At 38.8% G+C, this 144179-nt stretch overlaps 6 protein-coding genes and 1 non-coding gene across 11 annotated transcripts; 3 read left to right on the forward strand and 4 right to left on the reverse strand.

The window, feature by feature from the left end:
* The first annotated feature begins 415 nt into the window (after window positions 1–415).
* On the forward strand, window positions 416–4931 carry ttll2 (tubulin tyrosine ligase-like family, member 2). Of its 2 annotated transcripts, XM_037751089.1 has the most exons (4): window positions 416–709; window positions 1384–1618; window positions 2675–4011; window positions 4580–4931. In XM_037751089.1, the coding sequence occupies exons 2-4, from the start codon at window positions 1397–1399 to the stop codon at window positions 4893–4895; spliced, it is 1875 nt and encodes a 624-aa protein (XP_037607017.1). In that variant the 5' UTR covers window positions 416–709; window positions 1384–1396; the 3' UTR covers window positions 4896–4931. The 2 variants fall into 2 exon arrangements, with proteins under 2 accessions (XP_037607017.1, XP_037607018.1); XM_037751090.1 differs by lacking the exon at window positions 416–709 and having other exon boundaries at window positions 1282–1618.
* A 99-nt stretch (window positions 4932–5030) lies between these two features.
* Window positions 5031–53214, reverse strand: si:ch211-140l13.3. 3 transcript variants are annotated; one of them, XM_037751086.1, is made up of 15 exons: window positions 52712–53214; window positions 51344–51699; window positions 50724–50820; window positions 34525–34601; window positions 31234–31315; window positions 17811–17937; window positions 17609–17666; window positions 15316–16720; window positions 14026–14110; window positions 12412–12541; window positions 8897–9100; window positions 7295–7420; window positions 7016–7100; window positions 6532–6652; window positions 5031–5397 (listed from the first exon to the last, which is right to left on the reverse strand). In XM_037751086.1, the coding sequence occupies exons 2-15, from the start codon at window positions 51629–51631 to the stop codon at window positions 5211–5213; spliced, it is 3072 nt and encodes a 1023-aa protein (XP_037607014.1). In that variant the 5' UTR covers window positions 51632–51699; window positions 52712–53214; the 3' UTR covers window positions 5031–5210. The 3 variants fall into 3 exon arrangements, with proteins under 3 accessions (XP_037607014.1, XP_037607013.1, XP_037607015.1); XM_037751085.1 differs by having other exon boundaries at window positions 15310–16720; window positions 52712–53213; XM_037751087.1 differs by having other exon boundaries at window positions 15310–16672; window positions 52712–53211.
* Window positions 20911–25989, forward strand: gpr31 (G protein-coupled receptor 31). The gene is made up of 2 exons (XM_037751096.1): window positions 20911–21990; window positions 24059–25989. Exons 1-2 carry the CDS (start codon window positions 21430–21432, stop codon window positions 24578–24580), a joined length of 1083 nt encoding a protein of 360 aa, XP_037607024.1. The 5' UTR covers window positions 20911–21429; the 3' UTR covers window positions 24581–25989.
* Window positions 40512–47412, forward strand: LOC119477172 (12-(S)-hydroxy-5,8,10,14-eicosatetraenoic acid receptor-like). Its single transcript, XM_037751097.1, has 3 exons — window positions 40512–41880; window positions 43025–43430; window positions 44690–47412. Exons 1-3 carry the CDS (start codon window positions 41717–41719, stop codon window positions 45155–45157), a joined length of 1038 nt encoding a protein of 345 aa, XP_037607025.1. The 5' UTR covers window positions 40512–41716; the 3' UTR covers window positions 45158–47412.
* A 3355-nt stretch (window positions 53215–56569) lies between the features above and the next one.
* msra (methionine sulfoxide reductase A) lies at window positions 56570–88443 on the reverse strand. Of its 2 annotated transcripts, none has more exons than XM_037750996.1 (6): window positions 88179–88443; window positions 72452–72520; window positions 71956–72075; window positions 69760–69864; window positions 68243–68349; window positions 56570–57522 (listed from the first exon to the last, which is right to left on the reverse strand). In XM_037750996.1, the coding sequence occupies exons 1-6, from the start codon at window positions 88312–88314 to the stop codon at window positions 57352–57354; spliced, it is 708 nt and encodes a 235-aa protein (XP_037606924.1). In that variant the 5' UTR covers window positions 88315–88443; the 3' UTR covers window positions 56570–57351. The 2 variants fall into 2 exon arrangements, with proteins under 2 accessions (XP_037606924.1, XP_037606925.1); XM_037750997.1 differs by lacking the exon at window positions 88179–88443 and adding an exon at window positions 85493–85812.
* Window positions 88444–99734: 11291 nt separating this feature from the next.
* Window positions 99735–139488, reverse strand: ift172 (intraflagellar transport 172). Its single transcript, XM_037750644.1, has 48 exons — window positions 139291–139488; window positions 138714–138857; window positions 138009–138121; window positions 137864–137903; window positions 137383–137448; window positions 136842–136921; window positions 136579–136666; window positions 136084–136298; window positions 135866–135989; window positions 135021–135116; window positions 134487–134648; window positions 134225–134278; window positions 133874–133977; window positions 132445–132530; window positions 130211–130323; window positions 126506–126673; window positions 126017–126153; window positions 124505–124612; window positions 123571–123655; window positions 123105–123197; window positions 122060–122137; window positions 121003–121251; window positions 119987–120065; window positions 119334–119454; window positions 118631–118775; window positions 116596–116685; window positions 115561–115658; window positions 115146–115281; window positions 112840–112956; window positions 112318–112460; window positions 112118–112211; window positions 111474–111538; window positions 111005–111185; window positions 110249–110358; window positions 108092–108221; window positions 106365–106463; window positions 106108–106217; window positions 105516–105579; window positions 105218–105304; window positions 104903–105019; window positions 104043–104153; window positions 103786–103905; window positions 103375–103470; window positions 103214–103273; window positions 102993–103091; window positions 102328–102481; window positions 101557–101648; window positions 99735–101197 (listed from the first exon to the last, which is right to left on the reverse strand). Exons 1-48 carry the CDS (start codon window positions 139327–139329, stop codon window positions 101108–101110), a joined length of 5250 nt encoding a protein of 1749 aa, XP_037606572.1. The 5' UTR covers window positions 139330–139488; the 3' UTR covers window positions 99735–101107.
* A 1627-nt stretch (window positions 139489–141115) lies between these two features.
* Window positions 141116–141187, reverse strand: trnaa-ugc. The gene has a single exon. It is a non-coding gene; the product is annotated as a tRNA-Ala (tRNA).
* Between the last annotated feature and the right edge of the window lie 2992 nt (window positions 141188–144179).

The following is a 144179-nucleotide window of genomic DNA, read 5'->3' on the forward strand; positions in this document are numbered from 1 at the left end:
TTTAACCCAAACCGGTAATGTCCAAAGCTAAAATATGTTTACCACTGGCAGAGCATTTTGGCAAATTTTTCTTGGACGCTCCCCACATAATCAGCTGTGCTGCTCATCCCACAAATGCATGATCCTTACAAATTGGACATCATTGCGAAGGTAAATAAACAGGCTTTCCAACGATGTAAAATACAATGACCATTAGCATTGTAACAACAGAGAAATAATCCACCAAACACAAGTTTCCGAACTTTGTTTTTCCAGTATATATACTCCATTTCATCTTATTTTATCAAGTGTTAAATCTTATTTTCCCTGTTTTAAATGTTCATTCTCCTTCATTGTAAAACACTTTGTGCTGTAATTCTTGTATAAAAGGTGCTATACAAATAATGTTTTTTCTTGTTTTCATTCCTCAGTATTAAATGACTACAACAGTTTATTATCTCTACGATAACAGTAGGCACACAACAACAATACAGAGCAAACAGTAGACACTCATTCCTCTAACAACCATTGTTCTGTCTCCTGTACATAAACCTGTCTGACAGACGACCTTCAGTTTGTGTGTCAGTTTGTGTTTAGTCTGTAGGAGGAGCTAAGAGCGCAGACCGGCTACTGAACACTATGCAACAGTCTCTTACTGTCTACCCTCCACTCACCCTGCAGAAAGGATATACAGTAAGACTACTAGTTAATGTGCAGTCAGCATTCAAAGGTAAGACAAATCACTTTTTTTAATATTGAAAAATTCCTAATTTGTGTTGATTTATTTGAGAAATGGGAAGTTCCTGGATTACATATTCTAGTATTGTGCATGCTTTAGTGTTTCCCCCATAAATGAATCCTTTTGAGTGTAGAAAAACCTCTGAAATAAAATGTAAATCAGCTTTAACTGGACATTTCTGTGTTTGTATCATTATTTTCTGCATCAGTGTTTGTTTGGCTTGTTAAGTGACCTTTGTATTATTATATACTGTATGTGTTCAGCACTTGGTAATGGTTTTCAGATGATGAAGAGACAAAGTTGAGCACATTTAATGTGTCCGTTAGTGAGCTGGCACACTGAAGCTGGAGTCTAATCCTTCTGTCTGTGCAGGTGACGAGACAAAGTGTCAGGTTTATTTGGGCTTCTCAGATTTACCGTGTAAATGCTTTAGCTCACACACAAATAACCAGCCAGGGGATAAACTGTTAAACTGTATATATTTAATCATCCCCATTTGGACGGCTTTTATTTCTCTCTAGGGGAGGTGGTCTATGATTTCAAAGCGGATTTATGAAAGTTTATTCATGATGGACATCAGAGATAATATCCTCTGGAAGTAACTTTGAAAGCTCTTATATCAATGATCCACATTTCTCTTCTATATATCTGCTGTATATCTACAGTTGGCGATGCTGCATGGCTGCATCCCTGGTGTTCAGACTACATGACAGAGGACCAGAGGTGGTGAGGGAGGTGCTTCTGGAGCGAGGATGGGAGGAATATGACGGAGACGAACGGGAGGAGGAAGACTGGAACCTGTACTGGCGGGGCTCTACGTTTCGCAACTCAGAATATCACAACCTGTTGCCATGGCAGCGCCTCAACCACCATCCCAAAACTGTTGGCATCACACGCAAGGTGAAGACGGTCTGACATGTTGTGTTTACTTTGTGTGTTAAGAGAAATGCAGAGAGGTTTTTGTGTTGTCCGATATAGACTACAGAATCATTCATGTGTTTCAACACATTCTCATCCCAACTCGTCACATACTGGCGCTTTGTCCGACCCCTCAGCGCCACTTTTTGGTCGCAGAAAACACGTGTTTAACGTTGTGAATTAAATAAAAACACTTGCTTAGGATTAGGCAACAAAAGCACTTATTTAGGTTTAGAAAAAAACAACATAGTTTGGCTTGTGAAAATGTGACTGGACGTTTTGAACACGGGACACAAACGATCAGCTGATTGTAAAGTGAAAGCGTAACGTAACGCAGGGGACACAAACAGCGGTCTCCTGGATGAAAGCCTAGTGTTTGTTGAGGTGTGCCAAGACTTTCAAAAAGGATATATCATAGAGGAAGTATTGCCAAAGGAAGAATCTGTTTTACAAATATACTATAGAAATAATGCAATTTGTTTTTGCATTAATCTAAATTGAAACTTAATCTGAGGGCTGTAAATGTCTTGTCATCGGTCCAATGAAACTGTGCATTTGCAACATCTTTCCTTGGAAGGGAAGTGGCCCTATGCATCAAAGTATGGCGCTCTACGTGGCCTCAAATAGTTAAGGTTAGGATAGGTCATCGGGCAGCGAGTCTTGGGAGAGTTTTTGCAGATCTCAGATCACATTTCGCAATTTGCGAATTCCTTTCTAGACACAACCTGGTTGCCTAAATCTAACTTCCTGTGAAAATGTAAGTTTATTTTGAAAGGACACTATGCATGTAATGAGCGTATATTGACACGCTGTCCTAGACATGTCCAAAAGTAAAGCAAGAGGGGTGCCTAGTGCGTCGGTCTCCGATGCCGAGGGGCACTGACTAATATACTGTATATAACCAATATATTTGACGAGTTGGGAGTGAGAATGTGTTGCAGCACCAGTTTGAAATAGGGCCTTTGCCAAGAATACCAAACCAAAAAAGTTTCCAAACAGAAATCATAATCAAAGAATGATTTGTGATTGTTTTGGAAGGACTACTTGGCACGCAACCTGAGGAGAATGAGAGCCACGTTCGGTTCATCTCTCTACGACTTCAGTCCTACCGCCTTTATCCTCCCAAACGACTACACCCGCTTCCTGTCTGAATACAACAAACTGCGTCTGATCAGAGGGCCGTCGGTCTACTGGATATGTAAGCCTGTGGATCTCTCCAGAGGCAGAGGGATCTTCATCTTTGAGGATATCAAGGACATGGTCTACGACTGCTCTGTGATCGTACAGAGGTACATCAGCAACCCTCTGCTGATCTCCGGCTACAAGTTTGACCTGAGGATCTACGCGTGTGTGAAGAGCTTTCACCCACTGACTGTTTACATCCATCAAGAAGGACTGGTGCGTTTCGCCACCGAGAAGTACAATCTGTCGTCTCTGCATAACCTGTACGCTCACCTCACCAACACCAGCATCAATAAGTTCGGTCCCTTCTACAAGACCGAAAAAGAGAGAGTGGGCCAAGGATGCAAGTGGACCATGAGCAAGTTCAGGCATTTTCTCCACAGCCAAGACATCAACGAGCTTCTCTTGTGGCAGAGGATCAACAACATCGTCACGCTGACCCTCCTCACCATCGCTCCCTCCGTCCCCTCCTGTCCCAACTGTGTGGAGCTGTTTGGCTTTGACATCCTGATTGACGTCATGTTTAGACCTTGGCTGCTGGAGGTCAACTACAGCCCTGCGTTGACTCTGGACTGCCAGGCAGATATCACAGTGAAGAAAGGACTCATTAGCGATCTGATTGATTTGATGAACTATACAATGATTGACAGTTTGAGAGAGAGGGCTTATCAGAGACAAGGGTACAAGCAGCCTTGTTTCCATTCAATACCGCCTGTGCTCACCAAGTTTAAAGAAACCAAGTTTAAGAAGCGAAGGAGCGGTAGCCAGTCCACACAGATGCTCCCTCTGATAACAAGTCATCGCCCACCTGAAAAGATGAACCAAAGACAGTCCAGACATGCTTTTGTAGCGGACTACCAAAGGCACCTTCCCCCTGTTGACCTAAATAAGATATATGCATACAAGAGCAGAATAGTTAACACCAAAACCCACAACGACAAGACCCTGAACCTGATCCTCGGCCCACATTCAAAGACAAACGTGTCAGTGGTAAACAGACAGACGTGTCCAGCTCTCGCACCGTGGCTGATGGACAACAGGGGTCTTCACGTGTCTGAGGTTACAAACCGTGACGACGCTGAAACAGAAGCTGGGCTGGAGCTCTCTGGAGAGACAGACGTTTCCTCTTCGATACCTGATATCCCACACAGGGGGCTGGGATTCAGACATTCAAAGCTCCCGAACATTTGCAGGTTAATACAGTACTGCTGTGCTTTCTATATGCATGTAAAAAAACAAACACAATGCATTGTCTTTGTAGAAAATGTAGGTGTAATGCTGTTTGAATGCAGAATTTATCAACACTGGTCTACAGGGAAGATCTTTCCATAAATTCTAAAAGATAGTTCAGGTGGTTTGAAGTCTGGTTGTATGAGATACTTATCCATAGTCAGTGTATTACCTACAGTAGATGATGGTCTGCACGCTTCCAGTTGGGAGAGACAGACAGGAGCACCAGCACGGTAGCAAAGCAATACAATGCTGTGGACGGGGGCAGCAGCAAAACATATTTTAGACACTGACAAGAATCTATCAGTGTAAGTGTACTCTGGTGGTTTATCTTGAGACAGCTATACAGCCGTGTGCATGCTGACAGCCATTTATTATAGGTAATACACTGACTATGGTTAAGTGTCTCATACAACCCCACTTCAAAACACCCAAACTATCCCTTTAAGAGACATTTCAATCAAGTATGCATCTCCAACTCCAACCCTTCATATAGCATAACAAACAAATGTTGTGATTGTTGATTCACAGTGGGAGTCACAGACCAGTAAGGATGGAGAGGACCACAGCACTGAACGGACAACACGTCCCTCCGCTCAGAGTTGGAGACTTCATACGGACATTCCCCTTTAACACAGCCACTCTGAGGGCCTCGCAGCATCAACTGGATGTTAAAATGGTCATACAGGAGCTTCACAAGCTCACTGCTCAGCTGGCTTCATCAGGCAAGAAGTTGAAGAGAGAGGAGGAGGAGGAGGTGAAGAAGGAGATAGATGGTGACTTTGATTCACTGTTGTGGGGGCCAAAGGATCCTCCATTGCTCAGTCAGTGCTTTAAACCCACTTAAAGTGGCGTTCCTTTTTTTTTTTTTTTTACTTTCTGGATTTATTGCTAAGCCCTGACGTCACAGCAAAGCCGACGTGGCGTGGCACAAGCCATTGGAAATACAGCAGCATGTGGAAAAGTGTCAGAGTTATATTGAATCATTGAAGTGTGATATCGCTTGTCAGACAGTTTTTTAATTAAATAGTAAATAAATTGTCAGTAATGAATTATTTGCTACATGAGGGTAAAATATAAAGTTAAATCAACAATGTGAGAACATCTCTAATCTAATAAAAGTATTTCCTCCCAACACTACATCACTCTCTGTCTCACACATTCATCTAAGATGTGAGATGGTAACTTCCTTCTCCTTGATGCGTGCTCTGCCTGATGCGTACTTGGTTTCCTGTCGTCTGTTGGGGTAGATGGTTTTGACCGTCCCATCAGGATACTCCCTCCTCTTGTACTGGGAAGTGTGGAGTTCTCTCTGACCGTTGGGGAAATCGATCACCTTCTCACCGGACCTGGAAGAGACGATGATCCAGAAAGCAAAATGAACTTTGATTACAGTACAATGTTTTCATAAATATCACAACATTTTAGCATGTGCTTTTTAATACTTCAGTAAATAAATAACGTTAAAACATTGATATTGATTGATGATAATGTTCATTTACTGAAAGGGACACACGGAGAGGGAGAGACATGAGACAAACTACTGCATAGATACTGCCTGAGGTGAAAGGGAGAGGTTCTTATTGGTGCTCTAAAACAACAGGAAGTTAGTTATTGTAGTTTGACCTGTTGATTTGGTTTGCTCACCAACAACGTTCTCAGACATGATACACGTTTTTAGATTCAGTGTGACTTACATTTTCCGAGGATATATTATCTCTGATGTTCATTGTGAATAAGCGTACATAAATCCAAAAGAAACTCAAGAACTTGCCAGATAATCCTCATGTTTTCTTGATTTTTTTAACGTACAAAACACACAATTAATATGCTCTCTTCAAAGCCACAAGACTCCATTGACAGCAACAGTAATTTTACCTCGCTGATCATTGTAAAACGCAGACAGAAACAAAATAAAACTCATCAAAACCGTCTTGATCAGTCTTTCCACTGTTGCAACAATAACCAACTCTGTTTGCTTTCTGCTGAAACTTGGCATTAGTAGTTTGAAGTATGTATTATTTCAACCTGCTTAGAACTATTGTTAGGAAGTTAAGAGGCTATGTCAATCCTGTATGCACAAAAATAACACTGCTTTGCAAGCGCACAAAATAAATTGTTGCACGCGCTTCCACATGCGCCAAAAGAGGTGGAATGGCACTAGCTAAAATCTTGCCTAGGGCACCAAATTGGTTGGAGCCATATCTGGTGTAAAATGATGCACAAGACAGAGACTTGGGTCTGAATATTTCACACTCAGACAACAGAACATGACACTGTAAGATAGTGTAGATAAGATGATTTTTCCATCCCCTCAATCAAATGTTAAGGGTTTGATATCAGTGTCTGTCCTGGTTACCTCATGGTGTCATTTATTTATGAGGGTCCCTGTTAGCTGCCACTTTAATGAAAGCCGCAAGTCTGTCTGACCCTGAAGACAACCTGAAGCTGATCCTGAAATAGAGCAGAGACTCCAGTCTTACGGTGAGAGGAGAACGATGGTGCCGTCAGGGAAGATCGTCCTCTCGCTGCCGTCAGACTCCAAATACTTGATGGTCTGGTCTGGAAATAAGATCTCTCTGTTTCCCCCGGGGTGTCGCGTCTCTGTTACAGAAGGACACATGTTATAAATGAAAGACTATGAGCTGTAGTCATACACAGGACTGGCAGGTCTGGCAAATTTTGCCATTTTCTGTTAGATATGTTAATTAACAGTAATAAAATAGGTTTAAAATGATACTTTCTGTTGTCAGTTTGTCAATAAATCATAAAAAAATGTAAATGTAAATCAACTTTTATTGTAAAACGTTGTACTTAGCACAGCACACAGTGAAATTAAGCCTCTACATTTAACCCATCCTAGTATTAGGAGCAGTAGGCAGCTACTATACAGCTACCCAAGGAGCAGTTTGGGGGTCAGGTGCCAGTATCTCATTGTTTTTGTTTACTTTTGTTTTAATCTCTTACCAATCTGCTTGTTGGGGAAGTGAAGGACCTCCAGACCACTCGGGTGAATGGTATGAGTTGTCTGTGAACCAGCATAGTAATACACCTGTAAAACACATTAGCATGATCTTAGTGGTCCAAATGAAAAAAAAAACGTCATTGACAAGTTTGATCGGGTCGATGCAGCACAAAAATACAGCTATGAAAACAAAAAAAGGATCTCACTGATTATTACAGCATCTGAAGCTTAATAAGTTTTTAAACATACATAAAGGTAACAAAGGCGGCCACAGAGCTCACCACTTTCCCATCTTCTAAAATGTGTTTGACATCTCCGTTGAAGAATGTGACTGTTTTCGTTTTCTGGTCTGCAGAAATGACTTTGCTCGTCACCAGGCTGCACCCGTTAGAGAGAAGCTGCTCCATCTGGGGAGATAAAGAAATCTTCATCAGTATAAAATTGTCAACATGGTGGTTAAGTGTCATTCAGTTTTCGATTTAAAGATTTTGGTGATTTAGACTCATTTCTACAAGATGCTTTAGCAGGTAACTGTGTGGGTGATTGTTCATTTTGGAATTACTATGAAGACAATGTACATCTTTAATAGGGCAATTAGGTTTATTATGATTATTTATATGAAATATAATCCTTATTAGCCCTGAAAGAGCTTGAATCCTTGATTTATTTAAATTTCATTACAGTTTTTTCATAGTTTACAGTTCTTTTAGTAACCCTTTAAGTTGTGAAGATAAAATCAAGTCTGAGCAGTGACAGAACTGGCACATGTATCGACTTGCACTTCATAAACATGTAATGAGGTCAGTCAGTGCTCTGACACCATCTTTTGTCCATCCTCATAAATTATTGCCAGGGTGCTTAAAGACCACTTAACAGTGTACTATATAGTAGAATCATTTGATACCAACAGGATTTACACAGCAGTCAAATTAAATGGAACAATGGGCCGGCAGCTTTTAGTGTTTGAGGACAACATTTACCTGAATGTAGATATTTGTTATTAACAGAAAATGTTACCAAACAAGTCTGTGTGAGGAGCGTTATTTTATTAAATTTTTTTTAAATTTTTGTTGTCAGTTTGACAAACAGGTGACACATTAGAAAGACAAAGGTGTAATGAAATATACAGACATTATAAAATAGCCGTTTCATAATTTTTGTTAGTGGGAGTATTCTAACAGTTTGTGTGCATGTATGAAAGTGTGTAAAAAATATTCATCATATATTAATAACTGTGACCAGAGAAATAAATGAATAAATGAATATATAAAAAATTCAATAAAAAAATAAAAAATAGGTAAATAAATGGTAATAATAATAATGTTGATAAGTTCAATAACTACCTAAATAATAATTATAAAATAATTAAATAATAATAGTAATATTAATACAAAATTATACTGCTACTACTACTAATAATAAAAGTAATAATAGTAAAGTAAAAAATAAATAGGTAAATTAATCAATTAATAGTAAGGGGTTCGGTGAGGGCTAACAGAGTCATCTTTTCTTTCTTTCTTCCTTTTGTCTTCTTGTATTTAGTTTTCTTATCTTTTTCTCACGGGTGTCATTGCCTTGGGCCACACGTTTAGGAGGGAGTAGGTCCATTATGAGTGAGTTTGTTATTTTTTTTTTCTTTCTAGTTTTTCTGTTGTTTGAGGGGACCCAGCCCTCACCGATGACAACCCCATGGCAACTGTGCGAGGAAGGTTATTGCAGATATTTCTGTGTCTGCTTTCGTGAAACTATAGCATACCTAAAGGCACCACAATTCAGGGTAAAATAAGACTGACAAACTACTAATAAGGATAAAATAGGGGAGATTACATATTGTTATGATATGATTTGTGACCTGAAGAGAAGAAGACCATACAGTATATTACCTCTGTCTGTCCCTCCTGGTGTTCAGTGTGTGTTTGTGCAGTATATCGGCCGGCCACTAGGCAGCACTGCGGCGTAACTGTTAGTGTCTTCCTCAGCTCAGAGTTTTCTCTGATCAGCTCCTCCAGCTGGCGTCGAACTACAGACCAATCATTCTCTCTCTGCTTCAACTGCTGCTCAAGGGCCTCCATCTGCAGCCTGAGGGCCTGCACACACACACACACACACACACACACACACACACACACACACACATACAAATTGGCTCTGTATGTGAGTCATGTGTTGACTTGACGAAGTGGGAGTATGTAATGAGTTTGTAAATGTTTGCACAGGTTTACGCCATGCTGTGTTTAACAACTCTGCATCACACCTGATGACGAGAGTGTCCTACAGGAATAAGGAAACAACTTCCAGGGAATTTCAGTCAAAATGAAAGTGATACCTACAGCATGACGCGTTATCTCAAAACCGTCCAGGTGATGACAAACTGAAGTTCCCCGAATTACTTAGTTTTTAATTTTTTAGCACGTCATAGTGCAACACTTGTCTGCCACTAAGTTTGGGGTCAAAATGCAAAATTACAGAATTATATTATATCATACATTTTTTAACACGGCAAATAATTAAATTTTCAACATTTACAGCTGGAACATATTGGAGGAAATATGTTATATACATACTGTATATAATGTCCAAGCCCTGCTGTTTATTGACCTCATATGAAAATACTTTGATTACATTTTGTTGAATCACGTTATTGTCTAATGAAAAATTAAACACACAATTCATAGTACCGATATCCCGTAACGCTGCTGTTTTAGAAAAGATCCTCAAAATGTTATAGCGACAATTTCATCAGTTTTACTAACTCACTTCATGTCATGAGAGTGAAAATATATGTTGAATTGATTCAGTCACAATTATTGAGACATTGTTCTTTTTGTTGAAACTGCTTTATAGGCCTTTCATACAGTACGCGGTTTGCACTGTGGTCGCCGCTGGGTTCAGCGAAACCGTAAGGTCAGTGGTTCAATCCCCGGCTCCTCCAGTCACATTTTCGAAGTATCCTTGAGCAAGATACTTAACCCCCTAAATTGCTCCTGAAGGCTGTGCCATCAGTGTGTGAATGAGTATTGAGATTAGTTCCTCATGGGCAGGTTGACATGTAGTGTAAAGCGCTTTGAGTTGTCGGACGACTAGAAAGGCGCTATATAAATGCAGCCCATTTACCATTTATGGCGGTATTTGACGAGTTGGGATTGAGAACGGGTTGGGATGAGCGTTTCTTGAGAAAGCTGCAAGCAGCAATACCGGAGGCCAAGCATTCAGCCCGTTCCGATCGGGCTCGCTTTCTAGAGCACTGCATTAGTTGATTTAAATTGGGTTGACAAAATAATAGACACACCTGTCAGTAACACACAGTACAGTTCAACAGCACCACAAACTGCAGCCTCCAAAATATCAAATCAACAAAAGCTGAACACTATAACCTTTGTGGAGGGAGGATATATTGCAGGATCGTTGAATTAGTTTTAGCTAGGTGTACCTAATAAACTGGCAACAGAGTGTTTATATAGGGGTCTAGTATGGCTATGCTGAGATATGACCTTCTTTTTTGGGGTAAATTGGAATGATTTTTAGGAAACAGAAACGTGGACGTGCTGATTATCTGAGAGGACGAGTTCTACATCTTCCTGGTCTGCCAGGAATAAAAGCTGACTCCGTCTTTTCCCAAGAACTCATGATATCAAATTATATGAACAATCTATTACCAGCAGTTGTTGAAATGTAATCCTAAAATATAGAACATTATATAATGTAGAAGAGGAGATAACACTTGGCAACCCTCTACACAAAAACAATGTTTGCACAGCACTCTGCTGGTATGTTTCTTTGGCAGTCAAATAAGAGCTGCTGTTACCACACCTCCTGACATTAACTTTCAAACGAGGCAATGATAATCATTTCCAGTCTGACGAGCGTGTGAAGGAAATCAGATGAAAGACATGCAGCAACTTGCCTAGGTCTGTCTCAAAAACACAAAGTTAATGAATAGGAAAATACGTGCTTGCAGGCATTCGCCAGAGTGTGAATCATCAAAATTCAATTTACATGAAAACACCATTTTAGTTTTCCGGGTAGCTTCAGAATTAGCCAGACAAATTACAGGTACAGTAATTTCCCAGCAGCACCCTGCTTCACATTCATGACACCATCTACAACAACAACACAATCTATTGTCGTCCAGTAGAGGGTTTCACATTCACTTCAGATTCTTTGTCCTTGCATTGAAAGGTTGAAGTGGTGCATGAAAGCATTGTTGAAGTTCTGGTATTAAAGAGCTTGTTATCTACTTAATGCAATCGCACAATGCAACACTGGTGGTACCAGTTCTGCAACACACTGCAGCAACAATAGGTGTGGGTGGCATTCATGGCTTAAGGGAATACTGGAACAAGCTTTTCAGAAATGCAGGATAGTAAATTATTATCGAGGCATGGCTCTGACACAGGTTAGTGTGATTTCACGAGGAAGCAGCTCACGTCCTTCGTGTCTATGAGGAGCAATCAAATGTGTCAACGCAGCTTGGTGGGAGAGGTGGTGTTGTGAAACAGGCCAATGATGTCATGAGAAAAGCTAGTTTGTTAAGCAACACTGCAGCATAATAGCTGCCAAATCAAGTATAATATATCTGTGTTGCTACAGCCTGATAGAACTACAGAGTTGGAGGTGGATAGCACTGAGTGGAACTGATCCTATTGTTTAATCAAATCCAATTATTGCTCCGATCAGATATTTTGTTTGGCTGTTCACATTATTTTTTAAATGTGGCCAATATCAGATTCCAGTGTGAACTGGTCCCGATTATGAACACACGTCTCCCGCAGCGCGCTGTTGTACGGATTTGTTGTTCACACTGTATCATAATCAACCCCGGGACAGTGGGGCACCATCAGTCTCAAGCCCTGACAGTATCTGCGGTAATATAGAAAAACGAGTGCCAAAACCAGTTTCCAGAATTCTGGCGTCGGTTTGATACCGAATTATCGTTTCTCCTGAGATCTCTAGTGGTGGGATCGTGACGTGAATGGCTTCACTAAAACAGATTTCATCCACAATTCCAGGATGTCAACTACATCTGTCAGCGCCTCGCCGCAAGACTCTCACGGCAAGACTCTCAGCTCAGGCAACACATCTCTCTGAGAAAGCGCTTAGGAGCTGGGTTGTATTAGCTGGCAACAGGGACGGGTTACTGAGTGACTCCCACCAGCGCAGAATTGTGAAGAATGTCAATTTATTGTGACGTGAATGCCGATATGACTGCTCAGACTGAGGTCGCATTGCAAAAAATCTGACCTGTACCTGATTTAGGACCACATGAGTCAGGATTGAAAATATCAGATTCCATGTGATTTGAGCCGTTCACACTGTTATGAAAAAAATCTGATTTGGGTCACTTTTGCCTGCAGTGTGAACGTAGCCCAAGCCACATTTCCTCCCACCAAAAACTGACCTTGACTTCGTTGGTTTCCAGTTTGTGCAGACTGTGTTGATTTCTCGTGTCCTGGCTCTCTTCTCTGTCAGAGAGGATGTTATCTCCTTTGCAGCTCGTCTTCAGCTCCTCGTTCCGATCCACTCTCTCTCTGCATATAAACAGAGCAACTTAAGAAATGATGCAAAATATTATAAATAATAATAAAACAAGACAAACAGTTTATCATGTTCACCATCTTAGTTTAGCGTGTCAGCATGATACCATTTGCTTATTTGCACTGAACACAAAGTAGGGCTGCCCCTTCTTAGTCAATTAGTCGGTTGTTTTGGTTTTAGTCGACTGAGATTTCTTTAGTTGATTAGTCGTTTTTTATGCTTTTTTCATGCCGAATGGCTTATTTCCAATAAACTTATGAGCACAGCTGGTAAACACAAGATTGAAAGTGGTGCTTTTGTGTGATTGTTTGTGGAGAAACTAGTGTTAGTCGACTAAGAATGTCTTTGGTCGAGGACAGTCCTAACACAGCAAGCATTGCTGAGACTGATGGGAATATTAGTTTTGCAGGTATTTTAAGTATTGGACAAATTAAACATTTGACCTGATGATGGCGCTGGGTAAAAAGTTAGGGGATCAACAAAGTTATTGCAACTCATTCTGAGGCAACATGAATGCCTTCAAGGATATCAATCTAATAGTTAAACAAGGTCTTTAAAGGAAACGTTCTTCCTCCATTACTGCTCTCATTATGATCTTGTAAAACTGTTTTGTGTTGTTGATACTATAACAATGAATTAAGCTGATTGGAAAAGGCCAACATGTAGAGCAGTGGCATTTTGTTGTTTGATTTGTACATCATTTTGTGTGCGTGCATGCGTTCTGTAGAGGGAGAGAAAAGATATGATGATAAACCAGAAAGGAAGTGTAAGCCAAATTAAGATTATTGGAAATAGGCCAACATGTATAGCAGTGGCATTTTGTTGTTTAGATTTGCACATCATTTCGTGTGCGTGCGATCTGTAGAGGGAGAGAAAAGATATGATGATAAACCAGAAAGGAAGTGTACACCAAATTAAGATTATTGGAAATAGGCCAACATGTATAGCAGTGGCATTTTGTTGTTTAGATTTGCACATCATTTCGTGTGCGTGCGATCTGTAGAGGGAGAGAAAAGATATGATGATAAACCAGAAAGGAAGTGTACACCAAATTAAGATTATTGGAAATAGGCCAACATGTATAGCAGTGGCATTTTGTTGTTTAGATTTGCACATCATTTCGTGTGCGTGCGATCTGTAGAGGGAGAGAAAAGATATGATGATAAACCAGAAAGGAAGTGTAAGCCAAATTAAGATTATTGGAAATAGGCCAACATGTATAGCAGTGGCATTTTGTTGTTTAGATTTGCACATCATTTCGTGTGCATGCGATCTGTAGAGGGAGAGAAAAGATATGATGATAAACCAGAAAGGAAGTGTAAGCCAGCATTATGCTCAACTGATAAAACATGACACCAGCCTACAGCACTTCCTGGGCCAATACAGCGATGCTACGGGATGTGGCAGATTGTTGATCATGTGATAGTAGTAGAGTAGTATAGTAGAGTGCTATCAGAATACCACAAGCTGGTTTTACCTGAGAAGTGCCCTTTTTGTTACATCTGGACCATCATCTTTCTTTTCTGGTTTCAGTGAGCGTATCGTCAACACGTTCTGCTGCCCTGAACATGAAGAAATACACAAAAGAGACTTTGAAGAGGCAGAATTATGGAAATTACCTGTATAATTTGAGGCTTTGCATGCTTGAAACAAACATATAAGTGAAGTAATAATAAACAAAACACATGGAGGATGGTGGATTTTGCCTCCTATCACAATTGTAAGATGCAGATTCAATCAAAAATCTCAAAACCAGACCAGAATATATGTTACATTTTTAAATTCTCATTTAAATAAATGTCTGTTAAATCACTATCTATCGCTGAATGAGGTAACACAATGGTGATTGAGCTATTGGCCTACTGATGAAAGCTGTTGTATTTGCAGTATTAGGAACTAGGTGTCTGCCGTGACATTCCCAGGAAAAATCCAACACGTTCTCATTCCAACTCAAACTCAAACAAACTCACGCTTTGTCAGACCCCTCGGCGTCACTTTTGGGTCGCGGTAAACACATGCTTAACGTTGTTAATTAAACAAAAACACTTGCTTAAGTTTAGGCAACAAAATCACTTAGTTAGGTTTAGGAAAAAAACATCATAGTTGGGCTTAAAATGACTAGATTTGTAACGTTAAAGTGACACTTAACGCACGAGACATGAACAGCGTTCTCCTGGATGAAAGCCTTGTGTTTGTTGCACCCATCCACCTCCCCTACCGCCCATCTGCCTGCCCTTAGTGTGTCTCTTTGCTCTTTAAACTACGTCACCACACTCCTGGAGCACTTTCTCTGAGCGTTTACTGTTGCTGCGGATGGGTTTACATTTTAGTTACTTGAAAGCGTTTCCTACAAACACTAAGGGGTGCCTTGAGCTTTGGTATTACACGCCGATGGGCGTGACAGAGCGTTGGTAAGTTGCGCTCTGGGAGTGAGAACGGGCTGGAAAAATCGTCGCTCTCTGGGAAGTAACTATAATAATGAATTAAGCTGATTGAAAAAGGCCAACATGTAGAGCAGTGGCATATTGTTGTTGAGATTTGCACATCATTTCGTGTGCGTGCGATCTGTAGAGGGAGAGAAAAGATATGATGATAAACCAGAAAGGAAGTGTAAGCTGGCATTATGCTCAACTGATAAAACATGACACCAGCCTAAGATCCAGAAACACACCTGCTATTACAGCTAATCGCCATGAGTTCTGCCAAAGAGAACGAAAGGCAGATATTTGAGATTGTAACTTTAAACATATGTCAAAATTACCATTACAATTTAGGGTTTTATCTTCTCTTTTGGAGCTGGAGGAAGAGGACTGCTGCTGAGGCCCTAATCCAGATCCAAGACTCTGGTCCTGTTTCTGGATCCCAGAGATCATCCATCTTTCTTCAACCTCGCTGGCATAATCATCCTCTGAAAGGTTTAAATGGGAATCCTGGAGGCCGAGGCAGGGAGGAGGAGATGGGAGCTTGGGAAACTGGTGACACTGGGAGGGTGGGTTATCTTCATCCTCACTGCCACCACCACCACCAGTAGAGCCTCTCGTAGTGGAATGCGTGGGAAATGTACTGCGTTTCAGAGGTGTTGGGACTTGACTTGCTGCTGCTGTTGTCGTAGCTTGTTTCTGCCCTTTGACCCAGTTTGAGCCTGTGCTGCTTCCTGGTCTTGACTTGTTGCATAGGCAGAGATGAGAATGTGTTTTTGTTTCATCGCAGCATGTGGATAGAGTTTCCATGTTAAAGCTTGAGACTCTCTCCATGTGGTCGTTCTTAAAACTAACAATAACTTCCTGGTTTCTCGTGGCCCGAGGGGACACTCTGTTGTCCGTCAAAGGGGGGGAATTGTTGAAATGTTGCAATAAGTCTGATTCATATGCAGCGCTGGGACGTTTGGGGGTCCAGATATGTGTGTTGTTCTGCTGCAGAGATTGTTCCCATAGACCCTCTGAGGTGACAGCAGACATTTGTCTGTGAGGTGCTATGAATTCAAACTGACCCTTCACCTCGTCTTCATTAACAAGCCTTCCTGCAGTTTCACCCATGTTTTCCATTTCTTGGTGCCTCGCCCTTTTCTCTGTGAAGGTCTTGCTCTCACAGGGTGTCGGCTCAGAGAGTGATTGATTAATTATGCACTCTGTCTCATTCTGTTCTTCCAAATGGGATTTCTCTCTGGACTTTTTCTGTTGTAATTGGCTAACTTTCTCATCTCTGCCTGTTCCTGCAGGAATATCAGTGATGTGTTTTACTTGGAAAAGCAGAGTTTCAGGTTGGGACACGAGAGGAGTGTTGAAGTGAGTTTGTTCTTGGCTGCAGACCTGAGCCTGACCCTGGATCCTTTGGGTCTCCCTCTGGCTGCACTCGGGTGTCTGAGGATTATATGAAGCAGAGCAAAAGTCTCGTAAAGTCCCAAACTCTCGGCTACGCTCGGGCTGAAAGGTCAGAGACTGGAAGGTTTCAAGCTGCGATCCTTCGTCGTTAAAGACCGTAGATGGGGCGGAGGAGCGCCTCTGGATGCCGGAGGTTGACTTCCTGCTGGGAAGCTGCTGGCGGAGGGAAGCCCTCCTCTGAACCTCCTGCTGATCAGTGACCTTTAGATTATTTCTGTCCATCCTGGAAAAGCCCTCACCCTCCTGCAAGAAGTAACGTCTCTCTGTTAACCTCATCATCCCTCTGAGGTTCTGAAAAATAAAGAGTGAATGAGTCACATGCACATGTTCATATTGACATTTAATAGAATGCATTACAGCTGTTTTCTGCATACCCGGGTGACTTTTTATTTGATTGGACGGGTAAAAATGGTTCTCATTAAGAGGGAGTGAAGATAAATTCCACCAGATCTGGCAACCCTTTATCAACCACTTCAATAACACTTTATAAATGGTAAATTGATCTTCTATCATTAGCTTGTATAATATTAAATAATTAGTTTATAAATTATATATTGTATCAAAGCTGATAAGAGACAATAACAATTACATTTTCTGATTAGTGAACTATTTATTGACAGTTTATTGTTATACACTAATATTTTATATTAATTAATCTATATTAAGTATTTGTTAGCGATTACCAAATGATTTGCACACCTTTAAGAAATCATTTGTAAAACATCTACAAACATTACATAGATAGATGGAGCAGAAATCAATTATTAACCTTTGACAAATTATTATTTACCTATCTAAATAATGTTTGTAGATGATTTACAAATGTATTAATCATTTAACAAAGTATTATAATCATCAGTTGCAACTTTTTAATAGCCATCCAAATAATGTTTGTAAAAAACAGTTATTAACTATTAAAAAGGGGTTAGAAATATAAATATCTATCTATGTAATGTTTACAATTTCTTAAAGGTTTACAAATAATTTCATAATCATTAAATTATACACATTCCTTTTTACATTTTTTAATGCATTTCTGCCTTGTTGTGCAAATGAGGGGGCTGTCACTCAGCGTGTGTCATGGGGTCATTCATTTATTTATGATTTCGGCAGGGTCAGTCCTCCATAGTTATGCCACAGTAAACTATAGGCTATATATTATACTATTATGTAATATACCTGCAGCTGCTTTGGCTCAGAGATTTCATGCACTTTCAGCTGCTCCTCTACACACTCCCTGAAGATCAGCGTTGGCGCCCCAACGGAAAAAATAAAAAACACTTAAATTATATTTGGAAATGAAAAACAAATGAAGGGTTAGGGTTAAGATAACAAAGAAGTACCACACATGTTCTGAGTTGTAGGCCAGGCGTCTGAGTACCTGTCTTCAGTGTTAGCAGAGGGCTTGGCTGGGTCCTGGTCTCCATCTCGGTGTACAGTCTGGTCAGTCCCTGTGGTGGTCGGGAAGTGTCTCTGCTCTGCTGTCTCGTCTTTGGATGTATCTGCATCTGAGTGGGAGACAAAGTTGAATATACAGTACATTATGCTGATGGATCAGAAAGGATTGAGTCAGCAGGATAGGACGTGAAGGAAAGCTTTACTGTGTGAACCGCTGGAGGCCAAAAGTATGTGACTGGATGAGTGCCAAACATCTCAGCCCCCTGTGAGATAGTATGGATGACAGTGAGAAAACTCGACACCGCTGTGAGTTGTAGCAGCAGGTACAACTTTACAGTAAGTGTTACTGGGGTCACAGGTTGGCTTGACAATCTGAGAACAGTCGTCTGATTGTTAATCTGTCTGACAGGCCTCTGATGCTGCAAAGCTACACTTCTCAGAGTCCTGCTGGAACTCACAATAAACAAGCCATGATCACGTCCTATTAGTTTAATAATCACTGTTCATTTCAATAACAAAAAAATAAACCTATGAGATATTACATTTTAATTAAAGCTACTGCGAGGAACTTTAATCTTGTGTTGAATTTGGGGGTCCCTGTGGACAAAAGCGGTAGTGTTTCCAAGCACCAGAGTCCCTTTAGAAAACCTCTCATTTTACTACAGCAGAGTCTGACAGTCTGCCCCGCTCAGTCCTGGTTCTGGTATCCCCGTGCCTCCTTTCCCTCCAGCGGGCCCAGCAATACGGCCTGGGCCTCCAGCAGCGTGGTGTCGGTGTTGGCTCCCAGCAGGGACCGGGGCAGGTCATAGTCAAGTCATCACACTGAAACACTGACAGCTGTTGTTGCCTGTTGGGCTGCAGTTTGCCATGTTATGATTTGAGCATATTTTTTATGCTAAATGCAGTACCTGTGACAATATTTGTCATTGTTTTGTGTTGCTAATTGATTTACAAGAATGAAAATATACATATACTTGAATGCAAGGATATTAGCCCACTCCCATGTTGATAAGAGTATTAAATATCTCTCTTTAAGGAACATTTTGAACAGATAAAAAATGTGCGATTAATTTGCGATTACTCGCGATTACCTATGGACAATCATGTGTTTAATCGCGAATAAATATTTTAATTGATTGACAGCCCTAGTAATTTGTGTAAATTGTCGCTATACATCGCTCTTCCAAGTTTCATTTTTCATTGGCAATCAGTCCCAAAAATCTGGCATAGTGCATGAGATGAGTGAAATGACAAAGCGGAAAATGATTCAGCCCAAACTGTCGGGCTTAAATGGAAAATTATATTATTGCTGCCAGTTGTGCCCATGTGGCAACGCAGCGCTGAGTGAGCACGTTTTGATTTCATCACATCAAAAGCTGCGTCCTTCCCATTTATGCAATACACAGTTCACACAAAGAAAAAAACAGTCACTCTGCCTGAAGTAATAGGGAGCAGTGGTGTAAGAAATACACTGTAAAGTCCTGCATTCAAAATCTTACGTAAAAGTACAAAAGTACTCACATCAAAATGTACTTAATGTAGGCATACCAAAAGTCAATCAATTAAAATATTTAATCGCGATTAATTGCGTGATTGTCCACCTCTCCACCTCCTGCCGGAGCTCCGACTGCAGGTCGAAGGCGGCAGCGAAGCCGGATCTGGGTCTGTCTGCGGCGGGCTGTTTGCTGCCTGTAGTCTGAGCTGAAGGAGTTTCTAGTGAACCTATGTCCCGTAAATCACTTTGACTTATTTTGCCAATTGCCGATTTAAATCTGAAAGCACAAAACTAGAGGGGCAATACGACATGGACAGAAACCGCAAGTTTTATTGAATTTAAATGAGACTGAGCTGTGGTTTGCTCAACTCGGAACAACCTACACTCTTTTTAATTATTTCTGTCAAGATCTACATTGAAAAACATGTTACAGTACATAAATTCATCATAATATCCATAGCAAAAATCTCCCATAATAAGAGAGGTAACTGTAAATACATGGCTACTATGTGTGTGTTATATGATATGAAATTGGCCTACTATCAATCCTAGTCATAAAACTAATCCTCCAGGTAGCTAGGAAGTATCACTGTGCTACCGAGGGTATCAGACCAGACTGCTGGGCTTAAATTTTACCGTGATCCACTGCATAGTTGACTGAGTAACCCAAAATACAATTAAATCATTGTCTGAGGAAGAAGCACAGGAGAGGGAGAGGAGGTCAAGGATCAGAAGAGCTACTCATCTAACAAGGTCTAAATTAAATCCAGCATTGTAGTCACTCAGTATAACTCTAAACTACCACATCAAAGCAATAAAGCAGTAAAACCATTCATGACATGAGAGAAATGTGAAAAACAAACAGAATAGACACAGATTTATTATATAGGTACTATAACTGTTGATTGCTTGGACGTTTCATGTATCTAGTCTTGCATAAAGGCGGCTTTTAAATCATGACTCTGGAATGAGGTCACGTCCTCTCCAGGTCTCTAAAACCGGTTTGACTCCTAACGTGCTGTCTGGACTTGCAGCTGAAGTAGAGAAGGAGTTTGAAGCATGCAAAGTCCGAGGCATGCAGAGCTGAGGCCTAGGGTTAACCCCCTTCTCCTTCTCCTCCCTTAGGACTCTACATTCCACGCAAACCTCATTTACTTTCCCTTACATAGTAGAAATCACTAACAGCAGCACTATGTCAATCTCCTCATGCCTACACTATCCATCATCAATTCCCAGGGATCCACATCTGCGTACTCTGAGGAGAATTTATCTTAGTTTTTTTTAGCATCCCGCGGTGGAGACGTACAGCTTTAGGGAACTGAGACGCTCAAAAGCTGTCATTCATGATAAACTGTAAGTCATTCAGTAGCTTCTGGGATTTACTGAACCCTCAGAGTAGCAGAAATGGTTAATTCTCACAGTTTGTGCCAGGAAACGGCAGCACTGTATGCTTTGAATATGAAAATTTTCCATAACATTTTTCTCCCATGATTGGCGGTCTGTCAAAAGTCATATCAGCTGGAGCTATCAGTATCTGACAGAGCTTGTCAGGGCTCAACCTGGCATGCAGATTTTAGAGTTACATCACCAAAGATATTTCACCAAGTTTGAGGTTAGTTTATTGTTAAACCATGTCATGTTTCCTGTTAAGAAACAGAGTTTGTGTTATTTGTATTTTAAAAGTTACAGGCTGGTCTTGGCCCTTATAAGCCACACTGGTCCAACAGTGGAAAGCAGCTGGTGACTCACCTCCTCGGGCTATAAAAGGCGGAGCTACGAGCACGGAGCTGAACTGCAAGGCAAACTCAAAGAAGGCGTCAACCATTTGCTCTGCCCTCTGAGAGAATCACTTCCAGACCTGATACTGACTCTCACAAAACAGGACATTCAAACCTGAATGGAAACACACACGAGGACTGAAAGAAGAATTCAAAACCTAAGAGAGGATTAAAAACTGAAGACATTGAAGAAACTTGTTAGGCATTTTTTTTTTGTGTGTGTGTTTGCTGGGTGAGACTGCAGAGACTTTAAGTGTGAAGGGATTTCCTTGTCAGTTCAGATAAGAACACTTTTGCTCTTTCTAGTTTGTAATTATTTGACTGTTCAAATGGAATTAAACACAACCGATGCACCTGATTTCCACCATAGCGAGGAATGCGACGCCTCAAACGCGGCGCTGTATAAGTTCTATGCAGCTGTCATGATTATAATTTTTATCCTGGCGTTGCCTCTGAATGCATCTGTCCTCCACCTCTTCATATTCAAGCTGAAATTCTGGAAATCCAACAGCAATAACATCTTCCTTTTCAACCTGGTGTTGGCTGACATTCTGCTGCTCATCTGTTTGCCCATAAAGGCATACAACTTCATCCACGGAGAGAGGAGGAATAAAGACGACATAATCTGCAAAGCTATGCTCTTCATGTTGTTTTTAAACCGAGGGGCCAGCATTGCCTTCCTGACGGTGACCTCCATTGATCGATATTTTAATGTGGTGCACCCCGGTCGAAAGAATCTCCTGAGAGCGCTCAAGAAATCTCCTCAGATCTCGATCATCATCTGGGTGCTTCTTCTGCCTCTCACCATTCCCACCATGCTCAAGAACTTTGACTGCTGCAACAGCCTCAGCCAAGAACCTGGTGCCACAAAAGAGGATCTCTTGGTTACGGTAATGTTTCCATGCTGAATGTGTAATTTGTAGGGCTCTAAAAGTTTATGTGATAATAATGCATTAACGCAAATTTGTTTTAACGCTACCAATTTCTTTAACGCATTAACGCACCTTATTTAAGTTGTAGCAGGCTCAGTTTTAAAGCTAGAGTGAAGATACTGACATCACATGAAACTAGAAAAATTAAGGAATCCATTGGCATCAACCACGTCATACTAGCCTCCTTGCGAAGGAGGTTAAATAACACTCCTAAACTTATGCTAAATTTTGTCGAGGAAAAACTGTCATGGCCATTTTCAAAGGGGTCCCTTGACCTCTGACCTCAATGTGTGATATGTGAATGAAAATGGGTTCTATGGGTACCCATGAGTCTCCCCTTTACAGACATGCCCACTTTATGATAATCACATGCAGTTTGGGGCAAGTCATAGTCAAGTCAGCACACTGACACACTGACAGCTGTTGTTGCAATCAATTAATTTGCAATCACTCGCGATTAACCATGGACAATCATGCGATTAATCGCGAATAAATATTTGAATTGATTGACAGCCCTAGTAATTTGTGTAAATTGTCGCTATACATCGCTCTTCCAAGTTTTGTTTTTCATTGGCAGGTTTTCACTGTCAGTCCCAAAAATCTGGTATAGTGCATGAGATGAGTGGAATGACAAAGCGGAAAATGATTCAGCCCAAACTGTTGGGCTTCACTGGAAAATTATATTATTGCTGCCAGTTGTGCCCATGTGGCAACGCAGTGCTGAGTGAGCATGTTTGATGTTATCACATCATCCTTCTCATTTATGCAATACACAGTTCACACAAAGTACAGAATTATTTTGTGAAAACAGTCACTCTGCCTGAAGTAATAGGGAGCAGTGGTGGAAGAAACACACTGTAAAGTCCTGCATTCAAAATCTTACTTCAGTAAAAGTACAAAAGTACTCACATCAAAATGTACTTAATGTAGGCCTACCAAAAGTAAAAGTAGTAATTATGCAGAATAGCCCGTTTCAGAATACTATATATTATATTACTGGATTATAATTATTGATGCATTACGTGTTTGTTTTTTTTTGCTTTGTCATTTCACTCATCTCATGCACTATAGCAGATTTTCAGGACTGTCGCTGAAAACCTGGCAGTAACAAACGAAACTTGGAAGAGCGCTGTATAGCAACAATTTACACAAAATACTAGGGCTGTCAATCAATTAAATGATTTAATCGCGATTAATTGCATGATTGTCCATAGTTGATCGCGATTAATCTCAAATTAATCGCACAATTTTTATCTGTTCAAAATGTACCTAAAAGGGAGATCTGTCAAGTATTTAATACTCTTATCAACATGGGGGTGGGCTAATATCCTTGTATTCAAATATATGTATATTTTTATTCTTGGAAATCAATTAACAACACAAAACAATGACAAATGATGTCCAGAAAACCTCACAGGTACTGCAAAAAATATGCTCAAATCATAACATGGCAAACTGAAACCCAACAGGCAACATCAGCTGTCAGTGTGTCAGTGTGCTGACTTGACTATGACTTTCCCCAAAGTGCATGTGATTATCATAAAGTGGGCATGTCTGTAAAGGGGAGACTCGTGGGTACCCATAGAACCCATTTTCATTCACATATCTTGAGGTCAGTGGTCAAGGGACCCCTTTGAAAATGGCCATGACAGTTTTTCCTCGACAAAATTTAGCATAAGTTTAGGAGTGTTATTTAAACTTCTTCCCGACAAGCAGTTTGTACCAATGGATTCATTGGGTTTTCTAGTTTCATATGATGCCAGTATCTTCACTCTAGCTTCAAAACTGAGCCCGCTACAACCTAAAAAGCGCAAACTGTGTTAATGCGTTACAGACATTAGTAGCGAAATTAAAATGTATTTACATTAACGCGTTATCGTGTTAACTTTGACAGCCGAATATATATACAGTGGTTAAACTGATAACCGGTGCAGTCCCAATATACAATTTTTAGGGACACAATGCACAATCAAGAATGCAAATTTGTTGTTGATGTATATGACAAATAATTTTTTTCTGATTTAAGACTGTGCCGGACAATTTGCGAGAAGCGGTCTTCTTCACCCAGATCCTCATCCCTTTCGTCATCCTGGTCTACTGCACGGTACGCATCGTCAACCGGCTCAGGAGAAAAACAGTCGGGGACAGGACCAAGCTGAGGAGAGCAATGTTTTTGGTGACCGCCGTCATGGTGGTTTTCTCCGTCTGCTTCCTCCCCTGCACCATAGCCAGGGCGGTTCTGCTGATCGCCCGGGTCCGAAAATTGCCTAACGCCAGAGAGGATAGAGCTGCCGCGTTCTTTGATGGCCTCATGGTCCTCTCCTACATGGACTGTCTGCTGGATCCGCTGGTCTACTGCTTCTGTAGCACCAAGTTTAAAAGCATTTATCTCTCCAATTATTTCCCTTTCTTACTGAAAGGCGATCAAGTGCCGGTAGAGAGCTCAACGGGAAACACATCGCAACCTCGACGCAATAATGTCATTCCAAAATCACCAAAACCAGAGGCTGTTTCTATGTGTGATCAAACCTGTACAACCGCTATCTGAGACTGACAATGTGCCCCAAACATGTACTTGCTTTATGAAAGGGGACTCTGAAGGTAAAGTGCGCTATGAGGACAAGACGAGTAGTTATTTAAGTTTATATTGATTCTTAAAGTAATAATCTCAAAGATTTTCATTTAAATAAATGTCTGTTAAGTCAATGGCTATCACCACATGAGGTAACACCATGGTGAATGAGCCTATGGCCCACTGATGAAAACGCTTGCATTTGCAGTAGTATCAACTGAGAGTCTATGGCGACATTCCCGCTAATTCTTGACACTGTTTGGATCTCTGGGAAGTGAGATCCAAAAACACACCTGCAATTATCGCAATAGGTGCCGCCAAAGAGAACAAAATGGATATCTTTGAGATTGTAACTTTAAATAGAAATATATAGACGTACATATGTAAATAGGAAGATCTGGTTCTTCCAAAGTAAGTTATGTGTTCTTCAGCATTGTAGATATACTGTAGTAGTGACTCATCAGGTGAAATAGTCTCCTAATAGTTTAGAATATACTGTATTAATGTTGGTGGATTTCATTTAGTGAAACATGAGGGGTTATTTTTAAGGGGATTGCCCCTGAGCCAAACTATGCACATCTGTTTCTCGGTTTTTCTTGGACAGTGAGTCGTTATGACCTCAAAAAATTCCTTTCAACTCTTAGAGGCGAAAAAAGAAAACAAGCAGGAATCGTATCCGTCAACTCATACCAATCTCACACAACCTTTATCTACAGTTTACACAGTCAAACAAGCATTAGTGTTTACTGCCATCAATTATGGCTCAGAAAATATAAACATGTCACCCGAAAGTGTTTAAATCTTGTCAAATACATTTTCGTGAAGCTGTAAATGGTGAGGAATTCCAAACTAAGGGAACTAAAGAAAGAAGGGGTTTCAAATGTGTGCATGTAACTGACCCCAAAATAGATGCATATTGTGCCACGGTCAGTCCTCTATTACATAAGAGTCAGGGCCTTTCTCAAACCAGCCCCTACACCCTCTCCGCCATATTAAGTGCCATCCCAAACTAATTAGCGGGGAGTCTGCATTGAGTCTGCATCAACTGGGCGCGTGTAACAGCGTTTTGTGTTCGTCATGGAACACGTTACTTACAAAATGCAAGTTCCGTCCGTACGTAAACGGACATTAACAACTGTTACGTTGTATTTAGGAACAAATGCGTAGTCTAGAAAACGGCAGATGTTTTCATTTGATTGTTAAGTGTAGTATATTTAAAGGGACGGTCCCAAAAACCAAGCGGCTCATAAACAGAGTTAAAAATGAGAAGATGTTTGCACAAAAAGAAAAAAAAAAGCATGGGAGTAAGTTTTATTTCTGTATAATGCATATTCTTGTTAATACTGTGAACCTTTGCATAGGGGTGGGAATCACCAGAGGCCCCACGATACGATATTATCAAGATACTTAAGTCACGAGACCATCTTATGGTGATTTTAAACATTTTGCGATAAGATATGTTGCAATTTATTACCTTTTATCCAAATCATGCAGTTTGTCAACATCTGTTTTATCTAATAAGATACAGTTTTCACTAAGTTTTCATTCACATACCTTGAGGTCAGACGTTAAGGGACCGCTATGAAAATGGCCATGCCAGTTTTTCCTCGCCGAAATTTAGCGTAAATTTGTAGCGTTATTTAGCGTTCTTGTCGACAAGCTAACATGACATAGTCGGAAACAATCAATTCCTCCAATTGAGGTTTTCTCTCTTCTGAAAGATAGAATAGCGGCCGTCGGATTGTTAAGAGGTTAATAGTTTATATAATAAAAGATCGGTACTTGACATCCGTGTATCGATACAATATTGACACGCAAAATATTGCGATACTATGCTGTATCGGTTTGTTCCCCCACCCCTACCTTTGCATATGCCCTAGAATACATCTTTGCACATTCCTGCCAAGCTCTTTCATTTGAAACAGATACAGTGTACATATTTTTTAAAATATTTTTATTGTAATTTTTTCTATTCTATATTTATGTTTCTTGTTTATGCACCAAAAAAACACCAAAACAAATTCCTTGAACATGAAAACCTACTTGGCAATAAATCGGACTCAGATTTTTTTCCATAAGCTTAAGGCCTATTTTCTGTAGAGCGAATGAGTCTGCCACCTCACTGAAGCTTATCTGTAGTGCTGTGTATAGCAGTTGCCGCTTGATACGAAACCATGGTTACGAAACGTTATGACAGGTCCTGTTTCCGTCGAAGACAGGGAAGTTCGTCACCTACACCTTAAAGAAGGGTGCTTTGTTCAGCTGTGAGTTCACTCCGTCACATAGTGTGAGTGGGGAAGGTCCGGTTTGTGAAAGGCCCCTAATCCTAAAAACCCATACAGGAAGTTGATCATTTATATAACTGTTTATATTGTATGTAAGAGATGGGTTTACTGTACATATTTTCTGTCTGTCTGTTAATCCAGCACACAAAACAAGATGCCTCAAAAATGTAAAAATTTCCCTCACAATATGAACCATGAATCATGCCTTTAACCAGACTAAACAACACTTTACTCAGACTTATTCAGAGAAATTCCATTGTAGATGTACAGTATACGTCACCTGGGTGATCTCACTCACCTTGATGATATCATCACCAGTAACAATGCAGTTAGTGAAAGTATGTCTGCTGGTCACTGTCTGGCTACATATAAATAGCTTACTCATTAAAGTAGTCAAACAGCTGGGGGTCTGGTCATTCAGGGTTTAATTTCATGTAATTCACTCGTCTGTGTGTTTAAGATGCATCACCGCGCATCATAAAATAAGTCATTGTTTTGTGGGAAATGGTGAATCACTGCAACAATACAATGAGATATTTGTGCTGTGGAATATTATGCAACGTCCTTGTCATGTTGAATTTATCATAAAATGGAATTAAAGTGGGAACACAACTGAGGAAAAACACGAAAAAAAAGTGGCTGCTTCTGATGGAAAAAGAGGAGGGGAAGAAGATCCCACTACAGCTTTGTATTAGATTTAAACACCTTTATTAACGTGGCTACATGATTAAAAATAAGACCGATAACATACTGAACTCAGGGGTAACAAACAAGCGAAGAACTGTTTATATACACAAAGTATTTGGCTCTGCAAATGTCACATCTGCACAACTGACAATACTCTACGTGTATGAAAACACAGCAAATATTTACCGAGTAAAGAGAGGAACATGTGCCTTAAGGTCATATATAATGTCGCCTTAAATAACACAAACGTTTGCGGCCCTGCAGGGGTGTTTTGTGTTTACTTTGTCATTCAGTTGTGTAGATTTGACCTGGTCAGAGCTGTATGTTCACAGTATATATTCTTTGTTTGTCTGTGACAGTCAATATGCTTCATTCTTGTTTTTAATTTTGTAACCACATTACTATAAATGTACCAATCTGCCCAATTACAAATAGGACATAACTCCAATATCTCTAATTTACTGTCACTAATTGTAAAACAAAAAAAAAAATTAATCACCAACTTCTACAAAGTGAGATATGCATGCTAAAGTTAATTTATAGCTCTAAATGTATTAATTAAAATAATTTGGGATTTTAATGGCTCACACACTTGTGAGTAATGACAATGAATTCAGCATTACAGCAGCTGTACTGTACTAGCATTATTAAATGCTAAACGGTGTTTTGTTACAAATAGAAATAGGTGCTGATAATACTACTGATGTTAACGTTAAGGATTTATAATAATTTCTGGTTTATATGACCTAAATATAAAACAGATTCAGTTCAATAGAAGGGATTTTGGAATCAAACATCTTCTGAATTCTTCGGATTATTATATATAAGGAATTTACATACCTATAACTATGGTCCTCGCATATTATACGTTTTTTTTTTTATTATTCTAAATGTCCCAATACATGATTTAAATACCATACCCCCCCCAACCATCACTCAATTAAGTGACGCTGTCATGTTTAACAGAGAAGGGATCACATTTCATAAGTTTTACAGGTGGCATTGTGGGAATACTTGTCTTTTATGTCTTTTTACTACTGCTGTAATGTGTAATGTGAATGTATAAATATATTTTTTATCTTTGAGTACATTTCTGCGGACTGATCCTTCATTTTCTTTCTGGTCCGAAAATGATTGCAATATCTTGAATTCATTTATTTAACGGTTGTTCTCTGATGAATGATTACCCAACAGCTGCTTAGTGTGCCAACGTTGTCACACAGAAACATTCCCATGGAGTTCAGATATGAGTCACAGTGCATTTAAGCAATCTTTGAAACATCTAGTAAAAAAGCCTGGGTGTGGTTTTGATTAGTGGATCTATTGTGTCAGAAATGCCAAGCTATTGATAAAAAAAAGGGAAAGCAGCCTCACAAACAAGTAGCTGACTTCACAAACATCTCTGGACTGTACATTTATGGCTCCAAATGATACCAAAGAGGTGAATGTTTGACACATTTACACTTCAATGACCATAAAAGCTGTAAGGTGAGCTACTGCAAACAGCATGTTTTATGACAATCACAAAGGATAACAAAGGATCAAAAGAAAAAGGAAGATCTAACATTAGTAAATTTTAAGCTCATACATGTAGCAAGTTAACGCAAATTAGTTTTAACGGCGCTAATTTCTTTTACGCATTAATGCAACTTTCGATTTTTTGGTTGGAGCGGGCTCAGTTTTAAAGCTCCAAGGTTACACTAAATTTTGGAAAAACTGGCATGGCTATTTTCAAAGGGGTCCCTTGACCTCTGACCTCAAGATATGTGAATGAAAATGGGTTCTATGGGTACCCATGAGTCTCCCCTTTACAGACATGCCCACTTTATAATAATCACATGCAGTTTTGGGCAAGTCATAGTCAAGTCAGCACACTGACACACTGACAGCTGTTGTTGCCTGTTGGGCTGCAGTTTGCCATGTTATGATTTGAGCATATTTTTTAGGCTAAATGCAGTACCTGTGAGGGTTTCTGGACAATATTTGTCTTTGTTTTGTGTTGTTAATCAATTTCCAATAATAAATATATACATACATTTGTATAAAGCAGTATATTTGCCCACTCCCATGTTAATAAGAGTATTAAATACTTGACAATTCTCCCTTTAAGGTACATTTTGAACAGATATAAATTGTGCGATTAATTTGTGATTAATTGTGATTACCTATGGACAATCATGCAATTAATCACGATTAAATATTGTAATTGATTGACAGCCCTAGTAATTTGTGTAAATTGACGCTATACATCGCTCTTACAAGTTTCGTTTGTTACTACCAGGTTTTCAGCGACAGTCCCGAAAATCTGGTATAGTGCATGAGATGAGTGAAATGACAAAGCAAAAAAAAACAAACACATAATGCATCAATAATTATAATCCAGTAATATAATATATAGTATTCTGAAATGGGTTATTCTGCATAATTAGTACTTTTACTTTTGGTAGGCCTACATTAAGTACATTTTGATGTGAGTACTTTTGTACTTTTACGTAAGATTTTGAATTCAGGACTTTACAGTGAATTTCTTACACCACTGCTCCCTATTACTTCAGGCAGAGTGACTGTTTTTTTCTTTGTGTGAACTGTGTATTGCATAAATAGGAAGGACGCAGCTTTTGTTGTGATGACATCAAAACATGCTCATTCAGCACTGCGTTGCCACATGGGCACAACTGGCATCAATAATATAATTTTCCATTAAAGCCCAACAGTTTGGGCTGAATCATTTTCCGCTTTGTCATTCCACTCATCTCGTGCACTATTCAAAATTTTCCATATTGTCAATAGTTAATCGCGGGTAATCGCATATTAATCGCACATTTTGTATCTTTTCAAAATGTACCTTAAAGAGAGATATTTAATACTCTTATCAACATGGGAGTGGGTTAATATCCTTGCATTCAAATATATGTATATTTTTATTCTTGGAAATCAATTAACAACACAAAACAATGACAAATATTGTCCAGAAACCCTCACAGGTACTGCATTTAACATACGAAATATGCTCAAATCGTAACATGGCAAACTCAAGCCCAACAGGCAACAACAGCTGTCAGTGTGTCATTAACTATGGAAAATCATGCGATTAATCACGATTAAATACTTTAATCAGCCAGCCAGACAGCCCTAGTATTCTGAACGGTAGCATTTGATAAACATGTCAGAATGGATGTGGATGAACTACCAAAATGAACGAGTAGCAGTGATTGTCTCCAGCCAGCTACTTTCTTACTGCACAGATTTTGAATCTGAGGGCACGGTTTACAAATCTGTTTAATCAGACTGGATCTTTATCACAAAATACAAAAACCTTTTGAAGTGACACAAAATAATAACTCTACTGGTCATGATGCATATCAGAATTTCCATTCATTATGAAACTGTCTGTTAAAGCACCAACGTGTAGGAATGTATATGACTTTTAAAGGTTAACTATTTTCTATCTAATCTATTGTGCAGTCTATTTGCATTCAGCTCCTTCGTCTCAGTTTCAGTCTTTTTCAAGTCGCCAAAGTGTCTACTTTTCAAATCCTACATGACAGGACTCTACATGTTGATATAAAATCTGGGTCAGATAAGATTGGTTGTTTTGTCTATGTCAACAGAGACGTGGTGTTGGTATGGTTTCAGGAGGCAGTAGCTGGTTCTTACCCTGTCTGGGACATGTGGAGACACGACGATCCTCTGGCCTCCTGTTATCTGATGGAGGAGATGACACTGGGGAAACTGGGAGCTGTGGGGCAAACATGGAAAGACAGGACTGGGATGAGAATGAGAGGAAGCATGTGAGAGGAAAAAGAAGACATAAGATGTTTCTGATCAGAGTGATAGAACTATGAGAGCGGATTAGAAGTGGCAGGTTTTTCAACATGAATCCCATCACGTTAGTGTGAGGAGCTCTCTGAATCACCTAAAAGGTATTCTACATATAAATGGATACAGTATGACCTTATACTGCAGTATGATGCATTTTCAAAGCTAGACCAGATGACAAATACACAAAAAAATGCATGTTCTCTCCTCCACATTTGTTTTCCATCATCCATGTTTTATTAAGTGTTTTCCCTGAATATTTCTAGGCCTGGTGGTGAGGCAGAAAAACCCCATCGAAGTTTGTTTTCTTCTGGAGTAACAAACACAACAAAGAAAACACACATTTGATTAAAGAAGTCTCAGATGAGCTTCTGGTTGAAGTTTCATTATTTGGTTTTCATTACATTTTTGGTTTGATTGATTTTTAGGCCACTTGGGGGCAGAAGAACCGCCCTGGCATACTGGGCCTTTCTCAAACCACCCCCTGCACCTCATTTTATGTGGCCCGCGAGAGCTTGCAAAGAATATCATTTGCTTATCATACAATTCTATGCCGCTTTACAAAAGTATGGTGTCCATAAACTACATGTCTCAAAATGCACCTCGATTTTGTTACCTGTGCACTGAAGCGTCTCAATATCAGTCGTCTCCAGCAGCGGCACTCTAGCAGAGTGATGTGGTCGCCAAAAATGTCCAAAAAAATAATGTTTGTGTGAATATATGCGTACAGGAAACAGTACAAGTGTGCACCCTTGGTTGCACTACTGAAAAACAGTTTAGGGGAGAGGGATATGTCGGGAGGTGTTTTAACTCCTTAGTGAATCAGGAAGGGAGCGGAGGAATGTTTGGCGTGTGTGGTGTGCTTTGTCTGCAACCAGCGACGCAGAAGAGAAATGTAGGTGTGTGTGTGTGGCCTGGGGGTATGTGTGTGTGTGCGCTGCGCACCGTCAGTGACGACTACTCCGTCACGTTGTTGTACCATAGTTCTGCCCCTCTCAACTGTGACCAAAAAGATAAACAAAGTCAATGTGCTTGATAATATCTGTGTGATTGTAAAAAAAAAAGAACTTTATTATTCACTTGAAGCTTTTGATCTTTGATGGATGAGTAATGATGAGGGTTTCTTAATCTCATAAATCCATGGGATCTATGTTATAATAACATAGAAATGTGAGTGTGTGTGTGCCCACATTCAGTATTTTTGTGTCTACGTACAGTACATGAATATATATCGATGCACAAGCATGTGTGTCTGTTACTGAACTCATTTTTTAAATAAATTGTACAATAGTTGTACACTTGAATGTCTTGAGTTTTGACACCCCTGCCCTACACCCTCTTCCTGACTACTACCGGTTAAAGAAAGACCCTTATTATCACCTTCTGGTTTGGTCTTCACTAACTCTCATAAACGTGTCTGGTTTAAAGGGATAGTTTGGATGTTTTGAAGTGGGGTTGTATGAGGTACTTCTCCATAGTCAGTGTATTACGTACAGTAGATGATGTTCAACACGCCCCCAGTTTGGAGAAACAGACAGGAGTACCAGCACGGGAGAAAAGCAATGTACTGCTGTGGACGGGGGCATCAGCAAAACAGATTTTAGACACCTAAAAAAATCCATATCAGTTTAAGTGTACTCTGTTTTTAGGATATTTTCACTGCTTCACCTCGCCAGCCCTTTCTGGGGAACTGAAGCTGTTATCTATGCTATCTTCAAAGCCACCACTGTTATTGTGTTATGTGGTGAATCCAAAATAAAGGCCAACGTACACCAGCGTCGCTGTGGAAACAGGCTTGATAAGAGGTAACGATAGAGGAAATGTGCAGTAAAACAGAAAGTAACAGAGATGGGGAGATATTTTTCTGTGGGTTCATCACTCAGAATGATTCATTTCACACTACACATCTGATTATTTGACATTCAAATATTGATTAATGGTGCTCTAATGCAAGAATGCTGTAAATAATAGAATTAACCTCTTTTACCCGATGAACCCGGTACCTGGTACCGCTGAGCTGTGTGTTAAAACACTGCCTTTAAAAACTTCATAAAATGCTGTGGTGGTCTTTTTTCCGAATTGTTTCTAAAACACGAGGCCTTAACGCTACTAAAACAACACTCCAAGTGTGTTTTATCTAAACAATGTTTGTTTGGCAATGATTTCAATATTTAAGTTACAAAGTTAATGCACGAGAAATTGTATTTTTACTTTTATTTACTTACTTTACTTATTTTCGACCGTCTTTATATTGAATTTACTTACTTGACTTTGGATTATTTTTTATCTTATTTACTTTTGTTATTGATCTTATTTGTTATTATCAAAGTTTTTCTTTATCATATTTCATTATTATAATATAACTACTCCATTTGGAGTCAAAATTATACAATTTAGTTGTTTTTTATTGATTTTATACTGTGCACGATGGTAGAATCTGATGATGCACAGGGTAAATGTCATGGCCATAGGCTCAATTGTGTGCACATAGCCTCCTGTAGTGGATATCAGTAGTATTTTATAGCCAGATTCCCTTTCAAGAGGTAGAAAACCCATTTGGTACACTTTGGGTATCCAAGTGGCCAAATGGAGAGTCCACCTAGTCCTATCCTTACTAAAACCTTTGTAGAATTTATGTGCTTTGTGTTATTTATATCTGCTTTGGCCCAGTTGTAGTCAAGGAGTTGCTGAATGAATTCAGTGGCATCTCATTGCTCTAATGGTGTTATCCACTGTCTAATCTAGAAAACATGTACATTTTTCCTTTGGTTCATCACAATTTACTACTCAATGTTACTTACACTGGGGATGAATTCTCTGAGGTCTTACCTATCCAGAGAGACCAAGGTCGTGCATATAGACCTGCTAGTTGTGGAGCTATTCTTGGTTTACTTTGGGTATGTTTGCGTAGGCGAACCACACCTTCCAGCACCCTCGGGCCATGTTGTAACACTGCTCCCTTCACACTCACATCAAAACACAAATTTGACTCAAAGGCCATTAGCGTTTGGCATTAAAACTTGTTGTTTATCTATCAAAATGGAATATCTTTCCAACCCATCTTGAGTAAAATGTAGAAAGCTGGGTGACCTAGACGTCACTTAACAAGGCGTAAAGTACCTACGGTACCTTCTCAGAACTCATGGCAGTCAGCACAGGCGGCAAGCCGATCCACCACAAAGGCACACAGGCAGGAAACACCAGCCCTTCAAGACAGAGATAAAGAGAGAGTAAGAGTGAGAAGCAGATTAGAGTGTGAAATAAGACTTTCAATATCTAAGAGATAGTGTGTGTAGGAAGAAACATGTTTACACTCAAACCGATTCTAATAGATTTAAGAGACGTGTCTTCCAGAGCACCATGCTCTAAGTGCGGACAAAGTAAACAAGTGAGTGTCTGTGTACTGTCACCATCATTGCTGGTGCTTTAAAAAAAAAAAAGTACTTAAGAATTATTAAGATGTTCGTGGATTACTAGGCATAAAATAAAAAAGAAGCTTGTGCAGGAAATCACAGAGGCAGAAATGAAGAAAAGATAAATTCTTAGGCGTCTTATCTGAATAGAGATAGACAACAAACAGCTCTGTGTGCACAGTATGCGGGCATAGTAAGAAACAACAGTCTGCATGGTTCTCCTTTCAACATGGAATAATCCGTCTTTCACACCAGTTGCGCAAGCACACAGTTTGCTCAAGGTGAAGTGTAATATTGTGAATATTATGTAAAGCAAAACAACACATTTTCTGACTCTGCTCTGGTGTTTTTTTTTTGCCATGCTTGAGACTTTTTACGTAGCAAGATGGAAAAGTACAGACGCAAAACTCAATGCACAGGATGTACTTTTTCATTTCTATTTGTTCCTCTCATGGTAGTGCACAAGAAAAGAGTGATTCACAAATCAAAACACAACTGTATTTACACATTCACATGACCGAAAAGGTGCAGGGATAAGAGAAAACCTTATTTTACCAGCCCCTTACTCAAAACATAAATAAACAATAGAAATAGATGGTCTGTCCGTTACAGTTACTTAATAACGAATACTTACAGTAACATGAGAAAAGGAAGAATCAAGCCAAACACAATTATTAAAACCAAGACTAAAAACTAAGGAAACAGATTACCTGCCGCTTCATATAGTCAAATTATTCTTTCTTTATACAGAGCTGAAATATATTAATAAAATCCTTTAAATCATTCTGTAGAGAATTCCACAGCACTGAATCACACATCTGCTTTAAAGTAATCTGTGCATACTGATGCTTTAAATGAAATGTCCTTCTATGGTCCTCGTCCTCTGAAAAAAAAAAAAAAAACGTTTGTATATTTTCTGGTAATACTCTGCTTTTTGCCCTGTACATAACTAATGTCTGTTTCAATAGTCCTGACTTAATAACACTGTTGTTGTGTTCTCTTGAATCCACTTTATGAATAGTTCTTATTGCTCTTTTCTTTAATATAAACAATGGTTTTACATTAATTCTGCTTTGAAATGATACTGGTGCCATTTAACCACAAAGCCTTCTCAAGAGAGCGCAGCCACATTTTCCGTTGAAAATGATGGTCTTGATGTGAGAATGTCAGACTTTGGTGTGAAAGCAGAGTAAATAGACTTAGCTACATGGTACGAATTAGAAGTGACAACCATGCAGACAAGCCTGCTTTTATGTGCTCCATGGACTGGTGTACAGTACAGTTCTCCAGGTGATAATCTGGTGTAACCGACTGTTACAGGCTGTCCATTTAAATTGTATAATGCTGTTGCAATGCAAAAAAACAAATAACCCCCTCCAGATTTACCGTCCCTCCTGCTCCCACTGCCTCTCTCTGTATACATCCATGGCCTTTCTCCTGTCCTGTGCATGAGAACTAATGCCCCCCGTTGCTGATTGGCTGGAATAGTGTCGTGTGGCTCGGTCTAAGCCACTTTGTTTGTTTCCCGTTTACAGAGCCAGCAGGGCTGTTTATGAACACCACATTTTTTTCAGCGCCCACACAGATTAGAAACTGCATCTTTAAGGTGTGAGAAAATGATTTGAACCCACGGTAACTGGAGTTCTTCATCAGTAAGGCTGGTCAGTAAGGCTGGGCGACGAGGGTATTTCACAACATTGATATACTGTATGTATCACATATAATATGGCAAATGTATCTAAAAAAATCATATATAAAATAACTAAAGGAACAGTTTGTAACATTTTGGGGGATCTATTAGCAGAAATGGAATATAATATTCATAACTATGTTTTCATTAGTGTATAATCACCTGAAGCTAGGAATTGTTGTGTTTTCGTTATCTTAGAATGAGCCCTTTATATCTACATAGGGAGTGGGTCCGCCATGTTTCTACAGTAGAAACAGAATGGACAAACCAAACACTGATTGTAGAGAGAGTCTTTCGTATTTTTACGTTAACCGAAGACCACCGTAATTCTCCGACACGCTTGTGAAACTGTGGTAACGTGAGCCGCAGAGTACAGAGTGCCTCTGAGCGAGGCGAACGGCGTTACGACGGTTTTGCACTCACATTACTGCACTCTTGGAAAGAGAGGAGTGAGTGGAGGGGTGCTCAGTTGGTTGCAATCTGCAACCACACTACTAGATGTTGCCAAATACTACACACGGTCCCTTTTAAATCAATAATTAATAAGTTAATTAGTAATAATTAGTAAGTTAATTCCACCAATAAGCAACAGAAAACTCAATATATTTGAGAATACAAAGCTAAATCGACATGTTTTTCTTTTCATAGTAGAGTATATACAAAGGATGGACACAAAAATAGTTGTAATATGTTATCTTGCACTATGCTCACAAAACAACACAACTTAACAGACGTGTTTTTATATATTTTTTCACAAGGCTACAAGAACAAGCAACATTCAGAGCTATTCATGTGTTTTTGTAAAGCAGATGGATCCACAAAAGGTCACACGCCTTCAATTATCAGATGATTCTCTGCATGACAAGTGGCCCTCCACCACATTGCGTTTTTCGTTTAGGTTACTTATCTATATCATGCATCTGTTTTTGTACTTCCTTGTGCTGCTGTGACACTTTCATTGCCATGCATAGAATACACATAGAAGTCTAATATTGTGTTATATTAATGCTTTGGCAAATTTGAGAGAATTGTTTTCCATCTTTCTACCTTCACAGGGATTTCAGGATCATTCTGTAGGTGTATAATTGGAATCATCATCTTTAAAGAGGAACTGTACACAACATGTCGGTGGCTGAGAGGCAATGTTGCAATGACTATTAAAAGATGCACTGTTGTGGTCAGAGGTGCAACAGAACAGATGTCTACATGCACCATGTTAAGACATGAGTGCTATTGCAGAAGGTATGTGGCATTGCTCTTTTGTGCCGTATTACATAATCTCTGGGACAGAGCATGACCAAGTGGTAAAACGTTGTCATGCAAGCAAGCAGACTTCACTTTCAGCAGACTTCTCTTGTAGGAAAGTGAAGTCTGGCACGGCTTTACAGCAATTCACGTCAACGTTTTAAATCATTAGAGTATAGCTTGTTGGGTCTTAGTGTTGTTGTCAGTGAAAACAGCAGCAAAGACTAGGAGGCAGAGGAGTTCAAATGTGCTTTTATTTGAGTTTACGTGTATATGGATGTGTGCTTATGTGCTCTTGTATTTTTTTCTTTAATGGCATCAACCTGCCAAGGACTACACATGATAATTAGCCTGTATGGCTAAATCTTGCATATTTACATGATGGCTCATGTTCATCTTAAATAACATAAACAAAAAACTAAGGCTGTCAAAGTTAACACGATAACGCGTTAATGCAATCTCATTTTAACGCCACTAATTTCTTTAACACAACTTGCAATTTGTAGGTTGTGGCGGGCTCAGTTTTAAAGCTAGAGTGAAGATACTGGTATCATATGAAACTATAAAACCCAAGGAATCCATTGGTACCAACCAGGTCATGATTAGCTTTAGCATGTTGTGAAGGAGGCTAAATAACGCTCCAAACTTACGCTCAATTTTGGAGAGGAAAAACTGGCATGTCCATTTTCAAAGAGGTCCGTCGACCTCTGACCTCAAGATATGTGAATGAAAATGGGTTCTATGGGTACCCACGAGTCTCCCCTTTACAGACATGCCCACTTTATGATAATCACATGCAGTTTGGGGCAAGTCATAGTCAAGTCAGCACACTGACACACTGACAGCTATTGTTGCCTGTTGGGCTGCAGTTTGCCATGTTACGATTTGAGCATATTTTGTATGCTAAATACAGTACCTGTGAGGGTTTCTGGACAATATTTGTCATTGTTTTGTGTTGTTAATTGATTTTCAATAATAAATATATACATACATTTTCATAAAGCAGCATATTTGCCCACTCCTATGTTAAGAGAATTAAATACTTGACAAATCTCCCTTTAATGTTCATTTAAAACAGATACAAAATGTGCGATTAATTTGAGATTAATCACAATTAACTATGGACAATCATGCGATTAATCGCTACTATATATTTTAATCGATTGTCAGCCCTACAAAAAACATATTTGACTCCAATGGAACAAGAAGTTTAAAAGCTGATGTAACCATGTCACAAGCTTCTTTTGCACGCATCTAATATGAGCACAAAATATTTCTCAACCAAAAGGTTGAAATACGGCAGCCAAATGTGTGAAAGGCTGTTTACGTCAAACTTGAGAAACATACAAATACTAAGAATGTTGAGACATCACTTCACCGTTGTTTGCAAATTTGCTCTAAGTACTTGTAGTTCTTCCCTAAAACCCACATCTGCCATGTTGAAAGAGGATGTGATTGAGAAAAAACGACTTCAATCATGACGTCATTACACCAATATTTATGCCCGTATGGTGATTAATACTTGGGGTGTAAGAAAATTAGGACTGTCCTGGACCAAAGACATTCTAATCGATTAGTTGATTTAATCGTCAGATCTGTAAAACTGAGTTTCTCCACAAAGGAACCACTTTAAATCTTGTGTTTACCAGAGATGTGCTCATAAGTTTCTTAGAAATAAGTCATTCAGCATGAAAAAAGCATTAAAATATGACTAATCGTCTAAAGAAATTTGAGTTGACTGTGATCAAAACAACAGACTAAGAGGGGGAGGCCCTAAAGAAAATATAAAACATTTAGAGTATTCCAATATTATGTTTTGTGATACTGCATTGATTCTCAAAAACACTATTGATTTTTAATTAATAGTTTACATGCAAATATTAACTCAATCAATACATGATTTCATTTGCAAATATATGCACCGTCTCAGTGTATGTGTTATCTGAAAGAAGTGCTATGATGTTGAATAAAACAGGAAATGTGATACTTGCAAATGCAGATCCCACTGTTCTGATAAACAAAGTCATTTTTTTTTACTCAGAGTTCATGCACATGGTGGTGTGTTCTTTGTGCTATGACAGTCAAAAAATTGCCGACTGACAAACTGCATAATTTGCAGATGAAAATAAATAGCAATTTATCTTATCGCAATATTGTAAAATGTTTAAAATCGCAATAATATTGTATGGTGTCTTAAGTATCGTAACAATATCGTATTGTGGGGCCTCTGGTGATTCCCAGCCCTAATACACAGCCCTGATTAATACTCCCACTGAACTGGTGGGAGTGATAAAACACTGATATTTAAAACAGTTACAACTACAGAAATCTTTCAGACGATTGAAAACATGTTCGATCAGTCATATGAATTCAGTGTAATGTAATTCCTTCAGTAGCAAGCCAGCAATGAACACAAGCACTGCACTGTTTTCCTTAACCTCATCCCTATGAATCGTAATTATAATTTCAATGCATGTAATGTAGTTTTTGTAATCATAATAAATGTAAGTGCAGTACCAGCGTACAATATAGAGGTGAAGTCCCGCCCCTTCCGATGGACCACTATGGGACATTATTTCGGAAAAAATATGAACGGTAGTCAACGGAGAGAGACAAATCATTTTTTGATCCCATTTGAATTTGCGCCATGAATCACACATATGATGTTTGTCAATTTAAAATATAATTTTGCAAGTCAAGAAAGTTGCAGTTTGTTGTAAAACTGTTGAAATATCAGACTGAAAATACGTAATTAGAAAAACTACACACCCAAAAGTCGCATAGTGACGTCTCTCTAACTGAAGCTACGATGTCTGTGTGTTTTGTACTGGGATGGTCTCACACCAGCAACCGGTTTCGCTCGTTCTCTCTCTTCCCGGCTGATAAAAAGAGCAGGAGCCGCTGGATAAAACACATCAGGTAAGACAACGTTACATTTGTGAGTGGAACATAGCTGGCTAGTGTTGGTGACGTATGTTGTCCAAGACTTGTCCAAAACTAAATGATACAACGACAAAGTGAGACTTTTTTTTACTTGCAAAATGATGTTTTAAATTGGCAAACATCATATGTGTGATTCATGGCACAGCTCAAACAGGATCTAAACTTATTTGTCTCTCGCCGTTGACGACCATTCATATTTTTTCCGAAATAAGGTCCCATGGTGGTCCACCGGAAGGGGAAGGACTTCGCCTCTCTATATTCAACACAATCTTTTTCCTCTTGAGTCTCTCTGTCCTCCCATCTGTACGACATCATTGATCTTGTCCCTAGATGACTTCATATGTGATTTTCCCACTGCTATCGATACCACATCCAAGAATAGAACTTGACATGTGCAGGCTTGATGGTATCGTTCTGAACAGCCACCTGAGGAATTTCACAGGAAAAACACCTTGAACGTGCCAGCTTCCAGTTACCACTTGCAATAAACAAACTGTTGATGATTTATCACCTTCTCTTATAATACTACGAGGTGTTTAAGGTGGAAACCAACATCTTTCATGCTGTGCTTCTGAGTCAGTTAAGCCCCTGTCTTTAAACCACACCTCCAGCTGACAACAAATTCTTCCTCTCTGAAGGATCGGTGGCAGCCTCACATAAAAAGGGCTGACAGACTCACTGAGACGGGGTGTTCTCTCTTCTCTATAATCACTACTTCTTTTTCAGCTCATGCTGTGTTTACAGTGCATGTTTCCCCAGCATGTTTTGGCCAGCCGAGTTGTGACAGAGCTCCAGAATCAGTGCAAGGCTCTCAGAAGGGGACTGTTGAATTTAACGGATCACAGTGAGAAGGGGAATCGGTGCCTGAAGAGAGACGATTCTGGGTCAGAGGCAGCTACAACCACCTCCAAAACGAAGGATTTAACCTGCCTGGAAACAACTTTAACCCTTCCTATTGCTTCTGTTTTACATAAAATAGGACTTCTTTGACTGCAATTCATTCCACTGCTGTGGAAATAGTGCTACTTCAATGAATTTGACATTCGGACAACAAAACATGTCTACAAATGGAACCATTGACCACTGCAAAGTACCCAATAATTTCACATACAAAACCCTCTCCGGGCTGGTGATTGCAGAGTTCGTGCTGGGTCTGCCTCTCAACCTATCGGTCCTCTACGTCTTCATCTTCAGGTATGAACACAATCTCATAATCTATCACTGCCTTTTCCCTATTTTCTGAAAGTACTCAAAAATGTAGATTAGGGAGTGAGAAGTCAGGGAAAGCAATCAGAGAGGGGAAAACTTTCAATTTAGCCAAAAAACCTGTTCATTTGTGTTTGCACAATTCATCAGCTGGTGGGAATTTCCTGGCATTTAGCCTCTCTGGGTGATTCAAACCACAAGAAAGTTGATGAAGTCACTTGAGGATAGCATAGATAAGTCCAGCTGTCTTTGACTTCCTATTACGAGCACTTTCTACAACCTGGATGACTGAAGCAAAAGCTGAAATTATGCCAATGTTGAAATGGTCACATAGTGGTGGCGCCCACTGTGATCAATTCAATTTGAGTGTTGATTCAATGATTGATCTGATACATTTTCAATACAAGTAGTTTCGTGACGTTTGCAGGAAGAAATCCTAATAGATGCATGCAGTGAATAGAAGAAGAGAGGGACAGTAGTACCATCCTGTTTGGATTCTTATTTGATGGCAAAATCTGTTTAACTAACGGTGAATTTCTGCAATGAAAAACGCTGAACTTATCATTAAAAACTTCGTTCCTCAAGTGGGTCGTTTAAGTTGTGTAAGATTCATGCAACTAATTTCAAATTGCTATAATAAGATTAAAAAAAATTATCTTTGAAATGCGTTGGGGATTCAAAACCACATTGCAAATTCAGGATGCTGCTTTAAAATGGAAAACATGTGGAGCAATTTTACTTCTTTAAAAAGTTACAACCCTTGGTTGTATTCACTTCCCACAGACGACGAGCTGTGTGTGCTAATCTTGTCAATGATACTCTCCATCCACAGCACAGTATGTGCTGTGGATGGAGAGTATCATTGACAGTACTGAAACACACCAGTGTGCAGAGTCACTGTTATCTTTGGCACCATTGGATATTTCCACCAGTGCAAAAAGAAAAGCAATGGAAATTACAAAATACTAAGAAATGAAATATAAACATCGTATTACTACATGAACACATGCATCAATTGTCGATAGTAGATCCTATTTGAGTCGTCCTATCTTTGACGGCATACAGAGACTTTCTTGTTGCAGATTAAACTTTGTGAAGCAAATAACTGTATTGTCAATGACTTCCTCTTTAGGTTCAAGTTCTGGAAGAACAAAAGTATCTTCCTGTTCAATATTGTGGTTGCTGACTTCTTGCTGGTGGCCTGCCTTCCTGCCAAGGCCCACCATTATTGGAATGGCCAGAGACGCAGCCCGCAAAAAGTGGCGTGCAAGACGATGCTCTTCATGCTGTTCCTCAACCGCGGAGCCAGCATCGCCTTCCTCATCACCCTCTCCATCGACCGCTACTTCAACGTGGTGCATCTCGGGAGGAGGAATTTCGTCAAAGTGCTGAAGAAATCTCCTCAGATCTCCATCGTCATCTGGCTTCTCTTGCTGCCTCTCACCATCCCCACCATGGTGGGATCCTTTGAGTGCTGCAACAGCCACGGCCGCGAAGTTGAGACTATTTATCACGATGTGACAGACACCTTCAGAGAGGTATTATTTTGATGTCTTTTTGTTTTGATTTCCTTTAGTTTGCATTAGCGAAGCTGTAAAATATTTGAGTACCTTACGTGGAAACCAGTTGGAGCATAATAGCCCAATAAATACTCCAATGTCAGGGCTAACCACTGTCAACACTCAATAAGAACTACAGTTATTTACACTGACTCATACCTTCACACACACTTCCTATAAAGCTGTCATTACAGTTGATTAGCTTTAATGGTTAATCTGGTTCCCCTAGTTCCCTGGCTAACAGCTTGCCACAGGCAGCATCAACAAACCTGTTTCCAAGTATGAAAAGTGAAGCCAATGTCGAAGTGCCTTAAACTTGCATTCTTTCTAATAGCCAGCAGGGGGCGACTCCTCTGGTTGCAAAAAGAAGTCTTATAGTATAGAAGTCTATGAGAAAATGACCTTACTTCTCACTTGATTCCTCAGTAAACATTGTAAACATGAGTTTATGGACTCACTCGCTAGTTTCAAGTCTTTTCAATACAGCATGATGTTCATTTAGTAAATTATGGTCCCATTTAGAGTCATATAGACCATAAAGCAGGGGATGCTTTAGGGCGTGGCTACCTTGTGATTGACTGGTTGCTACCACGGCGTTGTCCGGTCTGGGAGTAGAACGTGTTTTCGTCTAGCATCTTTACCCCTTTCACAGTGCGTTTTCAGTTCATCAACGTTAAGTACAACCTTTTGGTCGCCTAAAAACGTCTTATTCAGCATTCGGTTGTACTTAGCTCCACCCTCTTGTGTCACTTCTGGTTGCAAAAAACCAAGATGACAACGGACAAAATTTGAATTTGAATTTAAGGCTTCAAAACTGTAGTTCACAAACCAATGGGTGACGTCACAGTGACTACGTCCACTTCTTATATACAGTCTATGGTCCAGGAATCACAGCATCTTAAACTCTGGACAAGTTATATTTTATGTTGATTAACTGATGAGTTGATGAACAGAAATATGCAACTATTTTTTAAGCAAAAATCCACTCTCAAATGTGAAGATTTGAGGGTTTTCTCAGCTTTCTTAACTGAATATCTTCGTGTTTTGGACTGTTGCTCAGACAACAAGACAAGTGAAGACAAGAGCTTGAGATGACTGGTAATGCTATAATTTAGAAATGATTCAGAAACCTCAGCAACTGCTTTGAGTGGGGGGTATCGATGATTAACTCTGTTGACTGTCTGTAGATACTGTACATGAATGTATCATACTCATAGTCACTTTTAATTTCTTCTAAGGTCGTCTACTTCACCCAGATCATCATCCCCTTCATCATCCTCGTCTACTGCACGGTGCGCATCGTCAACCGGCTCAGGAAGAAGACAGTGGGGGAGAAGACCAAACTGAGGAGAGCCGTGTGCGTGGTCATGTCTGTTGTCGTCGTCTTCTCTATCTGCTTCCTGCCCAGCACTGTAGCCCGAGCGGTGCTGCTGGGCGTCAGGCTGAAGAAATGGCAGGCTGCAGAGGACGTAGTGGTTCAGGTCTACGACAGCCTCATGGTTTTGTCTTACATTGACTGCCTGCTGGACCCGCTGGTGTACTGCTTCTGTAACTCAGGGTTTAAAGATGCTTACATAAACACCTTCTGTCCCGCGTTTCTCCGGGAGAAACTGCAGAATACTGACTTTGGCTTGGGAACAACAACGAATACAACAATTACAACTTCTGGAGTTAAAACTAATTCTTTGCCGCTATTAGAGAAATGATTTTTTTTTTTTTTCTTAAAAGGTGCAGTGTGTAGGATTTAGCGGCATCTAGTGGTGAGGTTGCAGATTGCAACCAACTGAAACTTCTCCCATGTGCTAAGCGTGTAGGAGAACTACGGTGGCCGAAGCAAAAACATGAATGTCCCTATCTAGAGCTAGTGTTTGGTTTGTCCGTTCTGGGCTACTGTAGAAACATAGCGGCCGGCTCCGTGGGAGCGGGTCTCCCTATGTAAATTATTTATAAACGGCTCATTCTAAGGTAACGGTATTTTCAGGTGATTATAGTCTAAAGAAAACATATTTATTAATATTATATTGCATTTCTGCCAATAGATCCCCCTAAATGTTACACACTCTTCCTTTAAATTGAATGCCTAAATGATGAAAGCTATCTCCAAGGTGTTTATTTACCATTACCTCTCAGCCAAACAGATAAACCTGCATAACCGCTGGTCCGACCACACTGGAGTTTTCAGCTACGCTGGCAGATAAAACTTTTTCTTTGGAAATGTGGGGCATTTATCGAGCAATACTGATAAATTACTCAACCTGACCTCATTCCTCCTCCTTAGAATTTGTTATCTGTGGGCATCATCTGATAAAACCATCATCAATCTAAATGGTGTACGTGGAGCCCTGTTTGTGTCCAGATGTTCCACTCTGTATCATGCACTTATTTGTGTGTAATCTGCTGATATATTTTCTCACTGTAACCGTCCAGAGTTTTTAATAACCTTCTATTGTAGCTACCCTTTGAACATTTTAAGAACTTATCATATGCTCAATAATGGGCCTCATGCAGGAAGCATTATACAAACAAATGTTCTCTTATTTTTGTTCGTATCGACGATTTGTTCTTATTTTGTTAGGACCAATTGATTTCTGGGATTCACCAGTTTCATTTTTTTCAAAATTTTGCGATTGGTCGACAGAACTCTTACTAAGATAAGAGAAAACATCTCGCTTTCATAGCCCACAAATTGTGCTCATCTGCTCTGTAGTGTGTAGGGGACATTACCTATGCCAATACATGTCCTCATATAGTGTTTAGGGGGCGTTAACAATGCTAATGATTGCCCTTATTTAGTGTGTAGGGGGCGTTACCTATGCTAATAATAAACAATCAGCCACAGGCCTCAAGTTTATGATAAGGTGGGATTCATCATTCAGCACATTTGGGTAAAAGCCGATTAGAATGATTGAGAACGTTTGGTGCATCTGAAGTTGACTTCTCTTATATTTTCTATTAACAGAAAATTAAAAGAAAATATAATAAAAAATTAAGAGGATGTTGCTGCATGAGGCCTATTGTGTTATATAAATCTGTAAATTTATGCTCTCAATTGTTCGCTGTAAATAAATCACCAATAGTAGTCAGGGAGGTTTCAGTCAAACAGACATGTCCATACATGCACATACAATCCTGTGATAAGGGTTGTTCAGCCACAATAACTGTAAACACCTTGGTAGGAGTGCAGGGCTTTAAGTGGATTAACAGGTTCGTGTATAAAGTTGAGCTACTGTCTGAATGGTGTTCCGCTCGTCTGGCTTCATATTATGTGGCTGCCGCCTGATCTAATGTAAAATTCAATATGCTAAATCTTTTATAAGGATATGAGTTAGATGTACATTTATTTTTTCAGCTGCATGTTTTAAATAGCACAATTTATGTATATTTTTATATTATTATTTACTTGAATATATTAAGGCATTTTAATTTATTAGGATTTATTTCAAAGCAGGTGTTAAGATGAATATAGCATTTCCCTTGTGATTGTATTTCACAGCATATGATGGTACCTGTAATAACTACAAAGTACTCAGCAGTAGCAGTACAGTATAGACCACACATACTGTACTGCTGTACTGTACGTATTCTCTTACAGTGTTTGCAGAGCTCTCATTCACCACTCAGGAAATATATCTGTGTTCGTTATCAGAAACCAGTTGTACCTGTCCGCATTGGGGTTTTCCCTCTGTGCAACACATTGTGAACTCCACCACCTTTTCTAACATTGTTAAACATTTCAATATCGCACAAATGCTCATTGAAGCTTGTGGAATTCATTTCTTTCTGTGGTTGCGTTTACACGTCCCATCTACAACTGATGTGTAACTAATTATTCATGTTGTTGTAGGGCTGCATGATTATGGCCAAAATGATAACCGTGATTATTTTGATCAATATTGAGTTCATTATTATTTATCACAGTTATTTATTGATTTTAGGGACACAATATTTCTATTGCACTTTCATATTTAAATAAACAGAGCACTGCTTTCATTTCCATGTTGTGCTACATTTCTACTTATGTACAAATCTTTGCATCAAATTAAAACTGGTCCTTTTGCTGCACAATTAATTGAATGTTAATCGCGATCACAATTTTTGTTCAGTTTCCCACAATAAAATGAACATGATTGACTGCTATATTGACGTTTAAAATGCTCCGCTCATAGAAAACTCTGTTGCATATCAAATCAAGCGCTTCCTAAACTAACAGCTAGCCACCAGGGGGCGGTCCAGATGTCTTGGCTTCACTGTCATGCTGCTGCATGTGCACCATATGTGCAGCCTGTGAAAAACCGAATGTTGCAGCTGCAGTCCAGTAGAAGAGTAATATACGGTATATTACTGATTTGATAACAGAGAGCAGACGGGAAAAACGAAAATGCACTGAATTCAGGTAGAGAAAAACCTGATCTTATGTCTGATTTTGATGCAAAGATTTGTTAATTAGCAGGAATGTAGCTCAACATGGAAGTGAAAGCCGTGCTCTGTTGATTTAAATGTGAAAGTGAAAAAAAAAAAAAAATTGTCCCTAAAATCAATGAATAATCGTGATGAATAATGGTGATCGCAATATTGATAAAATAATCGTGATTATCATTTTGGCCATAGGGCTCTGGGGGTCTTCCTCCAGAAAAATTTGAGTTTCAGAGACTTTGTTTCCTGCATTCTGGTGACTTTAAAAGAATGAAAATAAAAAAATAATAATAAGTACATTGCAACAGCATTTTCTTGTTAAACTTTTAATTTTACCTTTAATTCTCAGGAAAGAAAACTGAATATTTCGGCCGTCTGGTGTAAACTTGTGTGAATTTCTAGCATAAACTAATATTCATCAGTTTTTAATCATGCTTTGCACCTGCTTGAGTATTTTTTTTCCCTTTGTACTCATTTCTCACTCCGCGCTGTGTCGCTGGCATAAACTGCTCTCTTCCGTTGGGAAACGGCATTTGGTATCGTTCTATTGTCGTCCGGGTGGAAACAGTAGACGCTGTACAGCGCCAGAAACAGGTAAAGATAACGAAAAGATAAAAATGTGTGAAACTTTGCCATAAATCGGGAGAAATACGAGAGAATTGTGACCGAGAGAGGGCAATGAAAAATGGGAGTCTCCCAGAAAATTCGGGAGGGTTGGCAAGTAAGCTGTAGGGTCCGTGCGTAGCGGCATGACACCTCAACAAAAATGAAGCCAAAACATCTGGATCGCCCCCTGGTGGCTGGCTGTTAGTTTAGGAAGCGCTTGATTTGATAAGCAGCGGCGTTTTCTATGAGCAAAGCATTTTAAGCATCAATACCACAGTCGATCATGTTCATTTAACTGTGGGAAGCCCAAATCATGATCGAGATTAATATTTGATTAATTGTGCAGCCCTGTGTCGTTTCTTCTTTTATAATTAGATTAAACCAGCCCGTCTACATTCTGGTGTTTAAAGGAGGTTATAAATTATGTTCAACAACAACGACTACAAAAATGTGAAACCTGAGTGGACCGCAGAAACCTGGCAGGCTGTTTTAAACTTCCCTCATTCACACTGTATATCATTTTGTAGTAAATGATTTGTATAAGATTGAGATACGGACTGACGATCTTTGTATACTGCTGCTGTAAATAAACACAATACAGGTCTCAGCAAAAACCCCTGATACATAAATACACGCTAAGCAACGCACCAACATGCTTTTACTGTGAAACCACCTTCATCTTTTTCTAATGATGTAACCTTATCCCATAAGTACAACGAGTACAAATTGCAACACATGTCCCTGTTGTACCCTCCTACATTATTGCCATTGTCTAAATGTTTACGTTGCTGATTGGCAGGAAGGTGCTACTGTTTGTTTGTTTGTTGTGTATGTGCATGATTTTGTCATCAACAACAGGTCAAATATAGCACATTTCCATGTATTGTTGTCTATAATTTCCTAACTTACTTGTGCCTTTTTACAACACTGTGTTTAGATGCATTAGCACCTCATATTCACCACCTTTCCCCAATAATATTTGAAACACTTTGAGGTATGTACCCTTTGTACTGGGAAGGTTGTGTGGATGTTGTAACAGGAGAGCTGGTGGTGGTTGTCAAGTTGAGGCTAGCAGCCTCAGATCAGCAATATCACAGCAACAACAACAGAGTAGAAGCATGAAAACAGAGACAAGCAAACCCTAAACAGGAAAACACACATCAGTGTTATCGTTGCCACCTTCTTTGCAGATTGGCTCCACGCCCTGTCTGCTTTTTTAAAGCCTATAAAGCCTTAATGTCTCAGACTGAATGTTGTTTTAATGAATTTAACTCATTATGACATAATGTGTTGAGTTGGAAACTCTGACGAATTCAGGGCAGGAGAGAAAGATTAACTGCACACTTCATGTTGTAATTCTAATCGAGCTTTTCCAAGTTCATGATAGGGTACTTCCTAAACTGAATCTGCAGCCCCGTCGTACGATGACACGATAAAACGCAAGGTCAAAGCATGCAATAAGAACGCCGTTCTTGCTTTAGGCGTGTCATTTTCACGTCATGTAGTCTGAATTGACTGCGGTGTAAATGCATCCTTGTGAATATGCTACGCTCAGAGTTAATGACGTAGAATAAAAACAGAGAGAGAGAGAGCGCTTACGGCGGGCGGGAGGGGAGGTGAATTGGTCCAACAAACACAGGACTTTAAACCAGGAGACGGGCGTTTTGTTTTGCAAGTTACGTTTGTCAAGTGTTTTGTAGTGATGTGTGTGATGAGGTTTCTGTACTGATGTTACGTTGTTTCCGTACATATTCTACTTAGTTTACATACTTATTTTAAGCCCAACCATGACTTTTTTCCTAAACCTAACTAGGTGGTTTTGTTGCCTAAATCTAAGCAAGTGTTTTTGTTGCCCCCTGCTGGTACTGCACCTTCACCTTCATTCACATGTGTAATATTCACGCCTTGGCGAGGCAAAATGTGACACTGACACGCTATCCTCTGGTGTACAGGTGGGTCTATTGCACGGTATGGCGGAATCTGAGAATCTGCTCTGTGCCGTTATGGTTTGAGTTTGTTGCATATGAGTTGTTGAACATGCTTAATTACAATACTGATTTTTGGCTCTGGATGAAGTACAGCCTACACGTGACATTTAGCATTTTAGACGTGCACATGTTTACTCAGAAAAGGCCCAAAAGTTGATTTTAGGATTTTAAGAATCAACATTAGATCATTCAAACAAATATCACAATTAATCAGAAAGTTTTTATCAGCCTTAAACAGGAGTGTGTGCTGTTGTTCAACACTGACCTGTTCCTAGTAGAGTCAGCAGTCTACTCTGCTCCTGTAGGACCTTGTGGATCTGCTCAATTTGCCGCTGAACCACCTCATATGGATGATCTGGAGCCTATCCAACAGACAAACCAATAGAAGAGAACAGAAGTTGTTGCAATGGCTCTGTTGAGCAGTTTCAGATGCTTCACAGGAGAAACAATCATCTGATGTTCTACTGCTATCTAGTGGCAAGAAGAACAACTGAACTAAAAGTGAAAAAAAAAATGTTTTTTTTGCATCTCTCACAATGTACGTACACAGAAAAACAAATATCAGCAAGGGACACGGTCAACAAAGATGGACAAATAAAGGTAAAGAATAGACAGGACTGTTATGTACACAAGTATGTATGTATATATATTACTATATAAATATATATATAAAAAGCACCAATGACCAACAATAAGATAAGATATAAAATGTCTATATACAAGTGTTCTGTATGTTGTAAACAATACAAATAGTGCAAAGAAATAAACACTGAATGGATATATATAGACTGTATGATTATGTACATGTCTGTATATTGTATATACAGTGTGTAAGATTTAAGTTTAGGAATTTTGTTTAGGGTAATACAGCAAAGTAATACTTACTTGTTGCATAGTCTGATTTACAGTCTGAAAGGCATCCAGGTTGGTAGCAGTTGCTTGGTATTGTCCACTGGAGACAGCATCATCAGGGCTCAGGAGAGAGGAGAGATCAGGGGGAGTCTTGCCTACCATTGGTTCGCCCTGAAAGACCATCGGGCCCTGGCTGTCACCTTGGTGCTCCACGCCACTCATTCCAGATGTTGTTGAGATAGGTGCAGGAGTCTGAACTGACTGATTTGAGTTGGTGCATGTCCTCTGATACGTTCTCTCCATGGGTATTTCAGCAGACATCGTTGCACGATACTCACTCGGCTTTCATACCGGGCTTCTCTTCATCTGAACGTGGACAACTGCAAAATCTATCACAAGTGGATTATAAAAACATAAAAATTCCACAATGAGAATGAAGTAAAAAACTTACTGAGAATTAAATAATATATATTTGCATTTGATACTCATTCTAAAAGTGGGACAAATTGGAACTGGAAATATATAGGCTGAAAGTCAATGCAGACACTTTCTGTAGCCTAATTGATGACTTAATGTGTCTGACATTTATAAGCCAATCTGCCTGTGTGTATAATTAAAATGAAGCTATAGGTTAGAGAACTTTTGTTTAATTTGCTGATTTGTTCTCATGTAGTTCTCATATTTTAATCTTTCTGAAAAAATTAAACTCAAAGTTTTCTGTCAATATTCAATATACAAGTGAAGCTGCTATCAAATTGACATTTAAATGAGTATCTTAACAGCAATACATTCATTAGTGTTCAGAAACTACAACTCCTTTGAGGGGTTATCAAAGTGCCAATGGCTTAGACTGAGAACTATGTTGCTGAATGCTGATAAAACAATCATCATTTTATCTTTGTTAAAATGACAATATGCTGGTTAATGAGCCAAATTAACCGTATAGCTTTAACAGAAGATGTTAGTAGCATTATTATTATTTAATGCAGGAGTCTTTGAGGGACCTGAAAATGTCTTTAAAGTAATTAGCTAGCTAGTGTTAAGTGATTTTGCAAAGATTGGCTTTTAGGTTAAAGAAAATCTGAAACAAATGCAAATATATTGGTGTTATTCATCAATTCAAAAGTCTGAATGTAAAAATGATGACTAACTACAGTAGCATTACAAACAGGGGCTTTCAAAACTATGCCCTGCCACTGAAAGTTCAACTGTGCACCAAACTACATTCAGAAATCTATAAATTTACTGTAAACTAGCTTAAAATGAATAATGAACCCTATAATTTTCGACTGACAGTTTCAAATAAATGAACAAACTTGTAATTCCTCCCCTCCGGCTGAGTTAAAATGTCATTTTGTTGTAAAACCAGCATACATTTAACGTTACTTAGTGTTAATTTACCTTCAGTCTTGGGGTCAGGCTGAGTTGAGTTGCCGTTGAGTGAAGTTTGCAGTTGCTATAGTTACCGTGCAGCATCATCACTTGCGTCACAACTCGTGTTGTGCGTCACAATTAAACAATTAATTCTAAATGCAGACAACTCTCTCTAAAACCAGAGACTTAATTGATACATGATTACAATCTTAATTGATTGATGACAGCACAAACATTTACTTTTCCCTCAGAGCAGGTGTACAGGTAGCAATACAACTAACTTCCGGTAAGACCCTTCAAAATAAACCATCATAGACAGTCTGGTTTACATACAAATCATATGTTTGTTATGTCTGTCTGGTGTTACTGTCTGTATATTTTGTTACACATATTTTATGTCTAATTTTTCACCTTTATGTGCTATGCTACTATGTGTCCCATTGCAATATTAAAGGTCCCATATTATGCTCATTTTCAGGTTCATACTTGTATTTTATGTTTCTACAAGAACATGTTTACATGCTGTAATGTTCAGAAAACACATTATTTTCCTCGTACTGTCTGCCTGAATATGCCTGTATTCACCCTCTGTCTGAAACGCTCCGTTTTAGTGCATTTCAATGGAATTGCAACAAAATTGCGTTGCTAGGCAACAGCTTGGGTCCATGTTTTCACTTCCTGTCAGCTGATGTTATTTACATAAACTGCTAAAGGGAAATAAACTGGGACACATTTAGAAAGTTTACATTTAAAACCGTGTAATGGTCTAAATATTGTATATTTGTGACATCACAAATGGACAGAAATCCAAACGGCTTGTTTCAAACACACAATTTCTGAATACGGGCTGTGTGTGTTTCTCCATATATTGAGTGTTTTGATAGTTTAACAGTATTTATATAGCAGTTAAACCTGCTTTATAATGTAAAAGACCTGAAAATCTCACTTTTTACAATATGGGACCTTTAAGATAATGAACATTCACTGATGTATTTCCCCTCCCAAAAACGTAGACATCTCTGAGACTTTATACATTTTTTTTGGCTAGAAAATAATCTTTCTGTGTTTTAAAATTTAAATATATGAGCAATGGGGTACCTGGCAAAATATGGACAGGCCTGATGTCACCAGGGAATCCCTCCTATTATCTTTGGGGTCAATTTGACCCCATTCAATGTTTAACGTCTCTAAATAAATGATTGACATAATTTTTTTTGCTTCATATTTAATGACTTTTCCTAATTTAATGGGGACAACTGGGTAAACATAAAATTAAAATGATGATATGTTTTCAATGTCCTGTACACATGCTGTACGCATCGGTGTTCTTTGGGGTCAAATTGACCCCAGGCTGTTTTAGCTGTATAAAACATATAAGAAATATCAACATTTTACACACATTGGTTTCGGATGATACTGAGGTCACTATAACATGCAACTTTATAATCTTCAAAAAGCTTTAGGGCCCTAACCTAACATAACCATAACTGTAGTAGTGCGAGAACCACTGATAGTTCACACGACATGGGGGAGGGGAAACATCATTCTCGCGAGAACTTTGATATTTTCCCACGCTTTGGGGGCGGCAAAATAGAAGCTATTGATTTTATTTAAAGGGCTATTTAGGTAGTCAACAAACAAACATAAAGTACCTGACACTCAAACTTGGGTAACAATTTTAATTATAATCATTTTCTGGAGGTTTAAATTGCTGGGGTCAAATTGACCCCAAGGATAAAAGATGTTAGTAAATTTGAAGGTAACAGGAGGGTTAAGCCAGAAACAGTGGGAATAGGATGGATAGAGATTCAGAAAATATAGTTTGATTGCATTTTGAATGTTATTAATTTAGGTCTATATGGACCTAAAGATGACTAGTATCTGTTAATAGTTTTTTTGGTATGAATTCTTACCTTTCTGGCTCAAAGGTCAGCATCAAAACCTGTGTTGGTTTATGTTACCTCAGTGGGGGTTTGAGCCATGTACTTATACCTTGAACACACCACATGATGGCAGCATGATCGCATCATGTTCTAACTGGACAGATTCAGGGACAGGCCTGGTGTTAAATGGGGGAAAAAACTGGATGAAGTGATGGAGTTTGTATAAATGAAAGACAGACAGTAATGATGCAGTATGAGATTTAGAACATGTCTTTGCATTTTCTGTACAATTCTGCTCACCAGTCACAAAATAATGTTTACATTTTGTCCCATTGGATTGACGATCACAGTCACAATCACTATAGCTGGCCAGAGATGTACCAAAATTTGCCGGATTCTTCTGGTCTTTTAAGGACATGCAGCAGATTTCTTTTCGCTTGCCTACAGTAGTTGAATTCTGGTAGCATTTCTGGCAAACACTAAGCCTTCTTCAATACCTGAGTGTTGGCACAGATACCAAAAACAATCCTTTGATACCTCACTTTGAGGAATACAAACATATTTTTCTTAAACATTCTTAACGAAAGAAGCTAAACCTCTCCCATGATGAATGTTAACTAGACACGTACTGCTTAAATAAGATAGACTATATATACAATTGAAGCTATTGGATCAAAGTCTGTAAGTAAAGAGATTATGAATGAATGAACCAGATAATAACGCCTATATGTTTCAGTGGACATATCTTGGTTGGTGACAAAAAAGTACTGATGCTCGGTACTGATTGTACTACAGGTGCCTAAAAACAGTCTACAGACATTACTCGAGGATCTCAGCCTTCATCAGATTCATTCCAAAAAGTAGTGGTCAGATTTGGCTTTTAAAAGCCGGTCAGGTCTTGGTACTGGTCCTGGTCCTGATCCTGGTCCTGCAGTCTGCATCATAGAGGCGATCCAACGCAGCAGAGATCCATGGTGGCGCTCTGCCATTTCCAAAGTGGCCGATCTTATCCTTCTCTTGCCTTTTTTTTGACTCTGTGATGGCGATGCCAAGCTTTGGAGGGCCTGGCTCCAAACACACTTTCTCCTCCTGCTGCTGCTGTGTGTGTGTGTGCTGTACCATCAAAACACACACATATACTGTACAAATCACACATGCATGCAGATTAACAGCGCTGACAGATGAGTCATTACTTCAGGCAAAGATCAGAGGAAGGACTGGAGGTCATCCAAAAATCAAAACCACAAAAGAGCAAATATATGAATACATTTTTAATTAAAAACAAATCTGCTAGTCTGCTGCAAATTCAGTAAGAAACAAATTATCAAATAATACAAAGTTTAAATATTCAATAACCTTTTTAGAAGGGCCAGATTTGAAAAACAGTGAGGTGCCAAGGGGGCGGATATTTACATTTCATATATCTGATCTGCAAAGCTAGGAATTTAAATGTGAAAATAATACACATTTATAATATCAGTAGGTTGTTTTAATAAACACAATGTTGCATTTAACATATTTTTTGAATTCCCTCAACTTTAACAGCCTGGGTTAAAACGTTTTAACAAAATAAGTATTTCTGTGACATAACAATTGAATGGGCTAATTAGCCTACTGATAAAATGATGATCTTCTAATAATCAAATATTGTAAACACCCATAAACTTGGTGTTATGTTAGCAGGATATTTACATGAAAACACAACAATATTGCTCTTAACAGTCTGTAACAGCGCCAATAGAATGAGTGGTAACGTTGATGAACGGGAATAAACTCTCTTATTAAAAGGACGGATTCGGATGCCCTATTGAATATAGGCCTGGTCTATAGCATACAGGTAGATCTCCACCTCCCGTAGGATGAGAGGTTAAGTGATCTGTGAGTCGATAAGATATTCCCGAGGATCATTTACTCTGATATTTTTAATTAATTGTATTAAAACTGATATGCATATTGCAGTGTATATAGATTCATACAGCACTCAGGAAAGAGAAGAGACACATCTGGTTTCAGAAGCTTTTAATAATATGTTTTATTCCTCTACAGACTTCTAAAAAAAGCAAACTGTAGTAGTTTCAAAGTTGAACTTAAATAATAATCATATATAAAGCAACCTGAGCATAAACAACATGACTTTTATCTGCAGTTTAATTGAAAACAGTCATGTATTAAAAACAGTGAAATGTGAACTCAAACGCACTAAATGAGATGCCTTCATGATCACATTTTGTGTAGGAGTTCACCACTCTTTTCACCAGATTTCATTAGATTATATACACGTACATATATCTAACAAATTGTACTGCATGTATACAGGAGTATATTTTGTGTAAGGCATTCAGAAAAGTGCTACAATACACGTAATATGCATAGATATTGAGGCCTTGGTATGTTTACTAATAGCAAAGAGCTGAGAAGACTGGCAGCCTTTATCAGCGTCCACACTGCAGTTTCTGTCACGTGTCGTTGGATTACATCAGGCTGAAATCTGCAGTGTTATTCTTTCAGCACAAACTGAGCTACAGCTTCTGACAATCACAGTTTCTTTCCAGCGAGATGGAGCATGTTGGGCTCATGAGAAATGTCTCTTAACTCTGAGAAATAGTGACTTTGACAAGTGTAAGATTTCAGCCTGATGTTCCTTAATGCAGAAAAGATACAAAAACTTGATGTTTAGACTGTATAAATAAAAACGCAAAGCTTCTGGATTCTGGAAGCATTTTAAAACTCACTCCATCATTGCAACCTTACTGAAGTCGATGGTTCTTGGCCGTCATTGGCTATTTAGACCTTGGCCTTGATTCCTATTGGACAGGAGACTCCTGTCCCTCCCAGACCACAGTACCCATCAGGGTTTTTATTCAGGTACTGCTGGTGGTAGTCCTCGGCGTAGTAGAAAGGCTTGGCGTCGGCTATTTCTGTTGTAATCGCACCAAAACCTTCCTCTGTAAGTACCTGAAAGAAGCGGCAACAAAGACACAACATGTATGGATTAACATGGATAAAAAAAAACTGGATCAACACATGGAGTTATTAGTAGAAACGATGGAAGAATAGAGAGATGAAAACTCCAGTGATCTCTGTGGGAATCAGTTTTTGCAGCAACAACAAAGAACATAGCAGGAATGTGCCAAGGACAATAGAACAAGAATAGAGTGCATGATGGGATATTTAAAGGGATGGTTCAGGTGTTTTGAAGTGGGGTTGTATGAGGTACTTCTCCATAGTCAGTGAATCACCTACAGTAGTTGGAGTTTGGAGAAACAGACAGGAGTACCAGCACGGGAGCAAAGCAATGTACTGCTGTGGACGGGGGCAGCAGCAAAATGTATTTTAGACACCTAAAAAAAATCAATATCAGTTTAAGTGTTCACTATAATTAGGATATTTTTGCGGGTTTACCTCGCTGTCAGACAGGCCTTTCCGACGGGGAACTGAGGCTGTTATCTATGCTCTCGCCAAAGCCACCAGACTCCACTGAAAAAAACCTGTAATTTGACCTTGCAGAACATGGGAGTTGTCACTTACTATTTTATATTTACTTATGTTTATATTTATTTTAACTTTACCATTTTATGCCTTATAGATTATAATTTTGCTTTTATATTTACTTGTGTGATTTCCCCTTTTATATATAAGCTACATATTTTATGAGCATTGTTGGAGGAACCTGACACCAAAGATTTTCATTTCCAATGACTGCTTTGCTGGAATTGACAAATGACAAATAAAGAACCTTGAACCTTGAGTTGTTGGTCTACCGCTGCATCAATCGGTTAGTTTGTTTGTATTATTGTGTGACTTTTGTGAATCCGAACTAACCCTTTAAAACACCAAAGTCACACAATAACACAAACAAATTAACTGACCAGCAATCCCCGTGTTCTGAGAGGTAAAATTCCAGTTTTTTTTCAATGGAGTCTGGTTGCTTTGGTGAGAACATAGATAACGGCTTAAGCTCACCATCGGAAGCATAGACTGTATAGCTGTCTGACAGCAAGGTAAACCGTTGAAAATACTATAGCGTACACTTAAACTTATACACCTGAACTATCCCTTTAAGTTCTATTTGATCTCTACAAATTTTGGATTGTAAGTGAAAAACAAATGCAGATATCCTGTTTGTTTTTTTCTTTATGTTTGTATCCTATTTTTCTGTTGATTGTCTGCACTGAACCAATTTCTCACTCTACTTTCAGCTGAACAAATCTTATCAAGGCCTCATACTCCGAAGTGCTTACTGTCATCTTTGAACAAAAGGAAGAAATGTGTCTAATGTGTTTATGAAAAACACATGTGCAGCTCCAAGCGGGGCAGTATTGTACCTACAAATACAGACAACACACACACACACACACACATATTCACAGTAGAATCAGTTGATGATGACACCTTCTCCTCCTTGTGATAAAAACAACTGAGCCAGATGGCATGTGGGTAAATTAATAGACAAAGAGAAGCATGAAAACACACTCACACACACACTCATGAAACTTTAATTCCTCATGGAGGGTGTTGCCGTGTTTTTAGAAAGTGTGCAGGCATGTTTACAACACAGCATGGGTGGTGGAGGAGCTTAATTTGGTTCGACATTTACATGTTTAGCCTTTTATCTGCAAAGCTGCTGTTCTTACGCCCGACGAGACAGCTACCCAAACCCAAATCCTCTGAAGCGACTACACCAGGTTTATGGTAATCATCCTGTTGGCCACACTAAATAATAATAAAACAGAACCATCCTTCAGGCGTTCAAACATCACGATGAATGCATTTACTTTTAGAGAACTTTTATTTAGGAACTCAAATTAGGATCCATGATGATGGATGGAGGCTAAGTAAAAAGAATTGTTCCGTGTTTACTGCATTAAAATTTGATGTGAATGCTTTATTTACCGGCTGAATATTCAGGTTAAATATTTAATAACTGGGCGCTTCATTTCATTTTGTGTATTCAGCTACATTACAATCACATAATCACTATCACAATGTTCCATTTCGTGTGATTATGGAGCAGTTTCGACTCGCTTATTAACAGAAATGGTTTATATATATTGCAAAAAATCTTAAAATTGAACTGAACAATTGAAGCAACATTATCTTGATACTAATGGAGGGATCCATGTGGCTTAAAGGTTATTGCCACTTGTTGAAAATGAAATGTGAGCTACTCTTGGGTGAAATTATCTCACCTTAAATCAGTGAAAAAATATATTCTTTACATTATAATAAACGGCAACATACAATAATGTGAATAAGGTGCTAAATAATGAAATATATATAATGCTAGCATGTGATGAAAAAAGAAACATGTAACTGCTATATCTTTTCAAATCTGGTAAAAGCTTTCTTTCTTTCTTTAAAAAGAAAAATCCAACATGTTGAGCTAATTTCAAGAGTAAAGGTTTTGCTCTACTGTTATTGTTCTGCCACCAGCAGTCGGTTTCATTTGAACATTGTGTTGCTGTAGCAACCGCTATTGTTACCCAGCTCTAAAGCAGTGACAGTTTAACTGACAATGTTAGTCAGACGTAACCAAGGCAATATTAACAGACGTCTTTTATCTTCTCCTTACGACAGAGTATTAAAATCTTGACTTTTTTTTTCCTCATACAATTATGATTTTTTTTTGCTGAAATTTTAAGAATTTATTCTCATTTTATTAAGACTTTATTCTTATAATATAATGACTTTTTCTCATTAAATTATGACTTTATTCTTGTAATATTATGATTTTTTTCTCATTAAATAATGACTGTATTGCTGTAATATTATGATTTTTTTCTCATTAAATAATGACTTTATTCTTGTAATATTATGATTTTATTCTCATTAAATTATGACTGTATTGCTGTAATATTATTACACACCAGGAGCATTTTTTTCATGCGATTAATTCACACGTCAATATACATGAGTACATTCACACAACGCAAATATTACGTAGCGAAAAACAAACGTAATTGGTTTTGGAACTAGGTTGATTTTCGCACCGACGAATAAAGGCGATCAAGTTGTGCGGAACGGGTTGAGTTTTATTGTCTAGATTTATGAAACAACAATACTGGAGGCTTCGTAGTCCGAATCAAGATGACAAACTATATTACTTCTTTCAACCTTGACAAAAGCAGCGCAGACCAGATCCACTCTTTCCTTTCTTACCCCTCACAATAACAGCCCATAACATATAATATTTGTGTATTTGTCACGCCCTCGGTGTATAAAGGCCTTAACGCTGTGCTTAAGTAGACCTACAGCCTCAAAGACTTTTAGTCTTGTTACTTTTGGTCTCTTGTTTGTGGTATCTTTTTCTCGAAGTGTGTTCATTGCTACACGTTTATCTTTTATCATATCTAAGAGAAGAGAACAGGACTAAAACTGTATGAATGTCAACAATTACACAAATCTATACATTCAGTTCAAAACAAAGAGACCCAGCAAAGAACAGCAGTATAAAAGCAGAAGTGTGATGGCATCATTTTGCAGACAGGCTTAATGTTAAATGGTACAAATCCTTGTTTTGAATGCACTTTCACTTTAGAGGATTAAACTCCTGGGGGAAATACTAAAAAGTTCTCTGTTTATTTTTAGTCCAAAGAAACAATCAGACTTGAAGTGGTGCTGGGTAATTTCACACATTACTGCCCCTAATAGTTAGTGAGAGGTAATTGTTTGAAAACCATTTCAACTTCATTGACGTCAGCGCTCGGAAGTTGTTAAAGAAGATGTCAGCAAACAAACCCAGAGGGTCTGTGATGTTGCTATAACAAAATACCAAAGAGACAAAAGATCCAACGTTGGCGAGTTTAGCTTTTAATGGACAGAGTGTTTGCTCCCTGCTGTTTGATTCATCACTTCCTGTACTGACACCACAATTTAATTTGAGTGAGTAGGGTGGAGGTACAACACAGCAGTTAGTCAGAGTGGGACTCTCCTCTCTGTTGCAGCTGCACTTCATTATTAAGACTTTTACATACAGCAGGCACATTTATTTATACAGAACCTTTCAAACACAAAGGGCGAACAATAGTAATAAATTACCCCCTAAAACAAAGGGTTTTAGCTTTCATTTAAAACAATTGTATTGAGTTTGAGCAGACCTCAGCTGTTCTGTATGGTTTTTCCAGATATGTCAATCATAGAAACTAAAATTGCTTCACTATTTTTATATTAAAGGGATAGTTTGGGTGTTTTGAAGTGGGGTTGTATGAGGTACTTCTCCATAGTCAGTATATTACCTACATAAGATGGCATTCACCACGCCCCCAGTTTGGAGAAACAGACAGGAGTACAGGCACGGGAGCAAAGCAATGTACCGCTGACTTTAGACACCTAGAAAAATCTGTACGCCATATTTAGAATATTTTACCGCTTAATCGCGCCAGAAGACAGCTATACAGTCTATGTTTCCGACAGGGAACTGAAGCCGTTAGCTATGCTTTCGCCAAAGCAACCAGACTCCATTGAAAAAACAGTGATCTTAGCTTGCAGAACACAGGATTTGCTGGTCTGCCGCTGCCTCGATCGGTTAGTTTGTTCGTGTTATTGTGTGACTTTGGTTAATTTGTTTTCACCAAAGTCACACAATAGCACAAACAAACTGATCGGATCGATACTATAAAACTTGACCATATAGGATAAGCAATAGCATTACATCAATTACTTCTGCTGCACACACGATACGATACGATACGATACGATACGATACGATACGATACGATACGATACGATACGATACGATACGATACGATACACTTTATTGTCCCCTTGGGGAAATTTGTTTTGGACTCAGTGCTGCTCACCATCAGCTGCCTCCACAGCAGCATCAATACATAGAAACAAACAACAATCCATTTGTAAGCAGCGAAACACAAACAATGTAAACTTCAAACAACATATATTGCACATTACTCATATTGCACAAGAACTATCTAAAGACTGAATAAATAAAAGATAAAGAAATAAGAATAAGAAGAGCACCATATTGCACAACCCTCAGCCTCAAGAAACATCATTTAAAATTTAAAATTTTGATGGAGGTGGGCACAAACGAGTTCTTAAAATGGTTCAGTTTGCATCGAGGGACTCAGTATCGTCTGCCAGATGGTAAGAGCTCATACTCAGAGTGGAGGATGTGAGATGGGTCCAATCCAATAGTTATGTGACAGTGGAATTTCAGAGTTTCAGTGGAATGCACATAACGCAAATATTTGTGTCGGTCTTGGTGTGAAATATTCCATATTTTCGTTTAATCGCTGATGTGTGAAGGCCGTAAAGGTTCTCTGATGATACACTTAAGTTTAAGGTCTCTGCAGGTCTTCACAGAAGAATGTGTTCTTTTGTAACTGTAAGTCTCAGAGGATCACAGAGTAGCAACACTCAATGAAAAACACTAACTGAAAATCTGTACAATTTAAAAAGAGACAGCCACGTGAACGTCTCCAAATGACCCTGGTCATGTTCAGTTACGTGCAGTCAGGGGAAGCTTGTTCCAACCCTGAGACTTCAGACAGATTTTTTTTTTCTTGTCTACACTGCTGTACAACTTTTGAAGGAATATTCCAATTAAAAAAAACATGAAGAAACAATAGAATAGAAACGCTTCAGCTGCTGATATGAATGGTCATGTTTCAAACACTCAGTTTCTATCACCTCCCAAACTAAGAACTTCCATTGGAAGTAGCGTAAACTGTATAGTAATTTATTAGCAAAAAAGACAATAGTTTGGGACATACATAACTTAAAGATGAATGTCAGAGAAGTAAATTATGCGTCAAGAGTGATTTGACAAATTTCTATCAACGTTTTGATGTGTTTTTGACACAATGGGTCGCCACTGGAATCCACTGTAACTGCTGTATATCCAATTTGACTGCAGCTGCTCTCCTACTTTCAAGCCTACAGAGGGGAGTAAAACGATTCCAGTGAACTATTCCTTTAAGATATTGAATATCAGCAAAAAATATTGGCTATATTGGGCTTTAAGCTAAAAAAATATGTGCATTGACATCAGTCCAACACTACCTGTCATACCCAAAATGGCTGCATTTTCCATGAAACTGGTCTAGTAGCATCCTTAACCACCCTCCCTGCCTTTGCAGTGCGTTTGTTTGGGCAGGTCCTGCCGCTGTGTTAGCAGCCTGCTATAGATGCATAATTCACATCCATTAATTTGCATGTCAGAGAAGTAGATTCCTCATTTGAAATGCAAATACCTTGACTGCTCTGGTAAAGCAGGGAAAACGTGAGCAATACTGATAAGCACCCACGAGGCAGAGAGAGAGAGAGAGAGAGAGAGAGAGAGAGAGAGAGAGGAATGGAAAAAAAAAAAAGGTGAAACTGGCATGTTAAAAGCGCTAGAGAGGGATTTCATAGACAAAGAGGAACTGAAAAGAAAGAAAAGCAGCTGTTTTGTGTTCAGAAGAAGATATACAAGTGTTCATGAAAAGAGAATGTAGCCGGAGAGAGGTGCATCAAGAGGGAAAGAGATGCCAGAACAATGAGTACACAATGCTTTAGCACCCACAGAGCGAGCACACGTTATTACATAAAGCAAGCACACACACACACACACACACACACACGCGCACACACAGTTACCACTTCCACCTGCCATTTTAGACGCAGTGCACACCCTAATGATGGGTAGGAGGCAAGAGAAGAAAAGGGAGGCTCCTTTCATGCTGCAGACAACCGCCAGCCGCCTGCAAGGTAATTTTCTGCAGTGCTGTTGTACTTCACACACACACACACACACATATACACACCAAATTCCCCAATCACTGTGTGTGAACAATACAATCAAGCCAGGCGGCATAGAGAACATAGTCAATATACCCTGACACCAAATTAAGCAGACTATTCTCTCCCTCTTTATCACCACTCCTGGCCTCTCTTCTTCCATCCGTACGTCACTTTTTCACTTTGGTGTTTGAAATGTGGAAGAAGAAGAAGAAGACATTATTTGACTCCGGGGGATCAGAGTAATAAAAATTCAGCAAGTGTCTGGGAGGCGTGTCCTGGGAAAATCTCTCTCAGTGCCGTGATGCATTTTACATGTTCAGTTTGTTTGGAGCGGGGAGAGAAGAAGAAGAAGAAGAAGAAGTGGCAGCGTCGGGCGGCCACCGTGGCTGCAGGGACAAAGGGAAAGAAAGCCACCTACAAAGACTTCATCAACAGGAAGGAGGACGACTCCACCCGAGATTTTTTTTTTGGGAGTCATTAATATTTTAAAGATGGCGCTGTACGAATGCATGCAAAGTCAACGTACGGAGGTGGATGCTGCTTCTACTCTCAACAGAGAGAGAGAGAGAGAGAAAAAACACTAAATTATTGAAATCTTTTTTGGCACAAAGCTTTGTATAAAACATCAGATACAGAAGACTTCAGATCAAATATATAGTTATAGACATAAAAAACATAATCTGAACGAACCGTAACAGTCAGTATATGCATATGTGTGTGTGTGTGTGTGTGTGTGTGTGTGTGCACGTTAGTTTTGCAACTAAAGCGTTTTTTTTTTGTGGAGGACAGATTTAAGGCCCAGATGGTTTGGCATGGAGTGTGTTTGCTGTAGGCCAACTGCTCACACACACACACATACACAGTCACACACACACACACACTCACACACAGATGGGAGAGGGTGGGGGAGGCAATCTGGTGAGAGAAAAATGAGAGAGGAAACAAAACCTAGAAAGATTGATAGAGAGATGTAGTGGTTAGATGAAGGGAATCTATCTAAGACCATTATAGATAAAAGCTTCATTCATTACACCTCGCAAAAATTCAATACACGCCAAAAATAAATATTCTCAGAGCCTTTCTGCCAGCTAAAAATGGAAATATTGACTACAGGATGACTCTGTATAACTCACTGTGTCTACACATTTAAAAGGGTTAATCCTCTGAGGAGCAGGAATGTGCTCAACAAATGTCTGTTACATTATTATATGTCTTGTGTGCAAGTAGAAATGTTGGTGTAAAGGTCTGAAAAGTGAAGCCAATGCTGAAGTGCCTTAAACTTGCATTCTTTCTAATAGCCAGCAGGGGGCGACTCCTCTGGTTGCAAAAAGAAGTCTGATTGTATAGAAGTCTATGAGAAAATGAGCCTACTTCTCACTTGATTTATTACCTCAGTAAACATTATAAACATGAATTTATGCTCTCAATCGCTAGTTTCAAGTCTTCTTCAATACAGCATGATGTTCATTTAGTAAATTATGGTCACATTTAGAGTCAAATAGACCATAAAGCAGGGTTTGCTTTAAGGATGTTATTTTATTAATCATTTATTTTATTGTATTTAAGTTGTATAATTTTATTTTATTCAAGATAAGTATAATTTTTTTAATTTAAGTATGATTTTAAGTATAATTTTACTCTTGTTTATTATTATTTAATTTATCACTTATTTTATTCTATCTAAATTGTATCATTTTATTCTATTTTATTACTATTGTACTAATCCCTTATTTATTATATTTAAGTTGTATAATTTTATTCTATTTAATATAATTTTATTAATCACTTATTTTATATTATTTTATTTAAGTTGTATAACTTTATTCTATTTTATTATTATTTTATTAATCGCTTATTTTATTTTATTTAAGTTGTATAATCTTATTCTATTTTATTGTTATTTTATTAATGTAGTTTTTATTTCACACTGTTTTACTACTATTACTGTTATTATAGCTTTTAATTTAATTTTATTACATTTTCATCATTTTATTTTCTCTTGTACATTGGTCTCAGATTATAAAATTGTTAAACTGCTGAACTTTTTTGTCTTTTCTGTTAATGTTTTCTGTTTTCACAGTCCATACTTGTCTTATTTTCGGCTTGTCACTCATCTGTGAAGCACTTTGATCTGCACTAACCTGCATGGAAGATGCTATACGAATAAAGTTTGATTGATTGATTGATTGTGGAACAAAGAAATCCATAACTCAAGGAAAATCCCAACATAAATTTGTGATATCTTGTTTGTGCTAGTATAGGTCTATCCTCTCGGAAGCATGAATGTGCTCAGTGAATTTTTTGGCAAACTGCTCTCTGGATTCTGACTTTTTTTATCTTAATGCTCACACTTATTTGGATTCTTTTCCTTCAGCCTCGTGTTTGTTGTATTGCATTTTTGTTTCTCAATTCCATCCTCTTTAGACATCTAATGTGACACAACACATTTCACCACAGTTCAACTCAACGCAAGAGGGACCAAAAGCACACTTGCACACGTCAGCTCCTTCTCCAGTTAATGTCCACTAAATGGGCTTTCTGGGCCCTGAAACTTCCTGCACATATAACAAGCTGCATGATATTAATTTTTACAATTATCTTAACATTAAGATACTTTTGGGGAAACGAGCTGCTGGTCTTTCGAGCCTTGGGAAATAAGTGCAAAGATACTTTGATATAAAGAGGTTTTTAAGCGAATTTTAAGCACCTTTCAGACATTCACACCTTTAAATTAATCTGAGGGGAAGTTTAACATGTCGGTCTCATGTCTGATTAAGCACCTCGGTCACTTTAACGATAATCAAACTCTTTAATATCACTTTCAACACGGACCAAGTCTGAATTGAATGCCGTCAGATTAACTTAAAGACAGCAGCAGCAGCATGAGGTCAAAAACTCGAATTACAACACACACAGAGGGAGAGTGATTTCATTCTCTGCTCAGGTAGACATTACTCCTCTATATCTTTACATAGACAATAGTTGTTTGCTGCTATATTAATGTTCTGGATATCGAATTTAGCACCTTTAATGTTTCCATTTTTGACATGTAGGTGTTTCTTTACTTTTCCAGTTTTGCAATATGAGCTTCTTATAAACTAATGACGAAAAAAGAATTTGCCATTGCAACGATGGAATAAACGATTGTAAGTTTATTCCATCGTTCCTGTTTAACAAATGGATATTTTTTTTACTTATTGGCGACTCTAAATTAAAAGTGAGGGCGTCACTGAAGCGATTAAAATGTCCAAAATCACCCCACTTGTCTACAGAAAACTGCAATAATGCTTTCTACTGCAGTTGCAAATCCAGGTTTTTGCTCAACACATCAGCTTGTGTTTCCGTTATAATATCACAAATACAGCGTTTGATGTGTTCAGAACTTCAGTAGTGATGGAGGCAGAAAGAGTAAAACAAAAAGACTTTAAAAGACAAATCTAAAAGCTAAAAGAGGAAAAGGAGGCACGAACAAGAGGAGGAATAAGAGAGAGAAAAAAAGAGCCTCTAATGAAGACCAGACTACACTAGAAGAGAATAGAAAAGAATAGAATAGAGTAACCTCCTCTTCGTCAGTTTCCATGGCAACAAGCCCTGTTGGTGGGATAGTGGTGCAGAAGTCTCAGCAGGAGAGAGTTCAACAGAGGGAGTGTGTGAACATCTTTTGTGTGTGTGTGTGTGTGTGTGTTTGCTTTAAAAGCATTCAGATATACTGTATTATTGCAAATGTTACACGCACAGACAGATCCATTATATTTCAGTATTCATCTGCTGACGCCAAAAGCATCTGTGTGAGTGTTTCTGAGACGGAGTGAAAGAAAGAGGGGATGGGCAGCAGAGGGGGATGCTGGGAATTGGAGTCAGAGAAGAAAAAAAGAAGATGAGGACAGAAGAAAGGAGGAGCATTAAAGGCTGATTGGTGAATAGATGTTTGTACCTTCTGGTATTGATCTTTGGAGGCCAACGCTTCCTCCAGCTGCTGCTTTGTGTCGACGTAGATGGCTGAGCGGTATTCTGTCCCAGTATCATTCCCCTGTCGCATCCCTGAACACACACAAATGAATATGAAGATTTGAAGATTTCAGCTGACGTGAGGAGCCTTCGTCCTCCTCAGTTCTTGGCTGAGGCAACTTCACATCGTCTGAAAACAACAGCTGACAGCATTTTCCAAAAATATAACTTGTCTGTCTTGGCAGAACTGAAAGAAAGCCTTTTTTTGACTGTGAACTGATCATTTCATCACGTATTCCTTTCATCATTTCAACGTCAGCTTGTCAGCCTGTCAACCACGACGTCTGGTTAGCTCAAAGGTTTCAGCCACTCGAGTGTTTCAGCTCTAGAGATGGCAACGTGTGTCAGTCAGTCTGTCAATCACACACTTTGGTCAAACGTGAAGTATTTCTGTTGCAGAGTATAAATCCTAATGACTTTGATGGCCTCCTGACTTTTGATCTTGTGCAATCGACAGGTCAAAATTTCACATTTGAGTTCATGACAGGATAGTACTGACACTAATTCTCATCAGCCTTGCTGACATGTAGCATGCTAACATGTTGTAACGTACTAAATTAACATGTTAAAGCTCGGGTAGGCAATTTATTCTAGAAGCATTTTTGTTATATTTGTTGAAATCCTCTTTACATTCAGACAGCAATCAATAAATCAAATGCACTGACAACAAAAAAAGAAAAATAATCTGGTATTTGTGGCTTTCGCAGGACTGTAATAAACCCGTCCAATCATTTCATTTGACCTGAATAAAATTATTGGACGGGCTACCCGAGTTTCAGAGACTTTGTTTCCTGCATTCTGGTGATTTTTAAAGAATGAAAATAACAAAATAGTACGCTGCAACAGCATGTTTTGTTTAAGAGGCCAACTTTTAAATTTTACTTTTAATTTTCAGGAAAGAAAAATGAATAATTCATCCCTCTGGCGTGAACTTCTGGTATAAACTAGGCTAATATTCATAGTATTTCATTCATTCATTGCTCTTGTTTGAGTATCTCTTTCTCTTAGTACTCTCCATTTCGCTCTCCGTTTCTCACTCACTGAAGGCCCTTTCAGACACAACGCAACAACGTCACCACCGCGCTCTGAAACCTGTTATTTCCAATAACGGCGGCTTTGCTGTGATGCTGTGATGCTGTGATGCTGTGATGTGCGGTGAGCGTAGCTCAAACCACCGCGTGGTGTCGCGTACAGCTCTCCTCCGCTGGGAAAAGACATTTGGTGTCGCTCTATTGCCGTCCGGGTGGAAACAGTAGAGCTTATGGCTTATACACGATGTACAGTGGCATGTTGAGATAACGAAAAGGAAAATAAATGGGAGAAATGCGGGAGAATTGTTTGCAATCTAACATGCTAACTCAAACATGTTAAAAAGCTATTATTAGCTTATTAACATGTTAAACATTTGAAAAGTTTATCTATAAGTGCTGAGTCAAGTCGTACCTTGAGTCGGGTTGTGGCTTTCCCAGAAAACTTTGAGCAGGCTGGCGAAGCTGATCTTCTCTGGATGGAAGACGACTCTCACCACCTCGGCGTGACCTGTCCTAGCTGCAAAATACAACATCGGTGAGTTCATGAGAGACTGTTCTGTTCAACTACTGTTTCCAAGTTCAAGAGCACACTATCAAGCATTTCAAGAAGTTCTAAAAGTGCTTAGAGATAAGACAGACAGACTTACAGACAGACAGCTGGTGTTGGTAATGAGCGTGACCCATTACGCTGCACCTCATCTTCCTCCTGTCTCTCATTCTACCTCCACTCCCATCTCTCCCTCTCCCTCTCTGTGTCTTATTACTTTTTTAATATCAGGAGTTATGGATTCCTACGGTAGATATTGGCGAACAGAGACAAAGCAGCGGTCGATATTAAATTAATGCCTCGCCAGGACAATCTCGCAGGAATAAATCCATCTCGGACAAGACGGGAAATAAAGAAGTGGCTGGAACCGGAACAGAGAGTTGTTGTCCACATAATGTACATTTAACTGTAAAATGACTTTACATTCTCATTATGTCACTATTTCAACATGAACAACTGTGTTTGATAGTTAAGCACAGAGGTATTATCTTAAGCGTTGTATTCCTTTGACTGCAGAGGAAGATGACTTTCAGATAAGAACTGCAAATGAGAAACATAATTTAGAGTGGGAGTGTTTTTTTGTTTTTTAAATCTAGTAAATACAGGTGGATTTCTTTTTATTAAAAAGAAAACACATGCAAATTTAATCAGCACATTACCATCACCTACACTGATCTGAGTGTAAATATTGAACCAACTGAAGATGATAAAGGTGTGAGGAGCACTTCATTTAGCCAAGTGTCGTCTTACAGTGCTTTGCCAAGATACTGTGTTGATTAGAGAAACACATCCAGCAGTTCAAACCGGGTTCAAATCCAGCTGTTGTTGTTTAGAAATAGTGAGAAGTTGTCTTCAGCAGCAGGCTAGTTTAGGATAAACTCTAACCGTTATATAAAGAGATGTAGGAATATGATGAAAGACAAATGTCTATTTCAACAATGCCCATTCAAAGGATATTCATGCGTTAGAAAGTATACATATTATAAAATGTATGCAGTTTACAGATATATTTCTATATCCAAAGACCTACAGACTGACATGACTGTCTTGTGAGCAAGCATTTTATTCATCATGTGTTATTTTAACCAGATTTAACAAAAGACAAGTGGTCCGCTGGATGCTTCCTGGAGGTAATGGATACGTTATTTAGGCCTGCAACTAACAAGTATTTTTATTATCTATATCTTCAAAATATTTGTCAATCAATCGGTTAATCATTTAGTCTATAAATGCCAATCACAATTGTTATGAGAGACTCTTTAAAATCCCAAATTACTGATGTTAGACGTCCACTCGTTCACTACTGCCTATATAAAAAAACATTAAATAGTTTACTCAATAGTAAATTGAGATTTCTAACTATTGATTTCTTACTAATCATCCTCACTTTGCATCGTCACCGACAGCTGCTGAGTCACGCAACTCATTTTTGCATCTATAAAATTCTTTTTTTTTATAGAAGAAAGTACTTTTTTCGTTCTGTTATGGCGTTTTTGAGGTCACTATGTAGTTAATACATTCACACACTCAAATAAAATGTCAGACAGTAACTGCAGTACACTATATCGTAAATAGGGAGTGGTATTTCCTGCAGTTGATTCCAATTAAACATTTTGATTATTGAAAATGAGTTATCTTGCTGTATATATGTGCACCAACATGCATAATGAAGACATGAACTCATCTTCTCAGCTCTATACAGATGTGACTGTTTGACAGTTATTTGTTTATGTTAAAGTTTCTAGAAGAATAAAGTTAGGAAGAAAGAGAGACAAGTGGTGATGCAGGTCTAATGGGGGATTCAGACTGTACTGGTTGGCTGGAGGAATCACTGGGAGGTCTGGACACGCATCACACAGAAACACACTCAGTCTGCTCAGAGTGGTCAGGCTTCAATAGCAGCCTTATCCATGCCCCGGTATAATAGGGCCGGGGGGAAATGATTCACTCTTCTGTTTATGTGCGTCTTGTTTTCCACAGTCTATTGACTCTCAGTAGACAACGCGCTACCCAGTACGCTATGTGTGTGAGTGTGTGTGTGTATCGGTGTGCAGGAGCTACCTGTGCAGACTTCATTGTAGGTGGGGTTAGGTGTGTATCCTCCCGCGTAGCCCACTTGGGTGGAATAAACCCCTTTTTGTTTCCAAAACTTCCTCTCCGCTCCCCAGAAACAGCCCATACCTTTGAGGAAAAAAAGACAAAACTTTGATAAACAACAGTCTTCAACATCCAATTCAACAGACAACAAGACAGAGAAAAGGCCTCTGTGTGAGAATTTACTTAAAGTGGCAGTAGGCAGAATGTTTTTGGCATCATTGGGCAAGAGACTTTGACCAATCACAGGTGATATCAGAGAGAGAGCGTTCCTATTGGCTGTGCTGTCTGTACCAGAATGCATTTAAATCACCTGCTTTTGAGTTTATGGTAGAAAAATATATACTGTATATTGATACTGTCTAATATGCAAAATAAACCATGTGGTAGCCATTTAGGTCATACCAGGACTAATCAAACTGTCTTCATTTCCTGGTATATTTATTGACCGGACGACACTCACCGAATACGGCCATCTCTGTCCCCTCTGGAAAAGGTGGAACAGTCTTGTTGCCGCTCACATCGTGTTTGGCTGCAAGAGAAAGAGAGACAGAATGAGAGGTTATGAACAATAAAATAACAGGAAGGATGTACATGACAAATATGAACACCTGAACTTCACTAATGAGTCCAAACTGACTGACGGTAGGAGAATGTGAGAGAAATGTCTTTTTGATTACGGTGTACTCAAACTGCCAGGGATTGCTTATCAATTTTCATAACATGACTACTTTAAGCCACATGTTATTCCTCAGTCCTGACGCTTACTGGGTCAGAAGTAGACTGTGGTGTAGTCAGATCCTTTACAAAAATACCACGGTCTAACAATACTCCATCACAAGTAAGATTCCTGAATTCAAAATGTTACTTAACTAAAAGTAGAGAAGCATTATCAGTATTTAAAGTATCAAAAGTACTCATTATACAGAATGACTCCTTTCACAGAGTTATTTCATTAAAGAATATTATTCTGTTTTTATCACTAACGCCCGGGTCACACTGGATGCATGAGTAGTGCGTGGCGGTTGCGTATCTCACGTCTGTGGCGTCCACACCAACAGCATTTCTGCTGCTGCTGCCAGCTCTTTCTTTCTACATAGAGTTTTCCTTTCATAATGGCCAATTCATTAGAAATGTTGTTTACATTTATTTTAGACAGAAAAAGGTCAAGAAGCGTGTGCTCATTTGTAATAATCCACAATTAAAAGCCTGTACTTTATTCATTTATGTAGCCGTGCAAGTCACTGCATTTTCCCCAACACTGTCCTGCAAAGATTTCAGAATAAAAGCCTCGTGTTAATGAAGGAATTCCGTCCACAGAAAGAAACGCTACCGGCTTTCTAATTTGAAACGGAAACAGGAAGTGTTGAGTTTAAAATAAATATCAACTTTTTGTCATGGTCTGTGACATATTCTACAGATATGGACATTGAAACTGTAGTAATGTTGCTGGTATGTCAATATACGGTCAAAAGATAATTTTCACTGTCTGTTTTTGCTGTGAACCTCAAGTCATGTTGAAAAATATAGGCGAGACCTCGAATCTCTAGAAGAGATTCAGCTGCTCACGCGGACTGAGCGGCTGTTCTAACATGTTAACGTGGGCGACAAAACTAAAAAACAACAGGTTTTGCAACGCATATGCGCTGCTGACGCGTACTGTGTGGCCGGAGCAATATTTGCCTCAGAATTGCAGTGGAGTAGACGTATAAACTAGTAGAAAATGGAAATATACAAGTAAACTCCAAGTATGTCAAATTTGTACTTTAGTACAGTACTTGAGTAAATGTACCTAGTTACTTTCCACCACTGGAAGTAGACAGCAAGCTAAAAACAGCATGACAGCTGCTCAAGATCTAATTTGTGAAGTGCTCCCACACCACTACAACATGATTTCCAAACAGCTCGCCATGTGTACAATACATATTTTAAATGGAAAAAATACATATTTTATAAGACTCCACCACCAAAAAACAAAAAAATACAGTGCTGAATTCACCTAAGAGACACACACACACACACACACACACACACACACACACACACACACACACACACACACACACAGTGACCCACTTAAACAGCAGCAAGCAGCTCTGCATAACTCCATAACAGCTGCATTCACTCTAATCAACACAGAGCCAGAGGTGCACCAGGACCCATTTGAGGCCACCCAGCCACCTGGCTGAGCTAACACGCATTAGCTTTAGCATGCCGGAGGCTGTGTGTGTGTGTGTGTGTGTGTGTGTGTGTGTGTACAGATGGCTTGCTGTACGATGCTGTGGGGGAGGGAGATGGATTAAAATAAATGGGATGGGGTAGAATGAGAATGAACCCAACATCTGGATCCCCCCTCCTTACACCCTCCCCCTTCTCTACACACACACACACACACACACACACACACACGTTCTTCATGCATGGAAGCATAATTGTTGTGTGGAGCAGCATGCCTATAGACAAAAGCAACCAGATGGATACTGCCAACCAATCAGCCTCCAAACACACACACACACACACACACACCATCAGAGCCTGATTGGTGAGGCTTCGTCTTGTCAATCAGTATAGATTCTGCATCCTCTGTTCACTGATCATTTAAACTTGGTACACACACACACACACACACACATCCTCTGAAGTCATCCTTGTTTGTCTGATTACAGCAGAAAGCTTTCATCCAGTCAGTCCGACTGTCTGACAGACTGACAGACATCTTCAGAGAGAGACACATTCTCATCTTCCTCTATATTCTGAAGGAGGAAGGTTTTGGAGCGCTGCAGCCATTTTCCATCTTGACGGGTTGAGTGTCCTCACCTCCAGTCCCTTTTACAGTCCCTATACTGTTAATTTAGCTTCCCATCATTCCTATTGTTAGTACCGTCAGGTTGGACACAACATTTAATGTGGATCCACATCAAAAATGCTACTGAGTCATCCCATCAATTTGCATTAATTGTGATTAAACACACATTTTGTATCTGTTAAATGAACCTTAAAGGGAGATTTGTCAAGTATTTAATACTCTTATCAACATGGGAGTGGACAGATATGCTTCCTTTATGCAAATGTATGTATATATTTATTATTGGAAATCAATTAACAACACAAAACAATGACGAATATTGTCCATAAACCCTCACAGGTACTGCATTTAGCATAAAGAATATGCTCAAATCATAACATGGCAAACTGCAGCCCAACAGGCAACAACAGCTGTCAGTGTGTCAGTGTGCTGACTTCACTATGACTTGCCCCATTTTGATTTCAAAATGAAAATTTAAGATCCCGCTACTTGGTACAGATCCTCTTCCTCCTCTCACATTATCTTCTGTGTGCGTTAGTAATGGCTGCCTTCAGGGACCAGCGAAGGCATGTTCATTACTGGCCACACACACACACACACACGCATGTACACACGCACACACACATACACACTGGGAGATAAACAATTTAAATGTAAATGTCAGTGGGGAAAGACAATAAGTCCAGACAGAATACTAATGAGTCTAACAGCTCTGTGTGTGTGTGTGTGTGTGTGTGTGTGCGTGTGTGTGTACACATGGGTGCACGGAGAGCATGATTAAAAATAAAACAAGAGCTGAAGGCAGAAGATGCAGATCAGCTGTCTGTCGCCTATTTCCTACTGTACCTCTAAACGCACACACGCTCTGAAATGTACACAGTTTTCGCTTTTAAGCACGCCTTTCTTGATTTCCGCGTGTCATTTATACGACATGTTTCCTGCACTGACTGCAATGTAAACACATCTGCGTATAAATGCTACGGTAAGAGTTAGTGACGTCTTATAAAAAGCAAGAAAGACCATTTATGGCCAGTGGGCTACCTCCGGTTCTGAGAAGTGAAGTTAATGCTGAAGTGCCTTAAACTTGCATTCTTTCTAATAACCAGCAGAGGGCGACTCCTTTGGTTGCAAAAAGATGTCTGATTGTATAGAAGTCTATGAGAAAATGAGCCTACTTCTCACTTGATTCGAAATCAGACACACGCCGACATTTTAACAGTTTTTCTGCGAGCATTGTCACAATGCCTGTGCAGGATTTGTGGGTTTGACTTGCTGACTTGGTGCTGCATGCAGAAAACAACTGTAATCTTATTTGTGGCTGGTAAATAAATCTCATGGGCTTTTTAAATCTAACATGCAAGCACATTAATATGCACGACAAGGCGCCTCTAATGACATCAAGCGCTGTGTAAGGTGTCACATTTGACTGCAAAGACAAATGGAGGAAACGTTAATTGTGCACCTTAAATATGATTAAAGATAATTGGCAAAAAAACAGTTTAACACACAAACAGTATATATGCGTTCTTTCCCAGAGTTAAATGAGAAGATCGATACCTCTCTCTCATCAGGGAGTGGAAGGCCACATAGGTGTTTTCAGTTAATCGGGCTGATCAGACCTCTCCTCAGGTCCTCTGTGATGTGTGGATATATAATAAACTAATTGATTGACATCTTTCTGAGTCTCCTGTTAGCTTTGTTGCACCTGTTAGGTGGGGACAGTTTACACCTTTATCATTTTTATCTGTAGATGGAGATTTGTGACTTCATAAACTCCCCTCAAAGCTCCAACCTCTACCTGAAAACACCTTTGTGGATGTACAGAGGCTTTAAGGATGGAGCTAGATTAGCTTAGTTTAGCATAAAGACTGGAAGCAGAGGCAAACAGCTAGCCTGGCTCTGTAAAACTTCAAAAATAAACCTTATCAACGCCACTAAAGTTCACTGATTAACACGCTGTATAGGGCTGTCGCTATAACCGCAATAATGCAATACCACGCTATTGACAAGCCAACCGCAGGGGATGGCAAAGCAACCGACACAACCGCTATGTTCACGTTTTGTTCTCTTCTGATTTCTGCAATGAGAGTGCTGCATATTAACACTTTGGTACAAACGCCAGCATCGTGACGAGGCGCAGAGTGTCTATTCTGTGTTGAGTGCGTTAGTTTTTTTCTGGTCTCCGAGAGTTAAAAATGTTTCAACTTTGCGTAAAACGCTGCGCCCTTCAGTGTCACTTTTTTACCCAGCCATCATATCACAATGGAAGAGGGGCCGGACAAATACCACAAAGACCAACCGTCACATCGTACATGTTGGCTACAAGTGGCGTTAAAGCAGCAGTGGGTAGAATCGGAGCAAATATGATTAAAAAAGTTATTTTAAAATGTACGGATTATTCTTTAGTACCCTGACCAATATTACTACTGACATTCCTGTATCATTACGTTGTGACGTCTGCTGTATTAGCCATGTGTTTACGACGTGCTTATTTGCATATAGAGCAGGGAAGTGAGATCGGATCACAAGTGGTCACTCAAGACGCATGTGGAGACTCATTCTAATACCAGGTGTGAACAGACGTACTTAGAGGTGTCCACTTGTGATCGGATCACCCAAGACGCATGTCTGGTCCAGGTCTGTACAGGGCCTAACATTCATCTCTCCGTTCTCCCTGATGCAGATTCGTCTTACATTAGACCAGAGCAGCAACTAGTGAAGAAAGTAAATAAGCTATAGAATAAAAAAAGTCTAAAAATAACCACGTGAAGCTAAGACGGGGGATAAATAATTTCCCAAACATGAGAAAGAAAGAGATAGAAAATGAATACCTTTTGAAAAACATTCATTAATATTCTCCAGTTATCTCGTCCTTCACACATTCTGTATATACCGAGGCATTTTTCTGGAAAGTAATTATTCCGTGTGGCACTCCTTTGAAATGCCTGTTCTCGTGGTCGCCTTTATCTCACTGGGAATGATAACAACGCTTCTTGTTGATTAATTGAATTCATATTCTTGTGTGAGGTCGGATGCAAACAGTATGTGCGTGTGTGTGTGTGTGTGTGAGACTCAAGACTGTGTGAGTTTCTTGTATTTTCACAGCATTGCTTAACGTTGCATTGGCACAAAAATATGGAGGATGTAGAAATACACAAATATCTTGTTTCTCACACTTTAAAAAAAAGGTTTAAAAGTACAGGTTGTTTCCATGCATGAGCACGATGATGTTTAATCCAACTACCGTATATAAAAAGCCAGTTTCTGACTGGTTTGCACTGGCAACTAATTTTCTTTTATTTAGCGGTAAAGAGCAGTGAACAAGGTTAGAAAAGCACTTCAGGACACTTCACATCAAACAGCTAGCCTCTTCATTCTAGGTACATGTGTGTGTGTGTGTGTGAGAGCAGCAAGCCTGCCTTCCAGTCTCCACTACAGCTCCCAAAACCCTGTCACAATAATAAGCCTGATCACAGAGCAGGCCTATATCCATGGTGACATCTGTGACAGACACACACACACACACACACACACACACACACACACACACACTCTCCATTAGTGCTGCTCTATTTCAGCTCAGTACATGCGTGTGAAGGCAGGCAGAGCTGCTCCAGAATCAGCACGTCCTTCATCACTTTTTAATTGTCTGTAGTGAAACCACAGATAAAATATTCAAGATAAGAGTAGAACATATACAGGTCGGCATTGAATATATTGTTGTATAATGACTACATATCCTTACAAGGATTTCAATTCTATGAACTCGCATCCTAAAGATTTACATCAGCGTATGAACGGCGAATAAAACATTCTGCGGAGAAAGTTTCACAACGTTTTGCCAATTCCAAGATAAAGCAGAAGACAAAGTACGTTTATCCTGCACACAGAGCTGACTGTGATGCTGAGTCAGGCTCCTGCGTCACAGTCGACTTACTTTACTTCTCTAATAGAGTGCTGCAGGGATGACGTCTTTTTGTAGGCCAACCGGGAATTTGAGAATTGCCCCGGTTCCCTCGATATGGCCATTTTCAAAAGGGCTCCCTTGACCTCTGACCTCAAGATATGTGAATGTAAATGGGTTCTATGGGTACCCACGAGTCTCCCCTTTACCGACATGCCCACTTTATGATAATCACATGCAGTTTGGGGCAAGTCATAGTCGAGTCAGCGCACTGACACACTGACAGCTGTTGTTGCCATGTTATGATTTGATCATATTGTTTATGCTAAATGCAGTGCCTGTGAGGGTTTCTGGACAATATTTGTGATTTTTTTGTGTTGTTAATTGATTTCCACTAATATATACGTACATACATTTGCATAAAGCACCATATTTGCCCACTCCCATGTTGATAGGAGTATTAAATACTTGACAAATCTCCCTTTAAGGTACATTTTGAACAGATTAAAAAATTTGCGATTAATCACGATTAACTACGGACAATCACGAGATTTATCGTGATTAAACATTTTAAATCGATTGACAGCCCTACTATAAATGTATCTTCACAATCAATATCATAAGTGAATATCAGGACAGTGATTTTCTACCTCTGCTATACCCGTTTCTCTCTGCTGGAAATTAAAGGCCAAGAGATCCAGACGTGGGGGCCTCACAACGCTGCCCCCGAGCCTGGAGAGGAGCTACAACCTGGCCTGGACGTCCAGGACTCCCCCCTTCTTCTCCTCCCCCTGGAGCTCCAGACCTGACAGTGATAAATGAAACACTGCAGCTAATGTCTGGCTAGGGGATATTGAAGGGTCTATACACACACACACACACACACACACACACATACACAGAAAAGATTGCCTCAACTGCACTGCAATTAAATCTACAAAGTAACCTCCCCCACCCTCTCTTCCTCTTCCTCCTCCTCCTCCTCCTCCTCCTGTGTCTCTCTCTCTCTGATTGCCTGGTTTCTTCATCTTCCTCCTGCTGCCCCTTTTTCTTATCAGCCTCCCTTTACATCTCCCTCCTCCACCCATCTCTCTCTCTCTCTCTCTCTTTCTATTTATTTCTCCCCGCTACAGTGTTTCCCCTCCCTCCCTCTATATCTGAGCCTCTCAATCAGCCACTCTGATTGCCATCATCGTTTTTATTACTGCCCATCATTACAACCATCAGTGTTATCCTTATTGTTCTGCTGCTGACAGCCCTCTGAGCTCGTCTCACAACACACAGCACATCTCAAGGAAGAATATTTTGAAGGTTTTTATGTTGGAAAAACAAACTGCTTCACGGGATTCAATGGGCTTTAGACACAATAGCCAAGGTTGTTGTTAAGGAGATGCTTCCCCTTGTATGTGAATGTGGTAGAAACACTAAACTATAAAGTCTCCAAAATGATGAAGGTTGTGAATACTTCCTGAGTTTCCCCCAGGAAGTTGTTTAGCAGCATTAAACAAACATTAAAATACAAGTTTATCCATGAAACTATTTATCTTCACCTCAATGCTTCATGTAAAACATGTGTGTTCTTTCTCTGTTTGGGTCGAGTCTGACCGTCCTTGGGTCTCTTTTTTTAAAAATCAATTACATCATGTTTGGTTTGGTTTTCCACGAGTTCATTCTACATCACATCGCAAATCTTGGCCCCTTTAACCCTTAAAAACGCAGGCAGCCGCAGGAGATCATTGTTTGCATGATTCAGTTTAAATCGACTTGATATAAAAACCATAATAGCTAGAGTATTCATTCTTTTTGCAGCGGAAAGCTAAGGATTCTGTCTCTCACGTCTTTACGTTGTACGCTCGTGATGACGTCACTATGTTACGCGCGGTATTAACCTAGTAATATTTGAGCGGTGTACAGTTACAAGAGGGATTTAAATAAAATTATTCACATTTGATTGGATGGATAAAAAGTGGGCGGGCTTATAATGTAGCGTGAAACGGAGCTACAGACAACTGTGGCTCCACACACAACTTCTGTGTCGCTAAAAGCAGCAGTAGCGACTTCAGGAAACAAACCAAAAGCCGCTGAGAGGCCGAGGTCGGGCCTGGTTCGCTTTGTCCGACGCTCTGCCGAAATGATTCACTGAAATTCAGCAGTATGTTGAATAAAATCTTATTTAATGAAAAGGATCAACTTATTATAACGTGCACGAAACTATAATCAGGATAATCAACAGCAATCAAAAGAAAGTAGCAGGCAACAAAAAAAATACGACAACCACCTCACCCTCTCACACCCAGGTGAACAGCTGATTATATTAACGATGAGTGCTGCCCATATCCATGTGACCCAACTCTTCCAATACATCACGATCACATAATAATAAATGATACAATAATAAAGGACAATATCACAAACACTAACCAATACCAAATATATAAACCATCACAAACCTCATTATCATTACTGCAAACGTCACTCCTTTCTGAATTCGTTCATGGCTCCTATAGTTGCAGACTGATTGATGCATGTTATGATATTATTGGTTGAAATCAGTTGGTAACTTAGGTAAGCACACGTTATACGAGAAGAAAAGATAATTGGATTTTGAAACAAAAATTGATTTTTTATAACTTATTTTGCATATATTGTTCAATAGGTGCACATCTGTATGTTAAATTAATTAGAATTCATTATTAAAAAGAGCACTAATTAAACATAGTCTATAATTTCCCTTTAATTAGAACCAAATGACATGGTGCTTTGCAGGAAACCTGGGAAATTATTCAATAAAAGTGTCACCACAGCTCCTCTTTTCCCCTGAAGATTAATGCTTGCGAATGTGAAGCGGCTGCTGGGAGACATTGTGTGAAACCCTGCATATGGGGTCTGTATTTTTCTGGTCACATGAGTGCACATACCATAATAATAATAATAACATTGAATTATCTCCTGCACTATACGACACCTTCTTCAGCGAATCAGAAAAGGTTTGTTTCCTGTTTTGTTCTCCTCTTCGTCATCTTCTCCGAACCATTGAAAGACTTGATTACCAGCTACGTGTGTACTTAGAGTGTGTGTGTGTGTGTGTGTGTGTGTGAGATCGATCCCTCAGAGCCATTAGTAGTGAGCCAGTGTGTGTGTGTGTGTGTGTGTGGGGTGTAGGACGGTGGGTCGCAGGAAATAGTACTTAATGCACTTTGCACTGAAAAGACTGATTGAACCCTTTCAGACATGGGAACTGTAAAATTGCTGTTTACATCTACAGTATATATATTTAAGTAATGGCTTCTTGCATTCACACATAGGCTAAATGTACTGCACAGTCACAATGCTCATGAGGTACACAGGATTAGTTATACTTAATGAATGGAGGGATATGTTGTTTACTGCAACGTGTGTACAAGCTTTTATTAACACCAATACACTTATGATCATGTTGAGAAGGCTGCTCTTCAGTTAGTTTCAGGTGATTATACACTAATGAAAACATAGTTATTAATATTATATTCCATTTCTCCCAATAGATCCCTCGAAATATTACACACTGTTCCTTTAAGTAACAGGAGTATTTTCAGACGATGGTATTTCTACTTTTACCACCCACTACTACCAAGCATTATCTTGTGTTTTTGGTGATCGTATCAGGTAAAACAATATTAATTTCTGAGTGACAACACCGTTAACCTCTCAGCCTCAGTCTCTGTCTTGTTTCTCTTCCCCTTCATCTTTTCTTCTCCACCTCTCTTCCTCTCTCTATGGGTCTCCCTCATCTGTTATGTCTCTCACATTCTCCCCCCTTAAACGCCCGTCAAGGTTATCATCAGGCCGCCTGCTGATGGAATCGCACACACTTTCGTTCGCTTGGTATCCCTCTGTGTTGTCGTGGTAACGGCTGTGACAACGGGTGAGATGGATTGAGGAGCGCCTGAACCTGATAACGCCGCACAGTCGCTTAACGTGTACAAGAGACGTGATGGACGGACTGATACGGGTTTACAACACCGGCTTCACCTGGATTCAACCTACATCATCTCCTGAGTATCTGATGAACTACATCAGGACATTCCACCCGTATCAGAGTGGTGGAGGTGAAGTATTCAGATCATTTACTTAAGTAAAAGTACTAATACCATTCTGTAAAAACACACCGTTACAAGTAAAGTCCTGCAGTGAAAATGTACTTACAGTATAAACCCTAACCCTAAAAGTAAAAGTACTCAATCCAGAAAAATGTCCCCTGTGACTGTTCACTACTGTTATATATTCTATCGATAGATTATTAGCAGGATTGTATTGTTGTAGTTGGTCAGGCTGTTCTCATACACTGTTCGTAGCTATACCTACAAAAAGTAATAGACTGTAATTTGTATATTTCACACAAAATCAATTCGTAATCGTGAACCAGGAAGTATAAAGAGCGACAAAGCGCCGCATTGGGAGAAGGTCGGGTGGATGGGTGGGTCAAAAAACACCAGACTTTCACCCAGCAGATCGCTGTTCATATCTTGTATGGAACCAAAAGTCAACTTATTTGTCACGTCACATCCGTACTTAAGTTACACCACTTCCGTAGTTATTTTAAACCAAACCCCGATCTTTTCCTAAACCTAGGTAAAGATTTTTCTTAAAGCAAGTTTTGTTGCGTAACCTTCCTGTGAAGACGGAAGTTTATTTTGAAAAGACTGTCTTTCATTTCACTACTAGACCATCTATTGTTCAAAGGTCACTGCTACTTTTTTTCTGCTGCTTCTGAGGTGCAAAAATAAAACAGAGAAATGAGTATGTCCACTTGAAAACACAAATACAGTTATTTTATCTTTGCCAGCTAAAGCTAAGTGAACTAACTGTTAGTTGGAAAACAGCTGGCCAAAGAGTGTTTGGCTTCAACTGAGCTGCTGCGTTCAGCGTGAGGTGCCAAGAAAACAACATTTCTAAATAAACTCGATATCTTGCAATCACAGCCTTATTAGCATAATATCATTCCTGATATTTATGTCAAATATTCCCAGTTAAAAATTACACGTTCCACAACAGCAAGCTGCAATAATAATGATTTACACCCACAAGTACACCTGCTAATTAAAAGACCAGCTGCTGGAGTGTCAGAACACATCTGCATTCAGCTGTGATGAGGATGACATTAACTTCTTCATTAGGCTTGTGTTTTCACGTTTCTCCATCTGTGTGTGATTGTTTGGGAAGGGGGGGTTTACTAAAATGTCAATTAGGGGTATTATTAATGTCCAGGTAACATCAGAATACAAGTAACACGTATTAGTATTTCAAATGGTTTTTAAACACCTCAATTTGATATAATTAACCTCTGAAAAATTGGTAAATTCCAGGCTCCATTAGATCAGACTGGATACCACTTTTGATACCAATCAGCTTGATTTAGCAACAAAAACATAGTAATTATTACATTATTTTGCAGTTATTACTCAATTAGAGGCGTGTAAATGGATATCTACTCTTTATCTGTATTAATTCAAACACAACCTGCTTTGTATTTAAACTCTGTTTTGTGTTTCATTACTGAATCTTCTAAAAGAAACAGCACCAACAGCCACGTGTTTGCAGGTCACTGGTGTTAAAGCTCAGACAGTTTGGGAATATGAAGGAAACGATTAGAAGATTAATTGAATATTCAGTCAAATTTGTCATATTCTTTGTCAGAATATGTTTGGGTTTTGGACTGTTGGTTGGATAAAACAAGCAAATAGAAGAAAGCACCTTGGAGCTTGTGATGGATATATTTCACTTTCTTAATGCTATAGACAAAATGATTAATCGATTAATTTAAAACTAATCCGCAAGTTGTAATTTATTATAATTTTTATTTTTTTATTTTATAATGTTTATTTATTTATTTATTTATATTTTTCTATTTTATTTATTTCATTTTTTTTATTTATCTTAATTTTTATTTTATAATTTAAGTATAGTACATTATATTACTACAGCTTTTTTTTTAATTGTTGATGCACGGAGCAGTCATTTTGGATTTTGAGGTCGGGGTTGGTGACGTTCATCTGACTTTCAGAGTCGGAAATCTGATTTCAGGGGGCATTCCAGTTAAAATTTCCGACTGGGAACTTGAAAGTTCCAACTTCCCAGTTCAAATGGAACACATCATTAGTAAATTATGGTCCCATTTAGAGTCAAATAGACCATAAAGCAGGGTGTGCTTTAGGGCGTGGCTACCTTTTGATTGACAGGTCGCTACCACGGCGTTGTCCGGTCTGGGAGTTGTCCGTGTTTTTGTCTTAGAACTTAACCCTTTCACAGTGTGTTTTCAGTTCATGAAAGTTACCACCTAAAAATGTTTTATTCAACGTTCGGTTGTACTTAGCTCCGCCCTCTTGTCTCACTTCTGGTTGCAAAATACCAAGATGGCGACGGCCAGAATGTTGAACTCAAGGCTTCAAAAAAGCAGTCCACAAACCAATGGGTGACCTCACAGTGACTACGTCCACTTCTTATATACAGTCTATAGTATCATCCTGTTTGCACAGTTCTGAATCTAAAACGCTCCGATTCAATATCAGCTAAAGAGATTCAAGAGGTCAAACAATATGGAAACAGCTGCTTTGGTCTTTAGTTAAAGGCTTCTGGCCCGACTTGGCCTGCTTCATATCCTCTGGGTCAGTTTCCAGAAAAAAACAATTCATCACATTAACAAAAAACACTCTGCGTTTTAACTTGCATATTAAATTGACATGAAACCATTTTCCCGAAATATAACAATCCAATTGATTTGGTGAAAGACGTCCAACAAGCATTCATACACAAACCTCTTGCTTGGCTGGGTTGGCCTTCCTCTGGCTGCTGGTTGACTCTTTGAGGTCAAACATCCCTTCTTGTCCGGTTCAGAGACGTTGTTTGGTTCTTCAAAAAAATACTTTGTTGGCATTAAAATTTACGGGTCGACTTATCGGATTTTGTGGTCACGCTACACTTTGTCTCCGAAACCCGGTCGGGTCCGATAGCTCCAATATCGTTCAAAAAGAGGAAATCGCTTGTTTTGTTGTTTGGTTTCCATAGCCCTTTCAGAAGCTGAGTTTTCAGTCGTTTGAAAGTACTTTTTCTCTCTCGTCTTTTCGGGAGCCGAAGCAGTTTGTCCCCATCCACCACCACCACCTCCACCACCACCACCACCACCACGCCTGGACATTTCTTGATTTCCTCTGGCGCTGCAGCCCTGAGCCAGACAGACAAAGGAGGGGAAGCCCTGCCAAGTCTCTCCACTGCAGGCATGGCTTTTCCTTTCCTCTCTGCTCCCTCGCTCTTTCTTCGTCTCTCTCGATTGTGGCAGCGTTCCCGAGAAGCTTTGGCGACGCTCCAGCATGTCTGCCACTCCGTCTGAACCTTTCCATCCATCCATCCATCCATCCCAATCGTCCTTTTTTCGCGGTGGACCCCCGCCCTCCTAACCCACATCCTCCTTCCCCCCGTCCAACCCCCTCCAGTCTGAAAAATACTGAACACACTTTGGGTAGATCAATCCAAACTAAATTTAAAAGACTCAAACATTTGACTCTGCACTCCTCCCATCTTCCCACTTCTCTCCCAAATAACAGCAAGTCAATATCTTCTCCAGGCAACCTTTACACTTCCTACTTATTACTGTCATCTTTTCTCTTTTTAATGTTAGAGGGTGGTGAGTGAGTGTGTGTGTGTCTTGTGTCTTTTGTTCAGTGCCAGTGCAGATCTATTCATCATGTGCCAAGACTCAGCGCCCTCACTTGTAGTGAAGAGGGGGCAGTTTGGTGCCAACTGCCCCCGACTGCCAACTTGGTGCTGCTGTCGGTCTGTTTACATAAAAAACTCCTTATCTCACACATACACACACTTTCCTTTAAGCCATTTACACGTTAGAGTGACAATTATGGTTTAAAATAATTAAATAAATCAATATATGTATGGATTGTTAAAAGCCAATACTGATATTTATTAGTTGAAGCTGATATTTAATGCTTAGTGTCGAATGAGGTCTTCTGTCTGTCTCTATCTCCTCTGTTTCAGTGCCCGGGACAGTGCCGCTGCCACATTACTGTACATACACACATACGCACCTCTACACACGTCAAACAGCGATATCCGTCTGAGGATAACTAATAATAATTAATGTTGACTATGAATAATGAATAATGTGGGATTATTACTTATTTCATGGGCTATTTGGGGATTTATACATTATTATTACATACTTATATATATATATATATATATATAAAAAAATCGAAGCATTCGATTGCTGATTTGGAGGTGGATTACCATGGTAACGGTCGAAGCTTTGCCCTACATGGTACTTTGCAGATTCAGATTAATGCAAAATATAATCAACTAATAAATTATAATATATTATTATAGCCTAGATTAAGCTACCCAACCAGTATATAAAGTAAAATTAGCTCCACTTTTACCAGCTGCAACATTAAAGTGAAGAACACTATAATAGTATAATATATATTATTCTGAAATGGCCATTCTTCATTTGGTAATTTAAGTATATTTTGAAGCTAATAACTTTGTCTTTTGTACTTTTATTTAAGTGCATTTTTTGAATGCAGGACTTTTACTTGTAACAAAGTATTTCTACATTGTAATGCTGTAGTATTGCTACTTTTACTTAAAGGTCCCATACTGTAAAAAGTGAGATTTTCAGGTCTTTTATATTATAAAGCAGGTTTAAGTGCTTTATAAATACTGTTAAACTATCAAACGCTACAAAAACACACAGCCCGTATTCAGTAAATACGTAAATTGCGCATTCGAAACGCGCGGTTAGGATTCTGACAGGAAGTAAACATGGACCCAAACTGTTACCTAGCAAGGCAATTCCGTTGCAATTCCATTGAAATGCACTAAAACGGAGCGTTTCAGACAGAGAGTGAATACAGGTATATTCAGGCAGACCGTATAAGGAAAATTAAGTGTTTTTTAACATTACAGCATGTAAACATTTTCTATTAGAAACACAAAATACAAGTATGAACCTGGAAATGAAAACGATATGGGACCTTTAAGTTAAAGATCTAGTACTTCTTCCAGCATTGATACTGTAGAAGCTGCATAGATAGTGGATGAGCAAAAGAGTAAATATACAGTAAAAAAGTAAGTATGCACATTGCACCACCATATATCATGTTTAATTATCATATATATATACACACACCTTAACAAGGTCAATATTCATTCATGCAGTGTTCCAAGAAGCAAACTGACCTACTGCGCATGCGCAGTAGCAGCTGCAGGTGCTAACAGCTAAATGTACAGTTAAGTCTACTTTAACTTAACTAATTACATCTTTATAACGGATTTAGTTCACAATATATGCGGAAGACAACTCCACAAACGTTACCCAGAGATAACAACAGAGGGAGAACAACAAATAAACGTTTTGTTTCATCGTTAACATATCATAAAAGTTATGTGAGTTATGCTAAAGAAGAAGCTAACATGCTACAGCCAGCTTACCGGAGACTTTGAGTCCGGTCGTCCGGCCGGGAAGCGCTGTTTCTGGGGTCGGCATCTGGGCTTTAGAGCCCATCTCTCCCATCCCTCTGTTGACCAAATGACGCCAAACCAGACGGAGCCTGGAAGAGTAGACCATTGATCTATAACAGCTGCACTTCCTGCTCCACACTAGCTCAGTTAGCTCAGCTACATAACAGTGATGTTATCTAACGTCAACACACAGCATTGTGTAATGTAAAGGTACCCACGTGTTTACTCAACATTGACCTTAAACTATTCAACTGTTGCTATATCAACTATTTAATGTGCGCCGAATTCACCAGATGACCTGGTTATTTCTTCAGTTAGTTGATTAATACACTTTAAAACACGTGCACCGTCATTAATAACTAATATAACATTAAATTGTTAGAATTCTGAATGGAGTTTGGTTATTGTTGTGCTGCAAAAATAATTCCACTCCACTCTGAGCTGTTATCTGTTATCATTTACAGACTTAGCAAGAGTTTTAGAAATATTTTATAAAAAAATCACAATTAAATGACAACTGCTATTTTTTTTTATTTTTTACCCATAATGTTGGGTTCAAGTGAATTTCTGCACAAATACTGAGAGAGATTCTCAACTTCTTACTCCTTTTCTTCTTCTTTCAACTATTTAATTGGCATCACATGTGAGCCGAATTCACCAGATGACCTGGTTAATTCATAAGTTAGTTGATTAATACACTTTGAACATGTTGCACCGTCATTAATAAGTAATATAACACTAAATTTTTAAAATTCTGAATGGAGTTTGGTTATTGTTGTAAAACCATTCCAACAGTTGTGCTGCAAAATAATAATCCCAGAGACAGGTGTCCTCCACTCCACTCTGAGCTGTTGTTATCATTTATAGATTTAGTAAGAGTTTTAGAAAGATCTTTGTACAAAATTACAATTAAATTACAACTGCTATTTTTTTATTTTTGACCCATAATGTTGGGTTCAAGTGCTGGTGAGAAAGTCTGGTATTCAAATATTTTTTATTAATAAAAACACATGTTAATTTTGGACACAAGGTATTAAAAAATCTTAAAAAGTAAAAAAAAATAAAAATAAAATGTGTATTAAATTTAGGGACAGTATCAGAGATAGTTTGGCCTACATTCATTATCACAATAAGTTATTATAATAAGTTTGAGGCACTCACTTTTGACCTATGTAAATAGCCTTTAGTCTTATTATTTTTAACTTAATTAGGCTCATAATCAAGCATAACTTTATTAATACAGACTATTGTACAGTGGTGCAAAGTGGTGTGAACTGTACACACACAGCAACATGAATAAGAGTGGATGGAAAAAACCCAGAGTTTTACGCAGTCATGTCCTAATTTGTGATTATGCCATCATGTTTGATGCAATCAACACCACATTCCTGCTGTTTCCTTCTTCCTTCTTGTGGCGATGTTTCCTGTTAGTAACTACACATCCTTCCAGATATTAACCATTCTTATTATCTTCTATTCTTGTATTAGCTTAACATGCTTATTCACAGTATTTAAATCAGCTATGTAGATGTAAATGTATAGCAGAAATGGGCTCTAATCAGGGGATGTATATGCGTCAGTGTTTCTATTTAAAACTGTTGTACAGATATTAAAACCAAATCATCACATAATATTAAATTAGATGAAACCGAATCATCTTATGGTAGAACATTGTAGTAATACAGTACATAAATATAGCTGGATATCGCATCTCAGTAAAATATGCTGAGTAGAATTACATGACACTTATATGCATGGACTGTTGATAATATATACAAACAGCATATCACCCATACATTTTCTATACAGTATATATTTTATTTATTTATTATTTTATTTTATTTTATTTTATTTTATTTTATTATTTTATTTTTTATTTATTTATCTACTTATCTCATTCCATTCTCATAACCCATAATATCTCATTCCTCTTTCTCATTACATTTGTGCATTACTGTTCTTATCATTGTCTTTCTTTCTTATTAATGTTATTCTAGCTTGTTATTGTCATTTTATCTTATCTTATATATTGCTTTTAGTGCTTTCATGGTTTGTGGCTGTAATGGTGCAGTCAAATGAGTGCACCAGAGCCTCCCCCATCAGTCTACTGGTTCCCAGTATAGGCTACGCTGGCTGGGTGGGAGGGTGGGGGTTGACAGATGATGAGCCATATGGAAGAACCCAGGAGGAAACGCTGCTCATGTTGGAAAAATATTAATTTCAGCGTCTCATTGTTGCCGTATGAAGGTGAGAATCATCAATAATTCAGAAGGTTTGTGCACAATTTCACATTCCAGCAAAGAGGACGGGAGTAGATGGAGTACATTTACTCTTAAACCTGCAGCAGGCAGAATATTTTTGGCATCATTGGGCAAAAATTCCATAATAACCTTTCAGCAAATTGTAAATCAAGTGTTCTGAGAGACTTCTGCACCTCCTCATGGCTCTGTTTTCAGATTACCTGTCTCATGCACTACTGTCAGGATATAGTGAATATACATTTTTCTGATCATATTTGCTCCAATTGTACCCACTGGTGCTTCAAGTAGGCTACCATTGTGACATACTTGTACTTTACTTGAGTATTTGTTGTCTATACTTCTACTCCATTGCATTTATTTGTCACTTTGATGCAAGCTAAATTGAAATCAATCTTCTCATAGACCAAGAAGACAAACAAGCATTGAGTCCTATAGACCATATGGCCAAAAGTATGTAGGCACTTTTATCCTTCTTGCACTTTTGGTAAGGGGCTCTTAAAACATGCAGATTGAGGCCCATGGTTTAGGAATGATCTTTAATCTCTGAGGTAGCTTGTAATTTGTATCATTGCTGGAGCAGGATGATTGTGAATAGGGTGATAGAATAGGATGATGACTGAATTGTACACTGTTTTTTTGTTTTTAATTGATTATATGTATGTGTGTTTTTGTATGTGTATATACTGCTTGTGCGTATATGTGTATGTATATATATATATGTATATATAAATACATTTTTTTTATTTTATTGTTTTAAATTTTATTTCTTTTACTTGTGTATATTCTTTTTACCTATATATCTATTTTTTGTATATAATATGTTTTTCCCGTATCCATACTGGCTTATTTTATATTAATATTAGGTTTATTAAGTTTCTTTGTACCGAGAATGTTATTATCCACATGCTTTTGGTAATGTAGCATGTTTTTTATTTAGGCCTATTTGTTGCTTTGTTGTTTCCCTGAAACCATTTAGATTAAATCAGCCTATTAATGACTGTTTCACTTGGTTTTACATGATGCTCTCACTCTTTCTTTCCTCCCTACATCCTCAGGAGAGGATGAAAAGCAGAGGGAGGAGGACAGAGCTGGAGCTCCATCTGACTCCCTCTCTTTCAGAGGACCACCCCCTCCTCTCCTCTCCTCTCTCCTCTCTCCCTCTGACTGCGCCCAACTTCTCTCCCTCCATCCTTCCATTCGGCCACTGTATCCACCTCCTGACTGACTGCACCCAGCACACATTAAACCTGATTTTTTGGAGGGCTTAGGATATTGCTTGGGCTCCTTCTGGGTTTGGACTTATATTTGTGCTTGACGAGTTCTTCTGCAGAGAGAGAGAGGGAGAAAAAAAAAATTCAGCTGCAGAAGAAGAAGAAGGACGGTCCGACCTCTCCGCATCCCCCGCAACATCCCTCCGCATCCTCAGCATCCTCTGGACCTCCAGAGGAGAGAGAGAGCACCGCGGGACCGCGCGACAAATCAAGCCGGGTTAGAGCGTTCCATCACCGGACGAACAGAACCGTCTGCATCGGTGTGTTTTATGGAGGTCTTCAAACCTCATGATGGTAAAAAAAAAAAAAAATTAGAAAAAAAAAAAAAAGCTGCGCCATTTATCCTGCACCCTGCTGCTGAAAGGTATTGTTCTGTTTTTCCCACACATATCTACAATTTATTTTAATCCAATATAAATAGATATTTTTTTAGGCCTTGTGGTTTTCCATCCTTTCATCTGCACCATCTAAATGTGCTGCAGCCGCAGTGAGCTGTCGAGCTCTGCGGAACTTCTGATTTCTGCCTTTTTTTTTTTTTTTTTTTCTGAAATATGATCACACACACACACACATAGGATACACACCTAAATACTGCACAAAATGCATCTGTAATAGCCTATTTTACTCTAATAGTGCATGGTGTATTATGGTAGTTATGGTGTTCTAATTATATAAAACACTATTATTTATTATATGCAATGTGGTGGGCCCAAAAAAAATATTCATTATGTTATAATTTGAGATATTCTGTGTAGAATACTTTATTACAGGCTGTAACACACGCACACACAGGGTACACACCTAAATACTGCACAAAATGCATGTGTAATAGCCTATTTTACTCTGATAGTGCAAGGTGTATTATGGTAGTTCTGGTGTTCTAATTATATAAAACACTATTATTTATTATTATATGTAATGTGGGCCCACAAAAAAATATGCATTATGTTATAATTTGAGATATTCTGTGTATAATACTTTATTATAGGCTGTAACACACACGCCCGACCCCCACAAAGGCAGCCATCCCCCCCTCCCCTCCTCCTCTCCCATCCTCTCCTCCATGAGCTATCTGGGTCATTAGCATTTCACTGGTTAATGAGGCTGCAGATGGGTCCTCTCCTCTGCCGGAGAGCCTTTGAGCAGCACTAATGCTGCTGCTGCTGCTCCATCTGCAGCAACCACACTAAAAAATAATAATAAATATGTTACATGATGTGTTTGGGAGCTTGCATGTGGGATGAGGAGTAAAGAATTGCAGCAGCAGCAGCAGCTTCCTCCCCTGCAGCTGTGTCATTAATGCAGTGGTGTATAAGAACGTGCATTATGGCTGCTGCTGCTGGATAATGGAGGGTAATGCTTTAATGGTCCGCAGTGCTGCTTTAAAGGACCATACAGCTGTTGTTTTTTTTGCATTCTTAAATACTGCATATTTGAATAATTTTTCTCTGCATGCTTCATTATATGTGTGTTTTTTTTGTTTTTTTTCAGGAAGGCATTATTTGTCATGAAAATCACTTTTGCAGATCAATCAGGCGCCATGTCTGCTTTTTACTGGAGTTGAAATTGCATCATCATTGTGTGATATGCAGTTAGAAGTGTTGGAAAGGCTGCCTTATATGATAGAATGAATCTGAGAGGGGGGGTCACATGATTGAATGTAGAAAACAATAGATTTCTGACACACAAAATAATATTTTTCTTGCGAAATACTGGACTTTTTTTTGGAAATCCTTCAAATGCATCAATCTGAGAAGACAGAAACATCACGATGTGGTTGAAATCACAACTTGACTCTAATCTGTGAAATGAGATAGCAAGTATAGATTATTTTGTTTTAAGTGTCCCCCAAAAAAAAGGTCAAGAACCACAGCCTTAAGTCTCATAATTGATTTTAATAGCAAAGTGAGAAATGAATGCAGAGGCTGCGTGTGATGGTGCAGAAACACATTCATGGGCATATTTTTAAACATGCAAAAATGCTGGTATTGCCCTTTTAGGGTTCCTTATTTGTCATATGTCAATTCCAGCACAGCAGTCAGGTTCCTTCAACATAAAATATGTATATATATAGAAGGGGAAATCACACAAGTAAATGTAAAAGCAAAATGATCATCTAAGGCATAAAATAGTGCAGTTAAAATAAATATAAACATTAACATAAGTATAAAATAGTAATGTAAATTTGTTGACGACAGTATTTCAAATGGGATTTTAAGTCGTCGTAGTTAACATTCATGGTTTAATCTTTAAATATAGCAAGTATAGTTTTGTCAGTTCTGTCGTTGGCTAGAAGCTGTCCCAGCATGCAGCCTGTTGTGTGGAGGTCAGCAGGACATCCTCTACAGTACACTCATATATGGACCATTACAGCATCTTAATCTCTCCTGAGCTGCTTGTCTGTCTTTGGACTGCAGGAGGAGACACTTCACTGCAGAAAAAAACACATACAGCAGCTTTAACGCAATGTACTGTAAGTAACTGTAGACGGTATAATCACAGTATCAGTATAATCAGCATCATAAATGCTGTAGTTGCTGTAATTCCTTGGTGTAGTCAGTATACATTCATACATTAATATAACCAGTAGTCAATATACTGTACATGTAAGTCAGTATGTCTCAATATAGTGACATTTGTTTATAAAAAATACATTAAATAGGTCGGAAACATTTCTTCTTTTTATATAATCAATGTCCCTTGATGCTTTTGATATTAAACACAAAAAAAGAAAACTACTAAACAATAACAACTTGAAGGTTGAGGAAACTATTGTGAAGGATACAGTGAGGGATAAAGCAGTGAACAAAGCCAAGTGAAGCCGAACAGAGAGGTATAAAGGGATAAAGTGGGATTGAGAGCAGGGCTGGAAGAAAATGGGATTGAGTGGAATTGGTTGAAGTGAGACAAACTGAAGCAGAACAAAATGTACGAAAAACTGGACAAAGTAGAGCTGAGACTGATATAGAAAGACAGATCAGGACACGGCGAGGGTGGAAACGTTATGGGTCGTCTCTCCTCGTGTTCACAGCGGACCTTGATTTAAATGTCCATACAATTAAGGCACGCGGTGAATGCCAAGAGAGAGGCCTGGAAATCAACACGCTGATCAGAGAGCGTAACATCGCCTCTAGTGGCCACATTTAAGATCCTCAACTGCAGATTAACAATGACTTAAAATCACAAGTACATTTCTAAACCACCAACATGGTTTTCTTTAATAAAGATGGCAGATTTCTGGGGTGTTTTGTATCTGGGAAGAGCTTGATGCAGTACCACTAACGACCACTAGTGGCCACTACATAGCGTTCAAAGAACTCCCCAACTTGTGTCGATTCATTTTAAAAAGTCCCAACTTCTCTCTATGACGTTGAATAAAAAATTTGACACTAAATTTGAAATTATTTTAACTTGTGTGTTTGGTGATTTTGAGAATTATAGTACAATTAGGAAGATATTATGTCTCTCAAAAAGATCTACTGTACACCAGTAAAACGTCCACCCACTGTGCTGGAAAAATACAAACGTGCACATTCCTAAGGTCATGACAGGTGACACTCATTGCCCTTAAGGCCTATTTCTGTTTCGGTGTCGGTCACCTAGTCAACAAACTTGTAGCGCCTATTTGAGGACAAGTAACCCTAAAAAGGACAGAAGTGTCAGTCAGATAGACAATGGGAGATATACGACTGTGAGCCTGCACGCAAGGGTATAAATGTCACGAAACGGAGAGCCTCCTGGCTCTCAGCCTTGAACATTTATGTTGATGTTTGTTTGCCCACTTGCAAGTGTTTATTAAACCTTTAAAGGACTTTCTCTTGATTTTCGAGTCCTTCTTTACAGAAATTGCCTCCACACCCACAAAGGGCCTTACAAAAGTAAAACTAAATAATTTCTATTCTGTTGTCATAATTTAATGTCTCTACCAAAATGACTTGTGTTGAACATTAAAAATATTATAAATATGTAGACTATTATAACTATTTACTTATTTATTTCTCCAGCACACAGATTTGGAGAGCAATCTCAAAATCTTTCATGTCAAGGACCTTCAAAATCGATGTCCAATAGGCCACAGACCATGGATGTATAAGAGGTTGTATCCCGTGCTTTTCCCCTGCGTGTTAGTAAATAGCCTACAATTACATTAAATTCTGTTTATGTCATGCTACTAGCACTACTAGCTACTGGCTGATAGTCGGTTGTTTGGGAAAAGAGACGTTGATACATCCACCACGGTACAGGCTTACAGCATACAGATCATTGGTGTATTATAAGATAATAAAAGTGATGAATTGCAGCCAATATATCCGTTATTACAGCCGCATACAGCTAGCGGGAAGCTGCCAGAACCGGCTATGACATATGAGCATGTAGGGCGGTGCAGTCCTGAAGCTCTGATGCACGTTCATTATGCAAAAAAAACTAAATAACTATTTAAGTGTACGTACAAGGAAGTTTATTTATCTAAAAAAAAAAAAAAAAGATATTCTGATTTACGGACGTCTATTTATACATTAATGGCCACAGACTCATTGGTGTTTTCAGTCCAAAATGGCGGCTGTTGTCAAAAAAGCAACGGAGTTTCGCCCCTTTGCTTCTAAACTCTTTGTTTAAACTACTAAATAGTAACATATATAAAGTATGGTAGTTAAAATTAGCTCCGCCTCGACCAGCTACAAAAATTTCAAATCACTTTTTCCTTTAACGGAGTATTTTTACAGTACTTTTACTTAAACGGAAACGGTCTAAATACGTCTTCCACCACTGCAGACAGATACTGCGTCGAGTTTAATCCGCAAAGTGAAATTGCAATAGAAATTTCAGTAGAAACAGTGCTCTGCTTGGTTGGCTGATAGATTTTCACATAGTTTTGCACAGTATTTTCTAATACTTCCATTGTTTGTGATGTGACGTTCATCTACACAATGATCCCCAAAGTTTTCTTAATGCAGTATAGATGATTTTAACCATTAAAACTCTTGTTCTACTAGAAAAAATAGTCAACATACATAAATTTAGTCCTATTTTAGTAACACAAAGATACTTTTATTCTGTGTTCTCTCATTCTCTGTAACGGCATGAAATGTTGCTTCATCCACCTCTCTTCTCCATCACCACCACCACCATCAATGTTTGTTTCTGCTCGGTTGCATCTCACTTGCATCACCCTCCTCGGATCGACCTCCTAAATCACAAGAAATCCTCTCTTATTTGTAGTCTTCAAGAAGGGCCAGACTCTCAGGACTTTTTGACATGCAGCAGGTCGAGTGAACGTCCTCACTGATAACATCTGATTCGTTTGAGCTAAATTAGATGTAATGATGGCGTACATGCAGCAAAATGGGTATGAGCAACATATTCACCAATAATTCAATCACATAAATATAATGTTGTGAAAATATGGACACAAAATTGATTAAAAAAGAAAGTGAGGATTATGTACAAAAAAAATCTATAGTATGAAATCTTAAAGTGGGATGATATTCATATTAACAGGAGGCCTTATACTGAAGGCATGTAGAATAATGCACGTATAATGTATGAAATGATGCATAATAGAGATGTAAATTGTAAATTCAAATGAATCGTTATGGTTTTGATATGCAGAGAAAGCCAACAAACACTCTAAATGAGAATAAAACAGCAGAATTATAAACAAAATGGGATATTTTTTTAGCTTAACATGTTGAACTCTTCAAGTAAAATGCAATTTCTTTTGGAATATAAAATAAAAAATTAACCTCTCTTCAGTGCCGACGCCTCCTGAGATTATATTTGTCACTTCTTCCTGATAAAATAAGTGTATTTTAGTATATCAGTCATTTGTCTCAACATGTCTGCAGTAATGTGGATATAAAACACTCCTATGTGGGCAGTAAACGGTCTATTCTAGGCTGAGCAGTGTAGGTGAGTATGAGACATGAAACCAGCAGCAGAGCAGCAAATCTCCTGAGTTATCACTTACTAATGCATTTTCCCCAAACACATAAGCTTTTATATTGATTGTGGATGTACAGTAACTCTGCTGGGAAAAGGAGGCGGTATATACTGTATATATACTGTATATTGTAATGTATGTACAGTAGACACTAAACAATACAACCACATTGAGTTAGTTTAAAAGGCAGGACTTAATGTTAAACATTTGGTTTTGTGAATTTTATAAATAAAGTATTATCTGTTTTTATGTATGGATCATCAAGTGACAGGGAAGTAACATCCAACTGACATTCTTATTTTTTATTATTATATTTGTGCTGTAAAATTACAAATTGGAGCCTGAATCTAAAGATTTTGGGGTATTAAAATACTGTTTTTTTTATACGTTGAAACATCTGTAAAATGTCTTGAAACTTTCTGTCTATGATTTTTTTTAAACATGTAATGGTAATTGTAAATTGCAAAAAAATAAAAATTGTAACTGTAAAACTACGACATTCCCATCAGCCTCACCTGTACTTTGTGTTTAGTCCTAATTAGCAAATGTCAGCATGCAACGGGCTAAACTAAGATTGTGACGCTAAAACAGTATGTCAGATATTTTAGTACGTCTGAAACCTTAGTATGAAACCGAAACGTGAATTGCATACTATTTCTGGTGAAATATTACAGCGTGCAACGCTGGAAACTACAGCGCCATAAATATTCCACATTACAATAATTGACAAATGTTAGCATTGCCATTTTGAGCATGTTGACGTTAGCATTTAAGTACAGTACAGCCTCACAGCTGCTAGCGTGACTGACTTGTTCTTGTTTTGTGGGATCAGGCAAGCAAAAAAAAACAAAACAAATATGTGTTTGACATGTTGTATATATCCTGTAATATTATTATTTGTTAATAAAAAGAACGATAAAAATACTGTGTGATTTTTGTGTATGTCCTAACTGATTACAGATTAGTCATCTCAGGAAACAATTTGTAATTTGAAGGTTTATAGAAATAAGGCCTGTCAAAGTTAATGCAATAATAACGTGTTAATTTCTATTTTTGTCGCAGACTCAGTTTTTAAAGCTAAAGTGAAGATACTGGTATCATATGACGCTAAAAAACCTAAGGAATCCATTGGTACCAACATGTCATACTAGCTTGTCGGGAAGGAGGCTAAATAACGCTCCAAACCTAGGCTACATTTTGGCAAGGAAAAACTGTCATGGCCATTTTCAAAGAGGTCCCTTGACCTCTGACCTCAAGATATGTGAATGAAAATGGGTTCTATGGGTACCCACGAGTCTCCCCTTTACAGACATGCCCACTTTATGATAATCACATGCAGTTTGGGGCAAGTCATAGTCAAGTCAGCAAACTGACACATTGACAGCTGTTGTTGCCTGTTGGGCTGCAGTTTGCCATGTTATGATTTGAGCATATTTTTTATGCTAAATGCAGTATCTGTGAGGGTTTCTGGACAATATTGTCATTGTTTTGTGTTGTTAATTGATTTCCACTAATATATAGGTACATACATTTGCATAACGCAATCATATTATTATAAGCCCTCTCCCATTTTGATAAGAGTATTAAATACTTGACAAATCTCCCTTTAAGGTACATTTTGAACAGATAAAAAATGTGCAATTAATTACGATTAACTACAGACAATCATGAGATTTATCGTGATTAAACATTTTAAATCGATTGACAGCTCTATTATAAATGTATCTTGTTAATTGATTTCCAATAATAAATATATACATACATTTACATAAAGAAGCATATTGTCCACTCCCATGTTGATAAGAGTATTAAATACTTGACAGATCTCCCTTTAAGGTACATTGTGAACATTAATATTAAATATTTTAATCAATTGACAGCCCTAATAAAAATGTTTCTTTCTGGCACTTACTTGCCTCCATACACAGGAAATAGACTTAAAATATCACTTAAGTTTCCTCCCATACGAACAACTGTGTTCCCATCTGAACAAACATTACAAAATGAGCAAAACCGACAAAATAAAAAGGGTTTAAAAGCAGCACTTGGAAAATACTTGAAAACTATCTTTTATTTTAACTTTATTAAACAAAATACATTCCATATAAACACACAATAAAGGCATTGCCAAAGGTACCGGCTTCTGAAACACACACAGAGAAACAGCTCATTTCACACATTAAATAATCCTTCTCACTGTCAGTAGAGTACCAGTCGAACCCATCAAAGTATCATAACATCTGCCGGAGGAGAAACTATTTAGTTCAAATCTGACGGGAACCTTTGGTTTTTATTCAGCGATGCCATCCTGAGAGAAAGTCCTTCTGATGAGAGGAAAAGATAGATGATACAGGAAAGAGAGGAGGAATGTGTTTTCATGGTGACGGCTCAGAATAAACTGTTGTGCGTGCGCAGGAGGTCCGTGGGAGGTTTGTGTGTGCCGACATCCTCGTATTGATGATGCAAAATAAGAGCTCCAAACTATTAAAAACACATCAATGAGCCTCACTGTGTCACTGTGTCACATGTTCCTTCATTAACATGAACACACACACACTGTAGTTTATTTTGACTCAGACCCACATAAACGTAAACCTGTGCCTTGTGCGGCGGTATTGAACGCCGATGGCCGTGACAGAGCCTCGGTATTTGACGCCCTGGGAATGAGATTGGGCTGAAGCAGCTGTTGCCAATACTGGAATAGCAAGTTTTTCTGCAGAATAATTATAGACATCCAAAGATTTATACGCCCCTCAGTTTCTCTTTACTATGCACGCTTGGTTTCAGGCGTGTAAATGTCTGGCCATTGAGTCAGTGTAGGGTTGGCCAATCTGGTCCCGTTGGTTAATGGTAATGGTAACTAGCCAGCGTTAACTAACATGTTCAGAGAAATATTCTGCCTCCACTTAACGCTCCGCCAAACAAAATACGTCAAACAGAAAAGGGGTGTACGGGCCTGGAGCTGAGAGCCAAAGACTGGAAATAAGTAAGTAAATTATTAAGGGATCACGTCCCGGGTAATAATTCAACAAATTAGTGTGGGCTCATCGTCCTACGCAGGAGTTTACATCGTCCAGTTACACATATATGCCTCATATTGGAATATGTGGCCGATTCTGATACATTGTTTTTGATTAAATTGCTTCAAATGTGACTGAAATAAAAAAATAAAAGGGATTATATACTTGGGAGAGTAGAGAAGGCTTTGAAACGGCTTTCTGACCACCAAATTTACAGAAAATATATATGAAAAGCTGAATAAATAAATATATAGTTGGTGTCTTCTCTTTTTTTTTTACTAAGAGTTTTTGGACACATGAACGCCAGAGCAATGGAGAAGAGAAAGAAGAAGATGGATGAAGTACTACAAATCTTGCAGCAAAAATGGAAGTGTACCAAATCGAGAAATAGCAGTGTGTGTGTGTGTCAGTGGAAGGAGAACCCAGACGCCGGCAGGCCGCCACACCACTGGCTGATGAACTTGAGGACGTCCTGACACTCTGAACTGTGACTGGTCTGCAGGGGGAAGACGGACACAAACAATGACCAATCACAAAACAGATTAAACGTGTGATGTCGCTGCCACGTGGCGAAGCTATAAAGGTAGGTGTGTGTGTTTGAGTGTGTGTTTCGTGTAGATAATGATGCCGCGGTTAGTCGACGCTGCTGATTCACATAAAAATCAGTGATGTTGAGAGAGATGATGAAACTCTGTGAAATGAGTTTGGCCTTTTATAAGTGAGACATCAGACAACTCAGATCCTTCACTGAAGTAAAAGTACTAATACCACGCTGTAAAAATACTTTCTTTCAAGATTTACTTGAGTAAATCTACTTAGTTACTTTCCACCACTGGATATTTTTGTGTGTCTTACCTTTGTGGCCATAAGGAATTTGTTCCAGTCTTTCTTGTTGGCTGCTTTCCCCACAGACTGGAACTCGATCTTGTCCCTCAGCACGGGGTAACCTGGAGGCAAGAACGCCACACAGTGAGGGCAGGTATACTTGGAGTGTGTGTCTATATTCAAGCAGCAATCTGGGAAATCAAAACTAGCAGCCAAATGATGGTATATAGTGTTGCTGCTGGTGAAGGTATATTTTATATCATATCATATCATTCTATATTTATTTCAAATTCAAAATGAGATACAAATTTGCATAGACATAGATACAGTTTTTCAAAGTATAAGTACATCCAGAAAAGAAAAAAAAGAGTAAAAAAATCAAAAATATAAGAGGCCAGGTTGTCTCAATATCTTGAGATATGCTTGTTTAGAGATACAAGCTATCTAAGCAGAGCCATATACGCCCTCTGTGTGACCTTGTTTTCTTGGGTATATCTAGTCTATTTTCTGTCAAGCAAAAAACTCTGCAGCCACTGTTCATTTGAAGTTAACAGTGCTTTTTTTATTCATCAACAGGTAAACAATGAAAACTCTAGATGACGAAGGACATGTATTATCTCAACAAGACTAAGTTTGACAGTATTGTTGTACATTGATTATTTTTTTCTCACAAAGATTGAATGTTTTTTCTTTGCTTTTTCTGCAAGTTTGTGTTATTTTAAGGGTTTGTTTGCAAACACAGATCTCTCTCTTTTTTTAAATCATTTTGTGTGCGTGTTTGTGTGTGAGTGTGTGTGTTACCGGTGAGGACACAGGGCAGAGAGCGGAGGCCGGTGTTGGCGGCCAGCAGCGAGGCTTCGTACGAGTTCCTCTCGTCACGCGGCAGAACCTGCTCCAACCGATTGTCCATGGACACCATCAGCACCCAGTCACGGATCTGCTCCCGCTGGGCGTCCTGCAACACACACACACACACACACAGTCATGTTTTCATGACTTTTGAAGACATTACATTGACTTACATTCATGTCTGGAGACTTACCCTAACCCTAACTGTAACTGCTACTTCCTAACCCTAACCCTAACCCTAATCCTAAACCAAGCCCTCACCCTAAAATATAATGATTTATGTTATGGGGATGTGCATTTTGTCCCCATTTGGAAGGCGAGTCCCCACAATGTGACTGTGTAAAAAGGTTTATTGCAATTAATTTTATATCTGTTCAAAATGTACCTTGTCAAGTATTTAATACTCTTAACCCCATGAAATTGGGCAAATATGCTTGCTATATGCAAATGTATGTATATATTTATTATTGGAAATCAATTGACAACACAAAACAATGACAAATGTTGTCCAGAAACCCTCACAGGTGATTATCATAAAGTGGGCATGTCTGTAAAGGGACCCAGGTTGAGTGTCCAGCGGGATGTTTCGGCATGTGTTTGGTGGAAGGATGTCTTACGTTGACACAGAGTTTGGTTGGAACGGGAACCTCAAAGGGAATGTCGGTGTCAATGAAGTCGGAATGGTCCAGAGCGTCCAGCGTCCCCTCGTCTATCGCCTGGAGACAGAAATGAACCATCGATTCACGGTCAAACCGTCCATAAAATACTGGATCTTTTACTTCATGGGACATATTATGATTTTGTGGGCAGTTGTTCTCCTACGGTTGAGTTTACTCACATCACACAGATCCAGGAAGTGATTGAGGAAGATGAAGGCCATGTTCTCCCAGCCAACATCCTGCCAGGTGTTAAAAAAAGTTATATATAGTGAATCTGGTACACAGGTCCATGTATCAGTCAGAGGGACTGGGATGGTCGTCTAGAAAAAATCTGACCCACCCTGCAGGCCAGGCCGGCCTCGTAGAAAGCCTTGTCTGCAGGAACGACCTCAGTGTGACGCAGCAGAGACACCGACAGCTGGGCTGGAAGACTGACCTGCAGAAGAAGAGAAATAGCAATAAAACACGTCAACTGTCAAACTGAAAAACTAGAGGGTTAAGCTCTGGTATTAAAAAGAGAAATCATCTTTCAGAGGTTTAAGTTTGTTGCTTTTTATACAAGTCATTAGACAAAGACTGCATATATTATAAATGTGCAGCAGTTGATTTTGAACCTGGCGGCGAGATGCATCGCTCCCCACAGTTCTTGAACATGTGAATTTAGCCCCCAAATCTATTATATTATTATATCTAGGCAGGTAAAATGTAAAAGAAAAACTAAAAACAAAGCCTTCTGCTGTGTTTTGTGTACCAGCTGCGCGACTCCTTTTGCGGCGGATCGAGTGGCGCAGTAGTGAGCGATCAGCAGCATCTGCTCAAAGTCTTCATGAGCTGGAGAGTTGGCCTCGACCGACCGGGACAAGTTCTCACACTGAAATCACACACACAACACACAGGCATCACAAAAAAATGGAATTACAGTTATGAGACTCACATCATATAATCAAGGAAATACAGCAGCACACACTCTACATTAGATGGTCTAAACCAGATAGGGTTGTGATTTACCAGCTGCTGCAGGAAATTGCGGAGGTCGGCCCACATCCGGTACGACTCTGGTCCATCAGTGTCGGGGAGGTTAATCAGGTCCAGGACCAGGCGCTTGTAGATGTTAAAGTTCTGGGAGTAAAAAAAAAAGTTATTGGTTGGACCTTCTATAGATGCTTTGTGCTTGTATCATAAAATAAATACAGAAAACAAGAGATGTCTGACATTTCATGGTGTGCTTGTAGCTCTAATAAACAAGTAGTCTGAAAAGGCAGATTTGTATCCAAAAACACATTAAACCAGCTTTTATTTAACCATATTTTATTAGAGGAGAACCTTTTGTGTTCTAGTAAAACAGTGAGTTTTTGCTCACATTTTAATGTTTTTACTTAAGTTACTATTATTTATTTATATTAACCCCTGGCATGTTTTGTGTTGAATGTTACTTTTTTAAATTTAATTTTGTATTTGTTTGCTTTTATTTATCCCTTCACTTCCTTCCTTTATGTATCGTTTGCCTATATGTCGGATTAATTGTTCTTTGCATTGTTCACAAATTTAAAATAAAGTCTATTGAAACAAAACAAATCTTTCTAATTATGTATTTTTACAGCCTTATACCTCAACAGTTTTACGAAAAACTGCATCTTTCTTGACTTGCAAAATTATCTTTTAAACTGACATCATATGTGTGATTCATGGCGCAATTCAAACGGGATCCAAAAAATGATTTGTCTCTTGCCGTTGACTACCGTTCATATTTTTTTCTGAAATAATTTGCCATGGTGGTCCATCGGAATGGGCGGGACTTCGCCTTTCTATAAGGTGTCCATTGGAAGCAGTTTTCCATGCAGTAGGAGTTAAGGGAGTGAATACTGTACCTGAGGGTTAGGTGGCGCTCCGTGCTGTTTGTAGAGCTGCAGAGCCTTCGGAGCGTCTTCCTCCTTGATGAGGTGTGTAGCGTACAGAGCGACGTACTTATGGAGGATCTTAGAGTTCTGACAAAACACAACAGCGATGATGAGGAGCACTGACTGTTGACACGGTTTGAGGTTTTATATTCAGGGAAAACTTAACATACATGCAGTTTTACTTACTTATGTATTTGCCCCACACACTAACTGCTCTAGAGAAACCCAATACTTTGTTCATAAACTTCACATTTAGCAGAGTAAGTCTGATTGTGTGTTCAGTACCTGTTTAGATGCTGTATCCAGACATTTCTCCCACTGGCCTCTCTCTGCATACATGTCCAGAGCTGCTATGACATCCACGCCCACCAGCTACAAAGCACACACAGGCATAAAAACAGCTTCTCAGTTTCATCAACGACAACATGAAGCTTAAAATTAGACCATTTAAAGTATTCAAGTTATGTTTCCTATTTTGCTGAGAGTGGATTTTGTCCCAATCAGGCCCTTTACAGTATTAGACTGACAATATTTACTCAACAAAATAGTACTTGTTAGATCCTGTGTGAGTAATTGTACGTACAGAGTCAGCTTTGCCTTGGTTCTTAAGGTGATCTTTGTATTTCTGGTCCACATAGTCCTCGTACCTGTCAAAGATCAGATCAGAGTAATGAGGTACAGGACAAAGACATTAAAAGAACAAAAAATATCCAGTTATTCTGAACCGAAGACGATTTCCATGTATTTTTAAGAGGTTTTAAGCATGTTTAAAGCTTCAGTAGACAGAATGTTTTTGGCATCATTGGGAAAAAAATCCATAATAATTAATAATTTAATAATAACTACTTATTCAACAAAGCTGTGTAATAATGGATTATAATTGTTGATGCATTTCTTTAATGTTAATGTTGCAGTTGGTAAATATGGAGCTCATTTTAACCACTTAACCTTATATATCTTAACCTATAATAATACATCATAGTTTATTTGTTTATTGTATTTTGGATTATTAATCGAAATCTGCAAAGCTATAAAATAAAAGCAGTGGAGTAAAAAGTACAATATTTGGTGATGGAGTAGAAGTATAAAGGAGCAGAACACGTAAATACTACTTGAGTAAATGTACTTTCCACCACTGATGTACTGTATATGTGAAAGTGTGTGTGAGTTTAAACCTGGGCTCCAGCTCCTTGGCGACTCTCTTGGCTTTGTTCCACTCCTCGCCCTCAATAAACACATCGATCGCCTCTTTGATGAGGTTCATGTTCAGGTAGAGCTCAGCAGCCTTAAACACGAGATAACACAACGGGGGGAAAAGAAATGGAAAATTAAAAACACTAAAAAGCTGAAACTGACTCATACATGCAAGTTTGGAGCAATTTATTGTAAACTTGTGCTAAGATATGGTGTGTGTGTTTGTGTGTTCACCCACAGCGTTGTACTTCCTCAGCTGTGTGAGTCGCGGTCCGACCGCCTGGATCACCTCCACCGCTCGATCTCCACTGAGAAACTTGATGGACAACTCTGCTGCCTGGAGACACACACAAATAAAATGGACATGTGAAACACCTGCAGGACACGCAAAAAGACCTTTGTTGACCAGAGTATGTGTCCTTTTGTCACCAAGGTAAAATTACTGTTTTTGTCAAAGGAGTCTGGTGGCTTTTAAGAGAGATAATGGCTTCAGTTCCCTGTCGTAAAGGGCTGTCTGACAGCAAAGTAAAGCAGTGAAAATATTCTTTATATAGCGTACACTTAAACTGATATTGATTTTTTTTCTAAAATAGTTTTTTCTGCTGCTCCTGTCCACAGCAGTATATCGCTCTGCTCCCGTGCTGGTAATCCTGTCTGCTTGTCCAAACTGGGGGCATGCTGACCGTCATCTACTGTCCATCACATACAAGTAATTGAAATAAAATCTATCGTGCATATTCAGGCTTTCTATAGGAAGCCACATATTGATTGTGTTGACCCTGTGACCTCGAACGCCACTGGGACACCAAGCGTTCAGTTCTCAAACGAGCGTACACTATCGGTCTTTCTATTTCTATATCTACTATTGATCCGTGTGACCCCGTGACCTTTCTTTTCAGCAGCACCATCAGACCGAACCATTCAAATTTCAAATAGCACTTTCATCAATTACAAGGAAATCCGTTGGTGACCCTGTGACCTTTTCCCTTCCTCCACCATCATTTTGGCTGCCATTATACATCAATTCTATAACCCATCACGACATCGTTGACTGTGAAAGCAGCTAATTGGTGAAATTAAAATGCTTTTTTGGTTTTACTTCCCAGCCTGTGTACTCCTCATTTTGCTTTTTAGTTGGCTATTTTGGGAGGCAACAAAAAAAAACGATCATATAAGATACATTTGAGATTAGATATCGTAATAATACATTAACACAAAAATGAGTTTCAAGCATTAGAAAGAGTTTAGTACAGCAGTGTTGAGCATCACGAGAAGTTACTTGTTTACTAAAACATTTTAAGAGACTGTATTCTTTTTCATAATTAAGACTTATGAGCTCTGCTCTTTTCTATTCATTTTCTATTAAAAGTTTGTCATTTTTACATAAAAAACTACTTATACGATTATCAAAAATAGATTCTTAATTGATTTTCTGTCAATTGAGCAATCGCTTTAATCAACTAATCCTTTCAGCTCTATTTGTACGTACTGTTGGTGGTTTAATCTGTAGCAAAGCATCATTTTTTATAAACTCTCCATATGTAAAATATTAATTTGTCATTTAAATTTAGAGAAAATAAAATTCTCATTAAAAACACGGGAGGGTAAGTTAAAAAAAAATATGATCGCCTTCTATAAATTACTTCAACCAGACCAGAAACATAATTTAAATTGACAAGGGTTATATTTCTATTTATTTTTAACATTTTTACTTTAATTTTATTCAGTATTATTCTTTACCTTTTATATATTTATTTTATTATTTATTTATTTAATCTGTTGGTAAGACAATAGTCTTCTGTGTACTGTAAATTTGTATTATATGACACATTATTACAAATGTAGAATTCTAACTGTTATACTTTGTATGGCCTCTCATGTGGAGAGTTGTGTTTTTCAAATTGTTAAAAGCACAATAAAAACGATGTTTGTGCTAACTGGACCTGTTGTAAATTGATCTTTTACCTTCAACCAGCACTTCTCCATCAGGGCGGCGTTGGAGTCATCCTTCACCTTCAGGTAACATTCGACGGCCCGCGAGTGTTCACCTGACTGCTCCCACTCCTTAGCCTGTTCCAGCAGACCCTCCACTCCTCTGAAACACCAAACAAACACACACACAGTCACATATAAGGAGACAAATACATAAATGCACAAATAAATGCATTTCATTTGAGGTTCATTTTCAGATTCAAATGAACAAAACGTCAAATATACAACAAGGCACTATTAAACATATTAGAAACCCTGAATGTTATTGGGCCAAATAGCAACAAAAAAGTCATCTTGCTTTGACATAAAGTAATAATCTTGAAGATTTTCATTTAAAGGGACAGTATGTACGATTTGGCAACATTTAGTGGTGTGGTTGCAGATTGCAACCAACTAAATACCCCTTCGCTCACTCCTCCCTTTCCAAGACTGCGTTAACGTGAGCCACTGAGTGCAAAATCGTGGTAACAGCGTTCGCCTCGTTTCAGAGGCCATTCTTACCATCATAACACTACTTTAGGAGCAACGGAAGATAGACGGCGGCTGACGGTACCACGGTTTTGCACTCTGCGGCTCACGTTGCCGCAGTTTCACAAGCGTGTCGGAGAACTACGGTGGCCTTCAGGTAACGTGAAAACACAAAAGGCTCTCTCTAGAGCCATTGTTTGAAAACACAACGATTTTTACTTTCAGGTGATTATACACTAATGAAAAGATAGTTGTTAAGTGTCCGATTTATTTATCAGGTATCAATGTATCCAACAGGAAACAGGTTCATTCAGTGTTCCCACTGTAGCTATAACACAGAATATTTGTTAATTTAACTAGAGCTGTCAAAGTTAACACGATAATAAGGCATTTTGACGCAACTAATTTCTTTAACTCATTAACGTAACTTGTGATTTTTAGGTTGTGGCGGGCTCAGTTGTAAAGCTTGAGTGAAGACACTGGTATCTCCCCTTTACAGACATGCCCACTTTATGATAATCACATACAGTTTGGGGCAAGTCATAGTCAAGTCAACACACTGACACACTGACAGCTGTTGTTGCCTGTTGGGCTGCAGTTTTCCATGTTATGATTTGAGCATATTGTTTTATGCTAAATGCAGTACCTGTGAGGGTTTCTTGACTATATTTGTCATTGTTTTGTGTTGATAATTGATTTCCAATAATAAATATATACATACATTTGCATAAAACAAGCATATTTACCCACTCCCATGTTGATAAGAGTATTAAATACTTGACAAATCTCCCTTTAAGGTACATTTTGAACAGATATAAAATGTGCAATTAATTTGCGATTCACTTGGGCTGCAATGAATGTGGAACAAAATACATAGTTTTCTCTGTCTGGATCACACCACAAATTATCATAGTTTTTAATCACAAAGGACTAACTTTCTTGTTAGAGATCTCTGTCTTTTTCATTACCTTAATCTTCATTACATTTCATGACGAGGCATCAAGACTACAGTTCTATCATGGTTTGCAGATGCTTATAAGAAGCCTTGCACTTATCTGGAGTCGGAGCTGTAAACTCTGCAGGAATAATTCAGTGTTTTCTCTCTTTAACCTTCACTTCCTCGCTCGTTTCCATTGGTAACTTTTGATGTTTTCTCCCACAAGTCATTAAAGACGGAGAAGCGATGGGAGGAGGATGAGAGCTGCATGCTGCTGGTCTGCCGGCTAACGAGCTATTCGTTGTTTAGGATAATACATGAGCTGTGTTTTAATAAAGCATCAAACTGACTCTTTGTGCATAGATTATACTGCTGGGTGAATGGGGAGAGAGTGAAATGCTCATAGTGGGGTTTGTGATTTCCCACTGGCTTTTAAGGGCTTTCTTAATAACATAACAACAGATCGAAATCTAATACAAACTCTTAAAATAGTGTTCCGCAAATACCAAATATCTAATCTATAATTATGAGTCCTGTTATTAAGGCTTTAGGCATCTGCTATTGCTACTGTTGTAGCTACAACAAGACAGTTTTTACTGTTATTTGGGGACGAAAAACTAAAAATGAAATCAGCATTTTAAGGCTCTCTGAACTATGATTAAGTAAATGACCATTACAAGAAATGAGGCCCGTTGATTTCTTATATGTTTTGGTCTTAATCTCACCGGGTTCCATTCTTGGTGGTCTCCTTCTCGTACTCCTCTTGCAGCATGGAGAGCTTGTTGGGGAGATACTCCTTACAGATACGTATGGCATCACTCCACATGTCTGCATCCTGATAAACAAACAACAAATATGGAATAAATAAAAATAATAATAATAATAATAAAGAATAACTGACAAAAAGGGAGATGGTTATAGTTTATGATTTGAATTTATCCCTATGCATACGTTTAAAAAAGTTGCACTGATGTCCTTAGAAGACAAAAATGTCCTCTTGTTACCTTAGAGGACAAAAATGTCGCCTTCCTATAACTGCTATAAAATACTATATATTAATATTATTTTAGTTAAATCTTTTAACCAACTTTAGTCCTGATGAGAAAATGGCTCAATCTGTTGGAAATTAGTAAAAACTACAATTTTTGAAGTTAGGAGATTAAAAGCCTGATATAAGAGAATGCATGATTTTATGCTGTAATGGCCGTGGGCTCAAAAATTGCGGTTTTAATGGGTTTAATGGGGACATTTTTGTCCATAAGGCTCTGAGTGTCTGTATTTGGGCTACATAGTTTGTTATAGACTTATTATAGGAGCTGAGGTTCAACACACACTTGCCAAAATGTATGCTATATGCATGGACACAGCCAAAATGATTGAAAACCTCAAAATTCAAAAGCCAAAAGTGTCCAATTTGCTTTGAACATTTTGCAACTCTTTTCTTGTTTTTTCTTTGAAGCCAGTTTGGCTCTTACAGTTACCTTGTAATATTTAACAGCGAGTTCAGGTCTCTGGGCTCGGAGCAGGAAGGCTTCGGCCTTCTGGAAATCTTTCTGTTCAAAGCAGAACTTGGCTTGGCCGACCAGGACCTCAGACACGCTCTCTGGATCGTGGCCCTCAGCCACCCGCTGCGCACTGGCCCAGTCCTTGTTGTGGACATACCTGAAGCAGTTCACAAACACACACACACACCCCAAAAAACAATATAAAACCCCCCAGAAGTTTTAAGAAATAGTTAAAATCCTATGTGTAGACATAGAACTTGAAAAGTGTAGTATTTCCCTCTAAAATGCAGTATAAAGTAAAAATAAAATGGAAAAATACAATATACAAAATAGTATAAATAAATGTACATTCCAACGCTGTCTGCATATAGATACAGTATAAATCTACCCCTAATTGTAATAACGCCTGATCAGCTGACAGTAACACAGAGCTAAATGTCCTCACATGAACACAGCTTCTTTGGGTTTTCCTGCTTTGATGAACTCAACCTCGGCCTCAGGAAACTTGCCCTGGAAGATGAAACAGAATATCAGAAATAAGCACAACTTACTGTACCTAACATACAGTCAAGTGTCAGGGGCTCCCCTGGCCTTCACCTACAAAATGTCACTCAAAGAGACACATACCAACTAGGAAGAGACTCAAAATGATCACAAAGAAACATAAAATGACTACAAAGAGACACAAAGCAACTAGAAAGAGACACAGAGCAACCACAAAGAGACACAAAATAACATCAAAAAGAGGCTACAACTAGGAGCGGTGGTGGGGTGTCTCATACTTTGCCCATGGACAGAACTATAAAGATGAGACCCAGAATGTAAAAGAAAAAAAAAGCTTTTTTTCCTACAACTGGTTAGATAAATATTGCAGATCACAAAAACAGTTAAATATGTAAAGGCAGCCAACTGTGATTCTGCCCAACTTTCACTGCAGCAATCACCCAGTTTGTAGCAGGTATTAACATGCTGTTTGAGATGATGTGGTTTATGGAGGTGGTGGAGTGGTTTTGGTAATGCATATCATATGGAGGTACAGTATGGACAGCAGATAGGTTACTGTATGCAGCAGGACTATGACAGATTTACCTCATCTTCCAGGTATATGGCGTGTTTGAGGTGGATCTCAGGAATCTTTTCCTTACAGGAGAGACGAGCCAAATCAAAGGCAAAGTCAAATGAGCTGGGGGAGGAAATAAAGAGCAAGAAATCACGTCAGGTTTCACAATACAATCACAGTACTGGAGTAGTACTTGTATTCTATGTCAACGTGTTGTGGTGCAGCTCACAAGTTATTTGCAGCAAACTCAATGGCGTGTTCCAGGAGGCCAAACTTGTTGAGCAGCTTGACGGCCGCCTCTCCTCCCAGGCTCCGAGCCCACAGGTAGGCCACCTGCTTCTGGGCTCCGGCACCTCCGTGACTCTTAGCCACCTGAGACACACACACACATGTACAAGCATATGTGTAAAAGATATATCACTATAGGAGTCCTGCAGCAGTGTGGCTCCCTAACCCCCTCACCACAGATAATCCCAGAGAAAAACACATTTGATAGAAGCTATAAAGTTGCACTGTGCTCCCAAACCAGCAGCAGCAATAAACACTGTCAACAGGGAAGCAAGGTAATAATGCCGTGCCGATGAAACCTAATCTCAATTTACTTTGAGTCGTCCTATTTAGCATCCATAAGCAAGTATTTAAGAATTTAATAAATGGCTTATAACACAAAAATAATGTAGTTATATGCAGTTATCTTTGGACATGTAATGCAGCTAGCAAGCCAAAAGAAAACAAATGTGAGTGTATCTACCCTGTATGCTTCCTCCCACATGTCGTTGACTCTGTACATGTGGACAGCAGCTTTCCACTCTTCAGCCTCCATGAAGTGGTACTCTGCCTCTGAGAACCTGGACTCAGCCTCCAACTCCTACAAGAAACATTTATACCACACATAGCAACAGAATACATGAGATGCAGTAAGGCCTCACAAAACAGCACGATTGATTATCTGTGCAGAAAACACATGAATTTAAGCACTAATCTGATATGATAATGACGCTGATAAATGTCCCTTCAACTGCAATGATAATAATCATAATGATAACAAAAGCCAGTAAAACCGCTTAAAGCTAAATGTTAATAAAATGTACCCGAATTCACAAATATGTAGGATATTACTACTGTCATTAATGTAATATTACGTCACAACGTCTGCTGTATTAGCCGTGTGTTTACTATTTGCATATAGAGTGGGGGAAGTGAGATTTAACTTTAACTTTCCATAACCGTCACCAGTCTGTGTAACAGAACATGTGTCAGTTTGATCGTAAATGTAGTTATAGAGATATTATGGTTAGTTGTTGTGTCTTTTCTAACCAAGCAGCAACCGTGGTGCTAACGTAGCAGCTAGGTGGCTCCAATAACAAGCTGTGGCTGTGCTTGAATCGTGATTGGCTCGAGCGGGTGTGTGGGCGGGACCTCGATAATTGCGGCTCCACCGCCCGATCGCTACTGCGTCAAAATGACAAGATTTTGGCTTCACTTTAGTACAGTGGGAGGAAGTGGAGACACGTCATCCATCTTTATATACAGTCTTTGAAACTGACATATTAATGCATTAAAAATTATAATCCAATAATATATTATTCCGAAAGGAGCCATGCTGCATAGTGAGTTACTTTTGGTACTTTAAGTACATTTTGATGCTAATACTTTTACTATTGCTACTTTTACTATATAAAAAGATTTGAGTACTTCTTCCGCCACTGTATAAAGGTTGTAAAATGTGCATGTGGTCTGATTGTGTGCATCAAAAGAAATATGTTTTACTTCTTCTGCTGAATTCAGAGCAGAATTTCTTCATTAGGGAGAATTCTAATTATTATAAGAGTTTAAAGCACTGCAGGCCAATTCTCACTAGATAATTGGCGACCATAAAACCGTGAACACTCATTTGTCTGCTGTTATATAAGAAATAGAAAATGGTTGAAAAAAAAAAAAAGAGATCAAGTTGTAAGGCTGCCAGAACTGGAGCATTATCTGAGTCTATGAGAGCTCTTCAGACGGGAAACTTCATCCATTGCTGTTTGAATATTGCTGATTGAATGATGAATGATACATGTCAGGATGATGATGTTTGTAGATGAACTGCAGACAATTTATTTGCCTCACTTATAAAAAAGTAAACAGGGAAAATAATTAGTTGTTATTCAAATATACAAATCAGCCTTTAATTTATCAACAGTGTTATTGCATTTCGGTCTTCCTATTAATTCTTATCCTTGTTTCAGACCTCTAAATCACCGCCAACGTCTGATGTTCATTGATTAATAGAAGTCTGCTGTTGTGCCAATTGACAGCCAGTCGACCAATCAAAGCTTTGTCCTTCGTAGCTTCATTTAGCTTTCCGGCTACATCCATGAAAAGAAATAAGAGACACAAAGATGGCCACAAGCTTGGATGACTTCGACACAGCTGCATAAGTCTAAGTCCACTTACAGAAATAACAACTCTTAGAAAAGCATATTTCTTATGCTGTGGTGAAAACAGGCGGCAACCTCCGGGTCTGTAAAGTGCCTTAAACTTGCATTCTTTCGAATAGCCAGCAGGGGGCGACTCCTCTGGTTGCAGAAAGAAGTCTGATATAGAAGACTATGAGAAAATGACCCTACTGTACTTCTCACTTGATTTATTACCTCAGTAAACATTGTAAACATGAGTTTCAAGTCTTCTTCAATACAGCATGATGTTCATTTAGTAAATTATGATCCCATTTAGAGTCAAATAGACCATAAAGCAGGGTTTGGCCATATTGCCGAACTCGAGGCTTCAAAACTGCAGACCACAAACCAATGGGTGACGTCATAGTGACTACATCCACGTATATAAAGTCTATGGGTGAAAAAGATAACTGCTCCTAGCAATCCGTTCCGCAGCTTCTGTGTCGATTGAAAATGAAGGCCACGGGATGGTTGTTTTGTTACTGATAGGTTAGGTCAGGGAAGACAAATCACCTCCCAACAAGAAATCAGCTAACATGATGGACACAATATCAGGCTTCTCAGTCTGATTATCAGGCTAATTCATTCTTGCTATCAAGACATTACAGTAACGTACCTTGGCCAGGTGCAGGTGGGTCTCTGTCAGCAGGTCAGGGTGATGTTTGGCCACCAGGCGAATTACATCATCAAACATGCGGTTCTTCTTGTACATGGTTATAGCGAGGTCAGGCTGCTTCACGGTGGCAAACAGCCTGCACATACACACATACACAGAGGCAACCATTATTAACTGAACTGTTTGTTTTTTGAACAAGTGCTGGCGTCAAAGGACTTCAGTCCAGACAGACAGTTTGACTGAGGGTCTGAAATTTCCACCTGTCAACCGTCAAATACGGTTTTCATCATTTTTCTTGCTGTAGTTACTACAAACATCAAACAGTCGTGTTACTTCGCCTCACTCCATTCTCATGCTTCCAGCAGCCGATGATGATGATGATGCGACAAATTGCTATAAATAAATCTCCATTTACCTCTCAGCCTCCTTGAACTTGCCATCTCTCTCCAGCTCCTGGGCTCTGCTTACGTACAATGCCATAACCTCTTCCTCCGTCATACACTCCACTGCCAACTGCAAACAAAATAACCATGGCTTTATTTAATTCATTTTTTTTAATAGCTTTCAATATGAGGGGCCAAAATATCCTCTTAAAAAATACTCTTTATTATATGATTATCATTCACTGTGACATATTTGGGATCAAATATTCATTACTATCCTTCTTGTCTATCTTATCATCCCTTGGTTATTATTGTCTTTTGTAATATTTTTTACTGTGAATTCAATTTATTTATCATATTTTATTTTAATAGTATATATATATATATATATATATATATATATATATATATATATATTTGTATTGTTTAATTTAATTAATTTAATAAATATTAATATATTTTATTATTTAATTTAATTAATTAATTTTTTTTTTCTTTTTGCAAACAGGAATATGTTGATTGTCATATTACTGATATTTTATAAGACTCTGAGCATTAGAGTAGTTCAATGTGTTGTAGTACTTTGACAAGATTAGGAAAAGGGGAAAAATGTAAAACCTATACAATTTAGCCCTCAGAAGGTCAAATTGTATATTAGTGGAAAGTGTTGTCTATCTTATCATCCCTTGGTTATTATTGTCTTTTGTATTTATTTTTTTTATTATTGTTTCAATTTATTTATTTTATTTTAAAATTATATTTTTTATTGTTTAATTTATTTATTTAATTTTAATATATTTTATTATTTAATTTTATTTATTCTTTTTGTAAACAGGAATATGTTGATTATCATATTACTGATACTTTATAAGTATGAAACTCTGAGCACTATGGTGGTTAAATGTGTTATTCCAAAAAAATAAAAACCTATACATTTTAGCCTTCAGAAAGTCAAATTGTATATATTCGTGGAAAGTTTAATTTAAATGTATTAATTTACCACAATAATCCAAATTGGTCTCCCTTTATTTTTACATATTGTTTGTGTAGTTTGTGTCCATACTAACCTTATGAGCCTCCTCCCAGCGTCCTGCTGTAGTGTACATGTCTATAGCATCTTTGATGTGACCTCCTTTCACAAATAGCTGCTCTGCCACCTACAGGACATAAACACACAACATACACACAGAAAATATAAAAATACAGTCTGAATATCATAAGATCTCCGTATAGAAGCTCATATTTTACATTATTTTGGGACGGACATTTGAAAATAAAAAACCTTCTGACATATCCACAGCACATTAATATATTAAAATAGCATTCCTGCAGGATAAACAGAGCACAAACACATTTATAAAACTAAATTAGGAACAGCTACCTGTACTCTGTTAATGGAATTTAGGAGAGATTGGAGAGAGAGAAAAGGGAAACATTCAGGACTTCAGAGTGAATAGATTTTTGCTACGTAAAGGCAATTTTCCATTGAACCTGTTCTAACATTGGCATCAATGAAACAAATGTATGTGCTGGTTCATTCTGATTAAAAAACGTTTAGTCATTGTTTTCATTGGTGATAATTTTTGTATTGAATCACAGGTGTGTGAGCTTCCTCCATTGTTTTAGTTTGCACTGAATTATACTTTCCTGCAACTTCCACAAGTTGGAAAGCAAAGAGCTTGTTATCTTAATTACTTCCTGTGAATGTGCCCGTAGAGCAAACAGACTGAAATGGCCGGCTATTTTCAGAGGCTGGCAGTCTGTGGAGGCTGTTTGGCTCAGCTGAGCTCATCAGAATGAGCAGAGCACACTGCGCCTCACCACCATCGTCGTCGTCGTCTCTCTTTTCTTTGTATTTATACCAGATTCCTCTTTCTCTTCTCCTTTTAATCTCCATTTCTGGTATTTAGGCAATTATTAAAACTATTGTAACAACCATCCAACTTGTCGTTATTGCCAAAGCACCCTGGAGCAAACGCAGCCCACGCTGCTCCATGGAGACCGAACTAAAGCTGTTCCTGGGCTCTGACTTTATGGTTGAAATGTGCACTAGGTTGTGTGTACGTGTGTGTGTGTGTGTGTGTGTGTGTGTGTGTGTGTCATGGGTGAATGTATACATTCCAGAGAGATGTGCAGAAATTAATTGCTGGTGGCAAAATATCATGCCAACTTTATCCCTCTGGCTGCCTCCATCTTACTGTCCGATGTTGTGTTCAGGGAGCAAAACAAATATCAGGTGCTCAACTAACCACAAAGCCAAGTACCAATATTTAGGCTTGTATATACGGTATATATGGGGAAAAAGAGGGTCTATTAATAGAAGTCCAAATTAGGTTACCACTTCTTATATACTCATCATGCAAACTGTAACCTATTCATACATTCAGCTAGAGCTTGACCTATTTTCATTAAACCTGCCGGTTACTTTCTAGATTAATTGATTAATCGTCTATAAAATGTCAGAAAATAGTGAAAAATGTCCACCCTAGTTTGTCAAAGTCCAAGGTAATATCTTTAAATGTCCCAAAGATAAACAAAACCCACAGATATTCAGCTTAATATGATATAAATCAGGGGGAAGCAGGAAATCTCTATATTTGAGAGGCAGTATTTTCTGCCTTTTTTGCACAAAAAATTACTTTGCCGATTATTTTTATGCCGATCGACTAATTGATTAGTTGACTAATCGTTGCAGTTCTGCATTCAGCAGACACCGAGCAACATTAGCAGTCATTTGGAGTGGTGTTTCTGTCGACCTGACAAAAGTCCAATTTTCACTCCCTTTTTAGCTCTACTTTTGGTCTCCACCAACTCCTGACAAAAATATCTCTCTCTTTAGCTGCTCAGTGCTCCACTATGATCACCAGCTAGTTGCTAACTGTGTCTGTCTGCTGCTTGGTTGCTGAGCTGGTGGTGTACAGTCAGATCCAAAAAAAATCTATCTTGTATAAGTCCAAAAAAGTGTAAGTCCAGAAATAACTGGTTACTTTGGCCATTTTACCACTGACTGAGAACATGCCACTTTAGATTTGGGGTTGATTTCATAGGTGTCTAATCCCCCCCCCCCCCCATGTACCTCATACCTTGTCCCTCCTCTCTCACCTCATAATCCTGCATGGAGGCGTAGTACTGAGCTATCTTCACGTAGTATATCCCTGCTGATGAATCCTCCTGTAACTCCAGGATGTGGACGGCCTTCTTCCACTGACGAGCTGCGATGGCCGCCTCGATAGCTTTAATCGTGCAGCTAAGAGCAGACCGGAGAAAGACAACACACAGAATTTTAGTGTTGTGTGTATCCATATAATAATTTCATATAATAAGCATCAACTCTGAAATGTAGATTATGTGTGCAGACACTAATTAGGCTGCTCCACCAACACTTGGTTGACAGTAGGACAGAATAGAGAGACAGCCAAGTTCCAAATTAACTTAGGTTGGGATTTAATTTAAACCAAATAATATTATTAAGATTGAGGCACAAACTTTACTGTCAGAAATAAATTACCAATGGAAGTAGTATTTTTAAAACCTTTGTTTCTGTGGAGAGTTTTAGCTTCTCACAGTGAAAATTTCAGATGCTTTTTCAACCTGGAAAGAATACAAATCTGGGCGCTGATGACCTGTCTTTATTTGGTATTTTTGGGGAATATAATCATGTTTAAAGATATCTATTATGGTCCTGGTGATGATTTAAAGAACTATTGGCTGCCTCTGTTGGATTGTTTTTTTTTTCTTTATGTGTCATCTTTCCTCTTCTCCATCTGCCCAAATCTTTGTCTCTTCACTCCTCTCCACTACATACCCGGCTTCAATGAAGTGGTTGATGGCGGCGTCCATCTGTTTCTGCTGGACGAGGTAGTCTCCCCAGGCCTCCTCCAGTTTCACCACCTCAGCAGGGAAGGCGAGGCGAGCCAGCTCCACCGCTACAGGAAGCAGAAACTTTATTTAATAATACTGTATACCTACACTCCAACTCAACAACATACGTCCACCTGTTGGTATGCTTTCGGGCGTGGCTACCTTGTGATTGACAGGTCACTACCACAGCACTTTCACAGTGTGTTTTCAGTTCATCAAAGTCAATTCTAACATTTTGGTCACCTAAAAATGTCTTAATCAGCGTTCGGTTGTATTTAGCTCAACCCTCTCGTGTCACTTCTGGTTGCAAAAAAACAATATGGCGACGATCAAAATGACGAACTCGAGGCTTTTTACCTTATGGTGGCGCTAGATGAAAAGTCAGACGATCACTAAAGTTTGGTAGGTATTGTAAGGTATGCACCAAATTTACTACCAATCCATCTAATAGTTGTTGAGATATTTCAGTCTGGACCAAAGTGGTGGACTGACCAATGCAGAAATGGCAAGTTTATGGTAATGTTACATTTTGTTGGTAATGTTATATTCATAATATAAGTTAAACATATTCATGCCATCTACACGTCATCGATTTACCTTTCCTGAAGGCACCTCCTTTGCAGTAGCACTCCAAAGCTCTCTGGTTGTTTCTGATCTTCTCATACAGATCTCCTGCCTGGTCAGAACACATAGAGAATATCAATTTATTAAGACAAATTGACACGTAAGGGAAATCCAATATTGCTGGGTCAGGGTTGTTCAGGGCTGTTAAGAGAATGGAAACTATATGGCTATGCATGTCTGTAATCCGACAGTGAACAGAATAGAAGAAGAAGTAGAGGTTTGCAAACTGGAAATAAATCATCTATGAGAGAAAATTGGAGAGAGGTCTTCAGGAATTTCTTTAAATTGTTCTTTCATGTCAGCTAGTATTGGCCATGTTTCATGTTGTCCGGAGACAAAGACAAGCTTGTGATAGAAAACAACTATTAAATCACTCGCCAACTAATCAGTTTGAGTATTTTTTCCTGAAAAAAAGTCTAAATTCTCTGATTCCAGCTTCTTAAATGTGAATATTTTTCTGGTTTCTTTACTCCTCTTTGAGTTGTGGACAGAACAAGAGATTTGAGGACGTCATCTTGGGCTTTGGGAAACACTGATCGACGTTTTTCACCATTTTCTGACATTTTATAGACCACACAACTAATCGATTAATTGAGAAAATAATCAAAACATTAATCAACAATGAAAATAATCGTTAGTTGAAGTTACACATAACCAGCATCCATATCGACCATCAAACACCTAAATTGATGAAACCCTACACCATCAGGATGCAGCAACACATTTTCTGTTTTGAAGTTTGGTTCTCTCTTTCCCACCTGTTACATAAACACAGATGGCTCGAGGAGGAGAGCTGAGTTCTCAGACAAATAGCTACAGAAAGAGAAATAAGAGACAGATGGAGGGAGACAGAGTGTAATACTGTTCCTCTGTTGATACCTCTCCTCTCCTGGCATTTGTTATTAGAAAAGAAGAAGATGAGGTGAAAAGAAGGAGAAAGGATGAGATACCAGTACAGACATCTGTGATCGACGACAGAGTCAACTCACCCTCTCATAAAACTCTCCCTTGATGAGGCTGGCGGCGATGCGGCTGACGGTGTCACTGTTGTTGGTGATCTCCGGATGGCTGATGGCCAGTCGGGCGGCTTTAGCCGGCAGTCCGGCCTTCAGGTAGAGGTTGATGGCACCCTGGAAGTCTCCCTCGCTCTCCTTCACCTCGCCGGCCTTCTCGTCCTGACCCGTCACCGTTAACCACTGGTAGTAGTTCCCTCGCAGGCTGTCCAGCTCCGGGTGACCCTACGGTTGAGAGTGGGGTCGTTGCTACGTTAGATTTACAGTCGGTTCAAATCTAGCTCTGGAACTATTAGTCGACTGAGAGAATTGAGAGAAAATAAATTGACTTGACAACAATTAAAAAAATCTTCTTTAAGCCATTTATCAAGCAAAAATGTTGAATTCTCACTTTGATTTGCTGCTTTTCACTGTTTCATATGTTATTGTACATTTAATATCTGTGACTTTTTGGACTGTCAATTGGAAATAAGCAATTTGAAGATGTTAGCTTGGGCTCTATGAAGATATAATAGGCTAAATGTCAATAAATCTCTAAAAATGTATAATCTAAACAGATTAATTTGTTCAAATGGTCAAACTAGGCAGCGCTGATCAAATATGAATCAACATTCTGTGACAGTAATGCCTATTTCTCACCTCAAATGTTTTCAGAAACATCTTGTAGTGTACTGTTTAGCTGTAAAATGAGAAAGTGTGTGACCATGTTGAGATCAGTTGAGGAAATACCAATTTGTTCCTATTGGAGGCAGTTATCATGGTAAAGAAAGAGGGGGAACAATAGAGGAGAATGGGTTGAATTATCCGTTTGTAGAGCAGCAGCAGAAGGTGGGGGGGGGGGCAACAGAAAGTGCTGTGAGGTTTTGGATGGCAGAGAGTCTTTGTTGGCAGTGTTTGTGGATGTCAGTGGTGTTGTTCAAAGCTCAGTTTATTGTCCAGGGTGAGTAGTATGCCAGTATGCAACAACAGACAGTGAGAACAAAATCTCCCTCAGGTAAAATGCAAAGTATAAATTTAGTGTGGTGGTTATTACCTTGGCTTCAGCCACAGCGATGCAGTCGTCCCACATGTGGAGCTCCTGGTACATCTCTATCGCTTCATCGATGGAATTCTGCAGAAAACGAGATTAAAACAATTGACTCAGTGCTGCACAAATATATAATTATCACTATTAAAATCTGGACTACTGCGAGTAATAAAGCGTGTACGGGTGTGATATTGATACACTGCATTTAGAGCTTCTGATCTGGTGAATTCATCTGACCAATCACAGGTGTTATTGCTCTTGAAATCACACCTATTCAAATGCTGCTGAAGAAAACGACTTGCTGAATTTTGCATTTGGCTTATTGTAAAATGAATCGGTAATCAATTAAACATATTATATACAGGTAGATAAATATGAGGGCTGTCAATCGATTAAAATATTTAATCGTGATAAATGCAAATTAACAAATGTTTTTATCTGTTCAAAATGTACCTTAAAGGGAGATTTGTCAAGTGTTTAATCCTCTTATCAACATGGGAGTGGACAAATATGCTGCTTTATGCAAATGTATGTATATATTTATTATTGGAAATCAATTAACAACACAAAACAATGACAAAGAAACCCTCACAGGTACTGCATTTAACATAAAAAAATATGCTCAAATCACAACATGGTAATCTCAAACCCAACAGGCAACAGTGTGCTGACTTGACTATGACTTGCCCCAAACTGCATGTGATTATCATAAAGTGGGCATGTCTGTAAAGGGGAGACTCGTGGGTACCCATAGAACCCATTTTCATTCACATATCTTGAGGTCAGAGGTCAAGGGACCTCTTTGAAAATGGCCATGTCAGTTTTTAATCGCCAAAATTTTGCGTAAATTTGGAGCGTTATTTAACCTCCTTCCCGACAAGCTAGTATGACGTGGTTGGTACCAATGGATTTAGTGGTGTTGAAACAAATTTGCGTTTGCGACAACCCTAATAAATATACATATATATATATATATATATATATATATATAATGTAAGCACATGTGTACACAAGGTTTGGTTTTAAGAGGGCAGTGGGGCATGTCACTAACCTGTTCCATGTAGTGCATCTCAGCCAGTTTAAAGTTCTTGTCCAGCATCGCCACGTGGGCTTGGACTTGAAAAAACGCTGTTCCATTTCCTCCCTGGTCAAAAGCAAAACACACACACAGTGAAACACACACTCCTCTGATAACTGAGTTTGTACTCTGTTGAGAAAATGTAATCAGTTTTATGGCATTTAAGGAATTGCAACGGTGCAGAATAACAATGTCTAATTTCCTTGTGTAAATTGCAAAGCAATTGCTGATATTCAACGATTCCAGTGGAGAGTTTTGGTCTTTTTTCCATTTCCACTATGAGAAGCATAAATCTTTAAAGTAAATTAAAGTAAGTAAATTCCACCACTGCTGGTAACTAGCCACTTATTCCAAAAATATTTTTATACCCTCAAAACTCTGTATGTGTTGTATATATTGTCAATATTGTGTCTTGTGTCTGTGCTGATATGAATCACACCATTTCCTGTGAAACTTTGTCGGCGATCTGGTTTGTTTGGTGGAGGAAACGCACAGTTGAGACGTCGCCCAACGCGGCGAAACACCTGGAAAAGATAACAAAGAGAGAGCAAACATGTAATAAAAATACTGTAGAGGGAGAAAGAGAGATAGTAGCACCGGCCGGTCAAAGCTCTGAGAAACTGTTCATTTAATGAACTGAGATAAATTAGAGCTTTTGTCTAATTAGCCTTTAGATACACTGAGAAATGAACAGGCTCATCTTAGCATTGGGCCGCGTTATTACCAACTCTCTCTGAACAGTTGCATCAGATTAATGAACAAGTCATGAAAGAAAAAAAAAGTTTAAAACACTCCTTGTGTCTGACTCTTTCTCGCTTCCCTCCCTCATTAACATCACTTCCCTCCCTCATTAACATTACCCACTACAGACAAAAACGTTTCTTCCCCCAATTTCATGATTTATGCAAATCAAGCCGATGCCTAACGAACAGCATTATGCATTATTAATGACAGAGAATTCAAATTTGAAAAGTTTCTCAAAACAGAGAGAAATAAAGATGGAGAGAGAGAGAGAGAGAGAGAGAGAGAGAGAGAGAGAGAGAGAGAGAGAGAGAGAATGAGAGAAAGAGAGAGAAAATGCTTATTATTAAAAAAACTGTCTTTGATGATTAATGAAGTTACAGAGGGAGGTCAGGCAGGGACACAGTCATCTGCTGTGTGTGTGTGTCTGTGTGTGTGTTTGTGTGTGTGTGTGCGTGCACTTATACGTGTGTCCAAAAGTGTGCTTTTTCATTCCAGGTGTCCTTGTTGTCTCCTTTCTCTTCAGTCACAAAGATAAGTCTCGTGTACAATGAAGACTGATAAAGAATGTAATTAGCTCAGAGTCACGTCGGACATTAGCTTGCAAGGTTGTGTGTGTGCGTCTTGCTGACCTTTCTGCGATGTGCAGCTGGTGAGCCTCCAGAGCCAGCTTGCTGAGCGTCTTCCACATGGCTTCAGTCTCTGGTGACATCTCCAGAGTCTCAAGGAATGCCGTGGCTCTGTCAACACAGATGAATTGTGACATGCAGTATGACAACATGACAACTCAAACACAAATGTAAAAATACAGAGCCCTCTAAATAGCCACCAATTAGAGATTGTCATCATTATTATGATTCGTATCGTATCGCCAGATTCTCGCCAACACAGAGCCCCGGTGAGGAGGCAGTTGAGTCAAAGACAAAGCTCTTTCTTAATCAGTCAGTCTTTGTTCTCTTACAGGCTTTCTGCAGCAAGTTAAATCCAAGAGCTTTTTAATACCTCGAAGAATGCAATTTAAAGCTTCAGTAGGCAGAATGTTTTTGGCATCATTGGGCAATAATTCCATAATAACCTTTCAGCATATTGTAATTCAAGTATTCTGAGAGAGAACGAGATTTCTGCTCTGTTTTCAGGCTTTAGAAAATCTAGCCGGTGACGGGGAGACTTTGGCCAATCACAGGTCATTTCAGAGAGAGCGTTCCTATTGGCTGTGCTCCGGCTGGTGGGCGGTGCTTGGTATTTCCTCAACTGATCTCAACATGGCTGCCGGGTCACAAACTTCGGGTCACAAACTTCTTCTATCTATCTATCATCCATCCATCATCTATCCATCCATCCATCATCTATCCATCAATCCATCTATCCATTCCTCCATCCATCATCTATCCATCCATCCATCATCTATCCATCCATCAGTCATCTATCCATCCATCTATCTATCTATCTATCTATCTATCTATATATCATCTATCCATCCAGCTATCATCTATCTATATATCTATCTATCCATCTATCTATTTATCCATCCATCCATCCATCCATCCATCCATCCATCTATCTAGCCCACAATCGGTCACAAAAAATTGTATAACTAATATAACTGCCTACAGCAAGCAAGAGTAAATGTTTAAGACTTTTGTAAATTAAATGTAAGACTTTTCAATACCTTCAAAGGCCTTTTTGTAATGCTTTTAACACTTTATCAAGATGCCCTGTATTACCGGAGGTCATTCTCTTACCAGAAATACAAGTACAAGTCACCAAAGTCCTCTTAAAGGTGGTCGGCTTTGTGTGACACAGTTCAGAGCTACAGTGAAGAGTTCAGCTGCGGCTCCTCCAAACTGAGAGAGGTCAGTTAGGACGATGTGAGAGCATCACTTTGGAGGTGATCAAATCACGACACACTGAGGAGACTTTGCCTCCCAGCTGGCCTGAGAGCTCTGAGGAAACCCTCAAGAAGAGCTGGAGGAAGCTACTGGATAAAAGGACATCTGGCCTGTTCTGCTCGCCCTGCTGTGACGGGGACTCTGACCCAGGAAAGCAGCAAGTAGTCAGGAGGCCGGACGGATGTTCAACTCCACAATGACGACAGTGATGGGCTGATTTTTTGTCTAGTATCTGTCAAAGTAGTCTAAACTTACCTGTCATAATCCCCATCATCAATAGCAGTACCAAACTCGATGAGGCCTTCGTCCAGTGTGTATGTCACAGTGTTGACGCCCTCCGTCACGATCACATCCGTCTTCCCTTCGACTCTTTCTAGATCCACAATGTCTCCCTGACAAAGACAAGTGAAACCAATTTAAAGTTAGAGAGTGGTGAAATGTAACTAAGTACATTTACTAAAACAAGTTGTTTTGGTAGTTAACTCATCATAAGGAGAACTACAACTGACAAACTAACCCTCAACGTGGGTTTGGAGACTACAGTTATTTTATGGAAAGTGTGATTTACAAACTGATGCTGTTTGAAAGACATGAGGGTCAGATGAAAAGATGAAAAAGGCCAATATTTGCCCTATTTTATTGTGGAATCACATATTTTATAACCCTTTCAGTCATGTAAATATATAACCTGATGGAGAACAAACAGATACACAGACACAACAACAAAGGGAACAAATCAATCACCTTGATGGGGAACATGGTGATGCTCTCTGGGCTGTCGATGCTGTACCAGATGCAGAGGTTTCCTCTGTTCTGGGCGATCACCACGTCGCTGCCAGGCACCCACTGGACGTATGAGCAGAAACTCAGCAGCGTGGTCTTCACGGCGGTATCTATGTCATACAGATGGAGCTGAGGAGGAAGGAAAATTTGTTAATTTCATAATAAACGATGGTCTGACCTTATCAGAGGAATTTGTTTTCTTGTTGAAAGTTAGATGAGAAGATTGATACCACTCTGAAGCTATTTAGCTTAGCTTACCACCAGACTCCTTTGATATAAACGGTCATTTTACCCCGCAGAACACTGGAGTTGCTGGTCTACCAGCTTCACGTTAAATGAATAGATATGATGACGAATCATTTTTTTAACTATTGCAAAATGTTAATTGGATATTAGAGAGCCTTTGGAGGTCATTGGCAGATAACTAGGTTGCTATAGAAAGATGTAAAAGCCAGTAATCCACTATGTTTCTGGACGAAATAAGGCTGATTTTGCTAGTGCTTTTGGTGACTATCATATAAGCAAGACAGATTTAGCAGTAAACACAGTGACTGTCCTTATTTTACGATCCCGTCTTGTAAATTTAAAGTTTACATCGCTTAGTTTAACTCTTATGTGGCTTGAACAAAGTTGATTAACTCCCAGCAGCTCCATGTGAATACTCACACTGCAATCTATTCTACTATACACTTGATGAGCTGAGATTATGTAGATTCTATAAGCTACAGTGGCTCCCACAGCACTTAATATGTATGTGTGTGTGTAGGAGAGACCGCCCGCTGTTGTAATCAGCAACCTTAATATCTCCCCCCCCCCCACCATTTTTAATAATGCTGCGTCTATAGTTTCACCCTGGAGCTCAGCCGGCCAAGTTCTAAAGCAATGAGGAAGAGCAGCCTGTTGATAAGTTCACTTGAAAGCAAGTTTCAATTAAAGAAACATATGATATTGACTTTTTTTTATTTCTTACTGCTGGGAAGTGCAGTGAATATGTGCTATGAATGTGAATATCCAGAATATGTGAAATAGTATAAATCCTTCTCAGTCTGTTGAGCACAGACAGTTGCTTTTGTATCCATGTAAAGGGGTAGTTTGTATGAGGTACTTATCTATAGTCAGTGTATTACCTACAGTAGATGACGGTCGGCACGCCCCCAGTTTGAAGAAACAGACAGAAGTACCAGCACGGGAGCAAAGCAATGTACTGCTGTGGACGGGGGCAGCAGCAAAACGGATTTTAGACAAATAAAAAAAATCAATATCAGTTTGTACACTATATTTAGAATATTGAAGCAATACTGAAGCTGTTATCTATTCTCTCTTCAATGTCAACAAACTCCATTGACAAAAATAGTAATTTTACCACATAGAACCTAGGAGTTGCTGGTCTACCGCTGCCTTAATCGGTTAGTTAGTTTGTGTTATTGTGTTACTGTGGTGAATCTGAACTAGGACTGACAAAGTTAACGCGATAATAACATGTTTACGCCACTGATTTCTTTAACGTATTAATGCAGCTTGCGTCTTCAAGGTTATAGCGGGCTCAGTTTTAGAGTGAAGATATTGGTATCATATGAAACTAGAAAACCTAAGGAATCCATTGGTACGAACCATGTCATACTAGCTTTACAGATTATTGTTTTGGTTCTAATTACCCTCAAACTTTCCATCCTTTGCTTATTGGAGTTCTTTCCGAAGCCACTTTAACACATACATAAATATTTCACAATCTGTCCTGCTAAAGTTCCTTTTGTACCAAATGCTTACATTTATACATATATAAGAGTGCAGCAAAAAGTTTGAAGCCACTGAGGGATTCCCAATTACCAGAGTTCTCCATGTCTTTGCCCCAGGGCTTTGACATCAAACTGTTTCATTACCCCGGGGCAACAACTGACAGCAGCTATCCGAGCTTCTCAAAAAAGCTGTGAATCTCAGCGCTGCCAAAACTGAGACCTTTTCTAACCGTTGTTTGGTTTCAGTATTGAGGTGGAACAGGACTCGAGGAAGAAAAACAAAGGAACTCTAGGATTACGCGATGCTGTGCTTTTCAGTTATTACAGTGTGCTGTGTGATCAAACCTCAAATGTTGTGAACCAGCTTCCAGGAGGACCTTTACAGTTTGTATGACTCTGTAGATGTAGAATTTGTGACTACAACAATGAGTGATGAACACTGAAAAATGTTATTTCTATTTTTAAATGTGTATTTGGTCATTTTGAAACAATGAAGAATGATTCAGGGAGCTTTTATGATTTCAGGTATTCAACCAAGTATATGCCAAATCAAATTATAGTAAGCTATAAACTACTAACATAAAACTATAAAGCAAGGAATCCAAGGTGTCTTCTCGCATATCTCGAGAACCGTCCATTCTATTGACTTCATAGGAAAAAAAGATAACAAAATGATTTATTTTGCAAATGTTTGCATTTTTGAATGCAATAAAACATAGTTATTTCACTGAAAATTAGGTCCATTTGACCATGACCCAACCTGAAGGGTACAGTAGGAACTACCTCCTACTGTTGGGGTGGAAATATAAATCAGAGGAGTCACAAGACGATTAACGGCATAACACACCAGAAAAAATATTTTCAGTACCCGTTCAGAGGGCGTGCCCATCCATGACGGGCCGATTGCTTGGCTCCCAGAAGTTCTGCTTGGGAATTGTTGAGAACCGTGGTATGGCTCCCTGTACCCACCAAGTGTGAAGTCTATTGGACGAAGGGTTCTCGAGATAGGCGAAGGGCAGTCATATACACATACACAGTCAGAATACTTCCTTTATAGTTAGATGATGCTGCTACAACGCCACCTATTGGCCAAATGGCACCATATTTGTCATGATCACTCAGACATCATATCTACACATGTCCACCAAATGTGGTCCCAATAGTACAAAGCGTTCAGGAGATATGACATTTTTTGTAATATAAGCCTTGCCCTCAGCATTTGAACCAACGGTGATGGCAAGTTAGAGCAAATCTGCGTGGAACATCAAAAATCAAACAAAGTAACATGTTCCAGCTTGGTCCAGAGACGTTCTGTACCAAACTTTTGACGATTGTTCAAAATATGTGGGAGGAGTAGCAGAAAAACCAAAATGGCGGAAAATCAATCTAGACGCAAATGTGTGAAGTCGATTGGATGAGCGGTTCTCGAGACATGCAAAGGACATATAGAAAGACGGACAGACAGACAAAAATTCCTTGCTTTATAGATAGAATAAAACATGGAAACTTTGTTTTGTCTAAACGGATCAAAAGCCCCCTTGCACTTGTTTTCTTGCGTCTTTGCACCTTATGTTGTCTGCCTTGTCTCCACGGCTTCAATGGCTCCACGAAAAGTTTTATCCCTACTGTGTGAAGTTCTCTTGAGAAATATGGCGCCCCCTGTGGCAAAGTGCATCCACATTTATTCTGAAATACCGTCATATCACCTGGATGACTGAAATGTCTCCACAAAAGGCCACAAGACATTATCTGGGTGATGGACGGGGCTATAACTTTAGACATGCCCCGACAAAGGTGGGGATTTTTCTACTTGACTTACTACTTTACTAATCATCATCTTTTCTATCATCTGCCTTCTCTGGCTTCAGGCCTCTCTCCCATTGTCTCCACTCTTACAATCCCTCAGGGTGCGGAGGTTTTTCATTCTCACCCGCAGCTTCTTGTCCCTGAACAGCAGTTTGCGTCCGGTTTCATTGAGCTCCAGCCAGTCAATCTTGGAGTGTTGGCTGATGGTTCCCAGATTGCAGCCCCCGGCCAGGTCCACTGAGGGGAGAAAGAAAGGACAGGTTAACTGAGCAGCAGGCAGACTGCCAGTGTGACAATGTATCTGGCTAAAAATGGCCTTTTATTCAAGTAATCAGTCATTTTATAATAATATTAAGCAGTGAGCAGTGTCTCGACTTTAAAAACTTGCCTGCTCTGGGATCGTCTGCTGATACATCAACTTTTTAATTAAAATAACATGGCCCAGTCAGTGGAAATGATACAGTTCAGCTGATGATATCAAGTGTGAAAACTAGCTGTCTGGCTCAATGTGTAAAACAAGATATTCTACATGATTTATGGAGAGAAAGGTATAATAATGGCAGCATCATCAGTGTTCAAAAGCTGCAGATTGAAGCCATTCTCCAATCAAAGGCATTTCACAAACCCACAGCCTGTTAATCTGCACGAGTTGACAGGGTTGTTGATGAAAACTGATGACTCACTAATACACGGTCAGGTACTGAGAATTCACTCGCCAAGCTGTTCTTGCCTTGGAACAAAAACTTGTTGGCATTTAAGGATGAGGCTGGCAATATTCTGCATTTTTTCTATTATTCACAAATCCCACTGAAAGACCAAAACCAACAATCAATTGATCCCACTAACAAGAATAATGTGTGTATCCAAAGCCGGATATTCCTCTGTGCCATAAAGCTCCATTGTTGCCCAAAAACTATTAAAAACACATCAGTGAGCCGCACTGTTGCACTGGGTGACATGTTCCTTCATTACCATGAACACACACACACTGTAACAGTGCAACAAATCAGTATTCTAATCACACAAATGGCTATAACAGCCGTGTGCACATCCATAAAATTTCATTGGGATGTTGGATACCACAAGAGCTTCATTTTATTATTTTCTGTTTGTTTGCTTTTCTTGCCTGAGGAAGACCTGAGCTGATTTGACACGTACCTGTAGCTGTGCGGTTACTTATATATTGTATTTAAATAAAATGAATGTGGTGGAAGAAGTACTCTGATCTTTTACTTTAGTAAAAGTAGCAATACCACAGAGTAGAAATACAAATACAGGTAAAAGTCATGCATTCTACTGATACTTAAAGTACCAAAAGTAAAAGTACTCATTATGCAGAATGGCCCATTTCAGAATCATGTATAGTACATTATGCAATTCTCATTACTAATGCATTCACGTGTTCATCACTTTAATGCTGCAGATGGGGCTAATTTTAATTTCTTTATATACTGCTGGGTAGCTTGGGAATTTACCCCCGTGGATCAATAAAATCTTATCTTATATTAACCTATGATAATACATCATCATTTATTAGTTTAATATATTTTATATCTTCTGCAAAATAACTAAAGTTATCAAATAAATGTAGTGGAGTAAAAAGTACAATATTTCCCTCTGAAATGGGAGTAGCAGAAAATGGAAATACTCAAGTAAAGTACAAGTACCTCAAAAGTGTACTTAAAGGGACTGTATGTCATTTTTTACAAATATAAACATCTTTTAATAGTTTTTTATTGCCAATATGTGAACAGGTTGTAACCTAACCTAAAAAATTTGACCTTCCGCAACTTTCTGGGTCTCCTCTATCAGCCTGTTGACTGATTTTAATGTGAAGAATGCGGGCCGTTTTTTCTGGGAAAATCCAACAGATGTGACGTCATGTGCCCTCGCAAGTACCTTTATTTTCATCTCCGCTACAGGGCTAACGGTGTGCAACGATAGCTAATGTTCGGTTAGAAATGGAGGGGAAAACTAGGATCAACATCAGCCAAGCTTTCGATTTATGGAGGGACCTTCGTTTGGTAAGCTAACATTACTGCCAAACCTGTGAAATATATAGTGATATTGTGGTTTTAGCTGGCTAATGTTGCTAATGTTAATCAACATGATGCCTGCAGATCACGTTCAGTCTCGTGTGTGTCGCCTCACTGTTTGGACCGATGCTCGCTCACGTCTTCGTAGTGCGAGCACAAGCGGGAGCAACAGAACGCTGACTGTCGTTGAATTAACAGCCACAGGCGTCACTGTTAACAAGAAATCTCCAATTCTTACATAGAGCCCCTTTAAGTACAGTATTTGAGTAAATGTACTCAGTTACTTTCCACCAACACCCCAGTGACACACACTCATTCTTACCAATACAAATGGTCTTTATATCAATCAGATATGCAAGCTTCTTGTTGTCTTCAACTCCTCTCTGCTTCCTCTCATTTAGTCGGACACTACACAGACAAACACACACAAACACACTTTTAGTAAAAAAAAAAAAAAAAAGACAGTGGTCACTGATTCAACATGTAAGTATAAAATCCAGCATCCGCTCAATATAATTGGCTTCAGCTGCTGTTAAACTCCCAGGATGCCCCTGATCATGGTGTTGTCATGCCACAGCGTCCAGCCAGAGGCGAGGAGCAGTCAGAGCATCCTGAAACCTGCAGCCGGCCATTAGTCAGTCACCCGGGGACTGTCAGTCCTGACACTTTTGACAGAGCTGAATATTTTAACATGGACGTGTACTGACTAGCAGGCTGGAGGCTCACTGACTCTTCTGAAGACTCACTGTAATGAGACCTGGAATTTCTGCACAGCTCAATACACCCATCTAATGGACACAGCTGGAAATGGTTTATTTGGAACGATCATGACTCTAGTGTTAGCAGCAAGTGTATTTGAACTGTATATTAAATTGGCATTTGTATATGTTTATACAAAAAGATACATCTTACAGGGGAAGAGTAAAAAGGACTTTTACATTTTCACGCAATTTCCTTCCAATCATTCTCCAGTTGTAAACAGATACTGTCTTGAAAGATCATCATCTTTCTGTCAGAAAGATAGTAATTATAGGTAATGTATGTTTTAATAACCCCTAATTAATGCTTACATATATAGAATAGCCTATTTTTATAATGGCACACTGCAAAATTGTCTTTTTATTCATTTTGGGGGGATTAGAGCCATTGTAAGTATATAAAAAAAAAAAAAAAAAAAAAAATGACGGAGCTCATAAATTTACCACTTTAATCTCAGGGAATATCCAATTTTTTTCTCGTAAATTTACGACTTTAATCTCAGGGCATTTTTCAGTTTTTTTCTTGCAAATTTATGATTTAATAATCTCCGAGAATATTTGAGTTTTTTCCTTGTAAATTTATGACTTTATAATCTCAATGAATATCCCATTTTTTTCTCGTAAATTTACAACTTTAATCTCTGAGAATTTTTCATTTTCCTCGTAAATTTATGACTTAATAATCTTGGAGAATATTTGAGGTCTTTTCTCGTAAATTTCAGATTTTTCTACTCATAAATGTATGACATTATAATCTCAGAGAATATTTGAGTTATTTTCTTGTAAATTTGTGACACCCCAATTTAGGCTGATAAAATGCCTGGATTCTGTCTTTTTGTGGCTTTAAATCTGACATTCAACAAAACAATCAATACATCAGTAATATCTATCTGACTAATCTACTTTAGTTCTCTGGAACTGGACAAGCCTGCTCAGCTGTTTCTTACTAAACCAACTTGATAAGGTGTGTTTGTTTTGTGCAGCTAGACCTACCTGATGAGATGAGGGTTCATAAATTCAGTTCTGACTGATCCTAGGATCTCATTGTTACTGTATTCCACCAGGCTCAGCTCCCCAGCATTAAAAATCATACACACCTGAAACATAAAACACAGTCAGGTAAAACACAGTAGCTTGAAATATAACAGGGGCACAAGAAATGACAGGACCATGAAACCTCCGACTGAGATTATATTCTACAATTTATTGCTCCTAAGTGAGCACTATCTTAACACTGCTGTAAATTTATTGGAAAACCAACAGGTAGATCAACAGGTCTTTGATTTGCAAGGAGAAAAGCTCCACAACAGCCTTCTTAATAATAATCTTCACGTGTGCACTCACTGATTCATTTTCAAAGAAGAACTTTTCGTTTCCCCCAGAACCTGGCCACGGTACCTGAAAGAAAGGCAGCAGAGTCAAGGGCTTCAGATCAAATGTCCATCTCCATTTATTGTGAGAAGGAAGCGTGTTCGTATGATATGACAGGACAGGTGGGTAAACGCAAACCTTGAGGAGGTGAATGGATTTCATTCAAGCTGTTCAAAGCAGTGAACAATGGAAATACTACTGAAGAAATGTTACACAATGGTCCTTTAAGTCCTACCTCGCTCAGTTTATTTGTCAGCAGGTCTCCCAGCAGAAGAGTATCAGAGGTGTGAGCCACCAGGAAGCGATCTTTGCCCATGATTTTGACTTCTTCTATCTCATAACCATAATAGGACTTCAGGACCACCCGCGTTCCTGTAGAGAGGTTCTTCACTATCACCTAGAAGAGGAGGAAAAGATTAATACAGTAACGTGGAGGAGAAAAAAAATGCAAATATAAATGCTCAAGCACACGACAGGGTACATTTATAAAGAGAAAGGCAGTGGGAGCCAGAAGGACAGTAAATCTGGAAGGGGGTATTTGTTTGGGTGTTGAGTACAAATATCAACAATCTCTCCAAGAATCGCTGATTCCACCTTTAATTATGAAACTGAGATACTGGACTGTTTTTTGGCAAGTGGCAGAGACCAAATTGAAGGCTGGAATTGCTTATTTTGGTCCTCAGTTCTACTGATTGTGTTGTTCGTTGTTCATGCAATTAAAGATAATTAAATATCTTAATCTTCATTTTCTTCTGGTTGGAAATTTTACCTGGCTCAAACCGACGTAGGTCATCTCAAACTTGTTCTTATAGATGGCTCTCCGCAAGCAGCAATCAAACAGCTCCACTCCCCCACACAGTGTTCCCTGTCAAGACACACACACAATAAATGAATACATTAAAGGGAGAGTTCGGATGTTTTGAAGTGGGGTTGTATGAGGTACTTCTCCATAGTCAGTGTATCACCTACAGTAGATGGAGTTTGGAGAAACAGACAGGAGTACGGGAGCAAAGCAATGTACTGCTGCAGTAGCAGCGAAACAGATTTTAGACGCCTCTCTTCAAAGCCACCAGACTCCATAGACAAAAACAGCAATTTTACCTCTCAGAACACGGGAGTTGCTAGTCGTCTACTGCTGCCTTGATCGGTTAGTTTGTTTGTGTCATTACGCGACTTTGGTGTTTTAAAGGGTTAGTTCGGATTCACCAAAGTCACACAATAACACAAACTAACTAACTGATCGAGGCAGCTGTAGACCAACAACTCCCGTGTTCTGCAAGGTAAAATTACTGTTTTTGCCAGAGGAGTCTGGTGGATTTGAAGAGAGCTTAGATAACAGCTTCAGTTCCCCGTCAGAAAGGCCTGTCTGATGGAAAGGTAAAGCAGTGAAAATATTCTAAATATAACGTACACTTAAACTGATATTGATTTTTTTCAGGTGTCTAAAATCTGTTTTGCTGCCGGCCCCGTCCACAGCAGGACACTACTTTGCTCCCGTGCTGGTACTCCTGTCTGTTTCTCCAAACTCCATCTACTGTAGGTGATACACTGACAATGGAGAAGTACCTCACCGTGCCACCCATTAAAATAATATGTGACAGATAAGGTATTTACAGCACAGAGGCGTGATCCGTCTTTCTTCCAGGCCAAGCTGGTGATGGTGTAGAGGTTGGGAATCTCTTTAGGCTTGGCTTCATCCCACACGCCTCTCCTGGGAGCCCAGTTAAACACCCGTAACCTAGGGGAAATATCAGAGAGAGAAACATTACTGTATTGTAAGTGGTACCTGAGCTGATAGGTATCACAGTACTGTACCAATACCATATACTGACCGGTCATAGCTGCCAAACACAACCGACTGCCCGCTGGGGCTGGTGGCGGCCACGGTGAACTCCCTCTCTGTGCGGTCGCGGCTGTACTCGAAGGTTTGCAGAACGTGACCCTCTCTGCCGTACGCCACCACCTTCTTGTCACAGCCGCCCACCATGATGCTGTTTGCACCCCAGGCCAGAGCGTAGGGTGGGCACGGGTGTGTCAACAGCTTACCCTAGGTCAGAGTAGGTGTTTATTAGTCTGATATTAAAAACAAGTGTATACCATACATGTTGCAGCAACAATGTAGAGAATCTAAGTGGTGCTAAATAAGGGGGCCCACTCTTTTCTAGAGATCATATACCAGGACATTTTCAGTCATGATATACTAATAAGTTCCTCTCTGTGGAGGTCTGATTTAAAACATCAATGAAATTATATCATCTCTTACATGCTTACATGTAAAATCCCAAGTTGCGTAAATGTGTTAATCTTGTAAATGTAAATGTGTGTACCTGAGACTCCCCTGAGCCTTCGTCATCAAAGAAGTAACGTATGATTGTCCCATCAGCGTGGCCAGACAAGATGCCTTTACCAGAAACACTGACACAAGACAAACAAATAAACAATGACTGTGTGTACCATGGAAGAAAAAAAGGTGTATAATTTCTGGCATGACATTTTGAGAAGGAGCATGCAGCTTTTCTTCTTTTTTTTCTCTCAAATATTTTGGGAATATCATACCAACTATCTGTCATAATTATAAGTATGCATTTACTTTGATGCCAGTGAGACAACACAGGACTCGGTACCGTAGATGGTTGATGACTTGTTTGTCTGAGTGTTGGCGAGGCGAACCTATGAAATAAAATATTCTTTATTTAAACATACAAAATTGTATTATTATTTGACCTAAAACAGCTTTTAAAGTGGGTGTAGGCAGTATATTAAAAAAAAAATCCATAATAACCTTTCAGCATATTGTAATTCAAGTGTTCTGAGAGAATACTAGACTTCTGCACCTCCTCATGGCTCTGTTTTCAGGCTTCAAAAAATCTCTTTCTATTGAGCATTCCTGTTGGCTGTGCTCCGGCTGGTTGGTGGTGCTTAGTATTTCCTCAACAGATTTCAACATGGCTAGACACGACTTAAAGTAGACCAGAGAGAACTAAAATGTCCATTGAAAGTTGGGACATGACTACAACTATAAGCACTCCTGCTATCCTGCTCATACATCTGTAATACCCCTACCAACTATAATACATGAACAACATTTATATAAACTGTAACAATAAGGTGAGAGCATGTTGCTGACTTACCTTGCCATCCACTAATCCATAAACAATTGCATGCTCTGCAGGCCAAAGCAAGCACGTCACAGCATTCTGCAATACAGTCAATAACATGTTGCATTATAAAATTGTTAAAAAGTTGGAAATTCAAATTTCCTACTAGGGAAAAATATAGATGTTCAGACACGTGAAATTAAAGTCAGAATTCTACATAGGAAACCCGGCCCATAACTTCCAAAGCACAGATATTACATTACATTAAATGCAGACAAAAACAGCAGCTTAAACTATGAAACATGCGCAGCGTTATTTGTGACATCTTCATGAAACATTTGGGATCCCTTTTCAGCCTTACATGGCCTCAGATCTACTAAAACATCTGTAGAACATGCTAACCTACAGGCCAAAATACCTTTTAAATGACATTAACTGTTAAATTAGTAACATTATTGTATTAAACACAAGAATATATGCTGCCAAAGCAAAGTGTATACGCGTGTTTACTTACCGTCTGAACAAATTTGTTGCAAATGGCTTTCTTGTCCCCCCTAGGAGAGAAGACAACACTGATAAAAATCTGTTTGCATGCATCAACGTAGATAACAAACAAATCATTGTTAATATGGGACATGAAATCAGCTGCAGGACATTACCAATCCTCTCCAATTCTGTAGACAAAGATGATGTTGTCGGACTGGCCGATGGCGATTTTGGTGGAGTCCGGTGAGAACGCCATGTCATTGACAACATAGCTCTGTTTCCCATACTGACAAAAGATTACATTGGATTATTATCAACACACAACCTACTGTATATATTTTTTGTTATTGCTTGTTTTTATCATGGGTCTCAGGGAGGAGACTATCTTTACTGTCTTTCAGAGGTTGTATCAGGTTCAGTTTTAGAGCTAGAGCTCGGTTCTCTGGGTACTCACGAGTCTTTCTTTACAGGCACTTTATGATAATCACATGCAGTTTGAGGCAAAAAAACATGCAGTTTTTTTTAATACAGTATAAATGTGTTATTTTCACCTATTCTCAAATGGTGTGCTTGAATATTTCTGCATCTCTGCATTTAGGGTCCCTAAACAGTCTTGGAATTGCATAAATTGGGTATCACTGTAAAGCTGAGACGCTTGAGGATCCAATAGTTGTACTACACAATGACAATAAAAGGGCTTGAATCTTGAATCTTGAAAAGGACAGACCTTGTCTTAATTTTTCTTTTGCATTGTTGAGTTGTTGTGTTGTGTTTTGTTGTCTGTTTGTTCCCCTTCATCTCAAGGGGTTTAAACTGTTATAACACATTTAACTGTATGTATTAGACAACATTAGCTCCTAACTGTCCTCCAGTCTCACCTTAGAGTCTAGGGGTTTGGTGGAGAATTTGTCCCTCCTCTCTCCCTGCTCATCATAGAGGAGCACCACTCTGTCAACAGTGCAAACTGCGAACTTGGTGTTATTCGGTGCCCAGGTCATGCATGTCACTTTGGCAGCACAATCCTGTGTAGAAAAGGCAGAGAAAACAAACAGTCAGAAGTTATAACAACAGGGGATGGGGCCAGACTCCATAGAAGATTCATCTGTTTTAACTATTAAAGCTAATTTAATTAATCTATTACTAAAAACCCAACTTTTAGACTATGGCCGAATCATTAAGACACAGTCTTTAGTTAATTCGGGGTGTATTAGCAGTACTTTTTTCAACCAAGTAACGCACAGCAGTTGCTAGAAAGCAAAGTAACGTAACTGTAAAATTAACTGCATTTAATACCAATTCAGTAAAACCATTTATATGCCGAATTGACGACCATAAATTAGTGTTTCGTTACAGCTTCTTTCGGGGGTAGTGTTATAAGACATGTAACGTTACGCAGTCACACACGTTTTAAACTGATGTTGCTCTGCAGCATCAGCTAGCATTAGCATTACCTACCTGGGGTGTTAGTAGTGTTTTAAGTTGCTTTAGTTGCATTTTTGGGAAGTCTTTAGGAAGCTCGTAGAGGGAAAACGTTATTAGTGCTCAGATAAAGTGCAATCTTGTTTTTAAATGATGGTCATTTTGTTGAGCAGCTCCGAGAGACAGCAGCTAGCAGGGAGGACATCTTTGTAGTAAACATAACTGTGATCTCCTTAGTAACCACCGCTGGGTAACCTGGGTAACTAGGGGACTTCTGGTGCGTTTAGGGGCTATGGGAAATGTCAGATCCTCTCACAAATGAGTCCATACGTTGTTGCGAAAAATTTATTTTTTGTCAAAAATAGTTTGTAATTGTTAGTTAATTTTAATTAATAGGTTATTAGCTTTCATATACAATGCATCAATATATTTATGTGGATTAAAGACTAACGTCTGTGTGTGAGCAAAATCTGCAAAATACAGTCTTTTTTTCATTTTTTTTTCTTTTATTTGGTTTTACATAAACATAGATACAAATATAATGAGATCCAACTTTTCCACTTTTTTACAATGAATATATAAAACACACGGATAGAACATGGGGTGCTTTTCATGTGAAATAAGATCAAATAAATAATAATAATAATAATAAAAAATTACATTTAGAAAAAAAGAAAAATTAAACTAAACTCCTTCCAAATTTCCTCAAATTTAGTTTCTTGAAGCCTCATTGAGAAAGTAATTCTTTCCATTACAAATATTTCATAAATTATCATGCCAGTTCTCTAATGATGGGGTATCTGGTTTAAGCCATTTCTTAGTAATTGCTTTTCTAGCAGCTACACTCAATATTCCAAATAAGTATTTTGTTTTAAAATTTGTAGATGTTGAAAGTAGAAGACCAAACAGGAGTTCGTCCCACTTAAAAACTATGTTTGTACCAAATATAGTAATTACTATATTTGGTACAAACAAAGTTTTTAAGTAATTAATTCTGTGTAAATCTTATGCCAAAAAGAATTTACTTTTGGACAGGCCCAAAACAGGTGATAGTGGTTAGCTACCTGGAAGAGCCTGAATGATGAGAATTCTCAGCAGGTGTAATAAAAAATCTACTAACAGTCTTCCAGCCAAACGCTCTCCATAAGGTTGAGCTTGGTATCTTCCACTGAAATTCACAATATTGTAACCAAACTTCTTCTGGAATGCAGCTATTAGTTTCGTGTTCCCATTTTTGTTTCATGTAGGTAATACTTGCTATTTCAGCCTCCTGAAGTCCTCTATATATTCTTGAAATTACTTTAAGCCCCGAATCTGTTTTATGAAACACAGTCTCTTCATATACTTGGTGTTTCCAAAGCTTTGATCTCCCTCACAATTGAATAGTGAGCTATATTTCAATTCAATTCAATTTGCTTTATTGGCATGACTGTCAGGTGAACAATATTGCTAAAGCGTCGATTCAATAATAAATAAAAATAAAAAAAGAACAAAATAAAAACAAAAACATATATATACATATATACAATGCATTAATCAAATTACAATATATAAATATTTAAAAAGAACATCCATGGAAGAAAACAATAAAGAAGTAATTCATGTTTGTTGTGTCAATAAAACATTAATAACAATATATTGCAATATCAAACGATAAATGTAAAAAAAAACATGAAGTAGAGGAGTAAATAAAAGGCAGAGTGTGAGTTACATCTATTATGTGTTATATACTAACGGACACAAAAGTACAATGTTATGCATGTATGTACGTTAAAGTTATGCTTTTCAGACAGTAAGTGAGTAAGCTATTATTTCAGAAGTCCATATGGCCAGGATTTAGACAGAAAAAAAAAATTTCCACTGGAGATGCCGGGGATTGAACCCGGGGCCTCATACATGCAAAGCATGCGCTCTACCACTGAGCTACATCCCCTTCCGTGTATGGCCTTCCGGTTGTGATGTATTTATACCTATCTCACAGGAACAGACTTTCTTCTGGATTGTAAAATTCAATTTGGAATATCTGGTCGTTATTCATCAGTTTAGAAAGTTTTGAAACGATTATCCGATTATTATCCAAAGGCCAAAACACAAACAGTTTAGAACACCTTAAATTTCAGCCCTTAAATAACACATTTAGTAGATTTTAGGGGATAATGTTACATAACTCCACCTTCCTTTGTTTATTAATCTATAGAATGCCGCCATTGTTGAACCGGAAGCAGTCGAGCAGAAGTAAAGGACAAGTAGCCTACAAAGGGTGTTACTGCCTTTGTTTGACTGTTGTGTGCGTCCATTGAACTGTAAGTACATTTGCCATACTTTTTTAGGTAATTCTTGCTCCTTTTCATTTCTGGTACTGATGGTCATGCTAATTAGGCCCACTTAAAGGGACTGTTTGTAAGAATCAGAAATGCTTGTTAACAGCGACACCTGTGGCCGCTAAGTCAACGAAAGTCAGCCACGGGTTCGCGCTTGTTCGCTCTAAATAGACATGAACGAGCTAATCACGACTAAATTAACTCAGTGAGATTCATGAAAACTGTGTTGTGATGATAAGCAATACCCTTCCCTGTGTAGTTTGATTTAACAGTTGCATTCATTTATTGAAAATTTAGAAGTGAATTCTAAAAATTAATCACAAAGAAGGAAATCAGACATTTACAGATTGCATTAATGTAATTTATTGATGTTTTTCACTCTTTGCAAGAAGGTGAGTTTCAGTAAAATGTTACATTTTCAATGTTTGTACACAATAAACAATGCAAGGATTGGTTCTGTTGAGCTCATTGTTATAAATATGGTTAAAGAGCAAATTGTCCATACTCCTTCCAAGCATGCGTTTTGAACAGATGGTAGTGTTTCATATGGACTTAGGCCTCAGTCTGTGAGGGTTCCTCACAGCTGGAAGGAAAATGGAAGGTCAATCTCAAGCCTTCCTTCACTAACTTTCAAGTTGGCTTGAGCCTCCAGTGAAGCTTGCTGCAGGAAACCATAAACAGTGTTATTGAACTGGTCCACTACATAAATGAATATGTCGATAATGTACTCAAATGAATTGTTGAGCTGCTCCATATTTAGGGCAGAGATCTGATCGACAACATTCTTTAAGACTGTGACAAGGTTAACATAGAGGACATTGATGTTGATGAAAACTGCATCTAAATAGTCAGACTTGACAGAGTCAACAAACTCCTGAGATTTCTCAACAATAGCCTTCAGGGTCTCACCAATCTTCTCTATCATTGTGTCAAGACTCTCCATTTTTTTCACAAAGTCCAACAATTCATCAAAGATGTTCCTGAAAGCTGTTTTGACCTGATCCAATATCTGGCCTCCAGTGATTGCATCACCAACTGGCATGCGCAATTTCACACTGCTGATCATCTCAACAAAGGAGTTATAGTAGACCTCCATGTTGTCATAGATAGTCTGGAGGGCCACATCTAGCATAGCAGCAATGCTGCTGGTCAGCTTCTTCAGGGCTTCGGGGAGAGTGGTCATCTCATCAGACCCAGGCAGTTTGAACTGGGTTTCCCTCAAAACCTTGACAACAGCATCCAGAAATACCTGGAGAGTCTTCTGGTACTGGACAATGATGTTCCTGAAGAAGATTGACAGCTGGCTCATTTGAGTGTCGTAGTTGATTGCAGCATTATAGGCCTCACTGATGCGGTTAACAACAGAGTTCTTCAACTCTCCCATGTTGCTTGTGATCTGGTACTTGTCAGCAAACATTGTGAATGTAGAGATGATGGAAGGGAGTCTTGTCTTGAGTTGAGAGAGCATTACTTTGGGTGCCTCCATGTTGTATGCAATCTGCAGGTTCATCTTATCAGCATCCTTAGAAGATGATCTGATGACCAAGATGTCAACATCAACCTCTGGGGCAGACTGTTTAATAAAATGAAATAAAATAAAATATTATTTTAGTTATATTATGATTTTGGTATTTAGCTTGCCATTGTATCAAAAAGGTAATGTTAGTGATACTCACAGGATAACGGCCATAGACTCTTGCCATCATCTGAGATGGGACTCTGCCATTGACCTGAAGGCCCAGGAAGCCAGTGGATGGGGTAGATAGTGAGGTAGTGATACCATCTCTGCGAGCAGCATAACGAGCGTTCGCATCAGTGAAAGTAGGACTGGTGACGTCCACATTCAGGGTGTGACGAGAGTAACTGGAAGAGAAAGAATGCATTTCAAATAAAAATCCATGATTAATTCTTGAACTGATACTTAATATGAAGAAATCTGATTTATACACATTAATATAAATGATCAAGACGAAAATGTAGAGAAACTGTTGATTGAATATTTACCCGTCATCAGCCTGGCGCTTTCTCCTAAAATGTGAAGGAAAGGAGTTAATTACTTTAAACTTTGAATGTCAGAAGTAATTATTCAACATACAATGTAAAACAAATGCAGAATGTTACCTCAGGGCTTGGGTAATGACATGATTGACATCGATGGTCATGTCAGCGTGTGTCAGGACAGCTTTGCTGACCATGTTCAGAGCTTCATTTTCAAAGTTCACAGTAGTAGAAGCTATTAAAAAAAATGTTTTGTAAGATTTAGTGCTCAACAATGCTTGCTCACATAAAACAGATAAATGCGTAAAGGGAATTTGATCAACTCACCATCCATGTCATATTCAAAGAGCACAATGACAGAGGTGGCAGAGGACTTGAAGGTGACTTTGAAGCCAGGAGCGTCGCTGTCTACTACCGCTGCCAGGTTTGTGGTGTGCAATGGGCTGACAAACTTGCCATTGGTAGAGATCTTCTGCTTGGCGGCGTTCACCTCAGCAACAGTTTTCTCAAAGATGGTGAAGTCACCTAAGCTGCTTGGCTGAGATATATCAATCTCAATATCAGCAGTCAAGGAAGATGTTGGGGCAAGATCAATGGTAGCCTGGA

Source organism: Sebastes umbrosus, chromosome 18, assembly GCF_015220745.1.
Source record: "Sebastes umbrosus isolate fSebUmb1 chromosome 18, fSebUmb1.pri, whole genome shotgun sequence".
Lineage (NCBI taxonomy): Eukaryota > Metazoa > Chordata > Actinopteri > Perciformes > Sebastidae > Sebastes > Sebastes umbrosus.

Coding starts and splice junctions, on each gene's coding strand:
- LOC119477172 (XM_037751097.1), top strand. CDS start 41,717: ATGAATTTGACATTCGGACAACAAAACATGTCTACAAATGGAACCATT. Junction 41,881..43,024: donor CTCTACGTCTTCATCTTCAG/GTATGAACACAA, acceptor CTTCCTCTTTAG/GTTCAAGTTCTGGAAGAACA. Junction 43,431..44,689: donor TGACAGACACCTTCAGAGAG/GTATTATTTTGA, acceptor ATTTCTTCTAAG/GTCGTCTACTTCACCCAGAT.
- ttll2 (XM_037751089.1), top strand. CDS start 1,397: ATGGCTGCATCCCTGGTGTTCAGACTACATGACAGAGGACCAGAGGTG. Junction 1,619..2,674: donor CTGTTGGCATCACACGCAAG/GTGAAGACGGTC, acceptor TTGTTTTGGAAG/GACTACTTGGCACGCAACCT. Junction 4,012..4,579: donor AAGCTCCCGAACATTTGCAG/GTTAATACAGTA, acceptor GTTGATTCACAG/TGGGAGTCACAGACCAGTAA.
- gpr31 (XM_037751096.1), top strand. CDS start 21,430: ATGGAATTAAACACAACCGATGCACCTGATTTCCACCATAGCGAGGAA. Junction 21,991..24,058: donor AAGAGGATCTCTTGGTTACG/GTAATGTTTCCA, acceptor TTCTGATTTAAG/ACTGTGCCGGACAATTTGCG.
- si:ch211-140l13.3 (XM_037751085.1), bottom strand. CDS start 51,631: ATGTCTGCTGAAATACCCATGGAGAGAACGTATCAGAGGACATGCACC. Junction 31,316..34,524: donor CTGCCATGAGTTCTGAGAAG/GTACCGTAGGTA, acceptor TTTGCCCCACAG/CTCCCAGTTTCCCCAGTGTC. Junction 12,542..14,025: donor ACAAAAAGGGCACTTCTCAG/GTAAAACCAGCT, acceptor GTTTATATGCAG/AGAGAGAGTGGATCGGAACG.
- ift172 (XM_037750644.1), bottom strand. CDS start 139,329: ATGCAACTAAAGCAACTTAAAACACTACTAACACCCCAG. Junction 121,252..122,059: donor TCGCTGTGGCTGAAGCCAAG/GTAATAACCACC, acceptor TCTCAACCGTAG/GGTCACCCGGAGCTGGACAG. Junction 110,359..111,004: donor TCGCTGTTAAATATTACAAG/GTAACTGTAAGA, acceptor TTTGTTTATCAG/GATGCAGACATGTGGAGTGA.
- msra (XM_037750996.1), bottom strand. CDS start 88,314: ATGGTCTACTCTTCCAGGCTCCGTCTGGTTTGGCGTCATTTGGTCAAC. Junction 69,865..71,955: donor CTACAATGAAGTCTGCACAG/GTAGCTCCTGCA, acceptor TGTATTTTGCAG/CTAGGACAGGTCACGCCGAG. Junction 57,523..68,242: donor CCAAAGATCAATACCAGAAG/GTACAAACATCT, acceptor CGCTTCTTTCAG/GTACTTACAGAGGAAGGTTT.